Below are 144179 nucleotides of genomic sequence, written 5' to 3'. Positions count from 1 at the left end.
TGTTCAGATCTCCAATTAATTTAAAATCTGTGGGGCAAAAATGTTTTCAATTTTTTTATCATCCATCTCCAGTTCAGCAGGTCACTGCCCATAGGTCCGCTCAGAACTGGAAGGTTACCAAAGTCAGAGTTGCAGCACTTCAGAGAGTGAGGCTGATGTGTCAGTGAACACATACAAAGATGTTAAAGAAGGCTACAGGTAGATATCAAGGTCTTATTCACTCCTAAAATCACTAGCCTGTCTTGTACGTTCAAGCTTCCAGATTTCCATTTAAACCAATATTTATACAGAATGAAAATATTCACACTATAAAATTTTTAGTATATAAACCTCAGTATCCTCCTAGTTATTCAGTCAGCTGTTTGGATGTGTGCACTTACAGGGACAGTATGAAGGAACAGTGGCTCAAGTGTGTTTTAGTGTGAACGGTGTTTTTATCTGTGTTAGCAACTGTTCAGTAGGCAGCAAACATGTAATAATAAATATTTTTTTAATCCCGATTTTGTTTTATTTTTTCTCATTTCCTTATTTTACAGCTTACCCATCAGCTTCATGCCAGCCTTGGTCACCCTCATCTGAGGGATAAGAGACAGTGAAAACTGTCCTGTTTCTGTGTGGGTTTCTCTCTACTGCATGGCTTTGTTTATAGGATTTTAAAAATTTATTTCTATAAAGAGCCCTTCTTTTCAGAATCTCTGACACCTTTAGTGGATTTGCTGAGAAGCACCAAACAAGTTTTTAAAGTGTTGCAAAAATGCAGCCACCTCTGAGGAAGAAAGTGTTATTTTTACAGCTTGGGACATAATGTATGACAAAAATATCTGCCTGAACTCAGAGCATGGAGCGCTGGGAGGTGAATTTCTAGGATGTTAAGTTTCTGAAAATAGAGAGGATGTACAAAGTCTCTGAGTGTTACCTGAGAGATGGCATCTCCCTGGTCCTTTTTCCCTACATATAAAATCAGATATAGGTTTGGGAAGCAGTATGCAGTCTGGGTCAGAAAGCAATTTTGTCCCTTGGTGGCTCCCTCTAAAATACGAATGAGACTGAAAATGATTGATCCTTTTGATGAGGTGTTTTGGAAAGGCGGGGCACGCAACTGCTGCCCGTGCCCAGCAAAGCACAATGAAATTTCAGTGTGTAGAAGGCTCAGCTAGTGCTGAGGTAATGAGGGACCCCACAGCTGTGTTACTCCAAGGTTTCTCATAGTAATTTTCCATGAAGCTATGGAAAAATATTTATCCTTCCTTCTATAAACATGTCTTTTAGAGATTTAAGGGAAGGCGTGCATGCAGACATACAGAGAAAAAGTCCCTTACATAGCCATAAATAACAAAATGTCTATGTTTTGATATTCCAGGAGGTTTCAAGAAAAGCTGTGTTTGCTGTCACCCTCTCCATTTTGGTTTGTAATTAGACCCAGTGTTTGTAGCAGAGAGGTCTTAGGTTCTTGCCCCCTCTGTGGCAATCCATGTACTATGAGGGTCATTTTCTGGGATAGTATAGATGAAAGAAACTGTACTTATTTCATGTTCTTCAGTAAGTCTGGGGTGTACACCATGAAAATAAATGCCTATGAGGATGATCCACCTCTCTTTTTATTCCATCTTGGCTCATGCATATCTGGATTTCTTGTCTCTCCTCCCAGGCCTAGTTTTCACTCAGCTTCTGCCTCCATGAAATCAGTGATATTACACTGCAGCAAGGCCCTTTGTAATAGTGAGACTGGTGCTTTTATCTGCAGCTCAATCTCCCCAGCATCTTGCCAACATGCACAGTAAGGTAAAAGGGAGAGCAGAGCACATGCATATCCTCAAATGGAAAGTTGTGTTTATGTGGTTGTGGTTATGGTCGGACAGTAACCAGCTTTGCATTCCTGGGCATACACAAGAGATGTGTCTGAATTTTCTGAGTCTGCCAGTTCACTCAACATTATTTCAACAAAAGGTCTTTGATTAGGTCACAAAATGCAAGATAAGAAAGGACTCCTTTGACCAGGCACTGTTTCTCTTTTTGATTCATAGATATGGACCATAAAAGGAGGGGCACAGATGACTTTCCTGTGGGAGGAAGAATCTGAACTATCTTTCTAAGTGGGGATAAGCTAGCCATTACTGGATCAAATATTTCTTCATGCCCAATCAAGTAGGCAATGATGTTATTTTTCTCTGCAATGGGCAGCTTTCCCTAAAAAACCCCAAGAAACCAAACCAACAAACTACACAAAAAAACCCATCCAGTCCCCCCCCACTCCTGCAAAAACACCAACCAAATCTCTCCTGTAGAGCCAGCCAGCTCTGTAATATCAGTTTTGTGAAGAATCATGACATTTTGAAAATGGTTCCTGCTCTGCAGTTGAAACATTTTTGAGAGCTCTTCCCTTGCCACCATTCCCATAGGTTTTAAATTCCAAGTTCTTTTCTATGTTTGAGACAGTGTCTAGGTGTTTCAGTGCCAAACACGTAATATTTGGACTTAGAATAGGAATGGTATTTCAATCAATAGATGAATTGGAGTCATGGCAGGCATACTAACAAACACACATAGGCATGAACTAATTCAGCTCTTCTGTGCTCATGTTATGGGCAATAGTATAGGAATAAGAAAGAAGAAAGGTCATACAGCGAGATTTTTAAATGAAATTCCTTAAATTTCCTCAGTTAAATTTTATATATCTATTCCAATTAGGTTTTCCCTACCATTAGCTGAATTTTAACAAGAAATTGTGGTTTTTATCAAATCAGACTTTTGGAAAGCTGTTCTGACTATGTTTATTATTCATCTGCTGAGTTTTTTTCATTTTGTGCTTTTGGAAAATGCTGGTCACGCTTGGAAAATGCTGGTCACAGGGCTTGTTTGTTGGTTGGTATGGTATGGTTTTGGGTTTTTTTCCTTGTTTGATTTGGGGCTTCTTTTGGACTGAAACATCAAATGTAGTAGTAGTAGTAGGATGCCACTAGGGGTGCTTGTCCTGATCCCGTGTTTAATTCCTGCTTGGAACTTTTAGCACTAGTATTGTTAATGGGGATATCATGGGCTGCAAGCACATCCTGCTATGAGTTGCTGTATTATGCAGGCCAAAGGGAATTGGCTGTTTCTGGAAGAGAATAATTATGCCTCCAATGTTATAGAGGCATTGGATGGTAGGGGAGCTCAGGTGATGGAGGGCTATCACACTCCAAGTTAAGCTGTTCTACTGATACTTTCTTTCCTGGTCCAAGGCTTGTTGCCCCGTTTTGATCTGAGCACTGTTTCTGTTTCAGCTTCCAGACACTGTCATTTTTTGCCAAATTACAGATCTATCTGTATGACCTCCATGCCTCCTGATGTCCAACCTGAGCCTTCCCTGGTGCAGATTGAGACTGTCCTCTCATCCTGCTGCTGGTTGCCTGGGAGAAGAGGCCGACCTCCACAAACTACTTTCAGGCAAATATAGAGGGCAATAAAGTCTCCCCTGAGCCTCCTTCTCCAAGCTAAACATCCTCAGCTCCCTCAGCTGCTCCTCATAGGACTCACCCTACAGACTGTAGATTGGTCAGTCTTTGTTAGTGCTTATTGTGTTCTATCACTTTCTAGTGTTACCTGCAATTTTTTATACATATTTATTTCTTTGGATTATTAATATGTGTTGGAGTGTATTGACCACAATATGGCCAGCTGCAGGATTTCACCAGGAGCACATGTTGTGTGCCACGGTGCTGCTGGTCTGCACTGCCTGGTGTGAGCCTTCAGTGGGTTATGAGGAACTGCTGGTTCTAGTGGGACTCTGTAAAGGACCTTGTGAAATCAGGGCCTTCTGTAAGACAGAGATCACTTTGCTACTTGCATATTTTACATATTGTGTCCAAAATCTCGCAGTTTAATTATTATAGGGGCAAGAACTATATTCTGCCTGCCATAGAAATTCCCTTTTCTACTGAGTATGAAGACAGTGGTCTCTAGGATCATCGTTCTGCCTTACATATTCCCTATGCCTGATACTTCTGGCTTAGTAGAACTTGGCAGAGCTGACTAGTGTTGATTCCAAGTTATGACATGTAACTAAGCTGGGGATCTTATTGCTACAAGGAATCAACAAACCTCAAGGCTTTAGCAGGATACTGTAAAGAAAGGGAAGCTCATTTGTATGCGAGCAGATGAATAAGAACATAATTATGTGAAGAAGGTACTGTCTGGTCATACACAAGACCTGCTTCTTTTTCTAGATTACCATCACTCCTCTTTTATCCCTTGCTGCTTTGCTTTCCCCTTCTCCTCCTTCCTCTAGCATAACCTAGTGCTTCAGTCTGCATACATTCAAATTTATTCAACAGTTATATGATATCAAGTGAAATTCCATCTGGTGCTCATTGTCATATAGAGAACTAGACAATTTCTGTGACCCATACATAAAATTAATTCAGAGGGAGGAGTTTTTAGGAAAGTAGTCAAATGGTGTTTGGGTAGCAGCAGAAGGTGAATGATTTAAGTGGGACAGTTGTACTCATTCCTCTCTTCTTATGGGATTTACACCCATGTAATTGGGGAATGTGTTGAGCCCTGTGCCTTGCTGTCTGCTACTTCTAGTAGCCCTTCACTGTTATATTTGCTAAACCTTATTTAAATATTGATCCTGTCAAGCTGGGAAGAAACAGAAAAAGAACTTCAGAAATGAGACAAAATATGATGTAATAATACTAAAATAAACATGGTGCAGGAAAGGCAGGAAAGTCAAGTTCAGTGAAAGCTGTAGAACAAGCTGAAAATCTTTGGGTGGAAGGTTTTTTCCAGTGGAAAATGCTGATTCATCCAGCCCTTTGCAAAAGGTGTTAATTTCAAATAAACCTTATTTAGAAGGAGTGATTGAAAACCACTTCCATAACATTACAGTCTACCTTTGAAGGTTTGAAATTACTGCAACTTTGTCTTTGATATTATTCAGGTTGTTTTGAAATTTTGATTAGCTGGGATTTTCAATTTCTGTTTAACTTTTGCTCTTTTTAATAATGCATTTGTTAATTAGCGGTGTTTGATTTATTTCCTTTTTTTTTTTTTCCTTATTTTTTTAATAGCAATGCTGGTTTTTCCCATAAAGGAAAAAAAGTTAGGTTTTTCAAATCAGTTATAAGGAGTGGGTAGTTGAGTGAGAGTAACATGAAGGGAAAAGTCTAGAAAGAGAGTAGAGACAATCTTGTACAGTGGTACCTCCAGCAGTACCTGATGCTGCACAGAGGTTTGGGTGGCAGGATCTCTGTGGCATACAGCACTGGGTGTTCATAAACAGACTGGAGGGAGGTGTTTTGGTGAGACCTCAATCCTGTGTGGTGGCCAGCAAAATCTGTCCCTGGGTTTCAGGAAGAACCTGAGCCTCCCTTTCCTTGTGACTTTCTTGATCTCAGCTTGCCATTTGAAAGCCAAGAGTGTGGGGGAGGATCCCGAGTGGCCAGAGCCCCTTTCCATGGCATAGGATGGCAAACTTGCTTTCTTGCTTAGTGTATGGACTCTTCAAAGTTTGAAAGAAGCTAGCAGGGCCCATCTGGCTGTGTTGCTGGCCTTCATTACATTGTAAATTCACAGTCCTGTGAGCTCACCTTGTCATTTCTGACCATTCTGGGGTGACAGTGCTGGAGCTCTGCTAGAATCCCCTGTGCTTCCTTACTGCCAGCCCAAAGTGGGCCTTGAAGGGAAGCAGTAGGGAAGCAGGATGAAAGGCAGCATGTTTTTGTAGGCTGGCTTCTACTCTGAAAACCAACCACTTATCCTTTAAGATACTGGTATGAGCAACTAAGAAGGACCTGGGTGGAGGGCAGAGCTTAAAACTCTGTGGGACTTTGCTTGGGGAAACTGAACCAGAGGGAAACAATACTTGCCAGGTAGACATAACTGTTGAAGTCTGTTTAAATGGCACTAAAGGAAGTAAAAACCAGAAAAAGGTTTGTGTGCTAAATATTCACTCTGAGGCTTGAAGCTTGGCGAAGTAACTATCTCCCAAGTCTTTGTTCAAAACCAGTAAGACTTTGAAATTATTATTTTACAGAAATATTATTGCATCAATGAGAGAACAGACTGTCACAAATTTTTCCACTTAATGGAAACAATTTTGGGATAAGCAAAGACTGAGAATTCAGCTGATGCCGTATTACTTACACGGCACATAGAGAGCTCTAGGTGATGTGACTCAAAAGAGATTTGTATCTTAGCTCCTTAGTTAAAAGAACATAGGTACAATGTTGTGCAGCTGTGATTTGTATCTTCTAAGTCAGGAAGGCAGTTTTAGCCATAGCAACCCTCTGTAAACACTCCCCTGGAAGAAGCACTACATCATGGAGGGCTTAGATGGAGAAATGGGGACAGCTTAGCTTGTGGTGAGGACTGTGACGCTGCACCTTTGCCAGCTATGGTTTGCTGTCATGTTTTGGGCTGTGAGCTGTGGCAGATCAGCTGTTATTTCAGGAGCAGCAGAGCTGTCCTGGCAGGAAGGGTGAAAATCTCTGGTGCAGGTGTGGGAGGGAAACCTGGGGAACCACTGCAGAAGTTGCAGGGTAAGCCCTTTGCCTGCATGACTCAGTGCTTGCTAAGAGACACGGGTGCAGCAGCTACCTGGAGACAAACACACACCTTTATTGCTGCAGTGGGGAGCAGAGTGGGCATGACCCCTGTGCCAGCAGTGCTGCTCACCTGGCCTCAAAGTGCCCTTAGAAGTAAGCATGAAAAAATGCAGAGAGGCCCATGTTCCTGAGCTCTCTGGGAGAGAAACAAAACATGCCTTTTAGAAAGAAAAGAAGATCTGATAGCAGAGTCTGCTGAGCCCAGCATTCCTTCACAAGGACAATGTTCCATGATGATGATGCCTCTTGTATAGGAAGATGAGGGGATACATTAGAAGGATGACTATATCTGATTTGCTCTCACTTAGCATATGAAAAGCTTGCTGAAAATTGTGTAGGTAGTAGGAATGAGTTATGATATTAGAGGAACCTGCTGAGCCACCTTTGTAACTACAGCATTGTTACAAGGGAGAGGCAAAAGCCAAGTGCAGTGACTGACCTCCTCTGCAGTAAGAAAGGGCTTTAAGGTGGGTGAGCTGACATTCCCTAAGTTCCCAGAAAAATCTTTTGTCTAATGCAGATTTGACATCAGCCAGGACTTAACCATCATCACAAACCATATTAAACACATGTTCTCCTGCAGGTCATATTTAGACCATGAAAACAGAATTTTTAAAATATGTTGATTGGCATGTTTAGTTAATGCTGGTTAAAAACGTTCAGTCTGTCTAAAACAATATTTAAAACAATGAGAGTATGCATATGCATTTTTGAAAACTTACTGAGTACAATTAGTCCCTTTTGATAAAAGGTATCATGTATATGCAATATTTTGCCACTCACAAAGCACAGACTAGTAAAACCCAAGTTATTTTCCCACTGTAGCGGTGGCTCAAAGCTGCATAGAGGTTATTGGTATTTTAATAGAGATAGATGATTTCAGCTGCCTCCTTACCCTTTTCAGACCCAGTTTGTTTTGTCCTGGGTGTAATGAGGTTGCTGATAACCCAGTCTGAGGTGCAGCATGGGCAGCTTCCCAGAGCCAAAGGGAAGGGCCAAGAAGGTGGCATGCAGCAGGAATCAGGCTGGGGTAGCAGTGCTGCCTGAGCACTCAGGTTTGCACTACTCCTGCCCCAGCCCTTTCACAAGCAGGCATTTACTGCTGAGCTAAATGAGCTTGCTGTTTAATTGCGTGCTGCTTTTGGCTTTGGCAGTGAATCATCCATCCTCAGCACGCATCCAGGGGTGCTGGCCTGTGCCTGTGGAGCGTGGGGAGCTCCTGGCAGGGTGCTGGGCATGTGTGTGCCCAGGGCTGAGGCTGCTGGCCCTGGGGAACCAGCACCCTGGAGGTGTTTGCAGCTTGTGCGCGAGCTGCCATGAGCCATTCCGGATCACCCAGGCTTCTTCCTCTCCCTGAGCTTTCCAACTGGCTGGGGACAGATGCTGCTGCTTCAGTTTGTCTAATGAGCTTTGATTGCTGTTCCCACTCTAAATGTAAATATTTTTGTACCTGCTAAAGTTAAGTACAGTTAAAAGATGGAGGGGCAGCAGGACAGCTGGTAAGCAGGTTATCTGTTCAGCTCTGAGAAATGCCAAGCTTAGGGAAACAGCAGAAATTTCTTATTTTTGTGGGTATCTAGGAGAGTCTACACAGAATAACTGGTAACACAGGATGGAGGGGTGCATGTATGCACATGGCTGCAGGGCTGGCTGGCTGTAGAGTTAAAAAAAAGAGAAATGGTATCCCATCTGGCCTAAATATTTACATAGTTTTAGTTGAGTAGGAGAAGAATGTTTGATTTCAGTTGACCCAAATGGTGTATTTCTTCAATTCTATGGGGTGAGGAACTCCTTCAACTGAACCCCTTTCCCCTCCCACCTATATTTTCAGCTAAAATAGTTCCTCTTGGTGCAGTTTCAACACAACTCAACTTTAATTTTGCTATCAGTTTCGACTGCCTTTGGACTGACTGGTGCCTGTGTAGGCAGGAACCAGAAGTTTTGAAAACCAGATGTTTTTCTCTGTGTACATGTCCTGCTTCCCCTCCTGCAATACACACAACTCCATCCCAATCCCATATTTTTATTGCTATTAACATCTTAAGGAAGAGGACATTAACTGTCTGTAAGGATTATGAGCAAATTGTTTTTGTGCACTGTAATTTTAGATTCTTAGTATTTGAAACCCATTTTATCTCAATGCACCATTAACAACATAAGTCATTGTAGATTTATATAGTGTAAGTTTCTGCCAGCTAAAGAGCAAAACTAAATTTCTCCATAATTTTCCCTGTGACCCCTTTGCCTTCATCCCTTCCCCACCCTTCTTTTTCTCCTTGCTTTTAGGAGTGCTGGTGAAGAATCCAGCATAAACTCAGCTGCTCTCTCTTTCATTTGTGCTCCTCCTTGAAATGGGATGTCTGTTGTGGTCATGGTTAGGACTTGGAAGATGCCTGATCTTAGCAACAGGCTGGAGCTTTCTGCTCTTCTCCTTTTACCTCAGCATGTGCAGCCCTGGCAGTGTTAAGGTCTGTTCAGGCATGTCAGTCCACCAAAGCCTGAGGTTAAACAGATGTGGCTGGCTTTTGGTTAAATCTAAAGGTAAAGAGAAACACAGAGCTCTAAGTTTACTTCTTGATACATTTTAAAGAAAAATATCCCTGATTTCAAGTTAAATTATAATTTTTTTTAGGCTCTGACTTTTGAATGTTGATTGAAGTGGGTGCTTTTATTATGTAGAGAAGCTACATTGGGCAGCAGGTCATATGCAAGCAACAGTTTTTAGTGAGCTTCTCTTGTTCCCAGGAAATAGAAATTCCCTGTCCCTGCTAGAGAAAAACATGTCTTGGCAGCAAAGGATGATTTCTTCAGGATCCTTGAGCTGCTGCAGCCTTGCAGGATGAGGCTGTACAATGTGGTGGCTTCAGTGGTAGACCTGGGTGAAAACATTTCCCAGCCCTCCTCTCCTCCTCCCTGTCCCACGTCAGGCTTTGCTGCTCCCTGGGCTGTGCCAGCCTGTGTGCTGGTGCTGATGGTGAGTGACCTGCTCACAGACACCTGAATTAAATCCTGCCCAGCCCCCCAGGTCTGTGGGACCTGCAATGCAGAGAGGGAGCTGGCCCCACCACTGCAGGGCTGGGATGGTTTCCAAAGCCAGCTTCTCTCTCTATGGCCTGTACCCCTCCTCCCCAGCACAGAGGGGGAAAGGTTCCTCGTTCCTGGTGTCCCAGGAAGTCTCCCAAGGTCTGGGTAGGCAGCAGGGATCTCTCCTGTCTGTCCTTTTGCTGCTGGAAGCACAGTGTTATGGTGGCATTTTCTGAAGAGTCAGAACCAGAATGCACAAACACTGGGGTGAAGTGCTGCAGGCTGGATGATGCTGCCATCCTGTATTGGCTGATCCCACACTGCTAGCCCACCCTTGTCTTCATTTACCTGGAACAAAAATGAGTCCAGTGGGCAGCTGAGCTTAAAAGAATAAGTAGAGGTTCTTGCAGGCAGAACAATGAAGAATCTGGCTAAGAAAGGTGAACTAACTGCAGCAAACATGTATTTGGCAGATATATCCTTTCTGTTTACCAGTATTACGCAAACTTTTTTTTTATTTTAACCAGCTTTTCATCTTGCTCAGTGAATGGTTAGAGGGAGCATAGTTGAGTCTGGAGAGTACTTGTACGTGATTTGAATATTTGTTATTTGTTTTACCTCTGTTGGTTGCTTGCAATGAGCTGTAATTTTTTTACTACTTTTTTTTCCTCTTTATTTTTTGATACGTGCCTTGGGGATTCCCAAGCCACAAGAAAATTTTGCATTAGCTCTGTAGATGCTTTCAATGTAAATTGTTATGCCAGTTTTTTAGCATATCTTCATGAATGGATAGATGTTTGCACAAGAACCTCAGTGTTATACATGTTTGTGAACATGTTTCTGGAAGATGGAACTAAATTCTTATGAATGTGTGCAGTAAGCTTATGAAAAGAAAGCTTGAACACTGAGAATTTTTAGGGGTTTCTGGAATAGATATCTGTAGATACTTCTGCTTTGCCCTGCTGTACTGTTTCCTTCAATATATATGTAGCTGGGAAAAATGCTTTAGAAAATGAGATCTTCAACCCCCATCACAGGAAAGGATTTATTTTCATGAGCTGAAAATAATATATTCTTTAAACTTTCACTGCAGAGCAAGGGGAACTCTGGGCTATTGAGCTCAGATGCTTTTGGAGAAATGAAGGGTCAATAGCAAGGTGAATCCTGCCTGTTCCACATCATTCCTCACTGGAAATAAGACCTCTCTGTACTGGCAAAACAGGAGCAGAATTTGGAGCATATGTGATTGTCCCAAAGCAGAGACCAAAGTGGAGCTGATCTGGCAGCAAGGCCTCCACCCTGGTTTGTTTAGTGATGGAGATGGCCTGGGAGAGCCCTTTGGTAGGGCCCTGGCTACTGCCCCACCCTCCTGAGTGGAGACAGTGTACCTGGGAAGGCTCCCGTCCTTATCGGGTATTTTCTGAAATGGGAGCACTCCAAGTTCCTACATGCAGCCCTATTTGTTCATAAAGCCCTCCTGTAGAGATGCCTATTGCAGCAGCCCTTTTGTCTCCATCAAGATAGGAAAATTCCATGTAATTACTGAAGGCTGCTTACATATTACCTATGGTCCCTTAAAATTTGTCTCATCACATATGCAACACATGCTATGCTTGAATTGTTTGTTTTGACTAGCCCTCATTTACCTGAAAAAAATTCCTTTTTCTAGCTTGGGTTTTGGTTGTTTTTTTGTTTTCTTTTTAATTTCATGCCTTGGTGTTTTAGAAATTCTTGAGTAGTCTTTGAAGGTAGTTTCATGTTGAGGCAAGTGTAATCCCTCTTTGCAAGAGGGGAGACAGCTTTGACTGTTTTTTGAATTTTTTTGAGAGGCATAGGGTTTTCAGAGAGTTTATGCATATCTATTAGCCAGTTGCTTTTTAGCTTTCCCTTTGTGTCTTGCTGTTCAAGTCTCAGCAGAAAGGATGTAGTGTTGTCTGCCATGTCTGTGGTTTTGCCTTGTGTTGGTACAGAGTGTATGTATTTACTATTTTGGTGAAATATATGCCTGTCCATTATTATGTTATACAAATGGGCTTTATCTGTTCAGCCCGTGTTGCTTGATTGCAAATGCAGGATTTGTCCTGAGGAAATAATTCTGGCAGTACCTCCTGGTTTTCGTTCTGACAGGCCTTATCAGATAGCAAAGACTTTGAAATTTGCATGTCTCTTCCTTTTTGTCTGTTACTTCTACCAACACAGGTAGGAGAAACATTGAGCTCATGTGTGACCCAGTATGTTTGCAACTCTTGTAATACACTCTAGAAGTTTTGGGGCTGCTATCAATAAGTCTTGCAACATATTCTCTTGTGGTTTATGGCCATTTTTTACTCAAATGGTTTTACTTTATTTGCTCAAGGCAGATGAACAAGATCTGCTGTTTGATTGCTTGAAACAGGAATATAGGAATACATGCTGTGGCTGTCAGGAAAGCTCCTTGATGATGCTTTTGGTCTTTCCAGACCAAGCTCAGGGTCTCATGCACAGCTGCCCCTCACACAGGGTCCAGGTCCATGCAGGCAGGAAATAAAACAGCATTTCACAGCATGGCTTCACACATGAAGCTGTCAGGTTACCCAAGGCAGAGTAGACACATCCTGTGCTACTCCAAAAGGACCTATTTAAAATTTGTCTTATATCTTTTGCACTCTGCCATATCTTTGGTACTTCTATATGTGTTGTTATGTAAGAGACTGCAATATGAGACTTGTCAAAGCAGAAGTTTTGAATTTATAACATCAGTATTTTTCAGTCACAGCATTAAAGTGATTTCTCTAACAGACCAGCTCTGAAGTGTGCTAAGATATGTAGTTTGGTGTTTGGAGAACTGCTAGGGTAGCTTGGTCCCCTGCGTGTAGGGCAATGTAGAAACAGGGAACATTGCATTCAGGAAAAGGTTGATGACTATAGGCAGCTCATGGAGAGGAGGTAACAAATGCTGGACAGCCTTGGCCTATTTCTTCATGCTTAAGGGCCAAACTTGGTGTCAGAAATAAGTGGCCTCCTGTGCATATGTGACATCAGAAGCTTTGGGATCTTTCTAATACATGCAAGCAAAGAACCCAAGTGCCAACAGTACGAGCCCAGAAGGCTTTGGCATTGCTCTAAGTATGCTGGAAAAAGAAAGGGAGGGTCAGATCCTGTTGAACATTGATGCACAGTATCTGCTATAGATTCCAGAAGGACCAGGGAGTGGAAGCTTGAAGGAGCCTTTGTAAAATTCCAAGTGCACTCCAGAAACATCTTCAAACTAAGGAAATTCAGAAAGTGTCACATGCAAAAGGCTTTCATCAGCCATTGCTGGGAGTGCTTTATTAATATCATTGGTGCAAACCAGATTTGTGTGAACATCAAATGTCAAACTGTGCTTCAGTGAAGAGGACAGAAATGAGGTAATTCTGAACAGGACTGCACAGAAAGCTATGAATAAACCTGACAAACATGACAGCTTGTGTTCCAAGAGAGTGAGGTAGCTCACATCAAACACAGTGTAAACAGAGAGAGTAAAAGAATAAATATAAACTAAGTTTTTTGCAGGAACAAACACATAGAAGAAAGCAGGAAAAGATAAACAAATGAAAAGGAAGTTCTGGGGAGAAGAAATTCTGCTGTAGTGAAAAATGCTCCAAGTACAGTGCCACCTGCATCGATTGTAGCAGATGCTATCACTATTGAAAAGTTTTGTAAGCATGTGTAGACAAAAATAGTCTGTACAAGATAGTGCTCCAACTCTACAATAACAATGTGGAATGGTTGTAAACCTGAATGTAACACCAGACAGGGCAGCTGCATGCAGACAGGAAACTGTCATGTGGTGGGGCATTATCAGAGAAGTTGTTGCACTGTTAAAGGGAAGAATGTGAAAATTTAATCAAGCACTGCAAATATTAGTCAATATTTGCCAATGACAAACTCAGGGCAGACACCAAGGGCAGGTGCAGTAAGTACTGGTGTTGCTACTCATGTACATACTAATAATTTCATAATACTTGTGGTATGCAGTGTGGGACAGACAAGTAATTCATATAATAGAGACACAAAGATCTCTAAAAATCTAGTTTGAGCAGACATACATTGTGATATCCCTACAGCAAAACTTCTGAAAGATTATCAAAATGTTTTTGAAAGTCTGAGTTTTCTTCCAGGCACTCTGCACCTGGAAAAAGATTAAAGAATTAAGCTTCTCTAAGGCTTGCCCCACAGAGTAATTGCTGTATGAGGAGGAAAAACTGTGAGAGATAGAGAAATTGGGGGGAGGGGGGAAGGTAGCATTGCCAGTTGTAGTCTACACAGGCAATCAGCATGTGGCCATCATGGAAGGACAGCTGAGTTGTAATTTTGAGAAGCTGAGCACCTTGGAGCTCACTACAAAGCGTGACTGGGGAACCAATGGCAGAAATGAAAAGCAGCCACCTGTGACACTGAGTATTGAGGGTACTGGCAAGTGGATGCAGAAAACACTGACCTTACTGCATTTTGGGCATTGGCAAGGAAATGGAGGTGGTTGAGGATGGCATTTAAGATCAAAGCTAAAATGAAGGTTAACAGGGCTGCCAATAATTTCAGCTTACTGGATCTGTTGCTAATGATGCTTTTGTAGACTGATACAGGAACTGATTCCAGAGGAGTGGAAACTGTTTCAAATCAAAATCTCAAGCTCACCTTAAAAACAGGGATGTTACTCCATGGCAGAATGGAAGTAAGACAAAACCATGGCTGTCTGCAATAAGATGGAGTTTCCAGTTTGTGATGTCCTGACCCAGCAGTGCCAGTGCCATGGTAGATACCCTCAGTGAACTGGTATTTTATACCTCCTTTATCAATTTAAGCTCTTACCCTTTCTCAGGTTCTTCCTGAGAGTATTTATTCCTAGCTTCTCAGCAGCCACTTGGAGATCTGGATGCAAACATGTATCATGGGATATTTTCCAGACTTCCTGCACCTGATACAATTACCTGTGCCACCCACAGACAGTGGCACAACCATCACTTACATAAATGTGCTGGTGACCCTGCTGTTTCCTCTGGAAATTATACCAAATATGGTGCTAGTGAGATTCTTCTTGAGATGTTCTTTAAAAAAGTTAATTAGGTGCTTTTATGTCACACTGTTCTGATTACCAGAGGGAAGAGTCAAGCATGTTGAAAACGGATTTTAGTAGTAAGTTGGGAGGGCTTTTCAGGCCAGAAATGTGAATTTTGGGTACAGGGTTGTTGAACCATTTGCATCCTGTAGCTTTTAAATCTTCACATGTTTGTATTTTGACAGCTGTCTATGCCCTTTATAATGCTACTTCATCTATATGAAGGCTGTCTATTGTAATATAAGCATAATGATGACAGGAAATTCAAGCATCTGAGGAAACTTTGACATTAGGGTCTGTGAATTTTAGTGATGGAAATGTCTCCCCTGAACTGGGCAACTCTACTTTCTCTGATAAAGGCTTTTTTGGGAAGTACCTGTCTCCTGCCTTAGCCTGGCACTTCTGCTGTGGTTGGGGATGTGCTGGAGAAGCAGCCCTGTGTGCTACCCTGGTGAATCTAGCTGCAGATCTGCTCATCTGCCCTGCCCTAGTAACAGTCAAGGCGTTTGAGCAAAAAAATGACCATCAGCCACAAGAAAACAGATCACTAAAGCTCCTGACAGTAATCCCACAAGACTTTTGGGGAGAACAGTGTTTCAAACAAAATGTGGAGTACTGTAAAAGAGACTGATGAGTATATGATTACCAACCTGGTGTAAAAAGAGATTGTAGCAAGAAATTGTGCAACTGAGATTGTGAGATCTCTGGCCTGATAGAGAGTAAGCCAAGCCAGATATGGGCCAGTGTGTGGGCAGTGACTGGGAAGGTTTGTGGAACAAGCCACTCAATGCAGACAGACGTGTAAGAGGGGGATGGACGAAGGGGAGGAGTTGCTCGTGTCTCCCAAAGGTATTACAATGAACAAAAAGCCCAAGATAACATCATCTGACAGCAGCTGGATCAGTCTGTTGAGAGCAGAAAATATCTAAGAAAGATATAGTGAAGCAATGTATTAAAATGCTGGCAATGTCATATTCTTGTCATAATAACCCTGGTTAGCCAACACCTGATGAGCAGTTGTAAAGCATGATGCAATGAAGCCAAGGGAAAAAAGATAAAGAAGTACACAGAGTTTCTGAGAGACCTTGGAGACCTTTTCACCTGAAGCCATATGAATTGCCTCATTGTTGCAAATTACTGTTTGGACTTTGAGAAATCCATTGAATTGTTAGATGTTGTTATTGTGTCTGTAGTGGACAGATCATAAAAACATAGAATGGCTTGAGTTGAAAGAGACCTTAAAGATCAAGTAGTTTCACACAAATACATACCCCCCACAGTCACACCTCTTTCCTGCCATGGGCAGAGACACTTTTCACTAGACCAGGTTGCTCAGAGCTCCATCCTACCTGGCCTTGAACATCTTCAGTTATGGGGCATCCACAGCTTCTCTGGACAACCTGTTCCAGTTGAGTTGAGTGCTCCTCACAACAAAGAATTTTTTCATAATATCTAATCTGAACCTACTCTCTTTTAGCTTGTGTTCATTACCCCTTGTCCTGTCAATACGTGCTCTTGTAAAAAGTTCCTCTCCATTTTTCTTGTAGGCTCCCTTTGGGTGCCAGAAGGCTGCAATTGGGTCACCCCAAATTAGGTCACCCTGTCTCTTTTCCAGGCTAAGCAAACCCCATTCACTCAGCTTTACCTTGTAGATCAGTGATGCTTTCAGGTAATGTGGTGCTCCAGACTTTGATTTTCCACTGGTGGACTCCACTGTGCTGGTGTTGAGTTTCAGCAATTTGCTTGGCAAAGAAAAATTTGCCATAGCATGTTATTGTCATTCTGCAGCTGTTCAAGTGGTGGGACTAAATCTGCATTTCTAGGCCGCTAAAGTTCTCCTAGACAGAGCTGCAGCAAGGGAAGAAAGTAGATGGAAAGCTTTTCTTGCCCACAGAAAGCACTTGGAGAAAATATATGAGCATCCTGCTGCAAAAATTGATGTCAAGCTGTGTTTGGACTTTGGTGCCTATTTCTCAAGCTTGCAACAACTGTCTGAGAAATAATTGTGTCTCAGTGCTACGTAGAGTCTATTTTAGACAAATATTCCCAGGTTCTGTATAGGTGGTTCCCTGTGAAAATCATTATTTATTTAGCCTTTGACTCCTAAAAGATTAGCTTTTAAGGACCAACCTAGTTTTTCATGCCTCAAGATGCAGCATGTACTGGTTTGCAGAGGGTGAACTGTAAGGAAGAAACTGTAGTTTTGCTAATTTTGCCTATAAGACAAGTGATTAAAGAATATGACAAATATTACATGAACTCACTGGTGAAAGAGGAACAGACCTCTCAGAGCAAAATTCCAAGAGCTCTGGGCCTCACAGAGACAGGCACTTAGTGGGCAATCAAACATCATGGAAGCTTTTTTCTTCCATCTTTTAAACTGGAATATGTAGTATTTCTGTTTATGCATGTTAGTAGCCCTTCTGAGTTCAGGGACAGCCCACAGATGTATCCATTCCTACAAACAAATCCTCTGGATTGAGATTTTGTACTTCTTGGCTCCCTTAGATAAGGGGGCTTTTCATCCACTTGCTCACTAAGAGCCCACACCACTCAGGTAATGGCCAGTCCCTGCCAGTGTCTTTCCAGGCTGAAATGAGCAGCCCATGAAGCTGGGTTGGTCCCAGTGATTTGTCACTTTCCTTATGAAGCTGTTTTGGCCTCTACTTTTCTTTTCTTTCCTTTTAGTTTTTTTTTTTTTTTTTTCTCTTTAATACTTTTCCCTTTTTTTACTTCCCTGACTCTTCCCTCTAAAAACTTAACAGCAACATGATGGTGACAGTTTGCTTTCCCCATAAGGGTTTGAGTGGATTAATTGGTTAATATATTTTAATTTTTTAAATTTTGAAGATGAAAATATGCTTTAGATTTAGTCTAGGATCAAACACAATTATTAATGAGAATATTATTCTGGAAGTTCAGCACAATACGCAATATTTAAAAAGTGCATTCATAATGGTGCAGTTAGTTAATATTCATTAATATTTTTCAGCTCATAAGTTTGCAGTGAATGCAAAGATGTAAAGAGAATAAGGGATTATTGTAGAACATGGCAGAATGCATGTTATGAACTCATTTAACAAGCCATTTTGCCACTATAAAACCATCTTCAGACAGCTGCAAGGATTTTCATGTACTGGAGCTGGAACAGGCAAAAAGGAACAGATCTTGGTAGGTTTGCTGCTGTAATAATAATAATAATCCGTTTTCCCTTCCAGGCAAAGCCACAGGGCTAGACCTTGCTTGTTGTGATGTTTAGTCACCTTTGCACTTTATCTTACCTGCAAATCTCAGGCTGAGAATCAAATTGCAGCCCTCCTCAGCAGGTTAAGTCACTGTGATCCACCTTCTATTGTTAAGGAGACATTGCTAAATCAAATGCAGGAAGAAAATTACCTGTCCTGGGGTGAAAAGCAGAAAAGCAATGCTGTCCTTCCCTCTTGGGGAACCTGAAGGTGATGAAGCAGGAGAACTCTGATTTTATTTTAAATTTGTTTTTAGCTTTGGGAACCAAACCTGGGGTGCTTTGTTGTTTTTTTGGTTGTTGTTGTTTTGGGTTTTTTTTGGTTTTGTTTTTGTTTTTAATTTCCCCCCTGCTTTCTCAGCAATATTTCTTTGCGTGTCTGATGTATGGTCTGAAACCATGACTTCTGTGCTTTCCTTTGAGTTAATATTTAATTCCTTCTTAAACATTAACTGTGGCTAGAGTTGCTTTTGTAAAGGAGGACTGATGTGCTAATAACACTAGTAATTTCCTTTGAAAAGCATGGGAGCAATGTGGAGCACTGTACATGTCTGAAAAGTAAACTGTCTCTTAGTGGCACATTTGTTACTGTTTCACAACACAAATGGTTTTTTGCTGTTTCTTCTGATGTTTACAAACTGTTTCTGCCCAAACTGCACTCTATGAACATGCTGTGGTGCACCCATGTCTTGTGTCATCACAGCCTTGGTTGTGAAGCAAAGCTGTGGAGATCAATGTCCTCTCACTCTCACCAGTTTGTGTGGTTTTAAGTGCAAGTTAAATATAAATATATATATGTAGCTATAGCTACCGGATGAACGGCACTTGGCACAAACATTTCTCAACCACAGACATCAGGAAGAGGGTTTTTTTTGGAGTTATCAGACACCAAAGACTGCATGGTCGGATTCATATCAGCTATTTCTGCAGAGGTGTCTGCATTGCCATGGTACCCTTGAGGTGGGAGCCTGAGTGGTCTCACAAACCCTCCTCAATGGGCATTCAGGGCCTGGGGCTGTGGGCAGCAAAGGCTAGGGGAACAGAAGACCATTTCAGACCATTTCAGGCACACCTCTGCAGATGGGAGCAGGGAAAGTATTTTATGCTGGAGGTGTCTGCCCCATGAAAGTCAAACCCATGCAGGAGGCCTCACAGTGAAGAGGGAGATGGGCAGATTTAGGGATTTTTGGGGCTTTGGTTGCTGTGAGTTGTAGTGAGGGGTTAGAGGCAGTGGCCATGGCACCCAGACCCAGCAGTGGTGGCCGTGCTGGGTGCTGCTGCAGGAGGAGGTTTGGAAACTGAGCCGGGGGGCAGTGGCACCAGAGAGGACACTGAGGACTGGAGGAGCGCTGTTAGGGTGGGCACGGAGAAAGATGCATAGTGGTGGGACAAACATTTCCAGGTCCCTGCTCTTCCTTTTGTGAAGGAAGGAGTGTGTACACTGTGGTCATGTGTCCTTGCTGGCTGCTGACAAGAAAGGCTGAGACTCCACCAGGGCCTCCTCTGGGAAGTTCTTAAACCCCATGTATTTTGGGTTATTTCTCCTCTAGGGAATGATTAAGTGTCTCATAAGTGCTGCAGTCCCAGAGACCTCCTGATTGCCCTTGAATGTCCCTCCCTGCACCATCAGCACGGAGAGGTGTTTTTCTGTGAGGAAGAATGGGAGCCCTGCCTGTGTTTATCAGAAGCTGCGAAAGGAGGTGCCCTCCTGGAGGAGGCACTGGGGAGGTGGAGGTGAGGCAGGAGGGGTATTCTGGGTGGTGGGCAGCCAGAAGTAAGAGAAGTCCTTTCTGGACATGTGTGGCTGGTGTAGCTCTGCTCCTCTTGCTGGTGCTGTTCTGAGTACAGTTAGCACAGGCTTTTAACCCTCCACCAATGCAATTAACTTCTCCTAGATACCTTTTCTGCAGGGCAGGAATTGTCCTAATTATTTTGCGGTTCTGGCAAAATCAATTTTTGTTGTTATTCCCCCCACATTTGCATAGTCAGCCATGCTGACCAGTCAGCAGCTCTGAAGAAAGCATCCCAGAAATGCTGCCCCTCCAGTTCTGTCAGCCTGGGTGACTACCCAGTTTATCTCCTCGGATGTGCTGGCCCCACTGAACTCCACTGTACTCTTCTTCATCCTTCAGCAGCCCTAGGAACAGAAGATGTTGGAGCAAAGGGCTCATTTGGGAGTTTAGTGCATACTGTTTTGCAGGATAAGTGTGAACAGAAAGCTGGGTCATTAGGTATTTCAAAAAAAAAGGAGAAGGAAAAGGTTGAAACTTCCTTCTTAAAAAAAGCCCTGAAGCTCAGTCACTGCTTTGCCGTCTCCTCCTCCTTCCACCTTGTGAAACTATACCAGTCCAACAAGATCCCTTACTCCTCACCTCTTGCTTCTGGGGAAAAAAGGGACATGCAGAACTGGGAAAGACCTCCAGGGTTAATGACTCTAGGCACTCCTGTCTCAGCAGGCAGGTTGCATTTGAGTGATCCTTTTCTGAAATTCATGAGGTTTTTTTTGTAAAAGCAAAGTATGTTTGTTTTTTTGGGCCAAAACCCTACAAGGAAGTCAGGGCACCAGCATGGTGACTAGTACCTTTCTTCGAATTCTTAACAACACCACCCCTCCCAACATCCAGTTGACATCAAATGTAGCATTGTTCTGCAGTTTCCTCTGCCTGACAGAGGTAACACTGCCATATCTCTGCTTCCAGGAGATGTTCCACTGCACACCCAGCTGAGCTGGGTGCCTGGGTGCCCCTTGCTCCCCGTGCCTGCTGCCTGGCTGAGCTGGCTCTCTGGCTGACCCTGTTTGTGTATCACTGCCTCTGCCAGCTCACCACCCTGCCAGGCTTCCCTTGGCTCACACCACCCTGGTGTGCAGGGGCACGACAGGTAGGAGTGTGTGGAAATGTTCTTGGTGAGGGGATGGGCCTCAGGAAGCTTCACAAAAAGGAGTGGTACTCACAAGAGACCAAGGCAGGGAGAAGGCAGGAGGCTGCCTTACCTATTAGACAAGGCCAATGCAGTATGTGCAGAGCTAAAGTGAGATAAAAATAGACAAAATCAAGGTGAAAATAAGGGCAGATGGACTAAAACTCAGCCTTGGGGAAGAGCGGGCAGGCTGCTATTTATCTGGAAAGGACAAGAAGCACCACAAAAGGCTGAAGGGCAGCACAGTCAAATTGGTAGCCAAGGAGAAGGATTTTGAGTGTTAAACCTGTGTGTTCCTGCACTGACAGATACATTGCTGCCATGCAGCGAGCTGTGTTTGTGTTAGGCAGCAGGTATGGGATGACTGTGCGCCGTGCAATGCCAAAGTATAAACTTCTCTCTTTCTTTGTATAAAAGCTCCAAGGATATCCCAAACATAAGACCCTGCATTTCAGATTTCTCTGTTTAGTCTGTCTGCTATAATTTAATCTAATATGACAAAATATTTGTAAGCACACATTTGGTTTGTCGTGTGTGTTTTACAGCAGATCCGAAGCAGAATTAGCATCCTGCTTCTGATGCTCTTTCCTTAAAAGAAAGAAAAAAGCCTTCCTGTCCAGTGCTGATCTGATCTTTTGCTAATCTGTGGCCATCAAGTTTTCTGACCCAGGGTCACACTAATCCTCAGTGGTCATGTAGTTACTATAGTTTCCCTGACAGAACAAGGTTTGCACACTGCGGGGCGATTCAGGGTCTGTTTCTGGCCAGGGTAATTCTGAATGTCTGCACGGACCCTGCTCCGACCTCTCAGGCTCCTTTGTAAATAGATTCGGTGACTCTTTGAACCAAGGAACGCCCCTTTCCTGGTCATTCAGCTCTTTCTTCTCCGCTCACACGCTTCTGGGGGGATTTAGCTTGGTTCTGGACTTAATGTGACTTTGGAGATTGAAGTTGTGTGATTGAGAGTAAGGCTGGGGGAGGGGAGAATTTGCTCAGATTTGCTCACCAATTCTTACTTCTTCCCTCTGTTTCTCCCTCTGTTTCTTGAATGTTCTGTTTGTTGAATGCTTCATAAAAACTTGTGTTGCTATTGACTTGCAGATAAAGTAATCTTCCTAGGACAAAGGTTACAGTAAAACTGCAAAACCAGACGACTTGCAATGTTTATAGATTATGGCTATAGATATTGCTAGTTCAGTACTGTCTTAAAAACTCGGCCTCTAGTTCTCTCTTTTTCTCCCTCTGTTTCTTTCTCCCTCTGTTTCTTTCTCCCTCCCCCTGTTTCTCTCTCTTTTTCTCTTTCTCTCTCTTTCTTTTTCTCTTTCTCTCTCTTTCTTTTTCTCTTTCTCTCTCTTTCTTTTTCTCTTTCTCTCTCTTTCTTTTTCTCTTTCTCTCTCTTTCTTTTTCTCTTTCTCTCTCTTTCTTTTTCTCTTTCTCTCTTTCTTTTTCTCTTTCTCTCTCTTTCTTTTTCTCTTTCTCTCTCTCTCTTTTTCTCTTTCTCTCTCTTTTTCTCTTTCTCTCTTTCTCTTTCTCTCCTTTTCTCTCTCTTTCTCTCTCTTTTTTCTCTTTCTCTCTTTCTCTCTCTCTTTTCTCTTTCTTTCTCTCTCTCTTTTTCTCTCTTTTTCTCTCTCTCTCTTTCTCTTTCTCTTCTTCTCTCTTTCTCTCTTTTTCTCTTTCTCTTTCTTTCTCTCTTTCTCTCTTTTTCTCTTTCTCTTTCTTTCTCTCTTTCTCTCTTCTGTTCATTTGTTCTTTCATTCTTTCACTTTTCTCACACCTCAGACCAAACATGTGCCAGATCAGAATAATCACATTTTTACTTACTTCTTCACCAATTTATCTTAGAAGATAGGATAATACCATATTGATTAGCATGGGGCAAGGCGAGCTCAGGTTCTTATCTGCTGGGTTAATCTTCGAACTTGCAGGTATGCTATGAGTCTGTTTTATGCTTGTGAAAAGGAAAACTCCATCAAAAAGTGTGATCTTGTTTACATGAATACTGCCATGACTGCTGGTGACTGACTAATTAATTAGAAACCAATACAACTTCTAGAGTTCACTTTAAGTTGTGTTGATTTCTCAATACATTGCTTTAAATTAAGCTTAAATTTAAATTCACTGGTTCAGACTGCACTGAGAAAATAAATATGCTCAATTGGTGTGCAGTTTTCTTGTGTGCTTCTTACCCACAGGAGGAAGAGCTGAGGGGGCTTGGTGTGGAGCAAGGCACAGCGATGCTGTGCACGGCTGCTTAATGTGAAGGTCCTGCTTGGTGCTGGGCAGGCTTTTTCACATGCATGTTCCCACCTTCCATCTCTGCCCTGTGACCTGTAGAGGGGGAAACTGGGCAATGCCACCTCCTGTTTTGTTTGCCCTTGCAAGTGGAGAATGTCCTTCTCCAGAAATGTCAGCCTATGTCAAGCAGCTTTCAGCAGCTCTAAATTCGCTAATGGCATTAACTTACTTTAAATGCATTTCCCCTTTCAGAATCTCTGCCCTTTGTCAGTGGGATGGGGCTGGTCTCCTTTTGAGTTTGAAATGTGGAAACCTTTCTTCTCACTTGCTAGACGAGCTCCATGTTGGATGGAGCAGATGCAGTTTGATATCTCCAGCAGACTGTCTCCTCTCTGTTGTGTATCTCATCCCGTAAATTCTTCTCAACCTGGAGGCAAAAGCTGAAATGTCACAAAGCAGGCAGCTGCTTCTTCCTAAAACACCTGTGAGTCAGTCCCCAGTGGGCATGAAGATGAAGATAGCCTGGAAGACTTGCAGGGGCAGGCTCCATTCATCACCTTACAGCTCTGTGCTAATCTGTTTTAACCCTCCCAGACACTTTTCCCCTCAGTCTTAAAACACAGTTCAAACTTCTTGTCAGTCAAGAGGACTTTGCTGACCATTGGATACAGGAGGAGGCTAGGGTTCAGGAACACCTGATCTGAGTCTTAAACTGGCATGTATTTAAGGTGTCTGTGAGCTTAGATTTCAGTTAATAATGGCAACTCTTATTTCCATTATTGTGAAAGGAGCTAATGGCACATTGGACACCTGACTACAAACTAGGATTATTGTATGTTGTCTCCTTGGGGATGCAGTTACCTTTCAGTAATAATTACACAACATTAACCATGATACAGAGATAAATTGTTGAATTATTTTTAATATCTTGGGAAAAGTCCCATAATTGTCCCAGATGCAACATAAGTATGTTGTTTATCTGAAAGAAGAAAGGAGCTCATACACAGAGATTTTACTTCCCCTCCCACCCCTCCTTTTTTTTAGATACAGTCTCTTCCATACTTCAGGTTAATGAAGTAATGAAGGTGATGTACTAGCTGATGGAGGAGAGGCTGTTGTAAACTGTAGTGTTATATGCCCAACATGCTTGTGGGTAGTTTTAGAGGCAAAAGCCTGTTTGAGGCTTGATATACTCCATGCTCTTTTGTTTTAATGTCTTGTAGCTGAGCTGTCTCTGGAGAGAGTGAAAAGAATTTAGGCAAAAGAATGAAAAAGGCTGGATTGCTTAGCCATGAAGCAGGGCCAGGCTGATATAGGATACCACTGCCTACTGTATCTTCAGGCTGAGGGTGAGGGAAGTACAGTTTGCTTTGCTTCATGGGGCCTGAGAGGCTCTGATTTATAGCTGTGCTCTACCCTATGTCCTCGCATTGTAAAACTCATCCTTATTACAGTTAAATTCAAAACCCACCAATTTTTTAATTTTTCTTTTTTTTCCCTATGCATTTGAGGTTTTGGAGGTGCACCCTTGATCATATTTTAAGTTATTTGCTGCAACCACAAAGGCTAGAGCTGTATTTGTTTAGAAACAATCCATCCACGCCCACTCCCCAAACAAAAGCTGAGTAGCTCAACTCATCATCTGGATGCAAGGTTTTAATAAACTTCAAGAATAGCATAAGAACTACTAAAAAAGGGTAATCAAAATGAGATTTGTACTCTAGTTCATAGTAAAGCACCTGTTGTTGATTCAAAGGCTCTGATAAGCACTGGCACCAAAGACTTGTAAAGCCTGCAAGATGCTTTAAAAATGTTCTTACAAGAAGTTGGGTGGAAGCATGAATATTTTTCAGAGTTGTTTGGGTTTTTTTATCTTGCATTGCTCTCTCTGAATAGCTACTCTTCACAAATCTTAACTAAAAGTGTTTTGTCTTGTTCAAATGTTTTCACTTAACTCTTTGTTAAACAATTGCTTAGTTGCTCTCATAGTTTACTTTTCCATCCATGGCATATATGTTGGCCAAAAATAGATTTTAAACCTATGCAGAAATAATTGCAGCATCAATTACTAAATGCAGAAATTATTGCAGTGGCTAATAGCATTTTTGTGTACGTGGAAACTTGGGCCACTTTTGCAGTACCACTAACAAAGACCTTGTGATTTCTTAGAACAGCACAACTTAGAGCAGAGTGGGTTGCCCACCTGACAAGATTATGGTCCCAATTTAATTGGCAATGGTGATTTTTCCTTGGGAATACTCTTATTTGTCAGTGGTGGAGACTACAAAAAGAGAGAGAGCCATATCTACACTGTCTCATGTATTCTTTCAGACTAAACATGGGCTTACAAAGAATACTGAACCTGATGATACTCATAATTATTCCCTTTCCCCCTCCTTTTCCCTCCTTCATTAGAGAGGATCATCAGTAAGGGCAGGCAAGGGGAAGCTAGAAACACAGGAAGAAGCAATAGAACAATGACTAGAACAATGATACTGCATGTGTTCTTTTTAAAAAAGCAAGTATCAAATCACACATCAAGGTGTCCATCAAAGCGAATTATAACAAATAAAAGAATTGTGATAGAAGATAATCACAGTTTACCAAGCACCCTTCTGTATGGGAAGGTGAAAGAAGGGGACAAAATTTCACTGGAGATGAGTCTTGCAATCTATTTTACAAGAATTAATATGGAAGAGTCTTAATCTGTTACAAAACACAGTGAAGTTCAATAATTAACAAATGATGTTAATAAAATAGAAATAATCTCATATTATTGCTTTTTATCCATATTACCTGTGAGAGTTTTCAATAGGTATATAAATTGGTCTAGAAGACACAGGGGTCTTTGGCTAAGTGATTATTCAAGTCCACTGTCCAGAGTCCGATTCTAGAGTGCTCTGCAACAAACCTCAGTGTTGCTGGCTTCTGGGCAAGCCCTGCCCTGGCATGTCCCTTATTTCTTCCATATGGTCTGCTATGAAGACCTTTCTTTTTGCTGTAAGTCATGACCTGCTGATAAGGATGTCCTGAAAATTCACTTTTGCCTATTCCAAGCTTGCTGTGGGAGAAGAACAGGAAATACCCAACCACAGTCACTGCATTGGAGCAAGACCAGGTCACGTAGCAGTGAGGTTTTCTGCCAAGGAAGAGCAGATATTTGCAGGAGAGCAGCTGAAACCTTTCTGCCAGCAGCATCTCACTGGAGTGCAGGGGGTGTGGCAGTGTGTAGCAGGGAGGATGCTCCAGCTTGAGGCAAGCTGGAGAATGGTGAAAGGCTCTTGACCATGTCACCCTTGGCTTGGCTGCCCCTCTTCAGCAATTGCAGTCAGATGAGGAGAGCCCTGTGAAGGGGCATGTTTAACGTGCCACATGTGGCTCTGTCAGCCTGCAAATTTAGCAGCCACCTATACAGGGAGTTGGTTCAGAGCATGGCACAATCAAAGTAATAAATTTAAAAGTCAGACTATCAGTGGTGGACCTTCACTTTAAACTTGTTGGGTAAAATCCTACTCTGTTGACCTCAGGACAGCACCATTAATTTGAGAAATCTTCTGCTTCTGGAGAACTATGTGCCCAAGCAGAAAAGGAGGAGGAGTTTAGAGTGGTTGGTGGTGTATTTTGGTGATTTGTCTACCCCCAGATTATCAGGGCATTCTTTCCATTTTGTTCCCAGCTTTCCTTCCCTATGCAGCCTCCTGTTGATCTCTAGTAACATCAGTCATTGTAGGTTTTCTTGTAAACAATTGTGCTTTTGTGTTTCAAACCATGTTTCACTTTGAAATATGCTGAAGCTAAAGGAACATATGAACAAATTATGCAAGACCGTGAGGACTGAGGGGAGCGTCTCTCTGAAATTCTGTGAGAATCTCTGAGTCCCAAACACAAATATTGCAGCTAGGTTTTGGTCGTAAGTATTTCTCAACAGTTCTTCTGCAGTTAGACTGATAGTATGTGAAAAAGTTCAGGCCTCAGTACCCTTTTGATTACCAATGGTCCTAAATGCATGCTTTGTTTGCCATTCTGCTGTGGCTCTTGCAGAAATACAGTTAACGTGGTACTACAGAGATGATGTGTGCTGTACCAGCTGGGGTCTGTATCTGCAGTCCCTCCTGCAGCTTAATGCAAGCCTGTGGTGCTTTCTGCTGAGCCCCTTGGCTCATTCCTCTTGTTTGTGTTGGTTGTAGAACTATCTAAGGAACTTTGGTGAGGTGGGGTTCATGGTGTGGGTTTTGCTCTCCTCCACACCCACTGCTGGGTGCTCCAGAGGTTCTGATCGAATTCCAAGTTTGCTGCAGCACAGAGCCTTTATCAAGGGAAAGCACGCTGTATGCAAAACATGTTGAAGTGCCCTCTTATGAAATGAGGTTTGACTTTCTGTGATATCAAAAAGAAGACTAACCCAGAATTTAATATATCCTGGGAAATCATATTTCACAATCTAATGCCTGGAGCCCTTTTCTTTTTAATATGAGGATCAGAATTCTGATCTCTCTCATGGTTTGCCTAAGCATTTTATGTTAAATGACAGTAAGTTATTAAGTACAAAATAGTGGGTGGTTAAGTACCGTTTAGCAGCCTAGCACTGTCTAAATGGGAAACCTCTTGGTGTAAGATAAGGAGTGAATTTAAAAGAGTAAAACTCAATCAGTGTAGCCACATCTTGTAGACATTCCCTTTTTGATATTAAACCAGATGGGGCTCTTTTAGCTTACTGTTTATGAAAGCTTTTAAACTAAATAGTGAGTCTTACCCTGTGTTATCCTGGAACAAAGGTCTCTCCACGTAATGGAGTTGTGTTAATGGATCTCTAGCTGCTCAGCCATCTTGGTAGGATTGTTTAAAGCCTTTGAGGTGAGGAGAGCTACTGGAACTGTTGCCAGGGGACTTAGTGAAAAGAAAAAAGCTGCCATGTGCTGAATGTGCAGTCTCTTCTGAGATAACACGTGATAGTGTGGAACAATGGAGTGGGCAAGCTCGATAAGAGTTTCCAGCAGGTTTGCACTGAGGGAAGGGGACTGTGATAGCTGTGCAGAAAGTACCTTGCCATAGCCTGGTGAAATGGCAGCTTTAGAGAAAGGAAAGAAGGGGAGTGGGTGCTTCTGCCTGAGCCAGTAATGGGCTGGTGAACCCAGGGTGGAATTATCACACTGGTACACTGCTGTGAAAGCGGCTATGAATGTCACCTGCTCCTGCCACGGAAGCAATAGCAGTAAGATAAGGTCAGACAAGGGGACTATTAGCACAAATTATAATGGGGTTGTGTCTAAGGGTTTTTTGAAACACCAGTTAAAGCACTTTTGTAGAAGGGTTGCCACTATAGCTGCTCTCATGATGAAAGTGTAGCATCTCCTGTGGTAATCCTGCATGACTCTGCATCATCTTTTTCCATTGTCAGATGGTACCATACAGGATTGATAATAATTCCTTGTGCTTTGCTGAGATATGAACTATGCAACCCTGCTTGACCCAGCAGTCAGCTTCACTTAAGTCTTTGAAACGGTTTCTTTAAAGAGAAAAAAATAATGGAATGGATGGATGATGAAGTTTGGTATGTCTTGGATACAGGCAGATTACAAACAATATCTATAAATCCCTGAGCATGTTGTTTATTAATCAGCAGCAGAAAGTTTCCTGGCTGATTGTACTTCTTTCTAGCTAAACCTGTTATCCAGAGTCCTTTATTAGATTTTTCCCAGAGTATTGCTACAAGTCCTTCTCTGCTGTCTATTGATTGCTGTGCTTTGCTGGTCTTCTCTCTCATGTATGCAAGGCTCCAGTTTGCTCTTTTCTTCCTCCACCTGACACACTTACATTTGCATTTAAATTCCATGGAAGACTCCTCAGGCTGCCTGGCTTGATTCATATTTGTGATTTTTTTTTTTCACAGAATATTTTGCTGGTATTTTGTATCACCTGAGTTTCTTGTTTCATTGAACAGTTTAACTCTCCATTCTGTGGGTCCTGGCAGTGCAGCTTTGCTGGGCCTATGTGCTGGCACAGCATAACTCTTTGAAGTGAAAAGAGGTGAAAATTTCATACAATGGAAGCACTTGAAAGTCCTTCCTAGACCAGACAGAGAAATGTAATGTCCTTAATAAGGGTTAGGGTATCATACAGAAGCTGATCTTTTACAGAGACTACATTGGAATAGTATGCAACCATTTTAAAGTGTACTAGAGCACACCAGTACTGTTCATGAGTGTGAAAAATGAAGAGACTTTTAGGACAATTTCAAATTCTCTGCACTGCATTGTGAGATGGAGTAAAAATGTCCAGTGAGGCTCAACATCTCTTCTTGGGCGAGATTCCACTAGCTCAGTGGGTCTCTGCTTAGTAAGAGAAACTTTGATCTGCTCTTGCATATGTAAGATGAAATACAGAAATATTGTGGTATCAGAGTGCTCCTAGGATGAATGCCCATACCACGATGCTATGACTGGGACAACTCTGTAACTGACATCAGCAGATTTTTTTTTTAATTGCATTGTCAAAGGCATACTAAAACATTTTCTTTTATTTATTTTTTTTTCAAACTGCCTCAAGAAGGTCTGAATTATATGAAGTTGGCAGGTTCAAGTGTGACTCAACTCATTGTTTTCATTCTCTCATTTTGGCAGCCTTCAGTAATTCCAGATGTTATTTCTCTAACCACACGGAAAAAATTCTTATTTAAAAGGGGGGGGGGTGGGAGGGAGAGAAAGGAACTGTTTTTCTGCATTTGGTACACTTTAAAGCAATGCTGATATTGCCTAGACAGTGCTCATGTGCAGCAGGCACTGAGGCTAGCTGGAGGCATGCCCAGGAGGAGACAGCCCCAAGATAAAAGGCCCTGTGTTACAGGGGAGAAATGAGAAGAAAGCCAAAAGCAGCTAGTTAGTTCAGTGAAATGGTGTTCTATCATTCTAGGACTCATTTGCTGGGAACTGTGAGGCCAGGACAAACGGGGAATTTACCCTGAACCCATTACAGTGAGAAAGCCTGGAGAATTATAGTATCATGTCAAAGACAGAATGAATGTTTTTCTTGCCCTGTGACCATGGGGAATATATAGTTAGCTCACAAACAATGCCTTGCTTTGAATGGAAAAAGGATTCATGTCTGCTTGGATGGTGTGCTTTTAGAGCACATGAATCCACTTACTTTGCTTGGCTCACCTAGCAAGTCTCAGCTTAGGGAGAAATGGAGAAGGGCCTTTATAATTTAATAATTAGAAGCCCCTCTAATTTGATAGAGGATAGAGGCTTGTGTGTTATAGTAACATGACTTTTCAAGGTGAGTCCAGTCTCTCCTTCTCCATTTTTTGAAGTCTGCTTCAAGATCCAGGAATTCCAGAGGTCTGAACCTGTTCTAGAGGAGCTAAAGGACAACCCCTTACTGCAGTTCCCAGCCCAAGGCAGAAAAAAAAATTGGTAGACTCAATCACATAACTACAGTGCCTCCAGCCAACACGAAGTAGACCTTGGCTGAGCAAAGCTGGTCTCCTCTGCTCATGTCCCATCAGGAGAAGACCCCTCAGGATGTGCTCACAGCCCCCCTTTGGAGCCAAACTGCACCTTGTACCATCATTGGTGGCTTGCCTTTCCGACCCAGCAAGGACCTTGGGAGCATAAGCATACAAGTTGAGCACTTTTCAAATTAGTAGAATAATAAATAGCACATAGAAGATCATTGACTCTTTCTGAGCTATTAGTGCAGAGTACTAAATCTTATTAATAAAAGCTGGTCTGGTGAATGCACTTAGAGCAGCAGGCACAGAACAAAGCATAGGAGAGGAAAAATTAGTATGCTTTTGAGAACTGTAGGTTTGCCCAGAGCTTTTGAATCAAAAACCTCACTGACACCTCCTTATAAGAATAGTTTTGGAGTCTTCTCACTCTTAGGAGAAAAAATAAAACCCTTTCACTATAAAAAGAAGGGCCAGTCTGCATCTAATTGATTGGCTTGCCATGGTTTACCTCCCCTCCCCCTGCCCAGTGCACAAGATGCAGTGAAATGTCATGGTGCTAGTATGAGAGAGAAGGGTTTTCTGTCTGTAGGTGGTTCTGTACTGAGAGTGCAGAGAGGTTAAAAAAAAAAAAACAAAACAAGCTCTGTTGGGTCTCTTATTGGTAAAAGTGAGAACTGTTACTGGAAAATATTTTTTTGGTGATTAGTTGGTGGTAAGCCATGACTAATGCTTATTGTGCCAGTATGTGCTTGTGTTTGGGTTACCAGGTCCCTCCTGCCCCCCTTGCTTGTTCTGTGTAGTTGATCGAGCCTGCTGAAATTTGTACTGTAAGGTCTTTGGTGCAGGGACTACTTTTGCAAGATGACTTGCACATTCCTTAATGCAGTAGGGGTCCTGGCTAAGGGCTAAAGACATGATGATAGCAAAAATAGTAAATTCAGCAGTGGTTCTTGGTTGCACTGACCTTTGCAGCATCTGAGTCACTTCAGTTTTGGGACTCTTGGGACCCAGAGCTGATGTTGGGTTTCATTCAGGGAGTGGGAGCCAAGTCTCCAGCCATGTTCATTGTGAAGTTTTCAAAATGGAAAACAATTGTTGGTCCCAGTCCAAGACATTTTCTGGCTCCGGTAGTCTTGCGTTCAGCATAATCACAATTAAATACATACAGGATTGGTTTTAGGGGCTTAGTGGGATGTATTGTGTTAGAAGCAAGAGAAAACAATGCATTTGTTACTGGTTTTTGTTTTATTTTAGACCTTTACTTACTTGAGGTTCTCTGGTTTTGTGGCTAACCCTGAAGATCTTCCTGCAAAGCTAACAGTGATTGCTTTACTTTTCAGTAAAAAATAAAAAAGAGAGAGAAGGCCACACATAGCTTTTCTCTCCTTCAGGTATTCCAGAAAGTTCTTGCTTTACTAAGCTCCATCTGGCAAATGAACAAAAATCTCTGTCCCCAGATCATCAGTGATAAGACACTGCTGGGAAGTGATGTGATGATGCAATTCTAAGAGTGAAGAAGTGCTTGTTCCAGCATTGACTCTTGGTGACCTACACTGGACTGGGTTCAAACAGGGCTGCTACAGCCAGTAGCAGCTGGCTGCAAATTTATAGCAGCATACATTTTCCAGAGCATAAAAAACTCTGCTCTAAGGATTAATCCAAAAGGAAAGGAAACATGCTTAGAAACATTGCCTCTAGATTGGGTTGTGTCCTTCTGCCTGTTGCAGGAAGAGGACACAAGAACTCTACTGCCTGAAAGAAAGATCTAAAGAAGTGAGTTTTCACATGGAAAGGATTGATTTTTGTTCTGTTCTCAGGGCACTGTTTTAAAGAGGTGTTTGTATATCTTGGTGACATCAGTTCAAACAAACCATTAAACACTCTGGGTTTTCAAATTCCTATTGCATGAGACAAGGTAGGGAGCACATTGTGGAAGTCAAATGTGTCTACCAAAATATTGAACCAACCAGTCAGGCAAAAGCTGACAAAATTGTTGCTGACAGTATTTTTTCCCTACAACTTCAATTAGTTTCAATATTTAAAAATCTGCATTGATATCTTAGAGATGAGGTGTTAGACAAAGATCCTATCTGTGGACTGAGGTTCCATTTGATAAGATCCTTCCTAAAGGGAAGTTTAAGAAAAAAATGTTCCAGTTTAGAGTCTGGTAGTGCCTGAATTCTGTTAAAGAATAAGAGTTTGGTGTATTCCAATTTATCCTGGTTCTCTGTACTCTGTTTGCAGATAGCAGTTTGCTCCAATACCTATCCAGAAGAACCGCCATTTAGTCATTAACGAGAGATGCTCCCCTGAAGTTGCTGGCCATCATTTTTCTGCTCCTTCTCCAAGCAATAGCAAAGTCTGACATCTTTTTCCTCTGCACAAAGCAATTGTGTGCAGCAGCTCCACAATTAGATGAATGGTTTATATATAGCAAACTTTTTCTGCCTTTCATTCATTCATGGCATAGTGATAAAGAGAATGCTAATGTGCCACCCATAAAATAAGGGTAAATAGGCAATGTGCTGTTTATATTCTGTGGTTAGACTCATAAAAATCAATATTGTTTTACTTAAATACATGAAGTTGCCTCCCAACTGGTGTCTAAGATTTTTCATAAGAAGGAGGAGTTGAGCATGCTTGGCTTTTCAGCAAGAGGGGAAGTTGCTATAATTTATAGGTAGGAGAATCAATAGTATCAAGCACAAACTAAGATATCGTGTTGCATAGTGAGGAGTGTGAAAGTTCCTGAGGCCTGTGACAAATCCAGCAGTACAGGACTTTCTTTTGATCCTTCATATAGCTCCTTATTTCTTGACTATGTGGAATACAGATCCTGTCAGAAAGTGGAAGAAGGTGGAGTCATTTAGAGTAAATGCTAAGTACATTTTTGGAAGAGATAGGACAGAATGCAGCCAGTTTATACACAAATTAAGAGTTTACACACCAGGAGAGAACTGGCTCTTTGAAAGCCTCTTAAAGGTATAATTGCAACTGATTATTGAGTTATGCAATTACCACCATTATTGAATACTAATGAGGATGAAGGATAGGTGGATACTTAAAAATGCTGCAGTTTTTGCATTCAAGGGATGTCTGCCAAAAGTAAGATTGTCTGAAAGCAGTGTGACCATTTCTGGCAATAGTTAATTTTGAAATATAGTTGACATTTTCAGTAGTTTTAAGTTGACTCAGGCAGAGAAGTCTTAGTTATGAAACTGCATAACGGCAGTAGGGGAAGCTCCACACAGCAGCCAAAACTACTCCAGTTCATGCTGATTATAAAGTGGGACATTTTTAATAGAATAAGGAAAAAGCAGCACTAGAAACTGCCCATAGTGCTGTGAGGATGAAGTGTTACTTTTGTTATCCTGGGGTGCAGATGAGTCTGGTCAAAGACAAAATTGTGACTTGAGAAAGAGAATGAGAGCAAGTGTGTGAAATGGGAGATGTAAAATAATTCTCACTGGTCAGACTCTGTGGAGCTGACGGAGATGTTGAACAGGGGCTGAATGCTGACCCTTGCAGGCTCTGGCCTGTCCAGTGTCTGCATTTTGACACTATTTGTTGGCAGTTCTTCACCAGGGCTGAGGTTATCACAGCTGTGTCTGGTCCGTGGAGACAGGAAGTGCATGAAGAATGGTGGAAAGAAAGGCTTTACTTGGGAACCCTTGCTTAATGGGCATCATGATAACATTACTTCCTGCTGTCCTTTGACAGTGCTCAGTAATGAGCTAAAAGAGAAGGACAGACTTAGTGATGCTCCTTACAGTGAGACTCTCCCAGTTTCAGTAGTGTGTTGCATTCTGGAGCTGAAGCTGCTATCCTTGAGCTTAGTAGCCCTTGGTGGATCTCTTACATGGCTTGGTGCAGCTGCTTTTGGACTCCTTTCAGCGCTGATATTTGCAGTATCCTGTGGCAGTGTGCTCCACAGCTGAATATTAACGAGTGCAAGAAACAACCCTTTTTCCCTTTGTTTCAGGGTAACTTTCTCATGGTTTCATTTAGTGTTCCTCATTTGCCTGTTTCTCTCTCTCTATTACTACTTCTCTCTTCAATAAAAAAGGTGTTGTTTTCAGATCTATAAATACCCTGATATAACTTTGCGTGTGACCTCCCAAGCAGATTCTGGTATTTTAAAATATTTGTCCAACAACATTTCCTGAAGGTCAGTGATGTCCATCTGTTGAGTTGGTTGTGTGGTGGGATGTAGCAAGGGTGATGGGACTTACTGCTGCCAGCTCTTGCAGGGCCTCATGAGAGAGAAGTTGATTACTGGGCTCTTCAGGGCTGTCTTGAAAGCAGTTAGGCTGACCATTTAAGTATCATTATGTGTAGGTGGGAGACGGAGATATGGTCTAAGAGGCTGTGGTATGACTCAGATGTTGTACTGTGCAGTTAGGATCATAAACTAAATAAAACCATCATCTGTTAGAAATCTTGTGTCTGAGTAGTAAGTGACAGATGCATTTATCTAAAATCTGTAACTGTGTCTCATCCAAGTATTCGTAAGAAGAAACAAGTCAACCTGACTAAGGGTTTCAAGATCGGTCTCATAGTAGTGGTGCCACTGGTAGATGAGTTCATCTGCTTAAGGGACTTTAATTTCTAGAAAACTACACTGGAGTAACTGCCTGAGTGATCTCTGCCTGCCTAATACTGTTGCTTTTTATGACAGACAATGTAGGTTTTCCTGTTTACTTTCCCAACCAACAAGTCAGTCAAGTAACCTTTTAGGAAATACTGTAGGCCACTTCTGAAGCATGCCTCACTGCATGGAAACCTTTATTGCTGGGATGAATGATATTCTTAGATATTCATGGGAAATAAACAGCAATAATCCTGACAGGAGGTGTTGGCAGAATGAAGTGTGAACAGGAAGCGATTAAAGATAAAAGGCAATCTCAGGAGTTACCTGTTGCTCCTTGTGTGATTATAGGTGTGGCTGGAACAGGTCACAACACAACGTAGCACCTGCCGACAGCAAGCAAATCGAGATCCTGAGTTCGTGCCTCTCCCAGGTTGGCCCCCTGTTATATAACCAGGCCGGTCACATCAAATAAAAGACTTGGTGCCTAAGACAGGCTTTTTAGCTTTGACTGTGTTTCTCTGTAGACTGTGCTATGTGTCTTAAAGCAAAGTTTAAGCGACTCCTACATCAAGCTGCCAAGACATTTCAGGTTAAAACCTTTACCTTCCTTTTGGTTATAATTATGCAGTGAATGAGGCAGGAGTCTAGGCAGTATGTGATCACCTAATAAGAACTGCCTCATAATGACAAGGGATGAAAATGGTGCTTGCACCATCCACCTTCATTAGTGTATTTCTCAACCACTGTTGAGTTTCATGGGTTGCTTTGTTTTTTCATTTTTCTTTTAGTCCCAATGGCCACCCTTCTTACAAATTTAGTATAAGTTTTAGGTAACACTGTACATACTCTCTACATAAAGGAGGTCATGCATTTTTTCTGTGTGATAGTCAAAGTATCATCGGGTTCTGACTTAAGGATAGCAGGATGTGTATGACAAATGCAGGCTATGTATTTTGTGCACGCTATCTTCTTGCATTTCTCTGCATACAAAGCCTGAATCCTTGGGCTTTGGGAAAAGAGGTAGAAAAAATGAAATAGTGATTAGTACTTAGGGTTTTAAGGGAGCTCTCTGAAGCTAGCTAGCTCTCTTCCAGTTCACTGCCTGGAATTGATACCTCTCCACACCAATTATGTAGCTTATCCTTCTCAGTCTCCATCCACCCTGACCTGTCTTCAGAGAAATCTTCTAAGTCAATGCAGAAGGGAGATGTTTTCCTGTGGGGAGCAGGATGTGCAGGTCTTGCATGGGACATGATCTTTTACAAACAGGTAACCTTTATCTGAGACCTGTCATTTACATTTTAAATTATGTGGCCAAGAGATGAGTGGACTATCCAGTGTAATTAGGACATGCATATGTAGCAGGTGAGTTCACAGGTCCAGATCTGAGCATCACTAAACCAGTGGTGGTGAGAGGAGGAGGTAGAGGGAGGAGATCTTGGTGCTCCATACAAAAACCCCTCCGTGCTCAGGACTGTGTCTGGTCTCTGCTCTTTCAGATGGAGAGAGATTAACACTCTCCCTTATTTATTCCTACCCTTTTCTTTCCTCTTTGTGATTCCTTTGTGCTAGTGTTTGCCTTTGTTGCCAGGTCTCAGCTTGCTCAGGCTTTTCAATAGTTTGCCTAGGTTTAATCTTTGAAAGGTCAGTCACAGGATGAGCACTGTGTCAGACAGCGCAGTTTTGGTCAATCTGGAGCTCTGCAGTTTGGTAAGTTCGCAGTGCGGTACTCCTCATTAGCTAGAGCAACCAAATTTACCAGGAGCAGAATGCATCACTTATGCAAGTCTTATGTAAGATACTCAGCAGAATGATTTAGACGTAATCACTGAGGTAAGAGGGTGGTTCTGGGATGGACCTACTCTTCTTAGAGTATTAGCTCATCAAATCAGCAGCAGGTAAGCATAAGGAGCAGACTAGTTAGCTAAGCAGGTTTTTTTGTTGATGAGTCTCTCTAAGGCACTGCCCTGCCTGTGATGAAAAAGCCCGATCTCCCATCTTGCAAACTGCTGCAGAGAAATTTGCTTAGACACCAGAAATGTTGCTGCATTCCCTCACCTGGAGAGGGAGTAATTGTTTGGGACACACATGATTTGCAGTTCAAATTCCAGCTCCTCCCTGGGTAGGTCTGTTTACTCTAAACTGTTGGCTGAGCTTGGGTCTAAGGGCACTCGCACACGCACAAAGGGCAAACAGGTTTGACTTGACTGAGGACTTCACAGCAGGGAGGTTGAAGGCAAATTGCAAAGCCCCAGCAAATGAAAGACATGAAAAATGAAGCAGCCTAGTTATGTTTAAAAACCCTTAAGTATATCCAACTTTTTGTTTCCTTTACTCACAGCTTTGAAGGGAAACTGGCTTAAGAGGAAAAGAATAGCTAGACTGCTCCCAGAAGATGTGTATCTCTGCCCAGGCTGTCCTGTGCAGTGCTTCCACATGTTGTTTCATTCCTGCATTAAACAAGGCTAAGTGGCTCTACCCTCACAGCTGTCAACTCTGGAAAGGACTGGGACCTTCAAAACAATGACTGAACTATTTTTCAAAGTTTCTAGCATTAAATGCTAGTTCTCAGTCATGCCTCCCTATTGTTTTATTATAGATATGCACATATGTTCTTTGAAAACACAGACCAGTAATCGCATGCATTTTTAATTGCTCATAAAGTTAAAATTTCCTTTGCTAACAACTTTCAAAGCAATTTGTCTGTGTTGTTTCTAATATTTGGGCAGAAAAGTCCTTACAGACGTAACACAAAATCTGAATGTGTTTTGCTTTAGAAGATGTCTTTCACCAGTAGCCTGATGGGAATGTTTCTGACGTGAAGGGAGGGAAAGGAGTCTGCAGAAAGAGGTGAGCTCTGACTCACATCTTTGGAGCTCATAAGGGCTGTGTTTGCATTAGCTTTGCCAAGAGTGCACTCTTGGAGGCTTTGCACTGCTCTGGGGGCTCAGTGGAGGCTGTGCCTGAGAAGTGCTCTCCTGTAGGCATGAGGTTATGGAAGCTGGTCAAAACACAGCTGGGAATCCTAACAGCATTTGACAAAACAGTGAACTGTTGACTCCAAGCCTCATCTTGCACCTGCTCTAGCAGAGCTCTGCGCTGCCACAGCACGTCCTGGTGCTGTCCCTTACAGCACCTACCCCTGTGCCCCTCAGATTGGGGCTAGAGCCCACAGTATTGCCAAGGAAATGATGGTTTGGAAAATTTTCTGCTCTCATCTGTGAAGCAAAACAGCGACAACTTCTTTGATTAAAAAGACATGGCATGGGAAATAAAATGAAGTATAAACAAGACAGCAAGGGAGACAACATCCATGTTATTTAATTCATACCAAGAATCAAAAAATTGAAGCCCACCAAAAATTCAGCTCACTGAGGCTAATTGAGTAGATGAAGTAGATGATATGTGGGAAAAGCTACATTACCCAGTGTAAAATTTCAAATTAATTTGCTTCAGGTAATACCAAATATTAATTTGTTCAGAGCTCTTACCACCTTTCAGTGAATATTCTTGAGTTTTGTGGAAACTCATAACATATGAATCCCTATAAAAGTTTTGAAAGTAAAGCGTAATTTTGCTTTTTACAAGGATTAATATTCAGCAAAAAGAACTACACTGGGTCCAACACTGTTGCTATAGTTTGTATGTTGGCATTTGGAAAATAAAAATGGGAGAACTTGTGAGGACAGTGGGACAGGAAAGCCAAAAGTAAAAGTGCTTTTTGTAGACACCACTTGGAGAGAGGAGAGTGATTGTGGGCTCAGGTCTTGGAGTAGGAAGGTAAAGACAAATCCTGTGACATTGTGTTGTAAGGTAGCTTAAGACAAAAGAGAATAATAATGCTACAAAAAGGGAATCACAGAATATACTGAGTTGGAAGGGACGCACAAGAGTCATTGAGTCAGACTCCTGGCCCTGCTCAAGACACCCCAAGAATCCCACCACGTGCCTGAGAGCATTGTCCAAACACTTCTTCAACTCTGTCAGTCTTATGTAAGATACTCAGCAGAACTTCCCTGGGGAGCCTGTTCCAGTGCCCAGCCACCCTTTGGCTGAAGAACCTTTTTCTAATATCCCACCTGAACCTCCTCTTATGCAGCTTCAGGCCATACCCTTGGGTCCTGTCACTGGTCACCACAGAGAGGAGATCAGTGCCTGCCCCTCCTCACCCTCTTGCCCTCATGAGGAAGTTCTAGATTGCCATGAGAAGGATTGTGCCTTGTCAGGGCTCATTACCACCTGTTATAGTAATGACAGCTCTTCTTTTTGTGGTTTTTTCTTGGCTGGTTGCTTGGTTTTTTGGCTGTTATTTGCTCTGTGAAAGGCAAAGTGAGTGCTGGAGATGGTGCCCTTGGGAGCACAAGGGACCACGTGTCAGGGATGTGGAATGGAGGGAAATGATTTCTCCCTGCAGCTCTGAGCTGTTGCAATGGTACTGGTGCAAATGAGGAACCACTGAAAGCTGTGACAGCAGCTGAGGGTTTGTCTCTCCCATGCTGGACCCCTTAAATAGACCTAGAAAATGAGCACTGTGAGCTGGTATTGCAGACAATTCACAGGTATATCCAGGCCCTTCTGCACATAGGAAGATTTTGTTCACTCTTGTGTGCATGCTGCTCTGGGTTGTCCTCCTGTTCATTTGTGAGGCATCTACTGAAATTTAGTGACATCACTTGAGCTTTTATTTTAACCCCAGGAGACTGGGCTGATGTTTGCAGATTTGAAAAGTAGTGGCAGAACCAATGTCTGAGATGCTTGTAATTTTCTCTTGGGCAACAAAGAAGAAAATTATCCCTTATAACTTCTGCGAGTCACTGCTGATATTCAAAACTATGTACTGTAAAATGTTTCTATAAAAGAAAAAGGATTGTATCTATTCCCTAGGAACAGTGCTGGCCATCCAGCAGCAGTAAAGCAAGTATTTTCACTGAAGAGACAGAGGCTCTTCTCCCCAAGAAGCCTTCCTTTTTCCTCCATCAGTATGTATAAAAGGCATACAAAGCCAGCTGCTCAGATGGATTAGAAAGCACTGCACCACGTCAATGGGCTACCCTTGTTTGTGTTGTTGAGAAGAGATTCTTAGTTAAGAAAGAAAGAAAGAAATGCCTCCCCTGTAATCACCACTAACGAGGAGACCCTAGTGAAGTTTTTGTTTTTTAAAAGGCTTTGGCAAAAGACATTTTGGACTCTCAGATTAGTTTATGTTCCCTCCCACTCCCCACTTGATCCTTGAGGATTTGCCTGAGTCATGGATTTTTACTGGGTTTGTTAACTCTGTTGTTATTTTTTTTCAGTCAAGGGGATAAAGAAATCTTTTGGCGAGAGCCACTCATGGGGGATTAGCTGTGAGTGGACTGAACAAGGCAGTGACGCCCCAGAGGGGGTGACCCCTGACTCCCGGGTCGGGCACTGACTCATCTTTGCCTCATAGCCGAGCTGAAGATTCCCTACAAGTGTCCTCTCCATCCTCACCAATCTCCCTCCATGCAGGGACAGGCAGAGAAGAAGATGAGCTCTGTTATGACAGCTGCTGTTCTCCAAAACGGGGGGAAATTATAAAAGTGGATAGAATATCAAAGGGTATAGGAACTGTTATTGGAAGGAAACCATAACCTCTTTCACAACCTAAAGGGACCTGTCTGCTGTCCTCCTGTATAATTTTCAGAGCTGCAGGAATTTTCATTGCACAGCAGCAGGTGCTTCAATTCATTAAAGAGCTGAAAGGTGGTAAGAGTGGCTTTTGGAGAAGTTTCTGTTGTAGATGTTAACTCTACCTAGTACTGATTGTATCATGGATGTTGTGGTGGTGACAGAGGGTTATGCACAAGCTTTATGTACTAAGTTTGGCTGGGAAGTTACAAGCAATGCATTTGGGATGAAAAACACAGTAGGAGGTAAAGCCAAAAATCAAACTGAAAGCAGACATGTATCAGAGGTCAGATTGTGTGTGTAAGGCTAATATGTAGATTAGTATCATTGAACAAATAAGTTATGCAGACTAACTCTGCTTTTGATAAAATGGATTAAATACTTATGATATCCACTGTTTTACAGTCTTTGGAATCCTGACTCTTTACCAAAGCAGTCAACTGTGTCCTTTTATCAGGTTATCAAAGGCTTGGATCAATTCATGATGAATAAATGTCCAACCTCCTCTATTGAAAGGTCTGTCAGTCATTGTAGAGTGCTGAAGGTTGTCAAGAAACAGCTGTGGAGAAGGAACCTTTCCCTCCTAGCTATTGTTAAGGAGAAGTAACAAAACACTTTCATTGTTGGAAGGGACTGTCAGGTCACACGGTCAGGTTCAGTGATGTGTGTTATTTTTTGTGTGAAGAAACTTCACAGACAGAGCTATATCCAGTGTACTATAGCATTGCACCTCAAAATAACATTTTTCCAAGTCACAGAAATTAAGCTCCAATGGAATTTAGGTGCCCTGGAAAAAATAGAGGGAGAGGAGAAAGAGGAGTATTTAATATACTATAGATACTTAAGTAAGATCTTTGTTTTCTGGCTATTAATTAGTAGTTGATTTCTTGTGCATAGTAGAGCAATGGTCTTAGAGGCCTTATAAAAGGAACTGCCTGCAGGAGCTGTATAAAGGCAATTAGGTGGGGTCTCTGTGCATGAGGAGGCATGCAAATTTGCAGAAGTTGTCTGAAATGCTGGCAAGAAGCAGGAATAGTCAGGGAGAGACAGGTGATCTGCGCTAAGGATAGAAAGAGGAAGGCCTTTAGGATTAGGAATATGACAAACTTTGTACCTCTCCAGTATCTCCTTTATCTCCAACTCTGTGTCTCTTTTGGGTTTGGTTTTTCTCCCAAAAAACCCCACCTGGATGCAGGTGGTGAAATGCCCGCTCAGTACAAGCAATCTTAAAACTGTTAGCCATGGGAAAGCACAGAAAGCTGCAGTGTGTATTTCTCTACCACCAGCAACTGCAATGAATGCATCAAACTCACTTTTTGCCTTGGCTGTCCATAGGGTATTAGGCAAGGTTCAGAGTGTCCCTGTTGGTTGTCAGGGCCTTTCCTTACTGGGCTGAGGGCTCATGGCATACTGCTGAGAGCTCAAGGAGAAGAGCTGCAGCTGTTTCACTCTTTGGCTGCAAAGAAACCTCCTTCCATCGGGGTCAGACTGCTGAAGGTAAAGCTACAAGTTACAGCTGATCATCTCTTTTTGTGCTGGGATATCCAGGGCCCTGTCCTGCTCCTATGGCTCCTGTCCCCTGCACCTGGCCAGCAGCATGTCTAGCACTAGTCAGGCCCTGCGTGAAACAGATTCAACCCGCTGGCCTGGAAGAAAACTAACATGACAAAAAAGTGAATTGTTTGCTCCTGGGCTAATGAACTGGATCAGCTCAGTGAAGGCTCTAATGAACATTAGTTTGATGCAAGGGAAAGGGTGTGTTAGCATGGCTGGGATGGAGAGAAGAAAGGGCAGGGCTGGAGCATGGGACGTGCTACTTTTGGCAGTGATGAACTGTGAGAGTGACTCAACTCTGACATGTAACTTCCCCGGGGGGCTCTCAGTATGGGACCATGAAACAGGAACTCCTTTCAGTAGAAGCTGCACCATTGCCTGTCATTATCACAAACAGCCAGTGGCATGTGTGCTGAAGCAAGGGATCCCAGGGCACACACAGGACTCCCAAATTAATTCAGAGGCAAAGAACACCTGATAGATGTTGGCCACATGGCTGAAAATGCTACTGCAAGGCCCTCCCAGAATGTAAAAATAAAGGTTGTATCAGAACTTAGTGGTGGGAGGAGTGTGTGTGTGTGTGAAATAAGTACTCAAGATGGAGACTTATACCCAGTCTCAGTCTCCCAATAATCATTATAAGAGCACTGTCTTCCCAAAGAAGGAACACTGTTTCTGTAGAATGTGATGAAAGTGTGTTAATCACAGATTAATTTCCTGAGATGAATTTTCAAAGTTTTCTAGGGCTGGCCTTTATTTTGATTCTGAAAACCATTTTTATCACAGCTTTAATAAGGTTCATGTCACAAACATTTTGGAAGCTCTGTTTCATACCAGCTAGACAAATTCTTTTTAGTTGTGTTGTTCTAGAGGTCAGGGCTGAGACCTTTATATCAGAAGGTGACCCAAGAATGTGGGCAGAGTATTATGTTCTAATTCACTGAAAGTATGAAGAAGAAAGTTTTCATTTCATAGTGTGTTCGCAGGCTTAGTGAGTCTGAACAATCAGGAGTAATAAGTAGTATGACTTAAAATTTTCCTTTACTAAAAGAGAAAGGTTAGAAATTTAAGATTTTTACTCTCATGTCTTTTTCTGTTGTCATTTCATCCTCAACTTGCAAGCTTATTTTTTGTTGTCCCCTTTTGCTTGGTATGTGTAGCTAAAGCTAACAGAGAATGAGCATATTGCTCTCTACCTGTAAAGTTTTTGTCGCTCACAATGTAAGGTCAAACCTTTTTTTGAATAGTAAAATTCTGTAGAGAGCAAACTGTGCAAATTCAGATGTGAGTGGGACACCACTTTCACCCCTTCTCAGCTTGCACTTGGTGTTATTGACAGGCTTCCCATCACCTCTGTGCTTCATTTGCAATGGTGTGGTCTTTGGCAGAAGAGGTGAAAGTGCTTCAGCCCTGGGTTGGCTGCAGGACAGGTGCAGCACTCCACCGCTCCTTGGAAAGGCTCTGGTACAGTGCAGCAGGACTCTGATGGGGCAGTCTGTGCGCTGGAGTCAGACCTAGCTGGCTGAACCAGGCTTGTTGGCATTAACTTGCCATTGAAGGCTGTGAAATGGCACTTGAGGATATCCCACATTGTGGGGTCACCTGTCAACCAACGAGCAGCTTTCCTGCTGAAACACAACATCACACAAAGCTCTCTCTGCCAAGACTGTATCAGAGAGGGAACGAGCTACGCATTTCTGCATTGGTTACACTTCAAGGGATAGCCCTTAAACTTCAGAAAATAAACATGCATTTTTGTTCATTTTGATAAACCCAGCCCATCTTTAATACTCTTTCAACTTAGTTGTACCTTTTATTGGTATAGCTGAAGTGTTTAGGGTAGAGACATCAAAAAGAGCCAGACACAGTAGAGTTGTCCTTGATACATTCAGGATTTCAGTATTTCCTCAGGTACTGCTGTGGCTTTAGGAAACCTTGGAGCTTGCCCCAGTTTAGTCACATTTGAAAAGTTTGTCAATTCTTAGCAAAAGAGTTCTGCTCTTGCCAGAGCTGGCTTTTAGCTTTCACACATTATTGGTGTTAGCATGGTGATTTCTCCTTATGTCGATAAAAACAACAGCCCTTATTCACAGGAGAACAACTGAAGACTCTTGTTTCAGGTTTTTCTTCTTTTACTCACAAATGCCCTTTGAAATAAATCTGCAAATGCAAGATGTAATTCAGATCAGCTGGAGCAATACATTTAGTGGATCACGCACAGAAAGTAGGTGTTCCTCATATGTTATCCAGGGTTTTTCTTTTCTAAATGTTCTTGGCAAATTCATGGTGGTTTTGTGTGGACTGCAGTATTGATGCCCTATTGGTCCACCCAGCCCACCACTAACCACCTGGAATTAAGTTATTTTTGTAGTTGGCAGATTTTCTATAAGCAAAATGGTTCTGATTTAGCAGCTGGATGGAAATATCTGGCATGCTTTCATCCTTGATTGGTGACATTGTAGGGTAAGGCAAGTGTGCTGCAAAAATTGTGGTTTGTTTGTATCTTTGCAAAGGGGGTGATGACAGGTCTATCTGAGGTACACAGGCACAGGCCACCCAAACTCCACGTTTAAGATCCCCTAAAAGATTTGTGTATCTTGAAGTTGGGAATTGGGTAAATCTGTATCTAATTGGAAGTATTCACAAAATGTGAACATAGAGCCCAATGGGACTGTTGAATCTGGCATATTTGCTTAACCAGGGTTTGCCATAAAATGCATGATATATGCTGATATTCTTTTCCAAGAGTCATGAAGTATTTCTTCAGCATTGTTTTAGAGGCCTTTAGAATGGCAGCCTCGGTGGGGACCCTTCATTTCTTTGCGCCTCTTCCCAGAGGCTAAAATTATCTCTTCTCCTTTGCTACTCTTTCATCTGAGATCAAACTAAAATAAAGAGAATTTTTGAATCACCTTCCCCTGGGTCTATGTGCTGTCTAGGCTGTCACCCTTGGATTTCTACAGGAGGAAAGCAAATTGCAAATGTGTACAAGAAAAAGGACAAAATCTGATTAAGAGAACTTTCTTACTTTACCTGAACCAAGAAACAAATTCTTGAAATGAGTAGGACCATGGTGTAGTGATGGTTCAATATGGTGTTTGATTGTGTTCTCTTCAGAGAAGTTGATCTGAGCACTGGGAATTCCCACAGGTCCCATTGGGGTGAGAGTCCCTGACCCTGTGAGTGGCTGGCAGGTTGTCCCATGCCATTGGGCTGTAATTCTGAGTGCTCAGCATCACGTTTAACTTTGTACATGAGCTTGACCTTGCTGCAAGGCCCTCAGTCTCTGAAATTTCCACACATTTTTGGCAGCAGAAGAGTGTTCAAATGATATTAGAAGAGATAATGTGAAGCTGACAACTGAGTGTCAACAAGGTCCCAGTTGTCAGTATTTCCTCCAGTCCCCCTGCTCTGGTGGAGGCCAGCTTGTTGACCTGATTGTCTCACTCCCCTGATTTTTTTATAGATATTATTTGTCCATGGTTTAGCACAGAGACCTGTGATGTGGGGGCCATAGGCTGAAAGAAATTTCCCTGTTTCTCTGTATACAGCAAAAAATTGTGCAAAGCTCCAGCAAGCTTTTGAGCATGGGAGCTGTTAATGTGACAGGGCTGGGATTTTACCCCAGGTGTTTTTACAACTGCGTGTTTAATCTGCTCTGAGCAGCTTCAGACAGAGCTGTGATTTAAAATGCCTGAGCAGGTCTCTGCAAGCTCTGTCCCTGTGCTGCATTTCACAGCACTGTGCTGGTGTTAGGCACGGGGGGTGGCAGAGGGAAGAAGTGCGGAGTGAGTAGTGGGTAGGCAGTCTGCAGGGACTGAAGACTGAAGAAGAGGGAGCTCTCTTCGAATCGTCCAAGTAATAAAACAGGGTTTTGCTCATGGGCCAACAAAGCTGCCTCCTGCCTGAGGCTCCCACCAATCATTCTGAGGCATTGGAATCCTTGCAGAAAATTTTCCCTCCAGCTCTCAGCATTTAAGCTACTTCCATCTGTGCCTTTCTTGTTGCCTCCCATCTCGGTGGTCTGTTCTGCTTGAGTGTGATTCCTGGGTGTGCTGCACTCCTGCACCCTCCTGGTACATTGAGAAATGCCTTACCTATTACCTTTAAATAATGCACACAGTAGGAACGACATTGGTTTTCAAAAAAAACCCCACAGTGCAGAGATTCAGACCTGTTCATTCCTTGCCTTTTAGTTCTGGGGTTCTGCTTTGATCTAGCCTCACAAACGTTAGGTCTGAACTTGTGCCAGTGTCTGATCTGACAGTGTTTTGGTTTGAAGAAACATGCCTTTTATTTTAAATATTTTTTTCATGAGAAAAATTAAACTTGAGTGGTTTGAGGGGGAATATTTTAAGTATTTGGAACAGTTTCTGTGATATGAAACTGTGTGATCCATAGCTGTTGAAATGCAAGTGATGGCCAAACCCTGTGCTTTTTCCCCCTACAGTCAGAGAAAGGCCTGAGACCAAGAGACTTGGGGAATCCTCCTAGGGTCTGCAGCCCTCTTTAGGTAGGTTCATTAGCAAGTAAAACATATGTAAATCAGTTTGAATAGAAAGCTAGGTTAAAGTTATGTGGGTGGGTAGTTCAAGAGGTGCCCTGGAGAAAGCCTTTGCCAGCCTTTGCTGTTGACCTTGGTGAGTTCCCCATCTCCAGAGAGTGCCTGCTCAACCTTGTGCTTTCTGCTGCACATTGTGGGGGCACTGCCTGGACAGACTACCTGGAGCAAAGAGATGAACCTTTTGCCCTGAGAGACTTATTTATTCCCTCTTGTTTTGATCATGGGGCTGTTTTGGCAACATTTTGGGCAAATTTTTCTCACTGCCTGAGGTGTTACTTGGGTTCTATTCTGTTTGAAGGAAGAATTCTTATTGCTGGAGCCTATCCTTAAGTAGTTCCAACTGTTTTGGTGAATGTAAATCATAGCCTGGTGTTACTTACAGCTTTTCATTGCAGTCTACTTGACAGCTATTTTTGCTAGAAGGTGCATTTTGAGAACCAAATTATTTATATATATGTAAAAAATGAGAAGTTTCTCTCAGCAGAGAGGCCCATTGGTAAAATCGTATCCAATTTTCTTTTTGGTGACTGGTGTCCTAAGGCCATGGGAATGCTTTGCAGACTAGACAGCTGTATTTTGAGCCTGGAGTACACTTGGCAGTAATATGAATTGCCAAAGATGTCTGGGAGAAATAATTTTCCCTCAATTTCTTGCTGATCAGTTGAGTACACAACATGAACCTCTGAACAGCACACAGCAAGTACTTCCAGCTGCCCTCAGAACCCCCAGGCACAGTCCCTCATGTGAAGAAGCAGCATTTGAAATGATGGGGCTGTCAGAGAACACTCAACTACATCTAAGTTTTAGGGGCCAGCCCTAGAGCCTGTCCCCTGTTTGATGTTTGGAAGGAGGACTCCTATGCAGAGCAATTAATTTCTGTCTTTATAAATGCCTGGGGTTGCCTCAGTCTGCCAAGGGTGTGTCCAGCTGGGACACTGCTCTGCTCATCTCCCCACAACCTTATGGAGGCTTCTCTGAGTCTTTGCGGAGGAGTTCAGGATGGCAGTGGCTGTGGCTGGGACTGTGCAGGTCTGTGACTTAGAACACCCCTCAGGTTCGTGGTGCCCATAGCCTTCTCTTTTAGCCATGATTCAGGATATGCTCCAGGTCAGGTTATGTGTCAGTGTCACCCTTGCCCTCCCTCCCATCTGCTGTCTACTTGGTAACCACTCCCATGGTTACCACTTCTTTTGCTGCAATGCTGAACTGACCCTACTGCACTCTCAGATCAGGGACCTGATCTGGCCAAAAAGTAACTTGAAAAAGAAGGAGTAAGCTGTGTGAGCCTGCTCCTCAGGAGGTCACATAAGTAGTGCTAGTACTGGTCCATGGGAGAGACTGGAAACACCTATCCTAGAGAGAGGGAAGAACTCTAGCTATGTGTTTAAAGCATTTATACTGCATGCAGCCTCACTGATTTAGATAGGTAATTTATAAATGTGAGCTTTATCTAAGTCACTAATTATTCATATTTCCATGTTTGTTCTGCAGCAATATCAGGACCTTTCAGTTGTGATTGCAGCAGTGCTGTGGTCAGCTCTGTGTGCACACTGGAGGAAAACTGCATGGTGTGTGCAGTCTCTGTGGACGTGACAAACACCACCAATGACAATATAAATGTGCTTCACTCAAAAGAGCCACATTCTTTTCTGATGAGAAGTCCCTCTCACCTCTCTTGCCCTGTCTTCTGTGCAAAAGGGCAGTAGTTTTGGAAAGGATGCAGGAAGTATGGCATGTATAATGCTGCTCTATGAGATGTACCTGCACAGCTTAGGAAACTAGACTGCTGCATTGTGGGTCTTCTCCAGATCAAAACAGCTAGCAAGGGATTTATCCTACGTGAGTTTATTTAGTTCATTCAGGTGTAGTTGAGGTGTTAGGGCATGGGTTGGACTCTATTATCTTTCAGGTCTCTTCCAGCCTAGCCATTCTGTGAATTCTGTGAATCTGATCTGCCAGTCTTGTCTTGAATGCCTCTGTAACAAGCCATTGAAGTGAGCTGTTGTCTTACCAAACTTTGTTTTAATTGTGTTCTCCTAAAAAGTCACCAAATGTTCTGTATTTCTTGTATCTAATATAAAGATAATAGTTTCTTCTTATTAATCTTCCCTGTGGCGTTCATAACACTGTCAGCCTGTGTAAGCTGAGATACATTACAATTAAGTGAGATGTGACCCAGTCTTTTATAATCTGGGCTGTTAGCTGCTGAAAAGCTGCAGCTATAGGGATGGGAATTTTATGGTGCCTTATAAAAGGCACTTCCATGATCTGCTCTTGGTTCTTCTGGGAGTTGAGGTGTGCTCTTTGTTATAGTCTACAAATGGAAGGCAGTATTCCTCTACATGTAGCTTCAGGTTTAGCTCTGTGTCTTCATTCAGAGATATCAAGGATTTTTTTTTTGGTGGATTTATCTGTCATTGGGCATTTCCCATTTGCTGAAACATTGCTCTGTGGTAGAAGTATGTATGAATGAAAGTGAGTATCCATCAGGTTTTCTGCCACCACTGCCCACTGCCTGGCACTGCCTGCCACTGATTATTTTGGTATTACCCTGGGCTGTGACCTGCAGCTGAAGACAGAGATATGTAAGCCCTACAACTGGGCAGCAACACTGAGTGGAGAAGGGGAGAGCAGCAGGGGCTGGTACCCTTTTTAACCATTACTGTGGATCCTTTACTGCTGTACCGTATAAAAGCAAAATGAGTCAGCCACAAGCTTAAAGGGGTTTATATCTGCCTTCTTTTTGTGAGGATCATGGTCACACATCTCAGCATGTCATCTGCTGAGGGCCACACTGTATCAGCTACTGCAAGTGCCTTAGTGTCATTTACTGCTGGATGAACACAGTGTCCTTTGGGGGAAAAAACTAGAAACATTTGAGGAATTGGCAAGTTTGAGATTATTTAATCAGTTGTGATCAGTTGGATACCAGCAATCATTTAGGGAACAATTCCCTTAGTTCATTTCAGAACAGAGCTCAAAAGTGAATGCAGTATGTCCAAGTCTTGTTTCTTGTGTAAATACAAGCAATATAAAATAATTTGCATCAGATCTTGTCTTAAGAACGAGGGATTGTTTCCTTCCCCCATTTGGAAAATCTAAAGATGTAATTAGATGTTACATAAATTGGATTTGACACAAGACAGACTAAGGAATTCCTGTTTCCTACCCCTGCCTCTCATGCCTGTGTCTGGTGCCAGTGTTTTGCTTCTCTGTTGTGCTGATGCAGCTGTTTGTGGGTCTGTGCTGAAATGATCCAGGTTAAACATCTCCACACACCAACATATCCAGCAGCAAAATGTTGGGGTTTTTTTCCTTATCAGCTTAGATCTGCAGATCCAATCCAATTTTATTTATACACATCCCTCCACAAAGTCACACTGGTGTAAGGAGTGTGGTACTGCACTGTGGTGTGTCTTTGGACCCAGGGAAAATGGGTAGCAAAACAGGAGTGTTTTAACAGAATTGTGTAAACCAGTGATACTGGGAATTCCTGATGCATCCTCTGGTCTGAAACAGCTTCTGCTCTCAGCTTGTATGCACACACAGAGCCTGCAGATGGAAGTGACCTCAGCTGGTAGACTGCCTATCAGTGGGGTAATACTCACCAAACACGATATCTAGTGGGATCTACCTCATTCTGAGTTGTTTTTATACCTGCTTTATATTTAGCAAGAAAGCACTTGTGTTCTCTCACAGACTGTTTGAATAGTAGCAACAGTATTTTATACAAAACTTAAACTCAACACAAGCTGTCTTTAGTGACAGAGGTGAAAATGCAATGGTGAGAAATTAACCTACTGACTCCAGTTCTACGTCTGTGTTTAGCTGCCTAAGTTCTCCACTCATACCACAGCAGAAGAAGGTAGCTTCTTTTGTAGATCACTTAGCATTTCCCCCCACTTTTGCTTAGTAGTATAGAAAAGATGGAATAATTTCTTAAGGTGTAATGGTTTTCCTCTCAACCCATGCAACTCCTGCCTCTAGTACAGTAAGGTTTGGGCCTAAGATGCTGCATAGCTCTCTAAGCCTCTCTTTGAGTTCTGTACTGACATTTGACAGCCAGAATGTCAGGATGGATTTACTCTTTTAAATGCATGGTCCTTAAAAGTTAAGTCTGCACATTGTCATTGGACTGCATCCTGCATCCTTTGAGCCTGCTTAGGGGAGAATTTTACTTTTCCTCTAGCTTCCACAGGATGGGGTAAATCAGAATAACTCCAGATTTTGCCTTCTCTGAGCATGCCAGATAGAATTAGTATGTAAAGCCCTACCAATTAAGAGAGATAATTACAAACTGGAATGCAGGGAACTCCCATTCACTTGCAGCATTCACCAGTTTAAAGTTTCTTCAGAAGAGATGCAGGGATAACACTCCAGGGTGGGAACACTTCCTTTTAAAATTACTAAGCAACATTATTGTCTTAAATGTAAATTAGACAATTAGTGGGGGTCAAGAGACCACACAAAAGATTTTATTGGTTTGAATAAAATGCAGCCCGACATTAACTAGTATAGCAGCAACCAGATTTTCTGAGTAAGGGTGAATCACCATATTAGATGCAACTTCACCTTGTGTCTCCCTCACACATCTACTGTGTTCCCAATTTGTTAGAGGGCAGTAATTATTTAAATCCAGCTTTATTTGGCATAAATACTGTATTTTACCTACTCTATTTCTGCAAAAGGGCTTGTTCATAATTTCTATGTAGTCTTCATTCTATGCCTGATGTTTCTTTGACTTTTCTCTCCTTAGCGCTTATTTTCTTCTTTTCTTGTGGGGTTTTGCTTAGAAGTTATGCAGACTATTTTTCAAAATCATAAAGGCACGAGTTTAACAGATTGTAAATTATAAGTCTTGAGTAGACTTTTTGGCTAACACTCATTGTTTTGGCTTTTACTACTTATTTGGCATGCATTACCTCTTCATCCAGATGTAAGTAGTACTACTAAAGCAAAAAAGCTGTGGCTGTACTATAGTAATGTTTTTCACAAAGTTCTTTTTGTGTTAAGGGCTGTAGATCATCAAAGCAAAAGAAATCTGTTATTCTCCAGATTATATTTTGAATAGATAAAGCAGACAAATGATGAGAGAAAAGATGCCATATCGTCTGGATCATGTGCAAAATGAACAAGGGTACTGGGAAGATGTGGTGAGAACATATGTTAAGTTTATAGTAAGGTGGAAACTGAATCCAAGTCATGTTTTACTATATTGCAAGTAAGAACTTACCTCCCCTTCCTCCAGATTCTCCCACCTTAAATTTTGGATCAGCATGATTATTACAGCTGTAAATAATAATAATAATATGTAGTTTTACCTGAAGAGAATGTGGAAAATTTTTATTAGATCCTTATTTTCTGGGAAATGTGGTTCAAAAAGCATTGTCTTGTCTTTATTTACACATGAGAGGGTTCTTGCCAGCCTGCCATGGTTGCAGGGCTTCTCCCAAGTGAAAGGGACTGCGAGGTGTTTAAACCAGCAGAGCTGGAAGAGAAGAGAGGACTAGCCCTGCCAGTTAGGGAGACAGAGCTAAATAAATTGAACACTTTATGCGGTGGCAGGAGCTGGATCATGTGTCAGACAAAGCAGACAGGAGGCATAAAACCCAGTTAGCATTCACCAGCCACTAAGAAATACCTGACGACAGGCATAAGGATGACAGAATTAGAATTGATTTGGTTCTTCAGGGGTCTGTGGGATTGCAATCCCATGCTTTTACTGCTAGAAGTGCAGCATGAGGCTGAGGGGAAACCTAATATTTGCTTTCATGTCTCTTTGAAGCAGTACAGCACACGGCCTGGGCAGGTGTGCTGGGCTGTCCCTCTTGCAGGAGGTGCCCAGTGGATTTGGTGAGAGACAGAAATGTTTTATCTTTCAGTATACAGACAGTTATTGCAGCATAAAGGAAACGAGGCCCAAACCCTCAAAAGTTCTTTGCCTGACTCTAAGTGATTTCAAGGGCATTCAGGCCCAGCATATTTCCAGGGCTTGAGGCCCGTGGGATTTTGTGTGGTGCCACAGGCTGTGCCACAGGCAGAGCTGGGATTTCTAGGTTCCAGGCTATTGGCTTAACTGCTGGACCAGACTGCCTTTCCTAATCTTTTGTTCAGATCTGTGCCTTTAACCTGTCTGTTCTGCATGAGGAAAACCACTGTGGTTTTTATGCTGTGCCTTTGAGCTGAAAAGACTATGTGCTTCTTGGTATGGGAGGTCTGTTGTGTTGGACTTGTGCACTGTGGGAATAAAAAGCCCGAGTTACAGTGTGGGGTGAGCAATACCTGGCACCCTCTCAGCCCAGACTTCTTCACTGATTAAATCCTGCTCTGTGAGATCATAGCAAAGTAACAGCACGAATCACCAGAAAATCAGGAGTGCTTAGCTTGTGTTTAGCAGGAAGATCTTGAGGAAAGAGTCCACACAGTAAACCAAGAGTGAAGTGGAAAGAAGAGTGTTTGTATAAACTCTTTGATCATGAATACATGTATTACATCTTTGTGTGCGTAAAAACAGAGTTTAATAAAAGCACGGAAGAATTCCAGGTAATTAGGACACTGAATTTTACCCTGCTTAGGAAATTCTGCTGAAGTGTACTTCTCAAAAAAAAAAAAAAAGTCTGCTTGATGTCATGCACATGGCTTAAAAAGTAAGTAAAACTACTCCTCACTTGCTTTGAGTTTGCACATCAGAGTAGGCAGCCAGTAGATAATGTTGATACTGATTTAGGGAAGTGGAGGGGAATATCCAGCTGGGCACAGAGTATCTGAGCTCACTCCCACTGCAAGGTCTATTGGTGCTGTCTGCAGATTTGTGTTTGCTTTACTGCTGGTAGTTAGAAGTGGTGATCAAAGGGGAGTGTAGCCGTAGCCATGAAGGGACATAATTGGTTGTGCTCTTTGGGTCCTGTGTAACAATGCTGGGTTTGTTGTGTTAGGCAGTGCTCCACCAAGTATAAAACATTGTGTGATTGCTGGGGCAGTCGGTCAAATGTTTTCTTCTCGTCTCGATTCCTTTTATACAGGAAACCAATATAGCTCAGAGCCCAGGGATGAAAGCTTTAAACCTGGAGGGTGCCTGGTGTTTCCTGAGAATCTCATGGGGGAAACATTCAGTCTCAAAACAGCTTCGCTGACAGATATATTTTTGTAGCTTATTATTTTTTTTCTCTTCGTTCTTTGTTTCATTTGAATATAATAGGCTCTTTATTTTTAAATGCTTGTCTGTTCCTGCTGTTTATATCCTCACCCAAAAATCATAATTCTCTGGGTTATTTACTTTTCTGACATCACATTTTGGTTACTGTTGAACATATGTGCTACAATGCTTGTATAGAAGGGGACATTGTTTGTTTTTGAATAATACATTTTCCATTTTCTTTTCTGTCTTTTGAAAAGAATCCCATATTCCAATTTGAAGCAAAAGGTTATAGACCTATTTATAGATTTTGAATTTTGGCAGTGATGTAAGCATGTTGTGCGGTTTTGTGACTTCATGAGACAAAAAGCTGGAGTTGCAGATGAATATGTACAAGTGTTATTTTCCTATTCTTTTTTTGTTATTACATGAAGTGGAGAAAATACTTTTGATGCAACTCCATCTGTGTAGTGCTTGTATATTTTGAGGGCCACTTTTGGGTCCAGGCAGATAAGCTGCCCATGTCTTTAAGCTACTGAGGCAAGTTTCCCAGTAGACATGCTAAAATTCAATGAAATGAAATGTACAGAATGGCTTCACTGTTTGGCAATGTTTAAATGTGGAATAGAAGCCACATGCTACTAGTGGGGTTATTTTTCTCTTCCACACTTTTCAAGATTATGTATTTTTAGTCATTGAAAAAGAATAATTTCACAACTTACTGGTGAGATACTTTCTAATGCAGACAAAGAAGCAGCGTAGGGTAGAAAAAAAGATTTTAGGAAGCATAACTTTGCTTACATCCCAGGGGTTATGGAAGTGGGCCTCCAAAAAGCAGTATTACCAGGAGCTTAAAGGCTGTGGCACACAGAAGACTGTCACAGAAGTGACACAGCTACCCAGGCCATATTAGTAAGAACGTTCACCAAGCAAAAGAGTTCAAAAGAGAATTAAAAACTGTGTGAGCGGCAGGCAGCGTGCCTTAATCTTGCATGCTCCATGTGAAATCTGTTTTAGGGTGGTGTCTGCGAGCAGCAGCCCTTCCTCCTGCCCGTGCCCCGGCAGCGCTGGGCACAGAGCGCGGTGCTCGCCTCGGTGCGCCAGGGACTGCTCAGCGCCAGCCCCGCGTGACAGTGACACCAGCGTGGCACCTTGGCCCCTGGCAGCAGTGCTCATCCTGAGCTCCTCACCTTGAAAGCAAAGCAGGCTGGAGAGCCAGAGGCTGACTTTGCTCTCCATGCTGCCACTGGCTCTGAATGACTTTTGGACAGTTCTTAAATCTGATTCCTAATTACCTGTCTACAGCTAGCAACTACAGTGTCTGCCTCTGAGAGTATTTGAGAATAGAACTGGTAGGGAAAAAAGACTTTTTTTGCCCCAGAAAAACTTTAGAGATTAAAGTGTTATATACATTTTTGTAGTTCTGTAAATAATTATTTAATATAAAATGTCACTTTATGCATCTATAAATATATACACTTAATCTCCAGTTTAACAAATACCCAGATGAATAATGAAAACCCAAATAATGAAAATCTTCATTACAGAATATTTCCTCTTCAGATTTGGTAAGGTTTAGTCATAATGCATCTTATTGAGACAGTTAAATATGTTGTTGGAATTTTGATATTCTGTGGAAAGAAATACTTTTGCTAGAGTGGGATTTGCTACTCCAACGCTGTTTCAGGAATGCCTTCCTGTTGCTTTACCTAATGTGGTGCCTGGAAATTATTTTAAGCTCCTTGCAAAAGAACACCCAGAGGTCTCTTACATTATAATTAATAATTATGATGTAATTAATAGCTACTACTATGATTACTTAACCCTTTGAAGTACTCATGTTCTTTTTATGTGCTTTCCTCCTTGCAGACTGATCATCTTAATTATTTCTGTTTGCATGCACTTAGCAGCTATTAAAATGGAATTTAAAATACATTCACAAGCAGATTAGAGATGATTTTGTATATTTGGAGGCCATGTCATGGGAATAAACTAGCTTTTTTCACCTTCCTGTGCTGATGAGCTTGGACTTTGTGTTGTGTCTTTTTCCCAGACCTTTGACAAAAAACTGACTCTCTGCTTTCAGCATTTTGAGCCTTACTGATAATGGCCTAATGATTAACTCTTGGAGCAATGGGGAGCCAACTGTTTGCAGTCATCCCGATATAGTGAATTCTGCCAGCTCTTAAAAGAAAGAAACTTGTGGAAGTTTGTAGATTTGACACATTTTTAACTGGATAATTAATGGCTTTTCATGTTTCAGTCAGTATTAAAGGTTACAGACTCTTTGTCACTGTTCACAAGCCCCTTGGCAATGAGGATATTTTAAAATACTCAGTAGATGGAGGTCAAGTATGCAAGTCTGCCCAGGAACTGTCTGCAAGACTGAACAAGTTATAGATACAGTTTTAAAGAGACCTAGAAAACCGTATTTTTCACCTTCAAAACAAGTAATGACATAAAAGAATTAAACCATCTGCACTGAGTGGTCTCCAAAAGACGTGAGGTTAGGCTTAAACTTGAACGTCACTGTGAGGAGGCTGTGGGCTGTTGGCAAAGTCCTGTCTACACAAGAAGTACGAGTTCAGCTTTGTGTTTGTTTCTCTTCCTGGCTGTGATGGGATCGTTGCCTGCAGTTCCTGCTCTCACTCCCACAGAGGAATGGTGCAGCAGTGCTCTGTCTCTCACTGCATCAGCTTTCTGAGCTGAGTCAGTGTGCCTGCAAAAGGGGCTCACAGCTGCCCAGCTGCTGAATCATCCTGGATGTGCTGGGAGACTTGAGGCTCTCAAGTGTTCTGTAGCTCTTCCTTGTCTTCAGATAAGCCCTTGCTAACTGGGTTTATATGGTATCTCCTGGGAAATTTTGCTGTTCTGCTTCATCTGTTTCTTTCAGCACAGCCTATTATGGGTAGGTGTCAGAACTTTTCCTTTTGCTCTCAGATCCAAATCTCTACAACACTGTTAAAGTACTGCTGAGACTTTAGGATTTAGGAGAACTGAGTGTTATGGGTTTTTTTAGGCTTAATTCTGAGATGGTCTTTCTTCCTGTCTGAATAAAGAAGAGTGATAAAATTTGCCTGCTTGATTGGTTCATGCAAAGGTGTCTGGGAAAGGTTTGGAGAAAGTAGGAAAAAGTAAAGTTCTACTGGTGGTGGTAGTGTCATGCTCTAATCTTGTCTGAATCTTCCATGATTTAAACACAAGATTTTAAGTTTTCTGTACCTCAGCTTGGAATCTGTTATATCATCATCCCTGGAATCCAGGGCACTCTGTACACCAGTAACATACTAGGCAAAGGGACATGGCTTTTCCAGGCAGTGGGTGAAGGCTTCTTTCATTGATTGGAGCTGATATTGACCAGAGATTGCTTTTGTCCCTTCAGCTTGATAAGCTTTTTCAGTTTCTTCAGTCTGGTTGCTTTTATGCTGCCATATTTATTGTTATATGGTTGTTGCCTTTTTTATTGCAGATGATAGCTAATTGAAACTCGAGGAACTTTATTTGCTTAACCTTGGATCTTTGGACGAGCAGCTGGTTACTTTGAACCTTTCAGCCTTCTGGTCTTAAATGCATTGAGAGAAGCACCTCAAATTTGGTGCTTTTATTGTAATTTTAAAGACACAAATAGATGCCTTCATTCTTACAAGCGACATCAAAAGGCCAGAGAGTTTGGAATGTATCAATCATACCCTGGTCATTCACCATTAATCAACCTACACATGCCTATATTTCTATCAGGATCTCTTCTCCTTCCAATGTGTTCACTCTGCTGCACTGCTGGAGAAACACAGTCAGGAGGAAACCCAATAGGGCCCAGTTGTCATGTGCTGTAAGCAAGGACAGCTTGACTTCCTGACATACTTTGGTATGAGCGCAGTGTTTGTCACATGGATGGGTCTATGCTTATTTATATGCAATGCCATTACTGTTCAGCTGTGGAGTTTGGATTTTCTGTTTGCTGTTCACATGAAGATTGGTTAAAATAACAGATCCTAACTGTTGCAGACTGATTAGTTCGTTTTATAACTGATACAACCAATAAAGTAATAAACATCAAAGTGCTTGGGTGCAAAGTCCAAAAAATATAAAGTAAGAACAAACATGGGAATGCTTGATAGTTATTCCCAGCGCCCAGGTACAAGTGTATTTGTGTGTTATGACCCTCCCCTTTTCTGGGTTGTGCAGTCTGTGCGTCATCATTGCTTAACTCTGCTCTCCGTGTTGTGCAATTTGTTTGGGCTTGCATCTCACTAGTCAATATATTGGCTTTCGTTAGTGCTCTGCTTTCATAAACTGAATTATCTCTTTGGATGGGAAATACAGTAAAGGAACAGATGTGTTGCTTTAGAAGGACAGTGTTCTTGTTTGTGTGCATAGGTATTACTTAACAGAGGTTGTATATCCTAGACTGAATGCTTTTTGGGGTTAACTAAAATAATACTGGATTGCACGTGTAATACAATGGAATAAAGTTTTAAAAGTTCATTTCTACCTAAAGCAATGGAGTTAAAACCTACTTCCTTATTCTTTCCCTTCTCATGTTTCCTCTCAATCCTGTTATTATTACTTTTATGCACCAAAGATAAGCTCACTTGCCTTTAAATCTAGTGACAGGAAAACTCTGCCCTGGAAAGTTTATATTAACACACAAGAGCTCATATGGTTGCTAGACAAGAAAATCACACAGAAAAAAGTTATTAGATCACTTGCAATCTGCAGTCCTGTAGGAAGTGTGTAAGGAATACAGAATTTAGCTTAAATGTCCCAAATTCTAGTCAGTACATCAATGAAAGAGCTCCTGTCTGCTGTTGATTCCTTCTCTCTTGGTCATCCACATCTCAGGTGCCTGCTTTGTGGTGGTAGTCCTGAAAAACACAACATGAAGACAATATATGGAATATCCGGTGGGGAAATATGAACCCCTTGTTGGTTTGTTATTTATTGTTGGGGTTGTTTTTTGCTTTTAGTGTTTTTTCTTCAGCCATGAAGCTGTGTTGTGGCAGAGAGGGCAGAAGCTGCTGGGTGATGAGGCTCAGGATTATAGCTGGGCTGATCTGCTGGCTTACCTTTGAGAAAAGGAGCCCATCCCTCCCTTTCCCTGCTGCTCTGGTGGATGTAGGACAACAGGCTACACTCATTTTGTCCCCTGGCACAAGATGGATCCTGAGTAGTTTTGGTGGGTTGCTGAACCAACGTTAAGTAAGGGGTCTACAAGTGCCAAGGAATACTTACCAGTTCAAGAAATAACTACAGAATTTCCCTTCTGTTAACCTCTACAGTTTTCTGATTTGCTACCTAAATTTCTGTCTGCAAACAATAGTGAACTATTTGATAGAAATTATTCCATGGTGATAAATGTGGCACAACTGTTCTGTAATTTTGTTTTTATTCACTAGAAACAGATCAATGTTTTTCTTTTCTCCTAAAGTCTCCTTTATGTTATGGGATTGTCTAAAGATGAGCTTTTCAAAGGAGAGAAACAATATTCTTACACACATGGAAGCCATCACTGTTTCCCCTTTTGCTCCTTTGGCTTGATGCTGTATTACAAGGAGTAATTGTGGGGGGGAGTGCTCCTCTTCCTAAACATAAACTAGGCTGAACTGCACTCTTCCTGCCTGCTATAGTTAGCCAGAGCATTAGAAAATTGCTGTGTACCAAGTCAGTCATGGAGAAGAAAAAGCAGGATAATTAGCATTTTTTTTCACAGCGTAATGCAATGCCCACCTTTTCACCTGCCCTACACAGGACTGTTTGCAGTGGGAAATGTCAAATACTCTAGGGATGATTTCATTCCCTTTAATGAAATTATATGGGCAAATAAAGCAAACAGATTCCCTTTTTTTTCTCTCAGTAATGCCATTCTCTTTCAGACAAGTGTTAGCCCATGAAGGGAGCAGATGTATGTTTGTTCAACAAGCATGATGAGAGCTTTTTCAAATTTATACAGTCTCTTTAACTAAGATCATTATGAAATAATTTGTCCTTAATTTCCTCTGTGTAGCCACAAGAGAAGTCAGTGAAATTCTGTCAAACATAGAACCAGATAAGCAACTAGTTTCTATATGCCTTAGCACTTTTCTACTTCAGATTGAGATTGTTATGTGAAAAAAATTAAAAATCAAAGTTTGCATTTCTGGATTTACTAATTTGCAGCCAAAAAGTAGTATAATATGAGCTGTGAGCATGACACAGCTTCACACTGCTAAGGAGGATCTTGCTATAAATTTGTACTTTTAAAGCCTAGAGAGTTGGAATGAAATTCTTTCTGCTGCTAAAATGTTCTCTATCTATATGTCCTGGTGATTTTATTATTCACAGTCATTCAAGGAATGTTCCCTGAGGTGAGAAAAGAATGTTGGCTTACAGCAAGTGTGAAATATCATACAGAAATTTCTAGTATGGAGGAACAAATTTAGTTCTATGCTTGGAATTGGGTCCTAGCTTTTGTTTTTGTTGTTTAAAAGATACTGCAGCTTTCTGAGCAACACATCTAGATGCCAGCTGTTTTGCAGACTGTGATTTTCAAAACATTTATGATATAATACTATATTTTCAAGTTTTGAATATGGCTGATTTGAGCCTTAGAAATAAGTCATCTTGATCTAATTCAACATTTTTATTTATTTTGTTTCTGTTTTTATAAATAAGTAGATTTATAAGGCATCCTTATAAAATGGAGGCATATGTAATTTAATATTATCAGATAATAATTTCATCCCTTTGGATAGGGTAATAAAATTTTCTTTTTTTAAATCATAAACACAGTGAATTATGATAAGCATGCTCAGAGGTTTTTTAGGATAATAAAGCACAAATAAGTGTTGTCTGTCCACAAAGAGATGAATAAAGTGATTGTATTTACTGTGGCTGAGCAGTGTACTTAAGAATATCTATTACTGCTATTCAAAAATGCTCTTTTAATAACCTTTTGGTGCAGATAGCTGTAGGCCCACATGAATTTCACAGCCAAAAGTAAGGAGTCTTTTTCTGCATTGACTCGCCCAGTTTTAGAGCTGAATTTGAAACTGCATGTTCTTCTCCAATAGAAATGGAAAGACAAGGATGCTTTTGCCAGAAAAAGTGAAAATTGTAGGCCTTAAATATGAAATGAGACCCAGTGGCTTGTGCTGCAATGAATTTTACTGACCTACACTATCTGTTGAAAAAGCTGCCTGGATTTTGGGATAGCCAGCCATCTTAAAAATATATGTTTGCATATTTTGTGTTGCAGAAAAGTCATTATTCTGGGCTGAACATTGGCTTAAAAAGTTGAAACCTGTTACAATTTTTTGTCAAATTTAAATCTTGGCAGGATTCAGTCTAGGGAAATCAAGGCCTTGTTCAAACTGAAACATTTAAATTTATTAAAATTTGTTGAAGCAGAGTCTATGTAAAGCCTCATACATGACAGCCAGAAACATGATATAATTGACTAAAATTGTGCTTGAGAGTCTGCTTTTCAAGGAATTATTTGAAATACTCTCATAGCAAAACAGTGCTATCTTCCTTATCACTTGTGCTCTGGGACGTCATTGGTCTTTGCATTTTAGGGACTAAAACGAATATTCAGCAGTTCTCTAGGGGTGAGGAATAAATCCTGGACCCAACTGAAGTCAGTGGTCTCATGCTGAGGTCATATATATTGGTTTTGTGTCATAAGGTGTTACATTCCTTCCCAGGTTTGGTTAAATTGTGCTGAGCTGGACGAGCGTTTCTTGGCAAAGGATGAATGATTCTGAACATGTTTGTCCCATCTGGACTTCCTGGCCAAAGAAAGAACCTGGTAGGGCAGAGAGAGGGTGGAGGAATGCCACCACAAGCTGCTGTAGACAACCCCTGTGCTTCCTGTGGGGCTCAGGTACTGGCACTTTTACAGGTACGGGACACATGGGGTGACTAGTGAAATCTTCCTGACACTGGGAGAGAGGAGTTCACCATTCTGTGCATGAGAGATTTGCATGAGAGCATGGCTTATGCACAGATAGGGCCTGTTGTTTTAAAGAGGGGTGTAATCACTTCCCCATTGTCTGCCTGAGCACTCCTTTTTAATGTTAAACATCCATGGAACTGGAGTGGAAGCAGCCTCAGTTGGCTACATTTCTGAGAAAAGTGCATCACAATAGCACATTAGTCATCCTCACTTGATAAAAACAAGAAAGATGAATGAAAAGCTGTAGCACAATGTAGAGTTGCAAGAGCAGCTTATATTGAAAGAGCTGTTTTTTTCCTTGTTGTTTTTAGTGTGCGTGAAGACACCAATGCTCCTTGAAAGCCACTCTGTTTAAGGTTTGAAAAACTACAGAGTCCTCAGGGTTTCAGGACCTGTACCAGTGGTTGATTCAGGCCTTTTGTCCTTTGGAAGAAGAGAAACAAAATTCCGGCTTCTGCCGTGGCGTGAGGCCATCTGATGTGTCCCTGGAAACAGCCAAGTAGAAAAGGTTTGCCTGCTCTGCTTAAACATTCGAGAGCGCACAGCATTTTCTGGGAGAGTTGGGCTTTTGTCCTGAGTCACTGCATTCCTTCTCCACAACTGTGCAGTTAGCTGCTGCCTTCCAGCATGCTGCACAGAGCAGTTGGATTGCACATGAGCAGTGCTTGGGGCACATGAATGCTCTTTAAGGAAGTTATAGTGACCAATGGCACTAAACTGAATGAACAGTTAGTCTTTCTCTGTTCCAGTGTGCAGTAAAGAGCAGTTTTCTAGAATTGAATAAATGGTGCAGTGCCAGATTTGAGGATCTGTTGAGCTGTATGTAGATCACAGAGAAAAAAAAAGCAGATTTGATGACATTGAATGACTTCTGCTTGTAAAAGAGAAACATAGAAATGGTCTCTTAGTTGCTGGCAGGAAATAATAGCTGAACTCTGGATGCTAAAACATGATTTGAGCTGTGAGTATGTTAGCTGGGCAATCAGGATGAGAATGATTTCTGTTTCTCATTGTAAAATAATATATCGGTCAGATGTTAGTCATCATTGCAGGAAAGTGGCAAAAGCACAGCAGTAAAGAGACCCCCAATATACCTACCAGATGATGCTCAGACTGCTGATGGCACCAAGCTCACATCTGTAAGTTCAAAGACTTAACACTTGGTCCTTATTCCCACGTTTGTTCATCCAGCTGCTTTGGTTCTGTGGGCAAAATTTCATCGTGGGAGTCACTTGAAACTGGCTCATGAGTTCACTGGCATAAGAGGAGTACTTTAAAAATATGAAGCATTTTTACATGCAATGTAATTTATAAGTTTGCTTTTTTTCTGTATGACTGATTTCATTGTCATTTCAAGCTGTGATGTTACACAACAGAGAGAATCACCCTCTGCTGTTATAGTCCCTTTTATTCTTTGCCTCTTATTTGGTTTGCCATTGAAATATTGGGACAAATGCCTCAAGAAATGGTGCAACAGTCTCTCTGAGGCTTTGGAGGCCTGGACAAAGCAATGGAAGGAACATGCAATGTGCAAATTATGCACTAGGGAATCGTGAAGACATTCAGTTATTGTTTTTTGTGTTCTGAGTAAAATGACTTTAGTAATTTAATTAAAATGCTGAACCCAGACTGGCTTGCAAGGTGTTCAGCACTCTCTGCTCCTTGTGAAGACAGTTTGTCTGAAGACTGACAGATTTTTTTTTCCTCTCCTATTCTGTGCCTATGTACCACAGTGACATTTGCTCCAATCCTGACATTTAGGTTAAACATTTGGCATTGAAGTCCCTAATTTTGCTTGAAAAACTAACTCCAAAGCAGAGACTAAGACTATAAAGATAAGCTCCTTCTTCAAATGAGTGGAAATATTGTTTTAAATGTGTTTAAATGTGTTAGTGTCATAGGAATTGGGAACTAGATTTGGGGCATTTTTAAACTTCCTTTTATTAATGTTGGGTTATTACTGGACATAGCATGTGTTTGTGTTTAAACTAAAATGTAATTGACTATAAAACAGTCTTGGCATGTCATGATTTTTAGGAGGTCACTACTCCTATTTTCTTTAAAAAGTTACAGTGATGTGTCCTAAAATATAAATTTCCAAATATGGATTAGATCTTACTATATAAAATAATGTTGCTCATGCCCAAGCAAATAATAAGGTCACTTGTCTGGTATTAGGTCTTAAAGTATGACTAACTAAAGATTTCTTAAAAAAGAAAGAGGGAAAGGAAGAGCCTTGAATGCAACTTCAGAAGGGCAAAGCTTTCTACTTTGTGCATGCTCTCTGCTCATGTGGCTTTGGACAGAATGACGGTGCAAGAGCAGATTTTGAGAATGTCCAGGGGGAAGCACCAAAATTCCATTCACTAAAGTCTGAGAAGATGTGAAGCTTAGCTGCATGTCTCAGTATGCCAGAGTTAAATGCAGTCGCCTCTGGAATGAAGCTGCCAACAAAGAGTGATTAGGCAGTGCCTGTGACCGATTATTTATGCATCTCACCTGAAAACTCTACAACGACCAAGACTGGCCTCACCAAGAGTCTGGGCTAAGGCACCCGCCCAAGAGAAATGCCATCAATGTAATTTCTGTTTTGAGGAGTGGAAGGTGATAGTAAGTCTGAACTTAACTCAAAGGTAACTGAACAGGTTCCATAGATGTGCACATCCTGCACTGCTCCCAGTGCCACTGGTCAGATCCTGTTGCTGCTTTTTATGCCTCTGTCACTGAAAGTGAAAAAGGAGAAAGTAGAGCAGGAAAGAAAAAAAAGGTTTGTCTTCACTGTTCTCACTGCTCTTTGTGTGGTCTTACCTTTCAGTCCTGGTGCCCAAGGAGTTGCGGAATGACAGTATTTCTCAAACTGACTTGGTTTTGGAGAAAACTACTACAACAATTATTTCTTCTCCTAAAAATTAGTAAACTTCAGTTAATTGAGGATGCAGGCAAAACTACAGAAATACTTAATGGAATGCATCTGAGTTTCCACATCCTGTGCTGAAATGAGAAACCAAGAAAAAAATGTAGATGTAAAGCTATAGTGATTTGAATGCTGGAAATTAATTTCAGAGGATGACTGTTTTTTTTTTTTTTTTGTGAGAAAATACTCCTTTTGGCTTTTATTGTTAATCTGAGTCAAGATATAAGCTCACAAAGTGAGCTTAAATGCAATGAAATGTGGAATCAAGATATGGTAGTCAGCAATGAAAGTGAAAATAACTTTCAAATTATTTCTGTTAGAAAAGCTGAGGCTGTTGGATGAATCTTCTCCTGTTTGAAAAGATAAGGTCTTATATGTCCCTGCAAAATGCACAGAATTTGGCTTCTAGAATTTCAGTACTTTGACAAAGCTTTAAAAAGAGCTGAAAAGGAGGGAGTCCTTGCTGGAAACGTCAGCAGCTTGGCAAGGCTTTGGGCAGTTGGCATTAACATCAATGCTGGTATTCAGCTGACACCCTTGTTCAATGTATCTTTCTTACTGCAACTGGCAGGAGACAAGGGCTATTGTGACTGCAACTTTGAAAGCAATATTTAATTAAGTAAATTGATGTGTTCATTGGGAAACTGCAAATCATTTTTATGTGGCTTTTTTTCCCCCCCCCTTTAATAAAGGCTCTTGAAGGGGTGCTCTTTGCATTCAATAAAGTTTTATCTTTACTGTGGCTACTTAGTGGTTTGCATGCTTCAGCTTGCTGCTCAGTGGGCATCAAGGGCAGAGTTTTTCCTTTAAATATCTTCATTCTCTACCTACGCTTTCAGGAAGAAATAAATTTGATGGGTTTGACTTGTGCTGAACGTGCAAATCATCCTTTTTATTAAAGGATGTTCAGTTCTGCTAAAGGAGCAAATAAGGGAAAAAAATAGGATTTCAGTGGATTGCTTCTGCCTGCTCCCAAAAATAATTTCTCATACACTGTGCCCATGGAAGTAAAAAGGAGACATTTGCTAATGTTTTGGAAAGGAAAGCAGCTTGTGCAGGGCGATGTAATCATTATCCTCTGCTTAGGCCTCCCAGAGAGGAGGGAAAAACCAAGATGTGAACACTAAAGGGTTAAACACGACATTGAGAGCAATTTGTCTATTGTTTGTCTACTAATATCTTTCACCAACTTACCATTCATCACCTTTTCCAAGTAGTCTCCATATAGCAACAAATGGCGCCACAGACAAACCAGATGCAATCTCATGTTTTCTTTTCATAAGCATTTGTAAATTTGTTAAAAGGAAAAATAAGGGAAATGGGAGAAAAATGTTTATTTTGTAGAAGCTGTACCAAGGAGCATTGAGAACAGGGGACTCTTTTTGCTGTAACCCCCTGTGCTACCTGATGGACCTCTACAGTTCTGCATATATTTTTTTTTCTTAAAGGAGTTGTTCTGTGCCATTGAAATGAACCTAGGTCCTCTTCACAGTACTCTTGAGGATCCTGAGCTTGTATTCTGAATATTTAGAGCATGTTGACAGAAGCCTAGGTGCAAAACTGGACTCTTATGTTCCACCTTTAGTTTGCTGCTCATTTTCATCTCTCTGTTTAATGTCATAACACAGTTTTCCTCAATGACATATCTGCATATAATTGCTATGTGTATGTTTTTCTGTCTGCAGCACAGTGCCATGAATGCACAGAATGTTTTTTTTTCCCAGCAATGTTGCTTAAAGTTCTTAAATTTGAATCTTTCCTTTACTCTGTAGGTTCATTACTTTTCCTTAAAAAGAAATCTATTGATTTTCTCTTTTTTTTTTTTTTTACTCTAAGTTTCTTTCAGTTGGAGCTGACTTTAAAACCTTTAAAAGATGGAAAGCATTTATGTTTCTTTACATAGAAATCAACCATATGCTTTGTTTGGACCTATATTATTTCAGTTAAAAAAAACCCAAAAAACCAACAGTCAAATACCAAGTAAAAAAACCCCATCCCAACCCTCAAACTTATGAAAACAAAAAGTCTCTGCAAGAGTAGATAGTTTGTATCTCTCTCTTGCTGTTGAATGTATGATAAACATAAAATGCCAACTGTCCTTATTATAATAGAAGATTTCTAGGTTTTTACAAGTGTGAAGCATTGTTGTAAGAGTTACTTATTTTCCCTTGATGAGTTTTATAACTTATGAAATTTTCACTGAGATGCACAGAGTAGGTTTTCATATTATGGCTGAGTGCTTGTCAGCAGTCCAGGCATAACTTCTGGAGACTGGTCAAAGGAAAAGGTCATCCTCCACCATTCAACCTTCCCAGCTGTAGCAAAGGCTGGCCAAAATGCATTTAAAACAGCTGTTCTTTTGTAGCAGCAATTACTGTAGTTGTTACAAGGAAGTTAGATGGTCACAGATGGGAGGGAGATCAGTTTAACAATTGTAAATCCTTGCTGCCACTCATTTTTGAGTACAGGAGCCTTGAATGAATGGACTTAAGTTCTGTTTCTCTAGAAAATACAATTGATGGAATGTTTTACCACCAAGATGCAGAAGATCTTGTTAGTAAAAAGAAAATCAACATAAATTCCTTCCTGTCAATTGCACAACAGTTATATTCCAAGTTTTTCCCATCTCACTTGATGGTTTGCATATAGGTGCTGTGCATAAAGGCTGGTTGGCCAATTTAAATGGTAATGGGAAGATCTGGGAAGTTTATTGCCTTATATATAAGATTTTTTGAGAACTTCTGTCACCTCTTTGGCCAGTAATGAGCTTTGCTATATGATGCCAGTGGACCAAGACTTTGCTAGCCAGTCTTGCTAGATGCTGGAAATTTAAAAAAGTCAGCATGAATTTCTGCCTGAAGTTGGTTTGAGCTATCTGCAGCCCTTGGTCGAACAGGAGGAAAAAAGCTTATGCTCAGACAGAATTCCCTGGCTTTTGAAGAGCATCTTGTCTCCTTATCTTTTGCAACCGTGCTGTAAACACTTCTTTAACTACTTCCAGAGCTCATTTCCACAGGCACAGCATTTGGCTGGGTTGCCCCCAGCGCAGCGGAGGGAGGCGGTGTCCCACGGCGGCTCTGTCACGGTGCAGCCGCTGTTCACAGGGTGCCACAGTTAACCCTGCCCAGATGTTCTTCTATCTGTGGCAAGCCCAGGAGCCGGGGCCGATGTTTTCCAAGCCCTTATCCTCATCCTTATCCTTATCCTTATCCTGGCCTGTTTGTGTGAGCGGGGTCAGGCGCGGCCCCCGCAGCAGATAGCGCTGCCCAAGATGCTGAAGTTTGTGTTGTTTAGGCCACTTACAGCTTTTCAGCAAACTTCGGAGAACAAAGTGATGGGGTTTCTCTGGCAGCTTGTGGACCTAAGAGAGTTTGTTAACGTAAGACTCTGGTAGGAATTCTGTCTCTAATTACAAGATCATTTTATGTGGGTGCTAATAAAGCATATGGACTTTGCAGGAGCTGCATGGTTTCAGGCTGTGCTTTGCTCTGATCATTACTTTTTATGTTTAGGTGTAGATATTTTCCAATTTTTCCATTTCCCACATGTGTTGATGATTACTGAAGTCAGTCATCATCTTTTATACAATCAGCTTTCTTAGGATAGCTTGCTCTTCATGGAACACACAAAATAAGATTTTTTTGTTTATTTTTGAGGCAGATTTTAGGTTGTGCATATCTCATGCATATGTCAAGTAATCCTAGGAACTGAAGAAGTAAAACTATTTTCAGCCATGCTGAGGGGATATTTGAAGCAAAATACACAATCTAACTACGTAGTGTCATTATAGAATAATGCAATAATATATTACTGAAAAGAGTCAATATTTTTCATAAAATAAACACTTCAGAAACTGTCATATTCCTCCATGTGCCTATCTGGAATGTAAGAAAATACGAATAATTTGTAGCAACTTTTTTGTTTTCCACTAACTATACACAAGGCACAGAAATCTCTGGCCTATGCAACTATTTAAAATTATGTACCTCTTATTATGAGTCTAAAAAACTATTTAAATTTCATTATGTGTCCATTAAAACTTTTTTTTTTTTACAAATGGGTTACTTGGTGTTGCATATTTCTATTTAAGAATTTTTTTGTTTGTTGTTTGTTAGATTCCTGAGGAACTAATATTTGTTTTCCTGAGTATTTTTACTTTCTTATACAAGAAACTTTTGCGTACAACACACGAATGACCCTGTTACCAGAGGTTCTACTATGATTTTTAAGTGTGTGAATAACGGGTTTTTCCCTTTAAGGGCTGAAGGTAGGGTTCTTTTAACTGCTTCATATCCACATTCCAAAACCTATTTAAAAACCTGAGTCTAAAGTCCAGCTGACAATGAACTCTATTTTCAGCTAAAACTCCCTCCTCCCCCACTTCGCCACACACTGTTTCTGCTGCTGGTCCACTTGTGATAAAGAGCAAAACTGTTGTTTGGCTGACATGCAGAAGGAGTTGTTTATCAAAAGGAGGCTATTCTAGGAGGATATGCTCTTTAAACAGAACAATGGGGATTTTGAAGATAACCAAATCAGTACTACATAGGTGTTAGATCTGTTTTAAATTGTTTCTGTGTTGGAAAGTAGGAGGGGGCCCTGGTATTTGGCTTTGAATCCCTGGCTTGCAAGTGTGAAATGGCTAAATCCAAATTAGCTGCCAACTGTGCTTTGTACTGCAGTTCAGGCTTGTCTGTAGGGCCTGGGTACAGCGGCTGAGGAGCACAGGCTGGAGGTGCAGGGAAAGAGGCCCCAGAAAATCCAATTTCATTTTGTGATCCTGGTGTACCTTGCACTTCACCCAGGCTGGCCTGTTTTGGTTTTTTTCATCCACTCTTGGTGCTGCCTAGCTGAAGCAGCAGTACCTAAAAGCAAACCTACAGGCAGACACATCTTTGGCTAGCTAGGTCAGGTTACAGACATCCCCATCCTGTTGATATAAATTAATTGGCTTTTGGACATGAGAGAGTTATCAATAGCTGATAAGTGGGAAGAGAAACAAGGGAACTTCATGGGAAACTTAGTTTGGTAGAGAAGCTCAGCAGACACATGTGAAGTGTTTTTGTTTGCTCACGCCTTCTGCAGAGAGAGAATCTCATCAAGAATAAAGGTGACCTTCAAAGGCAAGGGAGAGGAACATTACATGTTCTGTCAAGCTCCTGGATGACTGTTTCTATTCTTCCTGAGTTATGACAATCCCTAATTTTCTCTAATGAAAGCTTTTCTCCAGTATTTTCACATACATTTTTGTTATTTTGGAATGTCACCAGGTACAACTGAAAATCCCCCTCTCTCCCTTACTTGTAGTGGTACTTTTGTGCACATTTAAAAATCTCTTCCCAAAATTAAAAAAGTGAGGATTCCCTGTAAAAACAGGGAATAAACAGTATGAACTCTGTTCCCTGCCCCCCTGCAATGCCTCTATAAATGAAAAGGAGCAGAAAAACTTCTTCTTCTCTAGTGCTGACCATATGCAAGTGATTTATTTAAGGTCACACAGTGAATTGTTTGCAAGAGAGGGATGATTTTCTCTGCTGGCCATCTGATTAAAGCTCAGCCTAAATATGTTTGGAAATTTGCAGGTGGTTCAGGAGAACATCTGTGAGTGCCCACTCTTCCTGAAATATCTATTTTGATTGATTACAGAAGGGGAGAGATCTTTTTTATTCACCTGGTAGGCATCTCCTGCCCTCAAAATTCAGAATTCAACTCTTTTTTTCAGCTGTAACATTTTCTACCTTCTTCCTTCAATACAAATGCAAGCTTAAATTCTTTTAAGTGTGAAAAGGGCACCTCGGTGACCCCTGCCTGACATCACTGACACTGTTTGGCATTCTCACCTGAAGCCTGGATTTATTTTCTTAAAGATTCCCACTAGGTAAACCCCATGGAAAAACTAACCCTTGACAGCTCTTGCTGTTTTAACCATCACCTTTTAGAGGCAAGTGTGATGCTGTGGAGATGAGGAGGGGCAGTTTGTTTATGCCACAGCCAGCTTTGCTGTTTGTTTTCCATTCTGTCCTGAAGTGATGCATTTTCAGAAGCTTTATCCCGCAGCCAGGAAGCAGAAGTGACTCCACGGTTATTCAGGCAGAGCAGGGATGTGCTCTGTGCAGCAAGGTGAGGGGTGTAGTGATTATTATTACTGATTATTGCAGTAAGTTTGGACAGTCTTGATGCTGTCAAGAGTGGCAAATAATGAACCTTTCCTGAGCTTGCTCAGAGTAATGGCATTGCAGGGGGACAAAGGATATCTGGGCCAACAGTGAGAACCCTGTAGTTTCCTGTGTTGTTCAGTGCTCGTGGAACTACGTGCTGTGCCCTGCTGTTAAGTTTGCAGACTGCTTCATAGGTATGTTGCCTGAGACTTGAACTTATTAAACTAAAATGATCCTCTTGAACTGAGATGGATTCCTAAAGAGGGTTGGGGTTTCAATTAGAGTATCCCAGTACAGACTTAGAAGCCTACTGTTTGCTTTTATGTTTGAAAATGCTGCCCTTGACTTTTTGATTTTTTAAATCTTATCTAAGCCAAGAAGCTGTACTTCCATTCAGCAGTGTGTTTTTTTTGGTTTTATTCTAATAACTCTTGACCTGCCCATGCAGATTTAACTGACTGGGAATAAGAGTTGCTCCTGGTTATCACAGTAGCTCATGTACATTGACAGAGTGTTGGAAACCAGATTTTATGACAACATAAAGGATAGAACTTTCCAACTTAGGAGGAAATACATTCCTATACTTGAAACACAAAAAAAATTTAGTGGAGGAAAAGAAACTTGCAATTTAAAACTAACTATAAAACTATAACTTGCAGTGCTGCAGCAGTCCAGTGAACAATTCTCTGTTTTGCATGTGTACTCACATCTGAAATTTTCTCAGTGTTGAGCTCCAAGCATCAATTGCTGCTGCTTGAACTCTGGTCTTGCTTTAATGATGGGTTCTTTGCTCTCACCGCAGAGCTGGATGGAGTCTTTGGAGACTATCACAATGTAAATAAGTACAATCTGTTTGTTTCTAGCCTGTTAAAAAAGAGTGAGTTGTATGTGTCAAAGAAGGGGGAAAACTCCTAAGGATTCATTTGCATGCCTTTGAGATGCAGGAGGTACAGGAAGCAATGGGTTTAGGGGAGGGCTCGCAAAGTCATTCCATAGGGGTATAACAATAGGGAAACATGTAGAGTGGTAGATGCTGTTAGATTAGATTAGTGTAGATTTATTTGGCAAGTGGTGTTTATTTTTCTATTAATCATATAGAGGTATTTAAAACTTGCAGAAAAGGTGTTATTCTACAAACCATGTGGAATAACATGTGCTCGTTTCATGTGTGGGTTGGTTTTTTTTCTTTTTTTTGTTTTAATCATTCATAGGAAGAAAATTCCCTTTTTTTTTTTTTTTAATTAGAAATGCTAGACTAGAACTAGAAAATGGAAATGGCAGTAAAGTGGTGCAGTAGTTCAGGTATACTGAATTTCTCTGCTGCCATGTTTGTCCCTAGGCTGGATTTTTCTTCATCTGGTACATTTGTGATATTTTCTTCCTGCCTTTGCCTGTGTTATTATAATCTTAAACGTGGTGAAATATGCTGACTTGTACGAAATTTTATGTTTCAACAAAGGAGAGCAAATAGAAAGAGCAAATGAATTCACAATTGGCTAGAGCTAATTTTGTGTAGTTTCTCGCTTACATCTCAGATTTCTCTGTCAGTCACTTGTTTGAAAGTAAAATAGGAGGCATAGCATGTGCTGAAAGTGAGAAAAAGGTTGGAGTTTCAGAGGGACAGCCTCCTCACACCATTGCCAAATCACCTCTCTCTTTGCTTTGCATTTGTAGTTATAAACCAGGACACAGGTCTGATGGCTGCTGACAACCTTCCTCAATGTTTGTGGTTTCCCTTCAAAGGTTTGATTTGCTGTGAACATTTTCTTGATGAAATTTGCAGTGAGGGAGAAAGTTGCCGTAAGATGTGGCCATGGAGCATCATGGAGCTGGACCAAGCAGCCTGTGGCAGGGCTCCCACCTCTGCAGTGCCCCTCCTGCTGCTCCAGGAGAGCCTGGCTCTCAGCAGCCACCCTGACTGTAGGGGCAATGCTTGTGGCCACTGAGAGCCTCTCCCAGAGGCACTTGCCTGGACTAGGCAATGGCTGCTCTGCACCCTTGGCCCTCTTCCTCCTGCTTCCTTCTGGTACCACACTCTTACTCCTCTTTTCTCCTGGTTTAGCTGCTTTTTCCTCTCTGAAGACTATGCAAATGCACAATTCCCCCGTTGTTTACAATCTCTCTTAATCCTGCTGTGAGGGAGAGCTTCTTCCAGTGCTTTTCTCCCTTGTAATGCAACTAGAGGCACCATCAACCTTACCTAAAAGCTGATGGTTGGTCACTGGAACTTCCCCTGACCTCCAGCCGCCTCCGCCCCTATACTGTCTGTCAGGTACCATTCTTTAACATGCACCTTCAGTGGATAAAGAGAAACAGGTCTCTACTCAAAATGGGTGGAAAAAGACTTGTATGATCTGTGGTAAATACATGTGTTTGCCACTACATTGTTTTATTATTGTTTATTGTTGTTTTATTAGCAGAGCCTTTTCCTGAGTCCCAAATGCTGGCCTATTTGCCCATATTGGGTGACTGTTCTACTTTCTCTCTATTAATTTCCAGGGCAAATTTGAGCTATCTACTAAGTGCTGCAATAACTGTGTGTAGACTAGTACTTTCTGTACTTTCTGACTTTAGTTAAACTGTAGGGTGGATTTGTATCTTTCAGCATTTCCTTTGACCCACTTTTCTGAATTAGTTTCCACTGTCCCTGAAAAATACTGTCCTGCCTCCCTTCTGGTTTTGCTATTTCCTTTTGTTTGCTGAAATATTTAATGAAAACTTGCAGCAAATAAAAACTGTGTAAGTGGCGGAAATTTCATTGGCTCGACAATACAGAAAGTCAGATTTGGTGAACTTGGTTTTCAGATGTATTTTCCTTAATTCTTAACTAAATGCAATTGTCAGGATTTATTTTTCTTTCCTTGATTGAACTATTTGCTTTAGGCTAGCTGAATCTAAATCCTTTTCTTGCTCAGTTTTTTTACTTTTTTGATGCTTCTGATGATGTCATTCACAGAGTGTTGCATAGTAGAATTGTTGCCTTGTAATAAACTAGTGGACTCTCTCTCTGAATTGATTTTTTGAGGGCAGAAATGGTACACTCTAAATTATTTTAAAGAGAGAAGAAAGGAAAATGAGATGAATACTCTCCCTGTCCCTCCATAATTATCTCTTAAACATGTGGTACAGTGTTGGAAACAGTGAGTAATCCTCACCCTCACAGCTCTGCCAGCCAGAGTGTTTCATGTGAGAGATGGTGTTTTGCTGACGCAGGGCTCTGCTTACTCCAGTGGGTTTCTCTTTGTGCTTATTGAGATGCCAGAAAATCTACTGCATAGGTCATGCAGAGGGAAATTTATTTGGTGCCATCTTGTTTCAGCTCCTTCTTATCCTTATCATGTGCTTGTGCCCTCCTCCAGAGGCTGGCAGGGGCTCTGCAGAGTGGCCTGTGACAAGAATAGCTGGGAGGGTGGCTTCAGGAGTGGCCTGTGACACAAATAGCCGGCAGAGTGGCTTCCAGCCACTGCGAGCAGGGCTGCCTCCCCTGCCCCGAGGGAGCTGCCTGGCTCCATGCCTGCCCTTGCCAGTGTGCCAGCCTTGTTCTACTCCCTCTCCTCTCATGCTCTCAGTGCTCATTTAAATAAGATAGTCCTGAAAATGCATCATGGAAGGTTTAGAGGATGACTTTAGGCAGGATTTACATGACAGACACCAGATCCTGCTTGTCTCTGTGCAGATATACCTGCTCTGAGTTTCTCTTAGCTGCAGGGGAGTGCCCAGAATTACAAATGTGACCGAGAGGAGCAGGGCTAGCCTGTGGTGTTTACAAGGGTGCACAGGATGGTTGTGTCAGGTTTGATGTCTCGGGGCTACCTGGAGCTGTGTCAGTGCAAACCATGCGTGGGAGGCTGGGACAAGTGTGGTGAAAGCCACAAGAGAAGATCTTCCCTTCTCAGTGTGATGCACCTACACCAGGACTTTGTGGTATTGAAGCTACGTAAATGTGGTTCGAGCATTGGAAAACAAACCCCTTCCAGATATCACAAATCATTCTTCTTTTCAAAGATCTTCCTTGCTCCAGTCTTCCCACACCTCCCATCCTCAAATGCCTTACCTAATGCTCTAGACAAAGCATAATACATCTTGCCCTCATTTTTAAATCTTGTGTTGCACGCACTCCCTGCACTATGGAGACCATGGCATTCCTTATGTATTATTTTCCTGCTTTCAAGGTATATCTACTGTTTAGCACTCTCCTCATTCACACCATTGCTCAAAACTGGCATCTTTCTCTGTTTCGTGTGAATCTGACAGTGTGAAATCTGCACCAGAAACTTAACTGTAACCACCTGCTGTTTTCTCTATAATTACCAGTAAGCAAGTCCACTGTAAGTATGTGTGTCTCCACTTTGGATGCCAGAAAGACATTGATAGCTTCTGAGTCAATCATTTCTTGGTCTGATGCGAAAAAAATACCTCTCACTTGAGTCAGAACCTTGTCCTTCTCTCGTCTTTTTACTGTGTTAGATTATTTCATGTGGTAGCAATGATAGCTTGGATATAGCAACACTCTTGGGGCCCACATGGAGATACCCAAGCTTGTCCTAGTCCTAGGTTTGAAAATAGCTCAATTTCATAGAGCTAGCTAGCTTTGAAAATGTTCAAAGTCTATATATGCCTGGATAAACTTTAGAGGACCTCTCTTAGCTCTTACATTAGCAGTGTAGTTCAATGGTTATGTTAGTGACCTTTGTCAGTACAATGATTCATGTTAATTCATGGCAACCTAGAGCATTATTATGAACCTCTTGACTGTTCTGTTTTTTGGGGCTTTGAAAGATAATCAAGGTGGATTTATCTCATACTAAGAGATGAACCAGTTACCAGCCTTAGGTTTCTTCCCTTATTTTTGTCGGAGGTTACTGCCAGAGTAAACTGAAATTGGAGGTGGTTTACGATCATGCTGCAGCCTGTACACTACACTTGCTCAGGAGTTTATCCAGGAGGATCAGCTGATCCTGCTGCAGGATGGTGACCTCTGGCAGAGACACAGGACAGAGACAGCTGCTTCTGCTCTCCCAGCTAAACCTGCTTAAGGCGGTGGGTGGGAGTTGTTAATGCCATTATTTGTTTAATTGTAGGGCTAATAGGTTTGTGCCTGTGTGTGCACTTTATTACAATAGAATACATTAAGTAGAAGCAGAGGAAAGATTGAGTGTGCTACTTTGGGAGCTGGTTTCCAATTGTTATTCCTTTTTATTAAAGAGACACTAAAAGGAAAAGTAACCAGAAGCAAACTCTGCTTTAAACTCTCCACTAAAAACACAGCTCACCCTGAAGTGTCTGGTCCATGGGGCTGTGCAGTGCTTTTAGGAATACAGGGCAAGGGTGAATTTTTAATTAGCCTGGTCTTCTTATTTTCCTCCAAGTATAGATAGGCTTAGCTTTCTCACCCTTAGTACTTGAAAACAGGCAGCCAAGGGTGCTCTGGGAATTACTTGCTCTGGAAGTCTGTTAGAAAAACGGTAATCCAAAAGTTATTTCTATTTTAATAAAGAGAGAATAAAGTTTCTAATGATGATAGCCTTATGGAAGCGCAGCTTTTTCCCTTTCTCACCCCCCTCCATAATACCCTTAATAAACAAAACAGAGATAGAACAAATACTTCACAAGCTACTGTGGACATCACAGTGGTATTTTGTGAGGTGCTGTGGGAGCTATCTTCTATGCTCAGGCCCAATGTGAATCTGCAAGTGGTGGTCCTCTCAGGAAAGAAGCTGAGGGCACTTGGCAGTGGATAGTATCTTGCCCATAGTGGAGATGGTGAGAGAATTGGCAATGAGGAGGTGACTGGTCATTCTGCAAGGCCTGGTCTGGGGCCAGTTTTCATTTTCATCTTGTTCTCTTTCTGTTTTTCTTTCTCTCTCGCTTTTGTTATTTATACCAATGAGCAAATGTTGCTTATTTTTAGCAGCCTTTCCATTTTGCTCAGGCACTGATCCTAAGTAATGGAATGCCTATGGCCCTCCCTCAGGCACCATTTCACCTCTAATAAGAGCAAACAAATGCAAGCTTTGGTGTAGGGAGTTATTGATTTGCTTCCAGGCAAGTAGGTGTTTGTGATGTATATAAAAGGTGCCCATGCATACCATGTGTTAGCACTCCAACATCTTATGAAATGGACTGGCATAATCTGCCTTGGGCTCTTGGTGAGAAATTGTGTTATCATCTCCATAAAGAAGCCTTGCAACTTACTTATTTTAGAGGATATAAACCTCCCCCTAAGAACACAAACACCCCCAAATAGGCGCACCCATTTCCACTACTACAGCAAAAGCAAGGTCCTCCCTTGAATGCAGACAGTTCCAGCTCTGGGAAGCAGATGTATCAATTAACAGAAGTAGAGGTAAGAGTTGCATAGACAGGGGTAGATGCTGCAAGCCCCATTTTTTTTGCTTTTCTAATTTGGATCTTATATCAGATCTAAATTTTATTGCAGAGATGGTAACACTAGGGATAATGGGGTCCTGAGAGAAAGAGTTATGGGAGAGCTTCCACTGAGGTGTGGATGTCCAGGGAGGCCCTGCCACACAGATTAGCAGCTGGCAAGCCACATCTTCCATTGAGTCTCCTAGCAGCTTTATGTCTTTTTTCCAATGACCTTAGAAACTACTCCTTGTCTAAGCCCCTTTAGGCTGGAAAAAAAATGTAAGGGAGAGTGTATCCAATCTGAGACAACAAAGCTGATCCTTTCCTAGCCCTACTCAAAGCATATCCAAAAGAACTTCAGAATAAAGAAGAAGCATCTACATATTTACACTGCAAGGAAGGAGATGCAGAGTTTTAGGTCTTTCCCATCCCTGCTAGTCCTGCATTCCCCTCAGGTACAAGGGATTTGTTGGGAGAACAAGAGCCCTTGGTTGTTGCTGTTGCCTACTTTGCATCAACAGTGCTTGTCTCTCCTAGACACGTTTGTATTGCTGTCTATGAAGTGATTTCTAGCTCATGCCTATTTCAGTTCCAGCTGGAAGGAAAGCAGGTGAGGAGGTTTTCCCACACCCTTAGTGTTCCTGAGATCCACCCAGACTACAGGTATAACTGCATAATGCTTGGTTCTCTCAGTGGGGTCTGGCTTAGTTTAAACACTTCCTGTAGGTTTTTGTCTTCCCAGTTTTCAGCCCTGACTCCTTTTGATAGGGTTAGGAGCCTACTTATGTGCATGCTTATGCTGGCAGATGAGACTAATTTTCTGCTAATAGAAGGAGTGACTGTGGAAGCATTACTCAGGCACAGCTAGAGCAACCAGTGGATCTGTGCTTAATTTACTGATGCCGTGTCTGTGCAAGTATTGCTGCTTTTGCCACTGCTTGGGAGTTACCATTGACTGCAATTGAAATATATTGGAGATGGGGAGAAGAAGGAATCTTGTTTAGGTAACAAAGTGATGCTCCCTTTGAGAAGGGCCTAAGTACCTTTTTTACCATAAATCTTTGTAGTATTTCCACCCTTTCCATGTTCCAGTTGCTGATAGTTTTATCTGTACTCTGGCATATCTCTCAGCTGAAGCAAGTCCTCTCTTTGCCAAGTCACTGTTTTGGTACTGTCATTCAAGATCTAGCTCTTATTAACTATCCTGAACCTGGTGGAAGGGGGGAAGGTGTCTATTCTGAAGCTACTCTTTTAAATTTAGCTGTATTTGTGTGCTATGATCTGCACGCCTCTGCCCCCAAATTACTAAAATTGCAGCACAGTTGTCCAGGGCTTATTTTTCATTAAATGACTCTTATAACTGGTATTCCCATTAATGACTATCTTAGTCTGAAATGCAGCAAGACATTTAACATGAGTGGGATATGATACCCACCTCAAATAAATACAGTGCTGCATCAGTAGATGTTTTCATATTTTCAGGTAAGCAGGCTGGTGTTGGGGAAAAAGGTTAGTCTATTAACACCTCTGCTCAAAGCAAGCCAACTTCCTTTCTACATGGAATAATTATTTTTTCACATAAGCCCTTAGTGCCTCTGCTATGTTTGCACTTGTAAGTCTCAAACATTGCAATACAGATAGCCCTTTATGAGTGGAATCTGAGGTCATGTGTCTGCATTTAAAATTTAAAATTGCTGTGCATGGGCTACCTTGCACTGGCTTGTGAATGCTGTAGGTGTAAGGGCTGTGGACCCATATTTCAGGTGTGAAGAGAGTAGGGCCTTTTTTAGCACTTAAAGCACCCATGTGTGCAACTCACAGTTATGAGTGCCTTTGGCAAAACTTTGCAGATTCTGTTGATTCATAGCTGGCATCTCACCATCTGTATGGTCAGGATTACAGATAAATATGTATCTGTCCTACACATAACAGACCCATTTAGAGCATCCCTACAGCATAAAGAGGAAGCGAACTTGGGGCACAAAATTCACTCTACCTTTGTGAAAGACTTGCTGGGGAGAATACTGAAAGGCCTTTTGTTTGTCACAGTCCAGGGCTCACCGGAGATTTTAGGTGGCTGGCAATCCATGTTTCTGTTTATACAATTCCAGCAAGGATTAAGGGTCTTTAACCAATCACAGTTCAGACATAGGTGGTGGTGGGAGCAGAGATTGTAACCAGGATGCCAAGGAAGTAGAGAGACAGAAGCCTTCTATCCTGGATCTTGGATCCTGGGGCTTTCATGGATAAAATGTTGCAGCTGGAGTTGTAGAGGGTGTAATGACACACAAATTTTTGGTTTAATCATCTTCTAAAGTCATGCCCAGGGCTGGTTTACAGAGGATGAAAAAAGCTAATGAACCCTGAGGAGGACTGATCTGCAGCTGTCTTCAATAGCTTCCTTGAACGAGGTCTTTTTTCATTGCATGTACAACCATTGCACGTTGCTGTTTTGAGCAGCTGTGTCTTTGCTGCTCTGATATGCTCATTGCTGGAACTATCTCTTAAAATTCTGGCCAGCACCTGAAAAAATATTATTATTTAAGGTGACATTAACATCCAGGTTCCAGCCACAATTTTGAGCTGGGCACACCACAGTTGAAATAGGAGAGGCTGTCTGTGCCCTAGAAAGCTTATTTTTCTATCTGCAGACACTTAACTTTGAAAGAGGAAATGAGTGAAGGCAAGGTAGCTTTTTTTGAATCCAATGTGAGCTGGCTAGACAAGTCAGGGAGATTCTTAACAGGTGTGAGATTGCAGTAAGATTGGAACAATCTGGCAGAACCACAAAAAATCTGATTTAAAACTCCCAAACTTTTGTCATTCCATACTCAGTAGCAGAGCTAGGAGAAGTAGCTCGGGAATGGAGCATAAGACGGAATTTCAGTGTCTGTTGGTGCTGTGGCCACAAATTCTTGAGTACTTATGTATACTGTATACCTATATTTCACTGCTGGGCTTGACCCAGTATTTATACCTTGTGCTGCTGTATTCTGGAAACTGTTGGTCTTGCACCAATAGCACGATTTGCAAGGGACATGCCCAAGTGATCTAGAGTGACTATAACTATGCTGGTGCAAGAATTTGAATTCAGACATTGAAAGGGCACATTCACAAAGAAAAAATTGCACTACCAACATTTGTTAACCAAAATATGATGACTAGCTTGGGGTAAGTGCTTAAGGCTGTCCTCTGTGCTAACAGGCCCATGCAGAGAAACTGTGTGAGCCCTGGGGTGAAAATTGCAAGCTGCTGAATGCAATGTTCAATACTATGGCTATATTTTTAGATTACTTCAAGTAAGGAGTCCTTTTGTCCTGCCAAGTATGAGGTATTGAGATGTTTTGCAAATATTACATTTTTTATATTTGTTTCTGTTAATATATTATTGGCTAGTTGGTATTTTGAATAAAAATAATAACTGTGAGAAGCTTTAAAAATGAACTCTTTACAACTGATCATTTAATAATAATTAAAGGCAGTGAAGGAAACTTGAAACACTCAGTAGTTTTAGAAGTAAAGCCGAGGAGGGTATCTTCTGAAATTCTCTGATCTTCTTATTGCAAAAACTAAGGCAGGGAATTTATCTTAAGCAATTGCTTTTGGAAAATTATCCTTGCTAGTAATTCCTTTTTTATTCACAGAATATCCCAAAGAAGGAGAAAGTTTGTGAAGGGAAAAAAAAGAATATTGCAACTCACTGCTAGAGGCGTTAATACGACGCTAACGAACCGTAGCCTTTCCAGAGCATAGCTGGCAACATTAGCACCCATCTGTGCCGAGTGGGATGTGCAAGCAGAAGCCAGGGCTGAGCAGCCTCCACCTGTTTGCAGAAAGTAAGTGAGCACACTCTGAAGTTACTCAGCGCATTCGCTCTGTCTTCGGCAGGCTGGTGATGTTGTTACTACTGCTTTTCTGCTGTCTCATATCTCCTACTGCCATGTGCCAGCTGATAGGGGAGCTGTGACATACCACACCCCCGCGGCCAGGAAGGGGGTCACATGGACTGGTCTCATCCAGAGCACTTTAAAGAAACTGATAAGCTCTATCTCATTTAACTTGGCCTTTGGAAGACACTTGTGGAAATTTCTGCAAAGGAGGTGACATCAGTTGTTGTCACAGCTGCTGTGTAAGTCTGCAAGGCTGCGTCTGTTCAGTATCTGCCTGGGGTGTGTATGCGTGTGCAAGTAGATATTGTTCATAGATTGCATTTAAATCAAAACCAGTCCATGTGAAGCTGGCAAGAACGTTCACTTGCTCAGAATAGGTGCATTACCATCGAGACTTGAGGCAAGGATGGAGGATGTAAACTTAATAAAGCACAAAGACAACCAGCTTTGGAGGGCTGGCGTGTACGTTTGAAACAAACCTTCTCCCTGGGGAATTCCAAGTGTTAGCATGTGGGACATACTCCAGCTGCTAGCTGCTTGGACTTAAAATAAACCAGGCAAAATCCCATATTCAGGTTCTACCAACTGAGGCAAGCTGCTATTGCAAATGTTTCGTATCCCTTTTTCTTCTAGTTGGGTCAGAATGACAGCAAATATTTTTGAAAGGGCATTTAAACCCTTAATATTTCACACTGCTTTCCTTGTGCTTCTCTGTAGTGACGTGTTTCTCAACACAGTTGTAAATTTAGCAAAGAATCTGGTTTGTACAGGTTGAAACACTCTCCCAGGAAGGCTGGAATTAAAAAACAGGGTGAGAAGGAGTATTTCTAGCTTGTGTGACAATGACATTGCTACCAATACTGCTTTCCTAATCCTAGGTGCTTTAAAAATCTCAGCATGACTTCATTTACAGAGAACTATTTGCCTTGTTGAACTGTGGAGACCCTTTTTCTTAAAGAGAAACACATGTGACTTAAGGATGGTTGCTTCTTTTTTCTTTCTTAACATATTGAAGAGGAAATAATTTAATGTGTCTGTGGAAGACTCCATAACAGGATTTCAGGGAAAAAAAAATATGTCTGGGAGTTGTATGATTGTTTGACAACTAGAATATGAATAACTTTGAGGAGGTCTGAAAATAGACTACAGTACTGTTTGCTTTGTCTTGTGGTTTGAAATTTACTTCAGGACTTTTAAGAAATTTTATTTTAATAACCCTCTGATTATAATTTATTTCCAAGGTATTGAGGTACTTGGGAGGGGTGGGAAACAATCAACTTAATGCAATCTATGCAAATAATGTCTAATTTTTTTTCAACAGTAATGTATGTGAAACTTCATTCATCAAGACTACTCAGTTTTTCTGTGATAAAACCTGTTGTGCAACGTAATACACAACATTTAGGAATTCAATGCTCTTGTTGCTGTTAAAGCATAGATAATAAACGCTACCAGTCAGCTTGAAAATTTTACACAAGTGACTGACATGACCAACCTTCCTGCTTCTTCTCTTCTTCCTTTAGACACAGACACACAAATTCTTGTTCAAATCAACAGGCTTATCCAGGATATATTTATAAGGGTGAACTCTGCCAGGCTTTGGTTAGTCATATATAGTGCTGGGAATATCTTTTGAAGGTATCCCGAACACTGTGACAGAAGTATTTGTCACTCAAACTATTTATAATTCTAGGAGTTTGGAGGGCAGATAGATGTTTATGCTTTTTCATATGAAATCACACTTATGCCTTTTGCACAAAAGGCATTGGCCTTGCCTGTATGGACACATCAGGCAGATCTGGACCACGCTGTTTTTGCGAAATGCCATGTTTACACCCCAGACACATTTCTGGCTACTTGATTGACCTTTCTGTCTCACAGATGACTTTGTAGCTCTGTGAATGTCAGCTTGTTGTCAGCTGGGCCTCTAGTTTCTGTGGATGATTGGAAGAGGCCAGTGCAGGGTACCTCAAAAAACGTGAAACTGTTGTCCATGTAGCAGATCTTTAAGGATTCTCAAGCTGAATAAAATGATAAGCTCTAGTGTTAACCTAATTTTTTTTTTTTTTAATGACATGTAAAATTATATTAAGGCCAGTTAGCCTTTGAGAAATAAGACTGATAAGCATCACAGGCTTTTTTTTTTATTTTCATAGCCACCTCAAGCAATCAGTTTTGAGAGCTTCTTGCAATGTTTACGTGCAGGTTATCTTTTCCTCCTAGTCCTTCTTATGTCTCCTGAATTATTCTTAACTCCGTGTTTCTGGAAATCATGGGCAATGTATAGACACAACGCCTTCAGCAGGCACGCAAGGAATGTTATGAGGGTAGCAGGCTTCTGGTTTCCCTGGTCACTCAGAAGATTTATGTGCCAGTATAATGAGAATGAATGATTAGCTGTTGTTCATTGACAGAGACCTTGTGAGTCTGTCTATGCACAAGAGGTTTTGGGAGTTGATAACCTTTGTGCTTCAGGTTTTGTTTTGAATAGATAGAAGTGGAGAAAATGGTTGTTGGTAGATGTAAACCTGAACAAAGTGAAGGGTATTTACAGCCAAGTTCTGGCAGTAAAGCTGGAAACGAAGTTGGGGTATTTTCATTATTTTGGGACACAGCATTATAGAGTTACGAGATGCTCCTGCCTAGGATTTCAGTCTCTTCTATTTTTTAGGTGTCTGTGAGACACTGTGATGCATTGCAGCTTTGGTCTAAGCACCAGCCAAGTATAAAAGGAGGGGCCAATTTTGAACTCTGAAACTGAGAAGTCTCTAGGTCACTCTAAAGTTGCCCAGAGACAAGGCAAGTTAAAGTATCTTTTTTGCCATTCAAAAGCAAGATAAATTGTTCATAGACAGAACCACTATTACTACTATATAAGTTATTCACTTCAACACCTTTCTCATATCATATCAAGTTAATGGCCATTTTGTGTGTCTGGTATACATCCAGAACCCCTGTTGTAAAGTCAAGGTTGTGTGAGATAACCCAGTTTGCATTAGTAAATGCCGTAGAACACTATATTATTTTGACAATTATCATAAAGCTGCATAAACCATACTTTTAAGGTATTTTTTTCTAAAGGATAAGAAGTAAAAATTAAATACTGAACTCTGATTTTCAGATATATTACATACACCTCCCCCACCTTCATACCATAATAGCAAATTATTGGGAACCTGAAAGATAAGAGCCATAATTTTTTTGCTTTTATGTACCTACAAAGTAGCAATCTTCAGAAGAAACCTAAGTATTCTCTCTACTGCAACCACATTAATTCCAGAAGAAACCTTTGCCTTCTCTGGCATTTATGTTTTCCTAATATCCACTTCTTAAAAGTTTTGACTTTCTCAATGGTTCCAGCAGCTTCACATTATAAGGTTTTGAAGCTGATTTTAAATTTCACCACGCATTTTTGCATTTTGATCAAGAACTCAAACTGGGACTTAAGGGCTTATGTCCTATGCAGAAGTTACCCACGTGCAAAAACATTCTTCTGAAACATATGGGAAAGAAATGGGTGCCTTTACACAGAAGCCTGAAGGTAGTTGGAAATCACTGTGCTCCATTTTTCAAGAATAAGAACCATGAACCCTGCTCCTGGAATGGCTCAAAGCACTCACTCTTTCTCTCTGAAAGGCATAAACTCAGTGTTCCTGCGCACACCTATGATATGGTGGTTGGAAAGGCATTTGGAAGCATTCCCTTAACAACAGTCACATCACGGTCCTCCTATCTATTTGTGCTGGCTGCAGTGGAGACAGGGCATTGTTTACCCCTGTGCTGTTGTATAGCAACCCTGGGAGCTGGAGGCAGAGCTGTGTGTGGTGCTTGGGCTGGCCCCAGCCTTGTGTGCGCTGCGCACGGTACAGACAGCGATCCTTGCTGAGCTGGGCCCTGCTGCAGGCAGGACAACCAGCCACAACAGCCCTGTCCCAGCTCATGGTGCAGCCAGGGGAGAAGGAGAGGGGACAAAACTCCTGCTCGTCTTTCCGAGGTGTGTACCTGTGCCTCAATGACTTCATTCAGCTCTGAACTAGTAATGGAAAATCTTGCATGGCTACATCTCAATATATCATAGTCTGTGTTTGTAACCGAGTTGGCTTGAGTTAACAGTACCTTTAGAGTTACACTGCTTGCAAAACATGCACCACTAGCCAAAGAATGCCTTTTATCAAGATGGGTTAGGAATATGCAGTGCTTCCCTACAGGCATGTCACTACCTGTAGCTGAATTTAATAACACTATATTATTGTAGTGTGGTTTTTACTGGCTTTTTTTCTTCATTCTTTTGAATCTATTTACTTAATTTTCCTACCATCAAGAGAAAACCAGCTATGAATACTTGCAAAAGCAGGGTCAGATGGTGAGACTGGATTGAAAGAAGGTATTTAGATTCTTCAGATGGTGCTCAAGAGAGCTGTGGGCTCAGCTATGCTACACAGCCAAGTACACTATAGAGATCCCTGAGCTAATGCCATGATCGGAAGCTCTGTTAGTGTTGTTCTGTTCTCCCTGGGCTAATTAACAGAGGTGCCTCTCAGCATACCTAATTAGCTGGGTTGCTGCAGCATCCTCAGGGGCAGGGCTAATTAGCGTGGGTGCTTTGCTATACAGACAGGCTACATTGCCTCTGGGATCCAAGCTAGCATCCGTGCCCGGCATTGCAATGCACCGTGCAGACAAGCCAGTTTCCTCAAAACTACCTCAGGATCTCCTACAGCCCTTTGCTGTGTAGACTTGCCTGGTGCATTAATGAGACCCCAGAAGCTTGTGCAGGGAGAAGGATAGCAACCTGGGATGTGGGCTGGAGGGTAACATTTTAGGACACAGATGTTTCAGGATGAGTCCCAGATTCATTTGCTTTTACTTTACATCTACTTCTTACCTTCACCTCTGCATCTACTTCTTACCTTTTTATTAAAAACAGTGTAAAAAGTAGTCACCACCTGTGGTAGAGGCAAACAAATAGGCCTGTATTGAGACAAATGAAGTCTGAACCTGCTACCCTGCAGCTTGCTGATTTTTGCTTTTAGCAGCTAAAAGATAGTTATGAACTAACGAACTGAAGCATTTTTAAAGAGTATTTCCCTATTGCTCTGGTGAAATAATAATGATAACAAAGTATTCTTTATGGTTTTACAGACGCTGCTCTCTCTAATCTTTAAATGCTTTGCAAGCATGAGTAAGCACAGCTTCATACGAGCCCGTGATAAGGCAATACAATGATTCCCATAGTATGAACAGTAAATCTGAGATGTGAAGACCAGCCAAAAGTAACTTGCAGTTATTAGAAAGAACGTGTCCTCCCTGGTTTAACTTATTCTTGCACTGTGCATCTCAGAATTTCCTTGTACAGACATTTTTCTTATCAGGACTGTTTTACCCCGCTGATACCAATTGATTGTACGTTCAGTTTAGCTGAGCTGACTTGAAAATGTTGCCTTGCACCATATGAGAGTTGCAAAAAGGTGGCTTATTATTCACAAAGGGGCTGTACACTGTAGAAAGCTGATAAACAAAAGATCCACTGTTTCTGTCTTCTGCTTACAGTATCAGTAGCAGCAGGCTGTGCTGATACCTTACCTGATAGCTCAGCCTTGCACAGAAAAACTGTGCCATTTGTGGCTACAAATTTTAGCTTCTTCATGGAGTCCTCAGGGGCTCAGAACCTCCCAGGACCTCAGTGGGAGACTCTTCCCAATAAATAGAAAAGAGCTGTCAGAGACGGCCTAATGCACCTCTTAATCTTGTTTCACTTTATTCTCTTCATTCTGAAAACCTGGTACACAATGTTACAGCTATCCAATTTTCTCTCCTTCCCACAAGGAAAGCCTGTGGGTGCCATATCTGAAGTGATCTTGGGAGTGGTCTGCAGTCCTCACTGTGTCTTTGCTGTGCAGTGTTCTGGCTTTCTATAAGCTCAACCTCCTCTGGCAAATGATGGTGATGCCCATTTGTGAAAGACTCTCTTTACTGGGAGAACAGAGTGGGATGCATGGAAGTGGCCTGGCCAGGCAAAGGGAAGTGGCTGCGGGAGTTCCTTAGCGCCCATATGTGCTTGACATGCAGAGATCAGCCAAGAATGCACACCAGGAGGTAAGAAAGAATCGAGACAATCCCTAGCTATGTCTTTAAATGCAGCCTCAAGGATGGCCTCTGCTTCTCTCCTTTCCAATAGGGAGAAATGCTGTGAGACACTGAGCCTTTGCAACATTTCTCTAGAAATGCAGGAAGGAGAGGGGTCTCTTGCAGCTAAATCATCCTGTGACCAGTTCCACAGCCACCCACCAAACCCTGCTGTGGTGCAAAAGGAGCCCATCCTCCTGAGCTTCCTGCTTGGATCAGTTGTAGTTAGGTACAATGTCTGAGTTTTCAAACTAGGGATGAGCAAGACCTCCTAGTTAGAGCTCTGTGCAACACCCTTTTCAAAGAAATGACTTCTGGCTTTAATGGATAGTCAGATGCCATTAGTGAACAGCATTATTTACATGTATGGATCCTCCTTCTCAGAAATCCCAGAAACATTCCTGCTTGAGCGATGTGCAAAATAAATCTGGGATTAAAAAAAAGCCTTCCGAGCAGAGAGGAACAAGAGACAAAGAGATGTGTGTCTCAGCAAGACTTCCACAGAGAAGCCTCAACATGTGTGCAAGGTGAAAAAGAATAACAGGGTGACGTCAGCGTTGGCTGGCGATGGGCAAGGGAGGGCTCTTTTCATCACAGTCTGGCAGAGAAACACAAGGCTTCAGCAGAGGGAGGAAGTAAAGATCCTTACTGCAGAAATATAAATCCTTTTTTAATAAGTGACTGAAACGGTAGGAGCTCCTAAAGAAAGACAGCTTTCCTTCTCCCTGTGTCTTTAACTCTTTCCCTGCATGGTGGAATGTTGCTATTGCTTTCAGTTTCCTGCTTTACTCTCCTGTGCATTTTGGGGAAAGCGAGCAAGCCCTGTTACCTAACACAAAGAGGGCTCCAAAAGGTCAAAAATCAATGCCAAGGCCTGCACCAGAAATACTGGAAGCCAGGGCAGTTGCAGAATGCCCAGTGGGTGTATGATCCCATGGGATCCACAGAGCAGGGCTTTTAAAGGAAAAGACACCCATGTTCTTATTGACGGTAATTTTTTCTTTGTTTTTTTTTTTTCTTTTCCCTGAGGCTTAGGTTCCAGTAACAGATTCATCTTGCCTATTTTGAGAAATGCATTTAGTCACCTAAGCCCTGTCTATAGTCAATGAGGCTAAATAGGCATGTCTAGAGGACAATTCATGCCATGTGTGTTACTGTGGAGAGGTGGGGGTGGTGATGGTGAAAATAAGTGCCTCTGGGAAGGGTCTGCCTGCTCCAGTTGACCACACAGGAAGGCCAGGGAACTTTCTGAGGCTGTTTTTTGTCTGGCAAAAATTTGAGTATTGAAGTGCTGCCTATGGTTTTGATTTGGCTGAAGCAAGGAAGTGCTGGAAAATACAAGAAATAGGTTGAAGCCCTGAACATTAACCAGGCATCACAAAGGTGTAGGTAAGCATCCACACCTCTGAATAAAGGATGAAGATAAGGTAAACACTCATAAATCTAATATACTTGTACTTGAACAATTGCTAGGAAGACCTGAACATAAGATAGGAAATCAGTATTTGCATACTGGTTTTGATCTGTTACTGTTGAAATTGTGATCAGGTTTAGAAGCTATAACAATTTACAGAGAATATGAAAATTACTTTGTAGTAGAGATAAAACATAAGGAATCACCAAGTGCCATAATGCAAAATTTTCCACTCCTGTCCTTATGTTTTATTCTGATATCTGCAATTCACCACTTTAAACAAAACAAATAGTTTTTTATTTACTTTGTGCCACAAAAGTCAAGGCTAGTTTTCATAGGAATATTTAATTTTAATGTCGAGATAAGAGTGACCAACCCAGGTTCTGACACAATTTTATCAGCGCAGTCTAACGTATAAATCTTGTTTCAATGACTCTTGCCCCAAATGAAAAGCAGGTATGCTAGCACAGACAGAGATTTCCCAGTCTAATGCATCCCAGATGATTCCAGTCTGGGCATATCTGTGCAATCTGAGACTGGCAACTGTGCCTTGCTTTCTGCTGTTTTTGTTGGAGCCAGTGGCCAGACGAGGTGCTCAGCACCAGGCAAGGCTGAGTCTGCTGGGCTCTGAGATGGTGCAGAGTTCTGCTGAAAAGAGAAAGACTCATGAGAACAACTCGATTCTCTGCTTTTTCCAACAGTGGCTAATTTTAGCAAAACTGTCCTTAGCACTTGTGTGTGGGAGGGCAGACATTTCCTCCTTTACATGACCTTTGTATAAAACTAAATCCAGAGCAGTGATTGTTCTCCCCCTCCCTATTTTCAAATTTCTGGAGACTCACTGGTGGGAAAAAAAAGAAAAAATAAGTATGGAAATATGTGGTTTGTGCAAAGGAGCAAATTTAAATAGGAAGCAATTTAGCAGAAAGTTTCTTGCTGCAACTTGAAACTATACCAAAACATTTGGTATAATGTCCCAGAGCTGTTTTCCTGCTGTTCTGCTCATGACTTGATTTATGAGTTTTGTGTGCCTAACAGGTAGAGCTCTGGGTTGGAACATATATTTTTGTTCAGGCTACAATTCCTTCCTGTGCCCTCTCTCTGCTTCTCCAGCTTCCCATGGCAGCAGAAAAATTAGGGCATGTGTGTAAAGGTGCTGTTTTCTTCCTCGGCCCATTGTGCTGGCTGAATGACTCATAAACCAAACACTGATAAAATCAACTGACAGTTATTTAAACCTGAGGTTTCAGGTTAAGGAGTAGCAATGCAAACAGAGCTGGTGAGAGGCTGTTTGCAGTGCACGCGCTTGTGTGTTACATCCTGAGAATTTCCAAGGGCTGTTACACAAAGTTCCATAAAGCAAAATTATAAGCCCATGATAAGGTGTCTGTCTTTGTGATGCTATTGAGGTGTACCTGCTTCTTAGGTACCTCCCAAAAGCCTGCAGCTCATCCCTGAGGTCAGCAGAGTGAACACCTCTAGTTTTCCTTGCAAGCACCTTTAGTTAGTAACAGGATTGCTGGTGACTTGTGACTGCCTCCTGAAAAAGGAAGGTTTAGAATGCTAGTTTAAAAAGACATTACTGTTGTGTAAGTACCTGCAATGAATTAAGCTGTGCCTGGGAATGTTCCCATCTGGGCCATGGTCTTCCCTGCCCCAACCCTTTAGAGCAATCTGGTAATTTTGGAAATTTTGGTCATTGTAGAGGCCACTCCAAGAGGCAGGCTGCACACAGGCACCCACTTCCAGCAGCTGAAGGAGGCAGCTAACTCAGACATGGGCCATTTACAGGAAAGTTCTCAGATATGGCCACAGGCAGATTCCATAGTCTCATTCTTTCAACACAGCTATATGAACTATGATGCTGTCAGAAGTGTTTAAATTTAGAAAATTTGGCCTGAGGGTGGTTTTTTTGTTTGTTTGTTTATTTTTGTTTAGTTAGATTTTGTTTGTTTGTTTGTATCTGATTCTATTCAACAACTTCTTTCCTGTAGAGAGAAGAGTTGCCTTTCTGCTGCTGAGTTATCTCTTTCTAGTCTTACTGCTAATAACTGATACAGATACCTGGGTAAGAAAACTCTTGTTGAGACCAAGACTGAAGCAGTGAAACACCAGGGAATATACAAAGCCAGCCAGCAGCAGACAGGAACCTTCTCAGTTCTTGTCCTTTCCTGTAGTGGCAACAGGAAATGGAAAAGCCTTTGGGATACATCCTCACTTTTCCTCCTCTTACCTTTATGTCAGTGTATCTTTTTCCAGCAGTTGTTTGCCCTTCCTTGCCCCCAGAAATTTAAATATGCATATTTTTTCTAGGAAAACCTGAGTTATTATAATTGATATTATGTTTTATTATATTTTGTTAATATAGGCAGCAAGATGGCTTAGTTTAAATGTTGAAATAGGTTTTTTTACATTTTCTTTCTGGTTTGTGGAGGTTTTTTCCCCCTAGAAAATCCATCCAAAACCTTTACATTAAAAGTGCCACTCTGGACAAGAAAAAAAGTGAGGTTCTACTTAGACAGTCTGTGGGTGTTTTAATGATGGATGGATTACTGCATTCATGTCATCCTCCTCTAGTGATTTTGACTAATTTTTCTTGTTTTAGGTGAAAAGTGGATTGGAGATTTTTTTTTTTTTTAATTCTGGTCAGAAGTGTGGGATGACATTGAGAGGAATGGTTTGGTCTTCTGCCTATAGACCTTCTCCCAGGCTGTGATCTGTTTGCCTATATCAATTGGCAGCAGCAATTTCATTGTGTCAGCTACATTGCACTGAATTGTATATTCATTTAGGAACAGAGGGACTTTGATCACACTGACATGAGTGACCTGTAGGCTTAGTCTTTACTGGGGTTATTAAGTTAAACTGCTTAAAGCCCTGGAAACATTTGTAAACAAGGTATATTAACACATAGAAATGTCCTAGAACAATTTAGAAATAGTATAATTAGTGTCTGGAGTAGCATACTCTCAGTACGTTTACAATTCCTTGTTTGAAACAAAGCTAATTAAGTTCAAAACTGGATACAAGAATTAATTTCAATCAATCACCTAATCTCCCATTACATGTTCACAGTTCATCAGAGGACTCATGAAAAATTCATAATTTCCAGGAATAGGAAATTCTTAGAAAAAGCTGCTGTTGAACATTGGAAACTGCAAGACGAAACTTAATCAGGTCTTGTTTGTACAAGTCCTGTTTGGTCAATGCAATTACAAAATGTTCATTTCTGGTGTGTGAGCATGACCCAACTGAGATATGAAACTGGAGTTATTTTTCTGAAACCCCATCCCAGTGTACTTCACAGCTGTGTCTTTTTATCTTCAAGTGTTGTTTTGGACAACAATATAATAGAAACCATACAGACCTCCATCTCTAGTTGCCACCTGTAACACAGCAATGTCTGTAAAGTGATGCACAATCCTGAGTGCAGCTCAGTCTCCTGACTTCCTCCACGTTACCTCCCTCATGTTTTGTACTGAATCTGAGTCAGCAGTGCCCTGGCAGCCAGGAGGGACATCCCTGTCCTGGGGGGCATCAGGCACAGCATTACAGCTGGGCAAGGGAGGGGATTGTCCTGCTCTGCTCTGGTGCAGCATCACCCTGAGTGCTGGGGGCAGTTCTGGTCATTGCAGTATGAAAAAGACATTAAACTATTAGAGACTGAGCAAAGGAGGGACAAGAGAATGATGAAAGTCCTTGAGGGGAAGCCGTATGAGGAGTGTCTGAGGTCACTTGGTCTGTTCAGTCTGGAGAAGACTGAGGGGAGACCTCATTGCAGTCACAGCTTCCTCATGAGGGGAAGAGGAGGGGCAGACACTGATCTCTGTGGTAAGAGACAGGACTCAAGGAAATGGCACAAAGTTGTGTCAGGAGAGGTTTAGGTTAGCTATCAGGAAAAAAATTTTCACCCAGAAAGTGGCTGGGCACTGGAGCAGGCTCCCCAGGGAAGTGGTCACAGCCTGACAGAGCTCAAGAAGCATTTGGACAATGCTCTCAGACACATGGTGGGATTCTTGGGGTGTCCTGTGCAGGGCCAGGAGTTGGATTCGATGATCCTGATGGGTTCCTTTGAACTCAGTTACTCTCTGATTCTATTCACAATATTTTCAGGTGTTTTCCCAGAAACTGATCTTGCTTGTATTACCTGGCAGAAATTAAAAAGCCACAACTCTGGAAAGCAGACAAAGTCTTCATGAAAGTTCTCTGCACTTTCTTTGAATGATGAAGTACTTTTTTTTTTTTAAAGCTTGTTAGGAAAACCTCTTCCCAAGGACTTAATAAAACTTTGTAATCTTCGGTCTGTGTAATGACAGATAGAAAGCAAAAACGCTTTCATGACCAGGAGGTCATCAAAGTTACTTATCCAAATAAAGATCAATTGGATGAGCTCTGTTACATGGGATAAGTGATAAGAATAAGGTGCTCAGTCCAAGTGCTTTGAACAAGTTAAGTCATGCCTTCTTCCCCCTGCAGCATCACATAGTGGCTTCCTCTTCCAAAGTGTTGTGTTCTGGTTTTGTGCAGTATGAATTTCATAGGCCATTTTCTCTCAGTGGTAGGAAGGAATTTTTTGTGAAACCTATGTTTGCTTCATAGGAGACAAAGTTGTGTACAAAATTTCAGTCTGCTTTGTGAAGCAGTGGCAACAGCTTTAAGTGTAAGTAGCATATTTGTAGTGGACTGTAGTGATGCTGAGTAAGTATGTCCAGAGAAATGGATTTCCCCAATCTGGGACATATTTCTGGGACTCCCAAGAATTGTAAAAACATAGTAATAATTTTTTATTTGTGTACAACCTAGCATTGAAATACAGGAAAAGAGCAGAAGGAGTCAAGGTGGAGTGAGAGGGTTTGGTGCTTATGCCTGGTTTGACAGATAGCACATGTTCTCATAAGCCTAGTTTCTAAACCAAAGGCAACTTTGGATAAACAACAGATGATATCTAAATTTTCATTAATCTTGCTCTTTAATCTCTATTTCTGTGCCTCTCTTGAAACTGGTTTTGCATGCTCCTCTAAAATATGTCTATTGTCTCCTTTCTGAGGTCTCTTTCTGACAGAAATGCCCTGAAGAAGTGAGTCACTAAAATATTTACCAAAACTTCTCTAAATACCAACCATCTCATGGTGGGTAAATACTGATGTAAATCAGTGTAACTTATGATAACTTGATTTATTTCATTATTTCAAACTGTTTATCGACATTTTATTACAGTACATTTGGAAACAGATTACAAAACCTTTCTAACAAGCTTGTCATGTGAATTTCCTGTGCAATCAGTAAATAATGATGGCAATATCTGAAGCAAAGCTTTCAAATTCTTTAGTATTTTCTAATCATATTTAATACTAAATTCTTTGGTTGGTGTTTCCTGCAAGTGAGATGCTGCAATTTCTTGCATTTACTATTACATGTTGCAAGTCACACAAAGCTTGGATCTGTTCACTAGCAAATAATATTGTCACCAGGATTGTTCTTTTTCATTATTCCACTTTTTGGAAAGGATGGGTCTTCCTATGTGGCTTTGAACCTCTTAAGTCAGTTTTTTTGTTATTTTTGTTGAAGACTGCTCCTGGAAAGCTTTCTGTTTGTTTTCCTGCCCTGGGTAAGGGGGATGTTAAAAGTGGGGTGCAGCTGTTCATATGTATAAGTGGGAAAAATATTTAATTTTGAATACAGCTAAATCCCTTCAAAGACTACTACTTCTCTCCTGAGCCAATGTGATATGTGAGCAGCAGGCTTTCCCCAGAAATGGGTAGGACTTCCAAGTTGGTGCTAATGAGATTGTGGTAGCGTGGGGCCGCACTTGGAGCATACTCTGGGCAGGCTCTGGCCATGTCCAGGGTGAGCAGCTCCTTGTTTTGCTCTGCAAGGTGGGATGGTTCAGGAGAAGAAGGGAAGAGCACACGATCAAGGAGAAGAGAGGGGGAGCTGAGTAGCACATGACAGAGCTGAACTTGGCACCGAAATGTGAACCAGAAGAATCTCCTAAACACTCTGCCAATGTTGGCTGTGTGGGTGGGAGCTCAGGTGCAGGGGCAGTGTCCATTCTCCATGAGGGACTGACATACAATTGCCCCTTAGAGTTGAAACAGAAAGGGAAGTGTAGCTTGCCCAGTGAAGTGCTAAAAGGACTCTGCAAGTGAGGAGTCAGGTGGGCAAAGATGACCAGGATGAAAAATTGATTTGGGTCATATTGGGACACTAGTAAAACAGAATGTTGCATAGAAAATGGATTCCATGAAAAACACTTGAAAGAGTACAGTTTTAATAACAGAGTACAACTGCATTATGTTTAGCAGATGCCTGCCTAGAGTATTTACTTTCCCACCTCCAAGATTTTCTCCCAACATAAAATCTGAGAAGATATGAAAAGATGCTGCCAGTAAATGTTCTTTTTAGCAAAATGAGTAATACTGATTTATTTATCTCTAACGTAGCATCCAAAATGTATTTGGTGTGTGAAAGATCTGAGACAAAATAATTAATCCTGCTGTGGAGCCTAAGAGATTAAAATCCAGTTGCTTATGACCTTTTCTCCCTCCTCAGAGTGCATTTAACACAGGCTTTGACCAAATGCAATTCATGTTGCTGGGATTCTGTTGCCTTCAGTCAGGTTTCTCTAGGAATGCACCTTATCATATTCTCTCATAACATTTAATGTCAGGCTTTAAGTTCAGCTTCAGTAACATGGCTTGAAAAGTGACAGGAATCAAGTCCTTATGAACCAATTTTTAAATATTCAGGTATTAATATTGAATTTTGACCTTTGTTTTTAATCTCTCATATCACCTATGAGAATAAGTAACTTATGCTACAACTGCAAATGCTGTAATTTGCTTCTAATGGTTCTTCAAGACTGTGAAATGATTTATTAAGACAGGATCTGTATCAAAGAGATTACAGATCAGAAGCACTCTGATTAAAATATTTGGCAGTCCATGTTTGTTTCAAGATATGTTAAGAGACTAAAAGAATGATCTAGAAAAAAAGAAGTTACTGTAATGAGTAAAATATTTTTCTTCTTAAGTGTGTCTAAGAACTTTTTCTGAATTATACATTTCACCTCTTCAAAGAATTAAGGAATTACATAAACAACTGCATATTTTCCCTTGCAGAAAATTCTACAGTACTGCCAAATGAATTCCAGATAAATCCTTCCTGTTTTTCTGTCTCATTGTGTATCAAGGTGATAGCTATCCAGACCATTACTTCAACCAGGTTGTTTATTTTCTGGGTAGATAACAACTTAGAGACATGTCATGAAATTGAAATATTAGTAAAAACTCATAACCTAGATGTAAATTACTGGTCTTTGAAAAATGATTGAAGTTGCCCCTAACCTAGTATGTATCATTTTTTCAGGTCTTACAGACCCACCTATATTTAGTTGTCATGAAGGCCACCTAAATTTGTAAAGGGCTCTGAGTTATCTCAAGTTATTTACACAAGTGTACCTAAACCTGTGTTGCCTAGATTCAATACAACAAACTTTGGAGCATGTGGTCACACTTTAAAAGACTTCTGCAGTTCATCAGGAAGCCAAAGCTTTGACCATTTGTCCTCAGGTGACTGGTTGGGTAATATTTGTACACCTCTACAGAAAAACAATTGGTTTGAATAGAGAATTGTGTAAATATTAGGTATTATGGTTATTATTTGTCTTTTTGCCACTGACATAACCTGTTAAATTGTTGAACATATTTATTGGTCACTAAATCTGTACTTCCACAGTCCCCTCCTCTGTTTTCTGCAGAACTTAACATTTCCTGTGAAGGAGGAACTCTGTGCTGTCCCCATGGAATGGGAAGGACTAGGATGCTTTACTAAGACTTCTCTCTTCACCCCTGCTGAGCAGCTGTGCTGACCTTTGCTATAGAGGGCTGTGCTTTGGCCTGCAGGAAGCATCCCTGCAGCCATCCCATGCCATGCAGGGTCCCCATACCCAGAAGGCTCATGGTACAAACTGCACATGGCTGCATGGGGGCACTGGGTTTTCTAAGGGGAACCTTCTGGGAGGAAGCTCTGGCCCATCCATCTTCTCTCTAAGGTGCTCCATACAGCAAACCCAGAAATAATCTGAGCATCCACCACGCCGGGGGAAGAGTCTGCCATGTCATGCAAGACACAAAACTGGGTTTTCTTCAGGCTTGCAGCAAGGCTGGGACAGTGCAGGCCTTTGCAGGCTGTCTGCCCCTGATGGCTGAGGGGTGGGGGTGTTTGCTGGCCAGCATTCCTCCAGCCCAGCTGCTGGTGGCTCCAGGGAATGATGCTCCTGCCAGTGCCCTCACACCCTCATGCTGCCCTGGGCTGGCTTCCTCAAGGAGGCCATTGGGCCTGCCTTCCAAAATGAGGCATTTCTCAATGTCCATCTCAACAGATCTTGGTTTAATTTGGGTGGCGAGTGTTTACAGATTAAACCCTCTACTTAATAATGCCTCTGTGACAGCTGTTTTGTCCAGCTTTCATCATGATGTAAATGTTTTTAACCAAGGAGCCTTGGATACCTACTAACATGTTACACTTTCTCATGTGTTTGCCAATTTGTTTTTTATTTCTCTAGGAAACTAGCTGCATTCATAATGTATAGTTTTTGCCCAAGAAACTAGCTGAATTCACAATATATGTATATTTTTTTCTCTAGTTCTGTTTCAGGGTAATGTTTAATCCACTATTTGAAGCAGGTTTTTCATTCTCTTCTCTGTAATAAATTACTAAACTGAAAGAAATGGAACTGAGATCCTGTAGCTTAAATTTGCTGAGCTTTTGCTTTGAGATTGAACAGTGAATCTTAGAAAGCTTGTTTTTCATTTGTCCTGAAACCTTGCCCCTCCTGCCTCCTCCTTTTCATGCCAATAAAAGGTAACCAGAGACAGCTGGGGCTCTCTTTCTGCCTCCCCTGAATGGGAGTGTCTCCTGAATGCCTCTTTCATGTACCTGCACAAACCCTGCTCTGCTGAAGCGCTGTGGCCGAGGTTCTCAGAGGCTGGATGGGCTTTCTTTGCCTGCATTTCTGGTCTGAAGCAGACTGAGAGAAATGAGTGTTAAGTAAACGCAGCGGCAGCCCTGCCAGCGTCAGCATTCCAGCCTGCAGTGCTGCTCCTGACCAGGACACTGCCAGCACAGACTTCTACACATCCAGCTGGCAGGGGGCTGTTTTACTTGCTAGCAGTTGCAAGGAAGAGGGATGCATGGCAGAGCAAAGACTGGCAATAGTTTTTATGAGGCTGTTTATTTTTTCTATAACAAGTGTGTGGTGCCTTATGGATGTTGAATGGGAATTTAATACAGCGATAAAGTAAAATTGTAAACTTACCAGGTCTGTTTTCAGCTGCCTTTGTTCTGCACCTCTAAGCATCTGCAGAAAACATGTTCAACAGCACTCAGACACTTCTGTGAATTTAGATATTATCTTATTCAGCACCTTCTGCAGAGCACCGATCACCTTGCTGCAGCTGATTGAAGTTAATAGAAAATGAAAGTGTCTATCTGTCTTTCCATAGCAGGCCTTTTGTGTGTGAAGTCAGTGAACACAGGCTTTTAAGTGAAAGCAGAGGTTTATTTTCAGCTTTATGTGAAGAGCATTTTACAAATCCTATGTTGCAGTTTAGAGATCAAGATTTAGGAAACAGGAATATTTGACAACAGAGGGATGTGCATCTGGTGATTTTAGCAGTTAGGGCAAATTTCAAACACCCTAACGTCCAGCTAACAGTGGGATTTACACATGGAAGGATTGTGCATTCATAACTTCCTAATAACAATGTCAGGGTATTGTCTGTTGTATCAGGCAAAAGAACCTGCACTGGATGAATTAGGCCTTTGTTTGCACAAACACCTAGGCATTGTGTAGGCAGGAAAATTTCCCCATTCTACCAAAATAACCTTATTCCTTTACCACACGTAGGCACTCGTATCAATTCAAGACCTTCCCAAGTAAAGACGGTTTTATTCAGGAGTGAAAACGTGTGTTCAAGTAGTTATATCATTCAAAAAATATAGTATGGCTTATGCAGATCCTTCTGCTTTACTTTTTTCCAGTTGCTGCCTCATAACCTAGAGAGGTTGCTCCTGTCCCAGCTGCTTGTTCAAGGTCTTTTGCTGGGTGATGCTATTCCCATTGCTCTGTCATGTACCTGAGGTACTGCCCTTCCTTTTTCACTTCCCCTGAGCCAGTGGCTGTAGATGCAATGGAGGCATCTCGAGACATGTCAGGATTACCTAGCAGGGTACCTAGCATGGATGTACTAATGATGACCAGAGTAGTGCAGTGGTGATGTTAGTGTTGACTTCTCAGCCCAATATCTGTGATGTTAGGAAGAAAATGACAGGTGAAAAGGATTGTCAGTGTAGGTGTAACTGTAGAAGTATTAATGCAGTGCAGATATTGCTCTGCAGCTGTCCTGTGTCACCCATGACCCATGGCAGACACAATGGGCAGCACAGTGCAGGTGGGCAGGAGGGCTGGTTGAGCACAGACAGGAGGTGTGTGGCAAACAGCCCCACCAAACCCAGCCAGGCATCTCCATCATGCCCTGCAGCTCCGTGACTCCTGTGAATCCTCATGTCAGCATGATTCTGGATGCTCAGAAACATAAACTAGAGTAGAGTAGCTTGCCCTAATAATGTTCAGCATGAGTTCTCAGAGCATCTGAAGTAATGTTTGCATTATGGTTTGCACAAAATTGTGTGTGTAGAGATACTACTCTTCAATGTTGGTCCCAGAGGAAAATTCACAATCAGACATCAGAATGACTACAGAGGATGAATGCAACAGCTTATTGGAAATGGAATGTAAAATATCTTTAGAGAGACAGCTTCTGTGTACTCAAACCAGGACTACTACATCTTGGATTTAAGGTAATGGCAACTATAACTTTCTGAAAATGAAGACCCTTTTCCTCTTTTTTATTCTTGCAAGTATATGCTACCCCATCATTAGGATGTCTTTTTTGTTCTTTTGCTCCTGATCGATGGTGCAATGTTATTTTTTTAGTCATTAGTTTTAGTTTTGTATGTAGCTGTTTGTCTGTTTATTGAAATGAACAGCCATCCGGGCACCCTGATCAAAGCAAAAAGCATGAAATCCCACGTGTTGCACTTTTGAGAGCAGCAACAATGAAGCTAACCTTTCACCCTTGACTTTCTTTTAACCCTAATTTTGAAAGACAATAGCAAACAATTCAGCTAACTTCTTAAGTAAAAGAATATTCAAACTAGTTCGATTGTAATGCAGTGCTCTTTTCAAGTGAATGGAAGGTCTGGGAGTAATGCATGCAAACACAGAGGCCGGGTAAGTTCATTACTTTGGAGTTTCTGGTGTAGTAATAGCAGTGAAATGGTTAAAAGGCTGACTTTAAAGTGGTCACAATTAGGCTTCAAAGTTAACACCCCACCCCACTGAGATGAATGGGACCAGTTGACATTTCTTAGTGCTATTGTTTCAGTCTGGCTTGCTATAGCTTCTAAAATAAGACAACAGTACATCTGTTTACATTCTGCTTCCGCAAACCCAGATGGGCTAGAAACTTCATTGTTTTTTAAGTGGAAGCTTGGATTCTGGAGAATACAGCAATATCCACAGGGTATCTGTAGGAAGAAGAGCTGAAAGCCGCCTTGATCACAGACATCTCCCCCTTCTCTATAAACTTCCATTGTCCCAGGACAAATCTGTAAACCACAGGGGGAAAAATAAAGTAATATACATTTGAAGTACTTTTTTCTTACATGACATGCCCACAATAACTTCTCATCAAGTCCCTAGCATGCAAATTTTCATAAGTGGATGTGGTGTTTTGAACTTTTTTCTCTTCTAGTAGTTTGTAGAAGGTAAAGGTCCTGATTTTACTGAATGTGGTAGCTTCTCTTGAGCCTCTCCTAACAGAAAATTCTTCTGTGTCTAGAGAAGCCAGGGTTTCACCCAGGAGGGTTTGAGACCAGGTGTCACTTTGTGTTCATATGGGTAGAATCCTTTAATTTACTTCTGAGGCTGTTACAAGAAGTAAGATTATTGAGAGGAATGTTTTGCGTTTTTCTGATACTTTCATATGGGCAGCCACATTAACTGGGGTAAGATCTTAGGAGCTGGCATGGATTAATAAAGGTGCAAGTGGGGCCAGAATTTGGAGCAGATGGTCTCTATTACCCCATGCTTCAGTTCATGTAGGGAGTACACAGTGTCCCCTCAGACTTTTGTTGAGGGGTCTGCACAGTGGCAAAGTGCCCTCAGTAGCAGCCAGAGCCCTATGAGAGCTCCTCTGATAAAAGAGACCCATTAGATATGCTCAGGCTGTAGATTGAAACCAGCTGGGAATCTGTCGGAAAGATTTTCCTCATTGTGCTTTCATCAGGGTGGAAAGTTTGCGGCTTGTTTTGCATATATATGTATTTTAGGCTTTGTTGCTCTGACTTTGTGAGTCCTAGAGCCTGCCAGTGATAAGAGCTCTCATGCATACAGGCTCCTTTTGTATCCTGGCACTCAGTGATGCTGCCTTCCTTTTGCCCATGGACAACACAGCTTGTGCTTTGGAAGTGCCCTTGTGGGCTCTCCCAAATGGTGTCTCCCAGATTTCAGCCCTGGGTGAGCTGGATGGTGAAGGCAGGCGTGCAATCTGGGATTTGGGCTCGTGACACTTGTTTCCTGCCCAAATTCAAGCTGCATTCTCATCTGACTATAAAATACAGTAGCCCTGAGCCTTGACAGGACTCCAGATTGTCTGAGACAGCTGTGGGCATTTCAAGAGTGTAAACTGTTTCTTCTCTTGTTCTCCTCAGGTCCTGTGTTATATATGGAGGTATGCAGCAATCTGGTCTGGATGGAGAAAATACCTCAGAAAACCCAAGAGGAATATTTGCTTTGAAAGTTTCTCTCATGAGATTGTTTTATCTTTATAATAAAAAAAAAATTGCTTTAAAATAAAATAATGATAAATCATGCTGGGAAAGCCAATTCCAATGTGATAAAACTCCTACAGTGTGAAGCAAGAACCACTCAATTCAACTGTAAGGAGAAGGCATGTTATTTAATCAAACAGAGGGCTAGAGAACAGCATCAAATATGCATTTTTATTTGTTTCCATTTTTTTCTAGTCCATTTCTGACTGGATTTCTTTGGTATTACACAGATTTGAGGTGCATCTTGTGGAAGAAAATAGGTATCCTAATAGAGCCTTTAAATATAGTTAAAATAACTTCAGCAAGGCTACAGTAGGTCAGTGGCAGAGCTTGGGAAAGAAGTTAGGTGATGTTTTGCCCAGTTCTGTATATTTTAATTAGCAAACTGGCCTGCTTCACTGAATTACAATGGCATTGTGATACCTAAATGTTCAGAATCCTAAGCTTTATATATTAACCCTAACACAGAGAATTTCTTGAATAGACTTTAAGAAAATGTTTCTATAGCTTCTTTACCAGTTGTTCCCCAGCCTGCTTTTCACATAGTATTCAAGGATGATCTTGACAACAGAATTATCTTTTACGGAATACAAAATACCAGAGATTAAAAGGGACAGTTCTGGATAGGGCAGGAATTTGCCAACAAGGTGATGTTCTAAAACAACTTTTGAAAAATTAGGATGTTATGAAAATAAATATTTTTTTTAACATTGTGCTCTTTTATTTTTCTTTTAGAAAAGAAAATGAAGCCTTCTATTATAAGACTATTTAGTTTTGAGTAATTTGTGTGTTTCCCTTTTATGGTGTATTTCTCTAGTCAATTTATTATTTGCATGCCTATTGCTCCCAGTCTCTTCTGGTCTGGGCTTGCTTGCCAACTGGTATTTGCCACTAAAACTCAGAATAATAGTTTTCTTTGAGGAGCTTGGTAATTGTGGCAATTATTGTCCCATAGAAGGGGATGAAGGATGCAGACGGTCACTCCTATGGGGTCTCATGAAAAATGCAATAGGGAAAGAGCCCAGGAAATTGAAACAATATTTTTCAATTAATGAATACTAAAAATTTGAATGTCTTCCCAAAATAACCCTGAAGTTTTATTTCTTATTGAAAATTCTTTTAAAAAGTCCCAATAAAACAAAACATCTGATATTTACTTAATCATCCCAAGTTAGGAAAAAATGCTGAATAAAAGTTTTTTATAGGATTAAATTTCCATTTTTTTTTTCAGCTCTAACTATGATAAGGTTCTACAAGGATTAATTTTATTCTTTCTTTGTCTCATCCTTTTTCCATCCTAGACAATGAAAATAGTTTAATCTAGCAGTTTTTACATTGTGGTCTGTGCACCAGAGCTGGCTTGTAAAACTTTTTCTTTCAGTAGTTTTATTGTTCAAGAACTGATGCTTTCTGTTACTTCTCACCATGCATTTTGGTTTTGTGAATGAGTATGCTTAGATAAAAGAATAATACTAATCAAGTATATATACCTTTTGTACAGCTTAATGTTATCATTAAATAAAAATGATACCAGAACTGCAGAGGTAACAACTCTTCTGAAAGGCTGAGTCAACAGGAAAAAGAACAGTCAGCAGTGAATAAGAGAAATCTGGGATGCCTTCACTTCTGATATCCAATAAGGAAGAGGAAACAGCACAGGTAAAACATAACATGGAGTGTTGCTCTTTCTGCACAGAGTTTAAACTTGATGGTATCAGAACTGTGCTTTGGGCTGCTTTTCAAGAAAGGGAAAACTAATGGGGTTTTGGTTCATGGCAGGGGCTAGCAAACCAAGTAGGACTAATTACAATTTAAATAGATAAGTGAAAACTGCATGATCTTAGTTGTTGTGTCATGCTGTTTTTTGTTTCCATGATGCCTTTTACAGTTTTATTGTTCTAGTGCTTCATACTTGTGTAGTTTGAAGGTTGCTGTGTACGTGATTAGATTCACTCCCTACTGGGATATAGGCCAAGATATTCAAAGTGATTGTTTACTTTGAACACCTCCATTTTTTAAGGTCCAAACCAGAGAAGTTTCAGAGTAGGGAAACTCGGTTGTTTGTGTGTGACATGGAAAGACAAAAGAAGAAAACATGGCTGTGAACAAAATCCTTGTTCATTTTTTTTTTGCGTTGATGTCTGATCTTTGGTTGTCTGAATGAAGGTGACAAGATTTGGGTACTGCTGTCCTGGAAACTGGAATATGTACCTGGCCGTGATCCAGGCTGAAGGAAGTAAAGCTGAGTGGTGACATTACCCTGTCTCTCCATTTCTCTTCCCTAACCTTGATGCCTTTAGTTTTAACTTTCATGTTTCTCAGAGTCTGTGCTGCCTAGGTGTGTAGCTCTGAGCTTCACATTAGGTGTCAGTAAGCTCTCTTCACAGGGGAGTTAGACAAAACAATCCCTTTCCGGCTTGAGAAACAAGAACAGCCATTATGAGCTTCAGGTCCACAAGTACAAACAATGAACTGAGGGGAGCAAACAAGGAGGATGGGAATTCATAACCTGAAGTTGTAATTGGACAATTAACCCAAATATGCAAATGGACCAAAACTTATAAAAGTGTGAAACCTTGTGACTGGTGGTCCATTTTGTGATTATTTCGGGTCCATCTTGGGTGTAGCCCTGGCCAGGCTCTTGTGCTGCCCATGGTGTAGCCTTTTAAGACCTTTTAATACATACCTACTTAATTCTCTTACCTCTGTCTAGTCTCTGTTCCAGGTTCAGCCTCTCAAGGCATCAACCTCCTAATTGCCCTAGAGCTTTACTGAAGATTTATTTAGATGCAGTCTTCTGGTAGGACAGTGGTGAGATCAGTGCTGACTGTACCATGTGTGGAGTAGGTGTAACAGCTACACTGGATATCTATTGTAAAGCATAAATAACCTAGGTATTCCATTTCTCTGTCTGTTGTGTGGGTGACTCTACCCAATGCAGGGGTAACAAGAGGACATGCCTTCTTAAAGGACAGCATGAGCATGGATGTTGTCAGGATACTTGGCTTAGAATTAACTTTTCCCTCAAATTCCTTCCTGCTAATACAGAGAAGTACAATTTGTGTACAGTTACTGAAGTAACTGCATTTATGAGAAATACTTGAGTTGAACTAAAAAAAAGTCCTGGAAGCATTTCATTAGGTTCTAGCTTTTTGATTGCCTGCTTTTAAGACAAGTTGTCAGCTGATATAGCTCCTTTAAAAATGCACTTTGCATTAAGGGGGGAAAAAGCAGGCTAAGCTGTGAAGTCTTAATTGTTAGAAGTGCAACAATAGCTTAAAAACAGACTGTAAAGCCTGGTTTGACAGCTGGAGGAAGGGATACTTTATTAATAGTTGTAAGGAATGGGTGGATAGGGCCTGAAAAAGGCAACAGGGGATATAAAAAGAAGCCTTGTAATATGAAACCATTGCCAAAATCCCTCACTGAACAATTTATGAAAGCGCCTGCGTCGCATAAGCACCAGGTTAATACTTGGTGAACGGGATGAACAGCTTCTGGCTGGTGTGCCTCACTGAAAGTGAAGGTGCACCAGTGCTGCAGCCCAGCTCTGCTGGGGCAGATCCTTTAATGGGCTGGAGATGGGCTCACTGGCCAACAGCCTCTGCTTTTGGGACTCAAAGTTTCTGTGTGGCAGGCACAGATGACTGGCCACCATACTTGCTGTATAGTCATCACACTTCAGTATTTTACAATCTGATAAGTCCCCTAAATATCCTTGCAATTGATAGCCAAATTGCTCTGCTAATATGACCTGAGACATATAACTCCAACTACTCATTTCTGTGGGAGGTGGCAGGGAAGATCCCCCTCTACAGAGATTTCATATAGCTAAAATCTCTCCAAATTAAATCCTCAATTAAAGCACAACTGCATGTTTTCTGTGGCCAGGAGCTGACTGCATAGGAGATAATGGGAATGCAAAATCCCTCTTGTTGCTCCAGCCTCAGCTGCAGGGCTTGTCTGATTCCAGACTGCCTGGGTATCCAGAGCAATGTCCCATATTAGACTGTGATTGTCTGTTTATGACAGATCCAGAACACTTCAATTTTCTATTTATTTAAAAAAAGAAGTCCTTAGGTAAATGTCAATAACCCCCAGAATTTGGGAAAGCCTTGGAAGCAGAAGAGCTGCAGTTGTGGGGAAGTTTTGGTCTCATTGGAAATCATATATCCATAAAATCTCATTAGTGCAGACTTCCTGTGTCATGCCGTGCTGACTCTGTGTGAGATCTGACATTGTTCTTCACTCTTTAATAATGAGAGCTCAGGAGGGTGGGGAGAGGGGAAACATAAACAAAAATGTCAACCTCATTTTTAGTATTGTACAAATTTAACCCAAGTTGCCTGTGCCAATCCTAATCCCTCCTTTCAGGTTTGTTCTTTCCATGTGGGTCAGTGGCAACTCAGTTCCTGACACATCAAATCCAGAAACTTGCTGAGACTGTCACTATCTCTGGCAGCATCACATGGGGCAGATGACACTTATTATGTCTGTGGTACATGGCAAATTTGTTCTCAGGATCAGAATTTTCTGTGGATGTGGGATCGCTGTGGCTTCCCTTCTCTGCTGCTCCCCTCAGTTGCAAGTGTGTTGCATCGATAAGGAAGAATTATTTCTCTTCACTGTAGCTTTAACCATGTTGTTAGGTTTCTTTGCTTTTCCTAAAAGATTGTTTTTCTTTTTCACCAGTGATCTTAGCCAGTTCACAGTATTGACAGGAATTTCTGCTCTTCCTACTCTGCAGCACATGTCCTTTCTATAGTGTTTCTTTTCTTTCTATGTATTGTACAGAGCAGGTTTCACCTTTGATAGCTATTTTTTGTTTGCAAGGGGAACTGGCAAGCTAGGTATTTTCTTGAAGCTTTTCCTGCACAACCTTTTTTCTTCACCTTCTTGCCTTCTCTGTGTGGCACCAGTACTGGGAACAGCAGAGCTGGCAGATGAAATGGCAGATGAGCTTTTGTGTTGTGTTTCAGCTTTACTTTGGGTGGTATTTAGAAGACCAGCCCTACATTCATGAGATATTTCTGAGGTTATAGGGGAAGTAAAAACGCAAAGGTAGATATTGCTTGTGGCACTGATGGGGAGAATTGGTGTTGCTAAGATGGGAGAGGAATTGCATTTCCATGAGATGTTTGGGATTTTTTTCTGCTGGATTCTTCCCTTTTCTGTACAAAAGAAATGTTTAAGGGCCTACCCATTAAAATGCTGTGTAGGAATTTTTCCAGCCTACTTGCAAAACAAGGGTGATTGCACCTACACTCATTGATAATTTCCAGGGTGAGAATCCATTGTGGTAGACTTTGGAGAATGTGATCAGGAGGAAAGGCAGAGACAAATTCTCTTTGATGTAACCATGGGTAAGATATATACCCACAGTTTTCTTATCAAAACCATGCTGGTGTGTGACAGAAGGAGGGAGAACACAGAACAGAAACATACTTATTTCTGTTGGCACAGCCTGAAGTCTGATTGGATTGGCTCCCCCTTTTTGCTCAGGTATGCTTTTGGTGATCACACATCCTACTCATGAATGCTAAATCATAGTTTGATTCCATGTGTCAGCTGCTCCATACTGAAATATGTTCATCAGAATTCCCAGTTTGGTCCCAGGGAGGCCTTCCTTACAGTTTTTGAAATGATGAAAAGTTGGTGTTAGAAGTGTTTCTAACCATGCTTCTGATTCACAGAAAATATCAGTTACATTAAAGGAAAAAGATTCAACCTTATTTGTTCTTTTTACCCAGGTTAGGTTTGAAGGGTGCTGAGTGTTCTAGCTATAAGAGAACATGTTATTGCTTTTGTGCATTATTGCTGTTATACCTCAAGAAAAACACATCAGGATCCACTCATTATTTAGCAGACTAGTAAAATTTAAAATATAAGATATTACATGAGGCTGAAAGTGCAGTCCATCTGTAGGGAAATTTCTTGCTGCTGTAGGAGAGGCAGGGTGGTGCTGTGCTTTGGGAAACAGCAAGACCATTACTTCCAGTGTCTGAGGCACAGTCCCAAAATACAGGGGCCCACACCCTAATTTTTTTGAGGTAGGCTTAAAGTTATCTCCCTGTATTTCCTTTGTTGGCCTTCTTACTACTTTTAGGCATCAGTTGCCTTTGTAAGTCTTCTTTATGGTTATATTTGCTAAAAAATGCAGCTGGTTTGGATTCTGTACCTAAATAACTTGACTGAGAACCTACCATACTTGCTGTTCTCCCTCTTCTTCAAAGCTAGACTACAATTAATGAAAACTTGCAAGTGGTTTCTTTAATACACTATTTTTTTTGAGATTTTTTTTCTCTTCCCCCTCTCATCATTGCAACCTGTGCAGCTTCCTTGTACTTCCTTGTCTTTCTTTAAACATTATGCAGAATAAAATATAATTTTTCTCCTTACTTAGACTTTGAACCCTTTGAAATGAAATCAAGTGAGTTTGCCTGTACTTACTTGGTTGGAATCTTACCAGCTTCTACTGTTCTGCTGTGTAGGGAGTGCCATAGCTGATTAAAATAGATTTGGTCTTTTGTCTCTAGAACAGCAGGTGATTTTTAATCTAAGGCAGTATCACAAAGTTGTAAGGTAACACTGCACACTTCCATAGGAAAAAAAGTAATCACACCTGATTTAGCTTGATTTAGTTTTGTAAATCCTAGTGAATAATGCAGAACATATCTGAAGAGAGTCTAAGAGTACAGCTAGGCTATTGACTTTCCTCAATTCTGCATAAGCAGAGAAGATAGAAAAATACAAAGTACTGAGAATCTCATCCCTATCTCTAAACCCAGGACTAAATATCATAAGTGCATATATAAATATATATGTATAGATGTAATTCTGTACATGTGCTCCATGGGTTCTTACCTCATAAGTCATTAATATGAATTTGAACTATACTACTTATATATAAACATGATAAACATATGATAAAAATTAGACACAGGCAAAAACATCTTGCAGAATTTGTGGTCTGAATGGCAAGATTTACCCCATATGAATGCCTACAGTGTGGTAACTTAAGCTCATTCCACATCAGATAGTTTAAGTTCATTCATGTCCTAATAAGTGGTAGCTGCTCTAGGAAGCCCTCTAAGCTTTCTATAACCAGATGTGCCACTAGTAATCTTTCCAAAATGTGATGTCAATAGAGCTGTAGCTGGTTAAAGGGCTATGCAGGGCAAAAAGTGGTATTAGTGGCTAATAAAGGCTAATTCTTTTGCAAGCAAAATTAGCTCGCTTCACTAGCTTGTTATGACTTGAAGTGTCTGGCCGTTGAACTATGCAGCTGGCTCATTTGCTGCTCTCAAAGAGATCCCACCCTGACTGACAGCTGTACTGGACTGGAAAAAAGTGCCCCAAATGAGTGAAAACAAGAGGGCTTCAGTTTGTGGGACTTTAGGATGGTAGCAATCCATGCAAACAACCTCCATAAGAAAAAGAGATGAACCCAACAAGGAATGTGAGTGATATGGATCCTGGCTCTGGGCACTTAATTTCCTTAACTGAGCAGTTACCACTGCAGAACTTTGTGCTCACAGATGCTGTAATCAATTCATGTTATATGCAACTACCTAAAAGACACAGGTGTCCAGTAACTGCTTGCAACAACCCTAAATAATCACTAGAAACTTAACTTCCAGTGAATTCCAGATATTGTGATGCTCTGAAGTGATTAAAACAGCACCAGAATAGCCTAAGCTCTGTGGATGTGTATTTTTTTTTACTCACTGGTGTTTTGGGTTAAATGCCACATCAGAGTGTTTTTATTACAAAGTTCCTGTTCCTGCTCAATGCAGCTGTACCCATTCTAATCTCCTTCATCAAAGGCAACCATTTCCTTTTTTTCTTAATCTCTCAGCACTGTACCAAGAGCAGTTGTCCCTGCCTTCCTTAAGCTTGCCCTGCAGAAAAGCTTTCTTAAAATCTTCCCTATGTCCATTCTTTCCTTCGCACATGCTTAGAAATTTGTGTGCAGGTGTATAAACATGGACACATGCATGTGCCTATGCATATTTTAATCAGTTTCTTCTTCAGTCCTACAGCCTTGTGCGTGTCAGACTAGGAAAGGACTCCTGGAGAAGGTTGCTACCAAAGAGCAGTGAAACGCTTGCTTCATCGTGTACTTCCAAATTATTTTAATGCCTTCTTTATTTATGAGATGTTTCAAATTTCTGAACTCTATGATAACATTATACAGACAAATGTGCACTGAGGTCAAGACTGATTATTTTTTCACTGTGGTATTGTTTTTGAAGGTGATTTGACGCTCAGTGTTAAGACAGGTCGTCCAGAGTGACAGGTTCGCGATGTTGCCTTTTATGCAATTAATCCCTTGAATGTTGATCCTGGATTGAGAGTTTATAGAAACCACATGGAAATATCGGTTTATGCTGTTAAGTAAATTTTGGGTCCCAAACTTTTATTCATTATGAAACAGTATTTGTGTTAAAAGTAGACCTTGGGCTAATGAATGAGTTTGGCTTCTGTAGCATGCCTATGACATTGCTTTCTTTGCACCAGAGACTTCTGTGAAGTGCTGGCTCTCTGTTTTGGTGACACTGGAAAGGGAAATCTCTCAAGAGAAGACCCCTAAGTCCAACTTATCATGGCAAAAATGACAAAGCAGAATTTATATAGAAATTGGGGCTTCAAATTGGACTTATTTTTGTTCCCTGTGAAATTTTTTTTGATTAGTCATAGTTGGGTACAGCTTGGATGCCCAGTCTTGTGAGAGATGGTGAGAGATGGTGAGAGACAGTAATATAAATGATCTTTTCTAACCGAGGATCTCAGGAAATCATGCAAGGGAAAACTCCCAGTATTTTCTTTTCACACCAAAAAGGATTTTTCTCACACATTAAAAAAAAAAAAAAAAAAAAAAGAGATAGAATAAGGGTTATTTGATCCAGACATAAATAGATACTCAAGTATCTTGTAGAGCATAGTCTAATTTTTGTTGTTTAATGATGGCTTTTCCCATTGGAAATATAATGAGAAATTATAGAAAAGAGATCTTGTAACAACAGGGATGATAGACAGGAGAACTGGAGCTAACATTGGACTCAGAACAAAACTACCCAGTCAGGGATGCATTTGAGGTGGTAAGCTGCTCGCCATGGTGCATGAGAGATTGGTGCTAAGTGTCCCCCTCTGCTTAGATGCCATCACAATTAGAATATGGCAGGAATGTGTTAATGCTGCAGACCATGCTCAGGCTTCAGGAGACTGTCACTCCTCTAAATCTTAAGTATAGAAATATTAGTACCACATATTACCAGCAAAGATCTGTAGAAAATTTCTAAAGATACCTTGACTGAAAAGTCAGAATAGTCTTTTTCTTGCTGAATCAGACAGTTTATCTGTAAGGAAACAAACAAGTGCTGTAATAATGTAGGATGTCACATCTTCCTGCCATTAGCAGTGTTCTTTCTATCAGTTTGGATCCCCTAGCATAATAAATCTGAAGTTCATTAAGGGGAGTGGTAGGTTGGGATGCTTTTCATCCTTTACACATTATGGTCACTGTGGCCAGAGTTGTTACTTGTCCTTCTCCTTTGCCTGCTGAGGAAATTCAGCTCTATATGAATATTCTTGATTGTTTTCTGCTGGTATCACTATCTCCATAGTTTCAGCTCTTATTGGTACCCCTCTTATCAAAAGTAAAAATGCTGCTCAAAATTAGTTTTTGTTTTCTCAATCTCCCTCATTTCTTCTACTGTAATGCCACATATGTATTTTTTTTAATGCTTTTCTGTCTTTAAGTCTGTGAAACTGGCTTTGTGCAGAAGCACCATGCCACAGCAACAGCCAGCAGTGGTGCAGTTGCCCCAGTGCTAAGCTGATAACACAGAGAGAGCTGAAGCATTTCTACTTTTGTGCTTTGAACTCGTTCTCAGAGCTGGTTTCCTGATTTGTCTCATTAGCACTGATTTGCTTTGTACTCTGAGTGCAATTGTTCATTTGGTAAGAGTTAGAGCAACTACATCTCCATTTTTCCCTAGCTTAAGCAAAGCAGCAGTAATGGCCACCTCTCCCTGGTTTTTCCTTGGCAAACTTCCCAGAAAGATGTGTTCTTAATTGTAATTTGCTCTCTGTGGTCAGCAGCAATATCTCATCTTTTAGTATCTCAATAGCACCACTGTATTTAACCCTGTGTGGGTCTGAGGCCTCACCTCATCTCATACAGAGTAACCCTCTATTCCAATTAGGCTGACTATATGCAGCAGAGATGTTCACATTTATTGTTTATACAATTAATTCCTCTGTCATTTGCTGCTTCAGCTGTTTTTCATGACTTAAAAAAAAAATACCAAAACCCAAAAAATAACCCACCACTTTCTTTTGGAAAAATATCATCATTTTCTGGGGAAGTCTTTGTCTGTGCAGCTAGTGTATCTTAAGCTGGTTTTGAATTTTAGGTAGATAAAAATTTTTCTGTCAAAACTCTTCAAAAGAAACCATGAATGTCCAGACCATAAATCCAGGAATGGCACAAAAGTGGGAATACAAGACCTGCAATACGTAATATGAGTCTTTTAGTCCAACCTCCCCTATTTCCACCCTGGTGCTAAATACACTGCTGACACCCTTGCAAGAAAAGGGGCTTGGACATAAGTGTTTTTGGAAGAGCAGCAGGCACTCTTTGTTTAGGCTTAGTTTCATTTCTGTAAATTTTCTTGATAATACATGAAAAAGAAATGTCAAGTTATTGTATTTGTCACTTTGGTGGTGAAGTTTGGCAAATATCAGATCATCTTAATAAAACATTGAATTTTAAAGCTAACACTTCAATGGAAAAATATCTTTCATATAAATAAAACTGACAATTTTCATTCCAGTACATTTAATACTCTTCAGGAACTCCTGTCCTGCATAAGAAAAATAAAGCTTTCAACTGAAGTACATTAATAACTGTTGTAAAGTAAGAAAGTATTTCCAAAATTTCTAACTTGCCTGCAACATTTGCATCAGCTAAGTCAGCAATACTTTGCTAGCCACTGTTGGATTGTATTTTCTGCAGGAGACAGATAACTAACGCTGTGTGTCCTGCAATGAGCCTTTCCCTACTGTTGGTCATGTGTAGTTTGTTTTTTTCATTTCTCGTACCTCAGGGAATGAAAGGAAAAGTGATACTGTTGAAAAAAGCCAAGGAAACAAATTCAGGTTGAGGTTTTTTTGTGTGTAAAAATAGGATGTTGATATTGAAATATTATTATCCATCTTTTCCAGATTTCATGTCTTTCACCTATCCCCATCTTTCCCATGCAGTTTTATAATTATGCTTGCTCATCTCCAAACTGAATTTTTGGGGAAGCGTGTGATTCGATTTTCTACTTTGAAGAGATAATCCATCCAGTTTTGTAAACAGCACCTCATAAGGACTTTGTGGCAGCTTCTGAAATATATTCCTGTGTTAATGACAGGACTTCTGGTTTTGAACTTTTATATGTATGCTGCCCCAATACGTGTGGATTCCTAGCATCTAGATCTGATGCACATCCTGAGGGTAAGGACCCCATGTGCTACAAGTCAGACGTGGTGGGTCATGGCCCTGGGGTGGGGGTGCCCACAATGTCTGATTAAGCTGTGCTGTGCTGTGCTGTGCTGTGCCCTTCTTCTCCAGTGGCAGAGCCTCAGGTGGGAGGACCACACTTCAGCTTTCCAGGGGAGCATCCTCTCCCTGGCCTCTGTGGGGGACACTTGCCCCTGGTCAGGACCCCCATGAGGCTGTCACCCCCCAGGGGATTGCAGAGCTGTGCACTGCTGTGTCTGCCAGGCTGAGACCCCAACTCCAGGGTGAGGAGGTAATGCTGCTCTGGAGATGCTGTGGGCAGCTGATGGGGTCTCTGGTGTGGAGATGACCCCGAGGTGTTAGAAAGTCTCTTTTTCCCAGCCCCGAGACCGAAGAAGAAGACAGGATTCCTTGGCTCTTGTTCTCAAGGCTGTTTATTTGCTCTTATCTAATACATTGTGTTTCTGACCCACTGAGGTCTGTCCAGCAGGTCGGGTTGAGGCACACTGACTGCCCTCAGGGCAATGTTATCTTTTTATACTAAGAACTACGTGTACAATATTTACAATAACTTTCCAATACCTGTCACCTATGTTAGACAGTTTGTCCAATCAAAAAGTGCCACCATCACAGCAGAAGATGGAGGACAAGAAGAAGAAGAAGGAGAAAGACAGGATATAACCAGATTCCTCCATCTTGCCTCTTGAACCCCCATTCTAAAACCCCCAAAATTCTACATTTTCACCCTGTGATAAATTCACTACCATTCTATTCAAACCCTTGTGGCTTGCAACTCCTCGCACAAAGTTGGTAATTGTTTCCATGGGCTAAAATCGAAGTCACAGTGTCTTTGACTCCATGCCCTGGTCTCTGAGCCCCCTGCAGGGTCTTGACTCCTCCAGGGCAGTCAGAGGAATGTCCTGGGTTCCGACAGGCAGCATCACTGTGGGGCCAATCACGGTAATGTGATGAGAATTATAAATCTTCTCTGTGTTAGACCAGGTGGGATTGATAAGGTTTGTGAAGTTCTGCTTTTGTTTTTTCCATTCTAGGCCCTTCAGTGACCTTACTGTTGGCTGATTCCAGAGAACCACCTCATTATTCTGACTTGAAACTTCTCCATCTCCAAAATCAGAGGTAGGATCAAAGTATCGGGAGACAGTGGGATGAAATGTACCATGGTTATTATGATTATACTGCTCACTGTTAATATTAGAAGAGTAGATAATCTGTTCTTATATTCAGAAAGAATTAAATGCCATGAAACTACTGGAATTGTAACAATAGCATGAGGAATGCTGCTAAAATACCAGCATGACATGGCTTGAGTTAGAAGTATTATATTTTTTGCCACATGTTAGGAACCACTAACTCTGGTGGCTACTGTAACTTATTAAGAATTGTATGGGAATCTGTTTTCAATATCTGTGATTTAAAAATATCTTGGAATGAAACACTGGAAAATAAAAAATATTTCCTGAAATCTGCCTCAGTGCCATTTTTTCACTGTCTAATTTCTGCTGTCCTGTTTTTTGGCATTTTTTTTCTTTGTTGGTTCTTTTTTCTTTTTTTCTTTCTTTTCTTTTTTTTTTTAACTATGATTTTATACACAATTTCATAATTTTCCTAAAGAGCTGACATTTATCAGAGGTCACATGCTGAAAATCACTAGTGTAGTTATACACGCTTTGTTTTATTTTCAAAGAACCAATTAAGCATTTCAAGGAGAATAATTCATCTTTCTGATTTCTGTAGAACAACATAGTAAGGAAACCTGAAGTGTTTTCCCTCTGCTTCTGCCATGTCTATAGATTTTTTTTTTGCTAAGTATTTCAACATTATAGTTGAAAGGATTGGATTAAACATGCTAGGCTTTTTACAGTTCCTATGGCCTCTACTTGAAGTGCATTAAACACTTAAATCTCAGCCTAACTAAACTGGAATGGATGCTTTAAAATAAGGATTATCTTCCATTTTGTAATAAGGAAAACTGTAGAGCTACAAGCGTCATTGTGGCTACTTTTCTTCATAAAGAATGGGAAACAGCTTTAGTTCATGGACAGCATTGTTTCTGCCCTGTGGTCTTGAAAGCTCAATGAGAAGAACAGGATATCACTATTGACTCTAATTTTTAGCTTGGATACAGATTTCTTCTGTGGCTTAGAACAAGTTATTTCTTCCTCATATGTTTTAGCTTACCAGCTATATAAAACCTTTGAGGTACATGTGCTTGCAAAAATGCTTTAAAGAGGTGAGGTGAAAGTTTAGAAGTTCTTTAAAAGAAGCTTCTATGAGGTCTCAGCCTGCTTCCATATTTGTCAGTGAAAGTTTTACCACAGACTTAAGTGGCCAGACTTGGGTTAGAATAAATTTCATTTACATTAGTGACTTTATGAAGGTATTTGTATTAACAAGGCTTTTAGTCTCCCTGCCACCTCATTCAAATTAGAACTTGATTCTCCTGAGCTGCACTAAGAAGCATTCAGGAAATTAATTAATTGGCCTGATTTTTCTCCTTTCACCCACCTAAGAACATATGTTCTGTCATCCTCAAATCATATATAAGAAAGCTGCTCATACCTGAAATGTCACCATATTTAACTGGTTTTGTCTAAAGGTGGCAAAATCCAGAGTTTCTGAACCTCAAAAAAGAATGCTTTCAGACATTATTCCCTTTTTTAAATAAGGGATTCTGGCCTCAAAATCATCACTGCTTTTAGATGTACTGTGGAAGTAGGTGTGAGTCTATAGGCTGTAGATGATTCAGTAGGACTTGAAGGTTGGTTATCCCATCCTGAGAGCACTTTAGGCTTCTAGCAAGCTGTTCTGGTCAGGAGGTAAGGAACAGCAGGGTGTTCTAGCACCCATGGGTGCTTCTGAAACTGATATTGCCCGATTGTCCCTGATGGGGCCTGACAGCTTCAGCATCTACATGGGTCTGTGCTCTGGTGGTGAGCTGATTATCTTTGCTGATTGATCCTGGGGGTCCCATACACCAGATGGCTCTCTCAGGTGTGTGGTGGAGTGCCTTGCTGCTTTGCAAGGCTCAGGTGAGTGGCTTGTGTGGCCAGAAGTTTGGCCATATACAGATTGTCCTTACTTGCTTCCTCGAGGTCACTGTGCTCAACTTCTCATTGAGCTTACTATGGCCTGTGCTTCAGTCTTCTAGAGCAGATAGGACCTGAATGATAACAGAGAGCAGCCCAGGAGCATGAGGTTTCCTGCTGTCCTAATGGCCATGGAAATATTTCATGCAGGAGTGACTTCAAAGTGCTTTTCTCTAGACTGCACATCAGTGCAGCTGTACCTGAGAGAACAGCTCCATCAAAAGAGCAGGTTTGTCTGTCTACCTCTATCAAAGCCTGCAGTTACATGTTCCAGGTACACATTTACCAATGTGGCATCCTTCAGCATCCTCCAATTATGATCCAGTGGGAGAGACAAATCTAAATGCAAAACCAGATATCCCAGCACGTGCAAACTTTTCTCCAAGTCAGCAGGTGTCTTGTGGCTCTTCAACACAGGAGCAATATTGCCAGGGGTTTGTATATAGTAGTAATGCTTAGCAGCAAATTATCAAGTAGACAGATGGAGGCACAATAAGAAAACTTGCAAGTATTCTTCTGATTTGGGAAATTTTATCCTCACTGTCAGGAAAACAATTCTCCTAGATGGACCTGATAGCATAAAAGCACTGTAATTTTAGTTATGTTATTTTGGACATCAGAACTTCAAAACCTAAAATGATGTGGGGTGTTGGAACAAATGTGTATGCAGAATTTGGTCTTGTGGCTTCACAGAATTACTCAAACTTCCTTTATTTAAGAAAACAACCACATTTCTCACATCTTAAAAGTGACAGTCCTACAGTGAAAGAAGAACTAAGAGTTCCTTGAACACCCTGTTCCCAATGCATGTGCAGGGGTTAAAGGGTTCACAGCTCAGAGGAAATGGCATGGTGGCTAAAATCTACCTGGGGAAGGTCAGCTCTGAAGCAATTGTGAGTTTTTTTATTCAGTGGTCATAATACTGCTTCTCTAAAACCACTTATTTAATTGTCACTACAAGGGTTGAATGGCCAGATTAAGCAGCTCCTTTAGAATTGGAATTGGCTGAGTAGCTTTTCATGGGTGGAACTGAACTAGAGAAATGGTCAAAAACATTTGAATGGTCTTGGCACATTTGGTACTGTGTAACTACTGACAAAATGTAAACAATTACATGGTAACTAGAAAGATGCATGCCAGGTTAGTAGTGTGAGAATGCCTCGGGAAATTAGACTAATGGGACAAATTCTGGTACAGCTCCCACTAGTCATCTGAGCCTGTTTGATGGGAATGTGATGTGTCTGGAAGCTTGAGCAAACACAGTCTGACCCAAGCACTCATCCTGTTAATAGAAAAGACTCCCAGAGTCGTACAATCCTGATCCAGTTTTCTGTGTGTTCATGCATCCTGTTTTCTGAGCCATGAAGCTGCAATGACCAGTCCCTTGCAGTCAGTTGTTCAAAGACAGGATAAACATGTGTTTAGAGGAATTTGCAGAAGCTATCAGAAGCTCAATACTTTGGATGTAATTAGCATTTTGTGAAAATCCAACCAAGGGCTAAGTCTACCAGAGAATTTCTGTGTTCTAATGCACCCAGTAGAATTTATCCAGAAAAGATGTACTATACTGTGCCAAGGACCATGACTGGGTACCTTGGGAGGGAATGTACAGAACTCTGCACATACCAAGGAAGAACCTGTTAGTGGGTAGGAATTGTTTGGAGGAAAGGTGGACTTAGCTCACTTTACCATTTTCTGCATTCAGGTTGCAGTTCAGCCTCCTTTATTTCGGGGTCCACAGCCATGAACTGAGTGACACAGCTTGGTGCTGCATGGCTAAGAGTCTGCTGTAGGTATCCAATGTAGAAACAGCTTCCCAAAGCATTTTAGCCAGTTTTAGATCACCCATCATCTCCTAAAAGTACTTCCTTTTCAAAAATGGCAACTCACAGCCTACTGTCCTTTTCTCCAAGTTGTCTTTATTCCCTTTGAAACAAATCTCTCCTTCCTTGTCTTTACTTAAGTGTCTTGGAGTGGTTACAAAGACACCAGCCTCCCAACACAGTGACATTACTGATTCTAATGTACTCTGCAATTTCTTTGCTCTCTAGAGTTAGTCTCTCACACTCTTGTCTCAACAATCAGTGTCATTCTCTTTTGCAGCACTGATATTTTTCAGCTCTACAAACTCTTACATTTTCTAGAATGATGAAAGCTTCACATAATCTGCTACTATAACAATTTATACAACATAATCCATGAGAATATACATAATAAGAAAGGAGTACTTTAGTCTTGTTTATGCTCTTTTATGGTTATATGCTGAAGTACTGTAACTGGTTTTAGATACTTGTTTTAAAAAGTTGTCTAAATCTTGAGCTATGTAAGAAAATTGATGGTAGGCTTGCAAAATAAGGCCCATGGTATGCTGTTGAGATTAATTCAATCATGTTAATTCCAGGAAGTTTAAAGTAACCTCTTATTGTCTGAAATAGAGAGACAATGACAATGAGATTATATTTGATTATTCTCATTAGTTAAGCAAGCAAGCAAGAAGTGGCTCGAAGCATCGTGAGGAAAAAGTTAGAATTATATATCAGGGAAAAGCTTATAAACATTAGAACTCACAGCCAAGGAAACCAGCTGACAAATGAACCTTTGGAATCAGCACTGCTAAAGATATTCAGGGCTCAGCTAGACATCCATCTATCAAAAAAAGATAAAGAAATCAGTCCAGCCGCAATGTAGGGATAATACAAGAGAGGTTCCTGACAAATTTTTACTCCAAATAATGTATGATTTAGTTGGAATGGAAAAGGAGAGCACTTTGGCTTGCTAGAGCTTTCACTGATAAAATTTACTTTATAGTAACTGAAGTGTGTAGGTTTTGCTCTAGTTTCAGACACACAGACTCTAGCTTAGAATGTTTTTATTTTTTTTAATTTAAAAAAATTGATATCTTTAGAATAAAAAAATCTCTTAGAATGAAAAATTGTTTCACAACATCTTTTTTCACAGCAATTTTCCAGATGCGGTCAGATTACTCATACCAAGCCGGAGGAAAAACTGTCAGTAAGGTATTTATTTTTTGCAGGCTTAATTAGAGGTATGAAGGCTGGTAAGACTGGAGGGTTAAGATAATAGGGTTATAAAGGCATGGTTAGCTTTTTACCTGTCTGTCAAAACTTCCAATACAGGCCAAGATGGCTATTTCCCATTCGTTACTCTGAGTTACTGTTCAGCTGGGTGGTAATGACTTCTAGTGGGTAGGCAGGCAACACTCATACAGTGGAGAGTTCAAGACTAAACTGAGCTGGCAGACTGAGACTGCTGCTCATCAAAAGCTGGGGTTCAGATTTTTAAGCGTGTCTTGACATTCAAGCAGTTGCTTCTTGCAGTTTTGAGGCATTTGAAAACAGTCACCTTGAGGTGAAGTAAGCACAGTTAAGACACCTAAGCTCTTTACAGAAAGCTAAATATACATTTATCTGGAACACTGAACACCTTAAAAATTGTAACCTAGCACCCTCACCAAGTTTTCCATGAAAGTCTGATTCACCACTTTTCCATGCAGCCTCAGTAAGTGTCTGATTGCCCCATTGTTTATCCCAGCACATGCTGTAAAGGAGAAGATGGATGGCGGCGTGCTGGCTTTCAAGTGCTCTGCTGCAAGCACAGTCTCCTTTCAGGGCAATGTCTTCTAAAGCATCAGTCATATCAGAGAGACCAGCCTGGCACAGAGATGAAGCAGATACAGTTTTAAAGAGGCTGTTTCAGAAATAGAATTAGATTTAAATAACAAATGAAGCTTCACACTGAGTACTGAGTTTCTACAGATGTAACACAAAATTCAATATTTTGATAAGCCATAGATACCTTGCATTCCCTAATTTATACTGTAAAAATTAGTGCTTATTTCTAAGATATGCTGTAGAGTTGATCAAAAGCAAGTCTGCCATGTTATCACTGCATTATGAAAATGTCACATGATGTAGGGAAGGGAAGTATGAATATCTGCTATCTGATGTATATGATTGAAAAGGGAAATCACAGAGTGAAATCATCAAGCCACATTAGCCAAAGAGAACAGATAAGTAAGGGTATAACACTGGAACTGTAAACAATCAAGCAGAGATTACACCTGTGTGGAATTGTGCATGTTTTTTACAAGTGACCTAAAATGTTGGCAGTAGAAAATTTAAAAAATCTAGCATTGCTTATCAAAAGAAATTTTCAAAATGCTATATAGATAGGAAAATAATAATTAATGTGTATTAAAAGAATGCTATTTTTGGGTGTCAGTTGAAACTTCTCTACAAATGACACAACTTAGAAGCAAGGAAATTAATTGTCCTGGGCTCTGATTTGGCTCAGGTACATATGTGCATTTTCTGCCTTTCCACCCAGCTTCTGGCCACAGCTGTGCTGGCATCCCCAGCTGTGTCCCACAGCTCTCACTGCTGCCCTGCCAGCCTGGCCTGGCACCCAGCACACCCTTCTCAACCAACACAGGCAGCAGCTCAGGCATGTGCTGATCATCTCCTCTCTCTTCCCTTTTGAATGTTTCTGTGAAACCACATGTGCTCGAGTTTGTAAATATGGACTCCAGATAAAACTCTAGAAACATTCACCATCAGAAAACTTGCCTTTAAATGTGTCAGAGTCTCTATTTGCTGTGCTCCTTCCCCCTCCACCATTGGGAAACCACAATGACAGGAAGAGTGCACCATTTCCTCCAAAGAGACCCATTGCTGCTAGAATCTGCTCTTTCAGTGTGCACGCACTTTCAGCTGCACAAAATGTGGGACTGACCTGCACATTATAAGTCAATGAAATAGGACATTTTGGTAGAGGAAATAGTCAAATTAGGTTATCACAAAACAAGAGCTTTTATAGTTGACTGTTCAGGCAGTGCTGCTGACTGCTGAGCTAGCTCTTAGTAAGAATGTGCAAGTTGTGCTATTTTTACTTGCTACTTGTCTAGTACTGGACTTGTTTGGAATAATTTATTCTTGCATATAGAGGTATATATCTAGCAACAAGAATTTAGAGGAATTTTCTGTAGCTAACAGAATTGTCACAAGAATTCATTGAGAAGGAAGAGAGAATACCATGCTAAAGGAGCTTTGAGTGAACTTTAGAAAAAAGGCCCAAATACATTTGATATTCGCCTCAAAATACTTACATTTTTGCCTATGAAAAGCACACTTCATTACCCTTGTCATGCCACTTCATAACTTCTTGTTAACTTGTTGGACTTCACCCACTCATCTAGTTCAGTGGTTTTTATTCCCTGGTTTTCAGCCACTACCCTTTCCCCACTTTCAGTCTTTGCAGTTTGCACTCAGACACCATCTGGCTTCACCCCCGGGGTTTCCTAGACAAGGACAATCTAGTTAGCCTTGTGAAATCCAAACCTCAGGCAAAACAAAAACTGTAGAAAACTTCCACAAGACAGGCTTTGTCACTTCTCTGTGAGGGGCAGCTCCATTACCCAGAGAAGCTGTTAGAACAGAAATCACACCTTAAGCACCAAGTTATCTTCTCATCCATCCTACTCTTTTGCCCAAACTTTTCCTTTCAATTTATTGCAATTACTGCCAGTCTTTTCTGGTCAAGAGAAAGTTTTACCACTGTGTGTGTACTTACAGAACTTCTGAGTAGAACACCATGTAAGAAACTCTTTGTAAAATGCTTGGAGTAAAGTAGATTAAGAACAGATTTACTAAAGAAATTAGGAAGTCTTTCCAGTGTTCTTTTCTGTTCTAAATAACATAGTGAAAATAAATCTCTGAGGCAAGATTCTGGACAAAGTCATTCCTTTGAAAAGAGACCACAAGATTCCTGGTCTTCTTAATGGAGAAAGCAGAAAGAATTGGTCTTGGTTTGGGACTCTCAAAATGCTGATCCTTTTGAACAATGTGGACAAGTACAGAATGTTGTCCAATGTATTCATCCTTGAACAGAAAGAAATCAAATTACTCTGTGCTCTGACTGTCTCATAGGAGCAGAAAAAGAAAAGAACCCCTCCCTTTCTTTTTTATGCTTGCTATGCTCCAAGGCTTCTAAATGAATTTGTTTGGGCAAGACATTTTGATGTGTGCATCTGTTTTGCCCTGAGAAATCATGATCCAGTTGCACAGTTCAGTGGTTTTGAGCCAGATATTCTTTTATTTCAGGTTTTGGAAATCTAAAGTCAGTAGGCAAATGCCAATCTCTATGGGTGCATTTCACTAGTGATGGCTACAGAGTGAAGACCGAGGTAAGTTCTTCACAGTAACACATCCATCTTCACATCCATCCATCCCAACTTCTAACCTCCTTCTTGTAACCACCCAACTTCTAGATTTCTGTTTTTCATTGTTGTATTCTGTTATCTCTCCTGACTTGATAGTTACTCCTGTGTGTCTTCACAGGAAGAATGCACATCACAGTCCTGCTCTGACAGCATAGGCCCAGGGAAATTAAAAAGAGCAATTTTTCCATTATTGTAAACTGCAAAAAGGTAAAAATACAATCATCCCTTTCTCTGTTTGGTACTCAGAGGATTGAAGGGGAGAGCATATGAAACAGTAGCTGTGTACCAGTGATATAGATGTTAACTTCCAATCTTGTCAAATGTCCTGTGAAAAGCAGCTTATATTGCTGTCTGCCCCTAATAGAACTCAGGTTGCATGATACATAGATGATAACAGACTCTCATGTAAGAAGTAGGTAGCACATTAAATACTCTTTTTTGCTTTACAGTGTTCCCCAGTGAAAACCACAATTTCACTTTGGTTTAATGAGCATGCTGTGATGCCATTGTGGTAGGTCTACCTTTTGAAATGATTGAAGAGTAGAAGTAGACTGTGTACTGGTAGCAGGGAGCAATGTCTGATACCAATTATTTCAAATTTTGCAGTCTAGAACTGGGTTTTTGTTATATTTTGAGGTTTATTCTAAAATGGTGGCCTTTCCAGTCAGCAGATATAAGTCTTGCCAGTGTTCTTGTGTCAGTTATTTATAAACGATCATAGAAGGGAGACCTTTAAAGGCTGTGAGATATAAATCAGCAATCTCTGTTTCTAATCACAGTGGATGCACAGGTTCCTTTTGAGCTGTAATGAAGAAGTTTGGAGCTGGAGACTACAAATATTTGAAGTAATTTTGATGTTAATTTTTCAAATTTCCAAGGTATCTAAGATGTGGCTAATAATAATAGCAGGCGTTGTCTGTTTCTCCCAGCATGTGGCATGAAAGTGGTGTGGTCACAGAGCTGTGCATTATTTACATGGTGTCAACATGTCAGCAAGTGGTATGGCAGCGAGCCAGATTAAATCACTTCTGATTTTAAATACAGGACACTGAATAATAACAACGTTGTGTCACACTTGAGGACACTGGAATCTGGCAAATCAGCAGCAGCTCAGTGTGTCAAGCTCATTTGGATGGCTTCTTCCCTTCCTGAATGAACATAGAATCAAACTCAAGGTTCAAGGAAAGTGTACAAAGTTGGGATTTTTTTATTTCCTTCCAAAGCAAAAGATTGTACCCAGGAAATGGACACTTTTTGTTTGCTTTCTATAAAGATGTGTCATGAGGTCACTGCCCTCATGCAGGAATGTTTGCACCTGAGAATGGGCAATGGTGCATGTTTGACATTAATCTTTGTTGTCTCTGTAAGGGGCAAATCTGGTATGGTTATGTTCATCCATTAGTTGTTTTGCAGAATCTACTGCAACAGATCCACCATCTCCAACAGGAAGTGTATTTTTAAGAGGCAAACACATCATGTAGGATAGGGGCTTTGAGGGTTTGAGGTCTTCCAAGAAAATCTTGGGTGCTGCTCTCAATCATTGTTTCTGCACCAGCTCTGATTTCTGTATAACCCCTGGAGCTGGCTCACCTGGCCAGCTGGTAGGAAACCAATTCAGCAAAATAAAAACATGGATAGCTTTCTGTTGGTTTAGTAATCCAATTACATTCATCAAGGAGCCATGTGAAAATCAGGAAGTGGAAGGGTAGGAACGGGCCTGCGTGTCAGGGAAGAAAGGATGCAAGGGAAGTGGAGGGAGCAGAACTGTTGGATAAGTTTTACCATAATGTGAAATCTCACCCTAGAATATTTAATGGATGGGGAGGGAGCTTTTAGAAGGTTAAAAGAAGCATCCAAAATACTGGGAATCATTTTGCCTTGTCACCATAATACCCTTTTTATGAAGCTAGAAATATGTATGCTCATAAAAACCCTTTGCTTTTCTTATTTTAAAATATAATGCAACCATTAGAGTCTGTGCACAGTTCTTTCAAGTTAAATGCTTAGTTCAACATTCCACTTCCATTTCCTGGTAGAAAATGTTTTATATGAAAGCAACTTTAACCTTTCAGAAGGGTTCATTTACTGTTACGTTTGGTATCAGCTTTCCAAAAAATGCAGTCTGTGTTTGGCGTATTACAGATTCTGGTTTTAATAGTGGTTTAGAGGAAAAAAAGTCATATGGCATAATTCAGAAATAAAATACTGCAACAGAATTCTCCCTATGACATGAATGCACCCCATGAGCGAGTGGTTTAAAGTCAGTGTGATCACTTAAAGCCAAGACATGGGCTCAAGCTATCTATGAACCAGCTGGTAACAAATAACACATTCAACTCTCAGTCACAGGAAACTGTTAGGTTGCCTTTTTATAGACAACTACAGCTCTGCAGCTCCTGAAACACAAGGGAATATCATACGGACTTGGAAAGAATTGAACACCTACCATATGCACATAAAGAAGGGCAATAAAGATGAAAGGCCAGAACTGAGCTTTAATTTCTATTTTTCTTCTTTTGATTTATCATCTGCTTCTGCATTGCTCCAATTTTCTTTGGCCTAAAATTAGGGAGAAGATGCTTGAATTGCTTAGTTTGATCAAATCAGTCAAACTAAGGCTTCCATCTCACCAGTGTAACAGATGCTAAACATGAAACTTTAAAGTACATTATTGCTTTCTTTATGTCTTTATTGTGCATTCATTTTTGAAGTGCTGACTGCTGTAACAATCCCCTGCAGTGGGCAGTTCCTGGGCATGGGTTGCTGTGGTCATGGTGAGATGGGCATTAAGCTGGTAGAGCTGTATCAAGGTGACTCTGAACTAGAGTGAGGGCTGACTACTTGGGTGCAGGGCCATATAAACAGATCTGAGTCTCAGACTCAGGACTATCTCAGCTGGCAGGTTGGCTCAGGAGTCACTGCACCGTGGTTCCTTGCCACGTACAGATGTACAGATGTATTCTGGGAGTTATCCTCCACAGGAATTCTGCTGTCAATAACCACTTCTTACAGAAGAAAAGGACCTTCAGACAGGCCTAGCCACGAGTGAGACAATAAAGGCTAATCCTCTGTGCTGCTGAGCCTCAGCTTCTAATAAAGGACTCAGAACTTGTAAGCATAAAGCTTCAAAGTACAGATCTGCAGAGGGAGGGCAGATAAGGGGGCTGTAGCCCACCCATCAAGACCACCTGGTCTTAATAAATGGTAGCAGTCAGCCTTTGTGCCATACGCTCTTTCCATATCCTACCCTTCTTCCAGGGAGTGAGATTTCCAAGAATGCTGCTGGCAATGTATGTGTCAAAGTCGGGTGCACTGCAGAGTCTGCCAGTCACACACAATGGTTCTTGTCACCTCTGGAACTGCAGCAGCTGAATCTGACCGTGATGCTCAGAAGCTGAAACTTAGTAAAATAACACTGAGGATATTTAATATCTGATGATGGATGCACATCCAATACTTTGAAGATGGAAAGATCTGCAAAAATGCAGACTATTATTTTATCTGGAAATGTTTTCTGTGGCATCCCAAAGAGTATTCACATTTCTTATTCCTTTTTTGTGCATGTACAGCTCTCATGAACTTTCAGCTATGAATCCGTATGGGAATAATTTCATTGTGAGAAGGCGGCTTCCATTCTATCCTGAAAAAAAGCTGCATGAAAATCACAGAAAGCTACAGAAGAAAGTACCAGTCATTGTTTGAAAGCATTGTGGCCTATGGAGATGGAAAACAGAACATGAATTTGCCTCCAAATTTTATAAGCTTCTAGAAACATGAATGAATGAGAAACAAATGCAAAAATTCGCTTAAAAATAAAATCTCAAAACCTTGTTGCTTTTACAATGAACAGACCTGGCAAAAAGGGTTAATTATCTTGAGTATCAGTGTAAAAACAGGTAGTGCTCTTCCAGGTATTTTTTGGTTGCCAGCTAGATTAGTGTTAGTTGCTAACAGTGAAGTTATCAGCCATTGGAACAAATGATGAAGAGGAGCAGTGAGCTTACCATTTCTTGAAGTCTGCAAACTGAGAGGGCTTGGTATGCCTCAGCACACAATGGATACACAGCTGGGTGAAATTATATTGTTGTGCTACAGAGAAGTACATGAAATATTCTATGTTGTCCTTTCTAGCTTTAAGAGCCATAGTCTATAATTTCAGAAAGATATTACAAAGAACTCTAATAAGTAGTGATAACCACAGCACTAATCTGAATGCATCTTCTGATTTTGGGTTGATTATGCCAAGGTATTAAAAAAATTACAGATTGTAATTTTAGTAATTAATTGTTTCTATGTGTTTCTGTCACAAAACCTCATATTACTAGCATTATTTTGCAATATTGGAAATTTGGCTTTGAGGACTAAAGAGACCCTTCCTCTTGCCAGAAGAGCAGAATGTACTTTAGTTCATGAAAGTGTGTATAAACAAGTAAGCATGCAGGCTACTGTTTCCTGACCTGATCTATTGCAGTCAATAAAATCAATAAACTAGACTCACTCAGTGAAATAAAAGACATCTCATGAAGAAAATCTGAGGATATTTCTCATTATTGTAGATGATTTTTTAATCTAAACTTCCATTTTCTTCTCCTTGCAGGATAGCATAACACACTGTTTAAAAGAAGATTTTTTCCCTACAGCAGTCCTCCAGTTGAAAACAGCTTTTTTACTCCCTCCGGATTTCTAGAATTTTGTGACATCAGGCACTGCAGAAACCTAAATTCAGTGGGCCAGTTGAAAGTTTGGTAAAAATGTGCCTGACTGAACAGCTGGACATGAGAAGAACTAGTTCTTCAATTCTGATTGGGTTTGGCAGCAGAGCTAGGACTGCATAGTTGGGATGTCCTTGGTAATCCTAGAAGAACTGAAAAAACATCATGGTACAGCTTTTCAACCATTTCAGGGAAAGCTGATGACTTTGTATCCAAAATGGATATGCATAGTTCCAGAGGGAGTTTTTTAAGGCTTTAGATTGTAGTCAGTGGCAAAGTTACCTTTGTGTCTGTGTCTAAACTCCCTTAGTGGCCATCTCCTTCTAGATATGTATGTTGTGCCTAAACAAATATCTCAGCTGTCCCTCAGGTGGAGGGCTGTCATCAAGGCTTGCTTTAGCCAGCACACTCTGTCAGTCAGATACAGTGATGGGACCACAATATGAAAAAACCCAGAGGAAATTTGATAGTTTGTCCTATAGAAGCACTCAGATTGCTTTATCAAGCAGTCTTTTCTGGTCTTAAGTTTTATACATTTATAACCTGAGCTGATTCAAGTAAGTCCAACTTTCTCTTGTTACTCTACTTTGTGCTTTTCTGAGAAGATGATTGGAAAAGATGGATGCTGAAAAAGAGGAGTTCAACATCTAACTGATCTTAAGTTTTTCAAATATATTATCCTTTAAAAAAAACCCCACAGCCCAGTTTGCCATAATAGTTCCAGCATCAAGTCAGTAATCTATTTTCCATGCACTGGTCATAGTAAAATATAGGTGTATATATTTAATGCTTTGATTTCGTTAATCTAAAATAACAGTTTGGGGTTGTTTTGGTTGAAATAACTCCTCCAATTTGGTCCCCTAAGGGCTAACTGTGCAGTTTTTGTCCAAAAAAAGCCTGATAATATAAAAGAAATTAAAAAGGTCTCTAAACATTTAAAAGGTTGGAGAACTAGACTATATTTCCATTCATCAGGGGGATTCTCAAAAGTAATTTTTGAGCTGCACTGCAAGGAAACTGGGAAGAGCTTGAACTGCTAATGTTCCCTTTGCTGTGTGGGTACACAGAACAGTTTTCTTGTCCTACAAGTATTCTGTTGATTTTGAAATTTTAGGCCTGGCGTGGGACTCAGTGAATATATGAGTGACTTAAGAAACAAACAAACATATTTCATTTTAATGGTGATCCCTTTTTTCTTTTTTTAACCTTTTAATATAAACTAAATTAAGTTTATATTAAGGTTGAAAAGATGCTTTCAACTGCAAACCCAAGAATTTTTGTTTTATGGATGTTGAAATGAAATATTTCTAGAATTTCAAAATCTGAGGCTTTTCCTTTTTTTTTTTTTTTTTTTGAGGACAGGAAGTTCTTCTGGGATTAATTTCAGTTTTGATGAATTGTCAGTTGTGACCATGTCTCTTCTTATGAAAAAACCCTGTGTTCACTTCCAACTCTAAACCCAGGCTCCCAATGCTTACCAGAAGTCTAAGGTATGACCACCTTAGCTGCTTTACTGATGCATTATAATGAGACATAGATTTTGGGCAACTGTCTTTATTCACTGGTGCAGTAAGACAACAGTGAGAGCGGTCTGATATTTGAGATTCTTCTTTTTCTGCATCTGCTTGAGATTGGAATAATTCTGTGGTTTGTAATCCTAAATTCCACGTATATGATGTTTCATGTCACTTTTTGGTTCACGATTTGTAAACAAATAGATAAAAGTTACATATGTGCTAGAAATTAATTTCTTTAACAGGCTCCCCAGGGCATGGTCACAGCACCAGGCCTGACAGAATTCAAGGAGCATTTGGACAATGCTCTCAGGCACATGCTGACTCTTGGGGGTGGTCCTGTGCAGGGCTAAGAATTGGATTTGGTGATCCTTGTGGGTCCCTTCTAACCCAGTTTATTCTATGATTCCTCAAGGTAGATGTGCTGTCTGTCCCATGTTCTCAGGGATGAATCACACTTCTGATGAAAGCAGGTATTGGAAACTGCCCATTTAAGTACAGGTTTATAGCTTTTTCAGACTTGAAAATATCTCTACTGTGTTGTTTCAGTCTTAGATGAGAAAGAACTAAAAATAACTAAAGTAGATATGAAATTTAGCTAATAAGCTATATCACAAGTTTTCCATTAAAAATGGTGAAGGCAGTGTGTAGGAATTCCTGTCTTCTCTGGGATTTCTGGTGCATCAGTCAGTCACAGTAAGTTCCAGCACAACCCATTCTGAAGCTCCAACAGTATCAAGGATGCACTTGTAGATATATTTGCATTCTCAGGTTTCTCTTTACTTTCTCTTTTAATTTCTTCTCTTTCAAGCAAAGTTTTGAAATTATAACAAGTAGGCTGAGGTCCTTTTAGAGTCTGATTAACATTGCCTCTGGGATCAGGATGTCTTCACTGCTAGACAGCTGAAAGGAAATGCATTGTCTCCACTGAAGTGTCTGTATATCCTGAGGAGGATATATTTATTGTGAGAACTCTTCTGAGCTGGAGGAATTAACAGTGGTCTCTGCAAACCATCAGCACTTCTCTGTAGTCCCAGAGAGGAATGATGCCTCATGATGCATCTTTTTCCAATAGTTTTGAAAGATCTATTCCATGATCCTTCCAGCTTTGGAAACCAGAGGTCTTTTCTGTTTTCTGTGCCAAGACCTCCTTCCAGCCATATTGCACACGGGCAATGCCTGAAGAGCAGCTAGTGGAATATCCCATTAAGCTAATATAAGACAAGATGAAATGCCCTGCTCCTATACGAGCCGTCATTGTCACAGAGCACTCTGTATTTCATCCCTTGCTGTCTGTGCTAATCAGTAGCACCCTTTTGCTAACCAGTTCATTTTGCATTGTTTCAAATCCCAAATTTGAAGCATAACACCAGTGTTATTTTTGGGCTGACTGAGCGCTAGGCATTGTAGAAGATCAATGGAGAGATTTTGGTGATGGAGTAGGGACCAACAGGGGTGTGTGGTGCCTGCTGCCCTTTGCACTTGGAGTTTCCACAGGAGGCAGGGCTGTGCTCCTCTTTCTGTCAGGCACAAGCAGCTTGTGTTTGAAGGCACAGGAGATTTTCTTTTCCTGCTCCTCTCATCCCCATGAAAGTGATTAACTGCACTTTCATTTTGAAACTGAAAAGGAAGCATCTTGGCTTGTGGTTCTGCCACTAAAATTTGGTTCAATGGCAATTCTTGTTTCTGAATCCTGACAATCATTTGATTTTGCTGATGTGTGATTTTGTATCTGCAGACACAGGAAAATTTCAGCAGCTATTATCTGACACCAATTTTACTCTCTCTCTTCAAGTCTGTGTAATAAGTTCTTCTCTATAAAAAGAAGAATGCTTCCTGTACACAGTTCTATGGCAATTTAAAAAAGGCAATTGTTTGGAGGCTAATAGTAATTTTACTGCATTATCTACTTGGCCTGGTTACAGCTGACTCCTGGCATATTCTGAATCTACAGCTACATAAAATAAGTGATTGAAGTCATAGAAACCTTGTTGAAAATAATATTGTCTCTGAACATCACAAAACCTCTCATAAGCCTAGTCTTAGTACCAAACTTCTATTTTGATCTGATATAGGTCTCACTGTTCAAAACCTCAACTGTGAATTCTCACTTTTGGTTCAGAATTAGGTTTGGTTGTTGCAACCTCATCCTGTCATTGCTTTGCTCAAATAATAATAAAATATTGTATAAATACTTATGCATGATTGTTGTCAATAGATTAAATGCATCCCAAAAATTGGAATAGTATCCTATAATCATAGAATGGCTTGGGTTGGAAGGGACCTTAAAGATAATTCAGTTCTATTTTAGAATACAATGAAACAACTTTATAAGTCTAGAAGGCATATAACATTTTACATTTGATTCAAGTATCAGCCAGAAGAAGGGGCAGTGCTGATAAATAATATTAATAGTTAGGCTTAATCCTTCATTAGCAGAAGCACTTGATTCCAAATAACTTTATATTGGCTACATTCACTAAGAAATTATGCTCTTGACTGTTTCAGATATTTGAAAAATCTTTTATATATATATATATAGTGCAAGCTGAATACAAGCCCTTTCTGTTATTAGGAAATGCAAAATTGATACCTGAAGAAAGACCTAGTGTTTATGCTTTGTTATTCAAACAAAGACACTTACTATCATAGACTGGTCCTAACCTGACTTCATCCTACCTCAGATCCTGCCTTCAGCTTAAATTCTTGCAAGGCAGCTTAGGATTTTGAGTGAAGAAACCTGTTTGTAATGCAGCTATGAAGGGCAGCATTTCACAGTGACTCATAAGAAGAGATTTATTATGTACTTAGGAGATGTTACTTCTATGCATATTTTGCAAAACTGTAGGGAAATAAGTAGCCTTCTGTCCCCTTCCCCCTGCAGCAAAGAAATTTGACAGCTGTGAATGGAACAGACTGAAGCCATTTAGAGATGGATGTTTAAATTGTACAGCATTGATGGGATTGTTTAATAAGTATTCTCTCTTTTTCTTTCATTACATGAGGTTTTGCTTTTCTTGGATCACACAGATTCTTGTAAAAATGTAACAAGCTACTATTCTGAATATGCCAAATAAGAAACAGATGGATCTCTTTAAAGAATAGTCTATCAGTAATATTAATGGGATCCCATGTTGAGGAACCAGGCACCTCCCTTTCCTTACACCAGCCTTCTTGGCATGAACAAAGAGGCTCTTCTAACAATGACTTGCACATGGCAAAGGAGAAGAAGGAGGTTTTGGTAGCTGCAATATAAAACATGACTTTTTTTTCTTCTCAATGTATTTTTAATGTGCAATACCCTTGGCTATTATGCACAAGGTTTCTGTGGTGGGCTGATTGGAACACAAGGCTTGACCCTGCTGTCAGTGTCCCTCTCACACCACAATTCAGCTGGTGTGGTGGAGCCCCTCTGACATAAGTGTCATCCTCCCCAGTTAATACCATGTGGGGCTGTACTCATGTAACTAAGAACCTTCTGAATAAAGAAAATTCCAGTTGGTATAGCAAACAATAGGATGTATATAATACTCATTAGGCATCCACTTATGCACGTGAGATTAGAGCTCCAGGTTTTGCATTATCTTTTTGCTTTAGCAGAAGTGGCCCTGTACTCTCCTGTTCTCTTGCCTTGTGTCACCTTTCTCAAGAAAGAAAGTTAGTGGTTTCAAAGGCTGAGTACCTCTTCATTAACAACAGCTTCTTATACCACAAAACAGATATATTTCTGTGCTGTAAGCTATCAAAACCAGCCTTACCTGCTGTGCTGAAAGCCAGAATAGCAGCTTCAGATATAAATATGCTTATTAGACCCTCATGATACACTTGGTTTGTCAGCCCCTGGTTTGTCTGTGAGGCAGCCAAGTGGATAAAGGCAAGTGTGAGAGAGATTCAAGGATTCCTGTAGCCACCCCAGCTGTTAAATGGGTGTCATGGGCAAAGCATGTGAGTCACACAAAAGATGTACTTCAGAAAAGTAAAATAATAAAGCTGAGGTGTTTCTTTATAGCTATTATTTTCTTTTATATGGGCTATTTCCAAAGTTGGGCGGAGGGGCTGTGCAGCACTTGTTTGTTGATGAAATGATAACTTAACCTAGATAAAGCACATACGTACTGTTATTTTAATAAAAGAAACAAGACCCACATTTAAAAGGGAAATATAATACAGTAAACATCCTTTTGTGCTGGCCTAGTTATTTTTCTAAACTTGTGCCAGCCTGAGGTATTTGCCTTCCGAAGTGGAATTTTTGCAAGAATCTGCAAGTCCTGTAATATCTTTTCCAGCAGCTATTGAGTGAACCAAAGATCTGTAGTCAAGTGGGCACGTTTGAACACTATTTTTTTTCATCAGTTATTGGAGTCTTTTTAAGATGTCCTATTCAGATTTAATTACCTTTGTGTGCATCTCATGTTCAATACATTTTAGAATAATTTTAAAATAAATTCATCCAGTCGTGTTTGGTAGATGTTATGGCCTCTTCTATCAAATTGTAATAAGATTATTTGTTGTAAACAAGGTAGAGATCTGAATAGAGGTAGATGTGAATGCCACCACCCATGGTACTGAGAAGAGTTATGCCAGGTTATTGGTCTGGGGTGCTCTGACTCAGTGATAACTCCCATCCAGTGATTTGGTTAGTAGAATTTCCGTGTTAAAATGAAAATGTTCACCTTGGTACCTTGTGACCTATGAGAGGACTACAGATGGAAACACCCGTTTTAGAGAGGAGAGATTAGATTAAGGAGTGAGAACTGGTGTGAAAACAAATAATGTTTTCTTCAAAGTGGTCTGTGTTCAGGATCAGTCTGATATGAGGCAACAGGAATCATCTCTACTTAGACCTGCCTCAACAACAACCATTACAACCTGCTCCAGCCTTCCCTGATTTTGTGTCCAGCATTCCTGGGATCCTTCCATGTGTCTTAGCTGGTGTTCATTAGGGACATTAAGAGGGCTCTCTGTAAGAGAAATAATGTTTCCTTCCTTTGTAGCTGGAGCAAATAAAGGAAATTCAGCAACTGCTTTGGTGCTCAGCCGTGATAATGGTGGGCTGAAGGGAGCTTTGATGTCAGTAGGGTGGAGGGCAGAAGCATTTGTCATATCTTGAAGGGCACACATGCAATATTGCCTGGTTGTTCTGTATTTGGCATGCTTTTTCAATAACACCAAGTGTCCTGGTAGCACAAGCTAGCTTGCATTTAGAAAACTTCCTAGAATGATTCAAAATGGCTTGTCTTTACAGAAGATAAAGATTGCTTAGAAAAGCGAGCTCCTCCCTGGTGGGATGTTTGGGGGTTCAGATTATATGTAGTTTATTTTTGTCTTGAATTAGAACTGAGTCAAAAGTGTTTGCAGAAAAAAAATTGCAATTTTTCTCTTTGATACTGTCAGATCAAATACAAGAAAAAAAAATCCTCTCCTTTCAGAGAAGAAATGCTGAATATTTGATGATGACAATATTAATGACCTTTGAAAATGCATTATAAATCCGGGACAACATCAACATTGGTACTAGTGGTGGACAAGTTTGTTTAAATAGCATTTAAGGCAGTTTATTCATGAAACACAATCTTTTGGATGTTTAGGAATGTCTTATTATGTTATTATGTTTAGGGCTTATAGTTATTATACTTAGAGGTGACCTGTTGCTTATGTAGCTGAAATTCAACATTTGTAGTCCACAATATTTGCTTTGGAGGAAGAAAGGCTGGCAAAAAGTGGCATTGCTGATATCCTAGTTTCCAGTGAGGAGGTACCAATAATGTTCAGGTAGATTTCCAAAGCATTAGGCCTTCTTCCTCAGAATGACATTATGATGACATGTCGCACTGTGAATTGTAGCCAAAAGAATCCTTGTTTAGTGTCTCTGAACAATGCTGGTACATATTTTGCAGAGAACAATGCTGGCCATGCTTGTTCATGGGATAGTTATTAGTAGTTTGATTAGCATTGTTCTGAAATATGATTTTCTTGCCAAAACCCAAAACCGTCTTCCCCTCAGTCCCCCTCTGTGCAAACTATTCTAAAACTCTGTAAGGCACAACGAAGTTTTACAACCATTTAGTGAGCACACTTTTGTTTCTGTAAAGTAAGGGGAAATCTGCAAAGAGGTGAGCAACCTCATCCCCTACTAAGTTCAACAAGAAGCACCAGCATTTAAATGGTCCTTAATATCTATTTCTAAGAACTTGTAATTCAGAATTACCAATATAACTGTATCAAAATGCTCTCTTTCAGCAGCAAGGGAGTGTGTATATTTTAAACAAAAGACATTATGCCATATTGATTTGCAAAACCCAGGTGATTCCATGGGTCTGGCTCCCAAGCTGAAGAGGCCTTGTACTGCAGCAAGGGCTTGGAACCAAGAATCTGTGCTTCAGCAGTGCCTGGTGGAAGAGGTGTTCTGCTTTGTGAGTTTGGGGTTAATTAGTATGAGTGATTGCCTCTCCACCCTAATTTTTTGTGGCCAAGGTCAGCAAAAGAGGTAAACCACAATGTGAACAGACTAAAGTCTTCTGCAGATTGTGCAGCATATCAGAATTGAGACTTCCCTGCTTTTGGTCTGTTACAGTTGCCCTAACCATCATCAGCAGGAGTAGACCTGGGAAGTATAGTATGGTTTTCACCATTTCTGTAACACTTATGTGTTTTTCCAGAAAATTATTCTTCCTGCAATGGTGGATAACAACATAGGTACAGATCTAGTATACTCTGAATTTTAAATCATGACAGATCAAGAATAGGAAAGGTATAAAGTAAATTTTGATTTGCTTCTTTGTTTTGAGGCTGGAACAATCACTGGGAGTACTGAAAGATGTAAATGGCACATGTGTCATGGTGGAGTGTGCATTTTGGTGGTAATCGCTACAGTTTTTCATCCCCAGGATTTTCTATCATGTGTTGCCACCAACCTGGTACTGGCTGAAGACTAAGAATGGTGGATGTCAAAGATCACCTCTGTGATCTCACTAAGCTGCTTTTCCTCTTCTTTGGCAAAGCTTTGTGACACTTCCTGCCAGCATCCCTGGCATCACTTCTTGCCTTTAAACCTGTATTTGCTGACTAAAGGCTCTGCCACAGTGGATGCCTTCTAATGACATGTTTCAGCAGATGTGAAGAATAGAGTTGTCCTAGCACATGTCAGATTCAAGTCCTGATCCTTTGCTAACTTGCAGTCCTCACAAGTATCTTTAAGGCTTAGGAAGGCCTAAGAAAAATATTTTTCTGCTGAGAAAAATATTTTTCTCTTAATTTGCAAAGTTTCAGCAAAAGGATCAGGATTTAGACTGTTATCCCAGACTCACAGCAATGCCAGACACATTAGATTGAATGTTGCAAGGAGATGCTAGGATTTTGGTACAGACCAAATAATGGCATTGGACATGACCTTCTTAGGATCAGTTTCAAAGGCAATCAAAAAGTAGCAGAAAGTGTAGCTATAATTAGCTGAAGTGACTAGAGGATGGGAAATGAAGAAGTGAAAGACAGAGGCAGTGGGTACTTCTATATTTGATTATATCCAGGCAGCTCTGCTAGAATGCTGTACGTGACCTCTCATGGGAGGCTGAAAAACTCTCTCTTCTTCATGAAATTAAAGAGGCTTGTTTGTGCTGAAATCCTGCACAGACAGAAAATGATGGTTGCCTTTTCTGTTGCTAAGAAAAGCCTGCAAACCCTGATAACTGATCTTGCAGTTTTCAGTTCAGTGCCAATGTCTTACTCATGTGTCCTGTGTTGGCAGACACAGGACAATTATTTGAGCTGGAAAGTTAAAGCAGCACGCATGAGGTGTCTGTTTTTCTGGTTAGAACCTGGGTTTGGCTTGCTGCAATGTTAAATTATGAGCATTAGCAATGTTTTATATCTGCTGGAAACTGGAAACTTAACCTGCTAAGATCCATGAGTGAAAGATCATACATTGCTGGGCTTTCACTGTGGTGCTGCATGGGGCAGGTGAAATGGAGTTTGCAAATGTAGGGTCAGGGAGGAAGTTACAACTATTTATGGAGCAATCTGTAAATGAGTAGTTTCCATGACTAAAAGTCAACATTAAATAAGAGTGACATATATGGTCACAGTCCTGTAAATATACCCCCTTTCTTGTTTCTGCCTGGGCAGATTACTCTGACACATCTAGATTATAATGAATGCTCAGCTGCCTTTGTATTTGAGCTGCACTTGATCTCTCTAGAGATAATAGAGCCTAGATATCCAGACTGGTGGTCTTCCATGCCAGCCTGATTCCTTCGGGTGTCCATAAATTGAGAAATTGGTATAATCACGTTCCTGGATTACACATGATGAAGTTCCAAATCCTTTAAGTCATGACATTGTTCTGGCTTGCTGTCTTGCGTGTAACCTTCAGTGCCTGTGCTTTGATCCAATAATGGCTCAGGATCCTGATGGTCCCCGTGGCATATACTGTGTGTAAGTGGCCTGCACAGCCATGCTTTTCTCTTTCAGATCCCTGATCCAGAGGATGAGGAAGCTCCTCAGGGACCACTCTCACAATGAGACACACCAGACTAAGTACACTATGGATGGGATCTTCTGGATGTGGCCACAGAGATGAAGGAATAAATATGGCCATAAATAGGTTAAAAATAGAAGTGTTCTGTGAAAATAGTTGTTTTCTAACTTGCAGGAGAATTGTACTCTGAAGGTAGGTGAGGGTGGTAGCAGCAGCATCCAGTGTAAAACAGCATTTCTTTCTCCACAGGCAGGACTGTGAAAGGGGCCTTAAGCTGACTTACAAAGGAAGTGAGACATCCAGAACCATAATTTCCAAATAATTCATGACTGGAGAAGAGGAATGAAGGCCTCCAGCTCAGTGAAAAGGCAGTTCAGGGCATAGTGAAGTTCACAGACAATCACAAGTTTTTCCAGAAGAAATGGGTGTTCTGACTCCATCTGTGATTTAGACTGAGTTAAGTCTGAGCTCCAAGAGCCAATCTTTGGTCTGTGATGGATCGGTCACCACTTTTAGGTCATTTTACTCAGGTTTCTATCACTTTATGAATCAGACAGTACGATGTTATCCATCTATGAACGTTTCCCTCACACAAATCTTTTCAGCAGCCCATGAGCTTGGCAATCTAGTTAAAGGTAACTGTTGTGATGTCAGAAAGGCACAGCTTTATTAGGCTCTGTTAAAATTGGAAGGTTTTTTTTTTTCCAGTCAATTAGTACTGAGGAAAAAAAAGCCAAACCCGTGTCTTCCTCAAACACAGCACACCATGTACTTCTTATTAAGAACAATGTGTGTGCCAAGTGTCACATTTCAAATTTCAACTGTTTCTGCTGTTGCCCTATTCAAAAACAAGTATGGTTAGAGCTTCATTACAATGGGAAAAGTGTGTGTATGTGTATTTCTTTCCCACTGTTCCATAGCACAAAAGCTGTTGGGAATTTGCTCCCATTTTAGCAAGACTCACTGGTGTTGTGTTTTGTTTTCACCTTAAAGCATAGAAAAAACCAGCTCCAAAAGTGGATAAATTGTGAAACCAAGAGGCTGAGGAAGCAGTTATTTTCCAATTTGAACTAGTGTTGATGCTATTACTGTGATAGTTCACTGAATTCTTCAGCTAAGGATCTTAAAGTACATAAAATTAAAGTTATAATTAATCTACATAATTGTGGAAGCTCAGCTGAGATCAGACTGTTATGTGATGTAGTGTGCTGCTTCTGTAAGTAGCTTAGTGGCTTCTGTGTTTCACTGCAGGGATCTTTTTGTGGCTGGATACAAGGCTTTTAGGGCTCTCTTACATTATTCCAACCACATTACTCAGGGTGAAAGGGTTCATGTACATGTCTAATTTGACAAGATAGATGAAGTGAAGGAACCAGTCTTTATTGTTGAGATAGGGAAATGAGGTGAAGGAGATGTATGCCAAAGTTCAATCAGATAGATGTGGGCTAAGGACTGAGGCCATGTCTTACAATTCCCATAATGATAAGAGAAGCTATTCCTGTTTAGTCATGGCAAACTAACACAGGTAATGTGCCACACTCAAGTGGTGCCTGCTAAGGTCTTTTGGAATTCCCCTCTCTCCTGCCTTGCTTATTCACAGTAAAATGTATTTTCATTAACAGTGATTCTGCAGTGCTTTTGTACTAAATGTACAGGAAGCTGAATGAGTGTCTGGGGACCTTTTAACTGGATCTATAAAAAGTCTGTGTCAATAAAATCCTGTCAGATCTATCCTTCAGTGCTGTGATTACAGAAGAGGAAAAAGAAAGGTATTGCTCAATGTGACTGCAATATTCCAGCGTGTAATCTTCTCCCATGTGGTCATGTTTCCTCAGATAAGAAAAATTGCTGCTCTGGTGTCAGTGGGGATGGGGTCACTGAATGGGAACAGGAGCGTTTTCATTTTTTTCACAATGGACAGTTGTTTTTTGTGTTTTCCTGACTGGATAAGCTATGTCCATGGTTACTGAACAAAGTTTATTTCTGTAGGAAATAGGTAACTATGTTTGTGCTGTGGGGGTATCAGAACACAGAGGATTTGAAAGAAAGGGTCCAGAGGTCATCAGCAGAGGGGATAGGATGAGGAAATGCTGTGAGATATATTGTGTGGGTTCTGGCATATACTTCATGGGATGCTTCCTTTCAAGCGCTGGTGAGCAGGAGGGGTGAATAGAAGTTCTTTGATAACAGCAGCAGGGTGAATTCAGTTCAGGACCAGCTCTTCACCTTGTATCAAGTAGTGCAACTGATTTATGCCCTCAGAGGGTTTTGCTTTCTTGGCTAACTTCTGTTTTCCTTATGAGTGCTCAGACTACCAAAGGAGTGTTAAATGTTGTATTTCACCAAAACCTCTCACTCCTGCCACCCTATTTGTTCCCTAAGTTCTCTTGAAGAATTGCTGCAGGGTAACTTTACTTCTTAGATCCAATAAAAAGAGTGTCCAGAACTGTAAGAATCTACAAATGGCTTTTTGAATGCCAACAGCATTCCTAAATTGTCCTTCCTTGTTAAGTGACCAGTGGAATGCTGAAAGGTTTTAAATGCAGAGTTAATTTTATTAGATAATTTATTCCTTTGCCACACCGTTTGTATCTGTGTTTCCACATTCATCTTCAGGTTTCCATACTGCACTTTGAGCTCATGTAGCATTATTGCTTAGAACACCAATTAAACTGAATGCAGCTCATGGGGGCAAAGCTGGGTGCTGGGGGGAATGCTCTGAGCTCTGGTGCTGGAGTAGAGCTAAACCCCAGTCCAAACACCACGATGGAATATCAGGCTGTTGATTTCTGCTGTGTGCCATGCACTTATCCTGCTCAACTTTAGGATCTAAAGCCCTTCCAATTAACATCTACTTGAACCAGCTTTACTCTTCCATACTCTGTAGCTCCTGCAAGAAGAAAAGTGATGTACTTTTCCCAAAGGTCTGACAGTATAAAACAACAACAGCAAATAAAGAGTGGGCATCAAAAAGGGTACTTTTCAACTGTTTTATGCAAGTAAGAGAGGCTGAATTGTTTATACAGGATCATGCTAAAAAATTTGAAATGTGTTGTTAAACTGAAATTTCAGACCAGTGTCTTAAAGGCAGGATGTGAACTACTTTTGTTTCAGTGTTGCTTTCTGCCTCTCATATGCAAAAGTGTATCCATATTTTGGTTACATTTCAATCATAAATATTCATGGTAGAAAGAGTGGCTGTAGCAATATCAGATGTGACTGTATCCCTGGCTGCTTGTTATCACATTTCTGAGCCAGGTGGTGGAATGGGATGCAAGAAAGTTCCTCATCTGCCTCCATGCAGAAGCCATCTGTGTCTGGTTTAGCAGGGACATGATTACCTAAGGGTGGCTGGCTGGTGTCGTGGTGGAGGAAGCCAAAAAGCACACACAGAGATAATTTCCATTATAATATATAATAGGACATTGTACAATGGGCTAGAAATGAATATAATAACTCATCATTATATTCTTCATATCCTCACAAAAACCTTTGAGTTTTTAGACCTTTGATGCCTCTCTAGAGGTGGGTAGAAAGGTATAAAATTACACATCAGACTACACTCATAGAAAAAGATAAACTCTGCATGGATAATGTACCTGCCGGATCTGTAGCAGACTTTGTGTGTTACCTTTTCCCTCATCAGGTGCATATTTTTGGCATTGGGAAGCTGTAATGCAGTCAACACTTTGTTTTGGACAATCAACTCACTATTCTTACAGTCATAATGATGCCTAGAGTTGCAGCATGTTTTAATACAGCACAAAAAATTCATTGGTTCTTGTGGCATGCCTGAGGTGCTGCTGGAGGCTGCAGTGAAAGAAAGTGGAATTAGGAATTGGAGTAAATTTTTGGTTAATGCAGTCCATCTGACGGAAGCAGAGCAATTGGAGTTTCCATGTAACTTGTCAGCATTTTCTTTGATTGACACACCTAGGGGTGATGTCAGCTGAAGTTTGCCTGAGTGCAGGAGGCTTTATGATGATTTGTGTCACATACTGTGGACTTGCTGCAGATGAATAATGGCTATTCAGCCTGGGGTGGAGGCAGCTTCAAGGGGAGACCAAGAGCAGCCCTGCAGGGCCTGGGAAAGTGCTGGGACAGCAGGGTGTGGTGGGAGGGTGAGACCCAGCAGGTATTTACTGAAACAAGAGAGAAGCAAGCCATACACTGGAGGAAACCTGTTTGGCATGAGGGCACTCAGGCAGTGAAGGCAGTGCCCAGAGGGGCTCTGTGGTCTCTGTCCTTGGAGGTTTTTAAAACCCATTTGGTCCCAGCCCTGAGTGCTCTGCTCTGACCACAAGCCTGAACCTGATCTAGAGACATTCTGAGCTTCCTTCCAGCCTGAAGTGTTCTCTGATCCCCTGGCACCTTACACTAGAGAACTGTGTCATGTAATTTCTTGAGGAAGCCAATACCTTTGTTTTAATAGCATCATACCTCTTATAGAAACTCTTACAACATTGATTAACGAATTCTATCCTGGCATCACTATTTTGTTGATTATGCTTATGAATTAAAAAACAGATGACATCTTAGCTCAAAGTTCTCCATTCCAATACTCATAGTAGAACTAAAAACCTTCCAGCCCTTCTCTGCTTTTTTTCTCTTCCTCCTTTCTCCGACAAAAACATCCCCAAATAGAATTTAAAAATCCCCTGATTGCTTGGTGAAATATAAATATAGAGGACAATATTGATGGGTCTAGTCTTTGGTTCCATTTCAGTTTTATTAATTTTTGTCCTTAAATTAGGTGTAATGTCTTTTGTTCTCATTCAAAGAAGATTCTGCTAAGTCATTGGGGCACATCTTATAGATTATGGGTTAATTATGGGCCACATGGGGCACATTATTTCCCGGACATAGGTTGGTCTGGCATCTGGAAGTTCCCATTATCTCATTGTAAGGATTAATACTAAAAATAACCTTGCTTGTTGCATAGGCAATTTTTAAAAATTATTCTTAGAAATGCTATATTGCAGGAATAAAGTTGCCAAAACTACTCGAAAAGAATAAATAGAGTGATATTGCTCCAGGATATCTATTAGAAATTCTGTGAGTTAAATCCCTGGTAAAGATTCAAGCATGCTTTTTGTTTTGATCTTGAAATGATCTAATGCACATGGCTCAGTTTTTATTCACCATGTACAGGATTGTGTATTCATTCTAGTCATGAGACAGAGGATGAGATTTTGAGATCTTTGGCTTGTTTTTGTCACTCAAGTGGAAGACGAACATGATAGGAATCACATTCATATGGTATCTGAGAAAAGAACAGTGTTATATCATGTTGTCACCTCTGCCAGCTTTATTTACCTAACCCTTTAGCTAATACCAGTGATACTACAATAGGGCTATTCTTTTGGTAAAGGAGGATTTAGGCAAGCAATGGCAGCAGAAGTAACTTAAATTTAGCTCGTTTGTCCCCACACAATGAAATAAATTCCACTCTAACAAAGACATGTCTTCTGCCTCTTTTTCTCATTCTCAAGGGTACTTTTTTTCAACTATTAAAAGGTACTTATCAGAGAAACAAAAACACCCATAAGGAATGAATTAATTTCATATATTTTTGCTGCCTAAAAGTTGCACCTATCTGAAGCAGTTGCTTTGTCTCCTAAAATTAAGGCAGAATAATAGGTCCATCAAAGCTGTTCACCCCTTCATAGAAATATCTAGTTGACTAAGCTTGTTCATTTTTTTTTTCTTTAAAGTGGTCTTATTTTTTATATACTGACCTGGCTAGGTGAATCTGAAGTAAATTCAGATGGCATTTTAGTATTTAAAAATGTCTTGTGAGTCATTACAGTGTATTATGTAGTCCAAGATGCGTACATTCTCCCAGCTATTAAAAATAACAAGATTTTTATTGTCTGAAGTAGCAATCATCTGTTGCAGTTTGTGTATCATGCAGCAGGTCCTTTCCTGCTCAACAGCTTTCTGAGCAGTCATTTACTTTACTGGGCCACAAAGTGGGATGCAGGCCAACAACATGAACAACATGGAATAACGATGGTGCACACAAATCTATCAGTAGCACACCTTCAGCTCAAATATTTACTGTATGTAAAGCTTTTGGTCCTGCAGTGCACAAAGAGCCTTTTGTCAAGACAGCCAATAGAAATTGTGGAGAATCACTTTGTATTTTTTGCAGAAGGCACTGAGATTAGCCAGAGCAGAAAAATACCTTAATGTCAGTCCTGATTATGCAAACATTATTCAGAAACAAGATTTTGCTATTATAGCTGTATTTTTTTTAAACAAATACACTGTTTCTCAGAAATAAGAGAAGATCCCAAAACCATTTACATTTCTAAACACACTTCTGCACCAGTTGCTCCAATCTCTTGACCATACATTTAAGGTGAACCTGTTAGTAGGGGTTACTGAGCCCAGCAAAGACAAAGTGATGTTAAGGGTGGTAGAACTATGCAGTCAGAATTGCAGCTGCAGAATAAACCTGATGTGTTCTCTGTCTAAGATCTGAAAGAGTTAATTCTAAAATGGTTTAGTGGTGAGTTATAAAATGAGTTAGAAAGGGTTAGTTATAAGAACTGGCCATGCTGACTATGATGGATGTGCTGCTTCAGTGATACTAACACTGAGGGAAGTACTTTTTTTACCATTTTTCTATTTTCAGTGAGAAATATCTGGATCTTGCTCATGGTCAAATGGCTGAGACACCCAAATAACTTGCCCTATATGAAGTAGACTAGTCTTATTAAGTTACTTTTTTAAACTTGTCTCCAGCCAGCTTTGTGCTTGGAACAAGACAAGGTCCCCTCTTCTATAGGCCCCCAGTGTCTGACAGATGAGGCAACCCTCACCACTGCACTATTTGCAGAACTTTAGTCCCCTGCTTCATGTTGCCAATAGGTCCAGCTTTCAGC

The 144179-nt window shown here is 40.9% G+C and overlaps 1 long non-coding RNA gene across 2 annotated transcripts; it reads left to right on the top strand.

Annotated features, from left to right (window-relative positions):
* Window positions 1-81405: 81405 nt before the first annotated feature.
* On the top strand, window positions 81406-127097 carry LOC118685171 (uncharacterized). Of its 2 annotated transcripts, XR_004979937.1 has the most exons (7): window positions 81406-81535; window positions 103235-103392; window positions 114298-114382; window positions 122472-122554; window positions 122709-122797; window positions 123040-123101; window positions 126160-127097. It is a non-coding gene; the product is annotated as an uncharacterized LOC118685171 (long non-coding RNA). The 2 variants fall into 2 exon arrangements; XR_004979938.1 differs by lacking the exon at window positions 122709-122797.
* Window positions 127098-144179: the final 17082 nt, after the last annotated feature.

The sequence above is a fragment of the Molothrus ater genome, chromosome 3 (assembly GCF_012460135.2).
Source record: "Molothrus ater isolate BHLD 08-10-18 breed brown headed cowbird chromosome 3, BPBGC_Mater_1.1, whole genome shotgun sequence".
NCBI classification, from domain to species: Eukaryota; Metazoa; Chordata; class Aves; order Passeriformes; family Icteridae; genus Molothrus; species Molothrus ater.
Note: the sequence above shows the minus strand (reverse complement) of the source record. Positions and strands in the feature narration are given on the sequence as shown.